We start from the raw sequence: 121,896 nt of genomic DNA on the forward strand, positions 1-121,896 counted from the left end.
ATCCAAGATCCCCTTCCTAGGGTACATTATCTCTCCAGAGGGATTTGAGATGGACCCCGTGAAAGTGTCGGCCATCCAGGAGTGGCCTCTCCCACTGAGTAACAAGGCAATCCAGAGATTCATCGGATTTGCTAATTATTATCGACAGTTCATCCGGGGGTTCTCTTCCCGCATTGCACCTATCCTGGCCCTCATCCGGAAAGGGGGTAAGCCCAGCCTGTGGCCTCCATCTGCCATAGAAGCCTTTCAGTCCTTGAAGGAGGCCTTCACGTCCGCTCCTGTTCTCCGACATCCCAATCCTGCACTACCCTTCTGCATCGAGGTTGATGCTTCAGAAGTCGGAGCCGGAGCTATCCTTTCTCAGAGACACTCCACTCATGGAAAATTGCACCCCTGTGCGTATTTCTCCAAGAAGTTCTCGTCCGCGGAGCAGAACTATGATGTCGGAAATCGAGAACTCTTGGCAGTCAAGCTTGCCCTTGAAGAATGGCGTCACCTCCTGGAGGGCTCTGAAATTCCTGTCCAGATTTACACAGATCACAAGAATCTGGAGTTTATACAGTCCCTCAAGAGGCTAAATCCCAGACAAGCCAGGTGGGCCCTTTTCTTTTCTCGATTTAACTTTGTGTTGACTTATCGCCCAGGTTCCAAGAATCTGAAGGCCAACGCCTTGTCTCGTAGCTTCACTCCGGTGGACCGTGACCCTGAGAGGCAAGAACCAATCATTCCACCAGTCAAGATCATTGCCTCTCTGTATCCACAATTTGCCGACCAGATCCTGGCTGGGCAGTCCTCGGCTCCTCAAGATACTCCGATTGGCATGGCCTTCGTCCCTCCAGAACTTCGCCTGGCCATCCTGCAACAAACCCACTGCTCCAGGCGAGCTGGACATCCTGGTCCGGCCAAGACCCTTGAACTCTTGAGGCGCCTAGTCTGGTGGCCTGATATCCGCAAGGATGTAAAGGACTTTGTGGCTGCTTGTAATGTCTGTGCCACTTCTAAGCCTAGCCATTCCCACCCCAGCGGGTTGTTACAGCCTTTGCCGGTTCCCTCTCGTCCGTGGACGCACCTCTCTATGGACTTTATTGTCGAACTTCCTCCCTCCGGTGGGAATACTGTGATCTGGGTTGTCATAGACCGCTTCAGCAAAATGGCCCATTTCATCCCTTTGAAGAAGTTACCCTCTGCGGTGGAATTATCCCAACTCTTTATTAAGTACATCTTCTGCCTGCATGGTTTCCCGGTGGAGATCGTCTCCGACAGAGGCACCCAGTTTACCGCCAAGTTCTGGCGTTCCCTATGTAAAGACTTGGGAATAACACTTCAATTTTCGTCTGCCTACCACCCGCAGACGAATGGGGCAGCTGAACGTGTGAACCAAGCCTTAGAACAGTTCCTGAGGAACCACGTGTCTCTTTGCCAGGACGATTGGTCTGACCTCCTCCCGTGGGCGGAGTTTGCTCATAATAATGCATGTCATTCCTCCACAGGAAGGTCTCCATTTATGGTGGTGTATGGACAGCACCCTCAAGCCTTTCCTCAGGACTTCGTGTTGTCGGACGTCCCGGCTGCAGATGATCTGGCAGCCCATATGCTTGCTATTTGGGCTGCAACCAAGTCTAATCTGGAGAAGAGTGTTCTAGTCCACAAGACTTTCGCGGATCGCCGTAGAAGGCCCTCTCCTCCCTACAAGGTGGGTGATAGTGTCTGGCTCTCTTCCAGGAATATTCGCTTGAAGGTGCCATCTCCCAAGTTGGGTCCGAAGTTCCTGGGTCCGTTCCCCATCTTGGAGATAATTAACCCTGTAGCCATCAGACTTCAACTCCCACCAGAGATGAGAATCCCCAACGTGTTCCACGTCTCCCTGGTGAAGCCCACCTTCTCCAACTGTTTCTCTGGTGTCCAATCTCCTCCTCCTGCCGTCTCTGTGGAGGGTCAACAAGAATTCGAGGTGGAGAGAATCCTTGATTCCAGAATCTCCAGAGGGTCCCTTCAATACCTCATCCATTGGAAGGGCTTTGGCCCCGAAGAATGCTCTTGGGAGGGACACCGTGATGTGCATGCTCCTCATTTGGTAAGAGACTTCCACTCCAAGTTTCCCCAGAAACCAAGTCCCGGTGGTCCTGAGGCCCCCCGTGAGGGGGGGGGGTACTGTCAAGACCGCCGGGAGCGCGAGGAGTCGCGTCCGCTCCCGGCGGCGAAGAATCCAAGATGGCGGCGCCCTGGCAACCCACGTGGGTTCCGACGCCGGCGTTGTGACGCCAGCACGGCGCGATGGTCGCAGGCGCGCTGGTGCAAGGGCGCCAAATTCAAAGATAAAAGGACGCCTGAGGCGCCAAGATGACGCCCGAAAATAGGATCCTGATTCCTAGTGATTCCTGGGTTCCCTTGCTGTTTCCCCTGCTTATATCTGCTGATTCCTTGGTGTGACCCCTTGCCTGGACCTGGACTTCGCTGTTACTCTGCCTGCCTTTTGACCTGTGCTTGGACTTTGTTTATTCTCTTTCTTTACCCCTGGATACCACGACCCTGATCCCTCTTGTGGGGCTTCCTCCTAGATCCGGACTACTCCCCAGAGGGGGCTCCCGGCTCCCTGACAATACCTATGTCAGTTCATCAGTGTTTGACTAATTTTAGCAATTACATTCATTTTAATGAGGTGAAGATGAATGAATACGACATTTTTCCTACTGTGCTGGAACAAATTGTTCCAGTGTCGTAAATAAGTAATTAAATCTGGAAGGACTACTATAATTTTAAAAATATAGTATAATTTATAAAAATATAATATAATTGGTTCTTGAATTTTGAACTATGCTGACAGATTACTTAGGTCCCTTCAGAACTGTTTTTGGCCTGGAAAATTCATCAACTTGTTTTCTCTGCAGCTCACATGCTGTACCGCAGCTGTGTTCCTTTGTCTTGTGTGCAGGACTGGAAAGCTTGAAAGAGAATGCCATGACTGATACTCCATGAAAAAACCTTGCTATGTGCTATGCTAAGGTATGATCCTCGCTAAATATCCTATGATCCAAGATTTCACTTCCTGCAGAAAAATTTTGAGCGAAGACTTCTCTGTTGCCTTAAACATTTATATCTCAGGGATGGTCTTTTATAGGCCTTGCTTTCCTCTCCCACAGGAGCTACACAATTACTATGTACCAAATAATTAACTAAAAAAAGAAAGGTAAACCTTTGCAACTAAAAATGCAATATCACAGATATTGTGGCTATTTAAGATAAATATATAGGTCATTACAGAAACAAAGGGGCAGATTTATCCAAGGTCGAGGTGAATATTCGAATGAAAAAAAAAAATCGAATTTCGAGCTATATTTTGTGTACTTTGACTAGGGAATAGTCGAAATTCAATTTGAATTTGAAAAAAATTAAAAAATTTGAATATTGAAATTTATCACGTACTGTCTCTTTAAAAATTTTACCATTTCCCATCTAAAACCTGCCGATTGCTGTTTTAGCCTATGGGGGACCTCCCATGACCTATTGGGAGTCAATTGGTGCACTTTGAAAATTCAAAAAAATTTTGGGGAAAATTTTGAATCAAATTCAATCGAACGTGCTATTCCTTCGATTCATATGATTCGAATTCGGCTGAATACAAGACCTACTTGATCAAAAATGGACCTATTGGATCAACACAAACTATGACTTAATTTCGGTTGGTCTTTTTGAATTCGAATTTCGAAGTTTTATCAATTCAAAATTCGACCCTTGATAAATATGCCTCAATGTGTTAACTAATTAATAAATAAATTGTTAAAAGCACTATGCTTTTATTGCAATTTATTTATTAATTAGTTAACACATTGAGGCATATTTATCAAGGGTCGAATTTTGAATTGATAAAACTTCATAAGTTAAACTAAGCTTTGGTTTAAACTTGCTTTGAAAGGCAAACAAGTTAGTTTACCAAGCTGCAAAATTTGTGAGCATAATTTATCCTGTACTTGATAAGCTATTTTGTAGCAATATATAATTTCCTGAGATAGTATGTATAGCTACTATTCCCTCTGAAACACCTTTTAATTGTTTCTTGTACCAACTATAAATCAGCTATATTAAAATACAATATTTAAAGTACACTTAATTTATTTGTATAATAAATAAAATCTTTTATTAAACTGTGCAATTAATAATTTCAAAACACAGGTATTTATTTCTAGAGAATAATGCTCCATGTGGCTATATATCAGCACAATGAATGCATGTTGAAACAGTAAATCCATCATGATTGGTACTTTAAGCTTCCATTTTTATGCAGGAGCACATGCTTGCTGTCTTTATTGTTAATGGATATATTCTTTAAAGCACATTCTGCAATAATTACCCAATTTTGAAAGGAAATGCAATTATTTTACACTACTTATGAAGGGCATTTTGGTAACTATAAAGTGAACTCTCTGTTCATCTATATTCAATACAGTATGTAATATTGTAAATGACATGACGGTAAGTCTGCTCTATTTCCATTTTGAATTCCCCTCGCTTTAAACCTTATTATTTTATTTTCTTTAAAATATGTGTATTTTATTACATTCTGTTCTAAAGCTAGAATTTTTTATACTGGAATCAATAACAAGCATCACCAATCAGAAAAATATAAGTAAATTATATATTCCAGAGATCTGAGCAGACAGAAGCCCTAAACTGGTTTGGTGGTTCGTGAGACAATAGGGGTCTGTTTATTATGTTTTGGTCATGTTTTTAAAGGGAAACACTCACATTTTTAGGTAAAAACCACAATTTTTTTCGAGATTTAGGTAAAAAAATGCACTTTTTTCAAGATTTAGTATGCTCCAAGGCTGCTAAAAATCCAAATCCAAAAAGAATCCAGCTAAAACCTATCAAAGTCATGTAAAAGTCAATGGCAGATGTCCCTTTTGCAACTGGAAGATGTTTTTTGTCTTCATGATGTTCTAGGGTTTCTGTTTGTACAATTTTCATTTTGGGTTATTTAGTAAATTAAGCCAAATCGTAGTTGGGAGTTAGGTAGATTTTTTATTTTTAATGGAATGCGAAGGAATCAAGTTTTCATGAATACCTCCCCCACACCAAATTCTGCCTGTTAATTGATCAAGGTGACCTTGTTTTAACTTTCATTGTACAGTCGATTATATTTTAATTATGAAAGACACTTTTCATTCATTTACAGTGAATAAATGACCTGATCTATGTTTAAAGCACTGATGGGTGATACGTATAATATGGCCAACATTAAGGATGTGGCACTATGGGGCCTATTTATAATAATGTGTTAAAAAAAAGGAGAGCAAAAATATAGCACACATCACCAGGCACCGGCATGTAAAAACCAGTGTTCTTAAAGTTGTGTACTCATTTTCAGCAACTGCATATCTCTAAACAGAAATGAACATATTGAGTATCATTATTTTTTAAATAAAGAAATGCGTATTTATGAAAGATCTTTTTCTTAAAAAAAACCCCTCTAACTATATGTATTGGGGCACTTCAGCACTGTAATAACGAGTGATTTTGAATATATTTGGATTTAATTCCTATTAGTAACATCTGACTTGTGAAACATGTTTGTGTCATTTTTATGTGACTAGATATTATTATGTACTAGGTATTACTATGTACAGTATCTAGAGCAAAGATTTGAAATCCTGAATATGATTGGTGTTGGACATTTGACATTTGATGAAACAATATATTATCTGCTTTCACTAAACATTATGTGCTGTTTTTTCAGTAGTGCCTTTCTGCCATTTATACGTTATTTTGAATGGAGATACTAAATGATTTACACATATGAAAATTAATGAATGTATCTTAAAGACTTTCTTTAGAATGTGTGGATGTTAAAGGCAGTGTTGCGCATGATATTAGATGTGGTTACATTAAATATGTATTGCATTAAGTCTGATGTGAAGACGTACAGCAGAGCTCCAACCTATTGCGGCTCTGGACGAAATCTCGTGTTACCAAACAGGTGATGTCAGACACCAGTAAACGCCAAGGGATGTTGTTATTGTATTGTTATAGGGGTTCAGTTATGGTGTGTGTGTGAGTGTGCTTTACATTGACATTACAATTACATTACATTACAATAAATTACCTGGAGGTATTTGATTACACCAGTTAATTTGCCTGTGTGCATCCTTCATACTAATTTTTTTCCCCATTATATACATGCCTAAGGTATAAAACAAGTTAGAATTTTGTTAGATACACAAATCATACTGGGAACAAGATGGTTATCATGCATCAAGCATGGTTATCATGCATCTTATAAACATACCTAAAACAGGTTGTAAAATTGGGTCAGTTCTGATATTAGGGGGGTTATTAAAGTGGACCTGTCACCCAGACACAAAAATCTGTATAATAAAAGTCCTTTTCAAATTAAACATGAAATCCAATTTCTATTTTTTATTAAAGCATTCATAGCTGTTGTAAGCTCATTTAAACATCTCAGCTGTCAATCAAATTGTGTCTGCCACTCCTCTATGCCAGTGGCATAGAGGCGGGCAGACATTTACTTTCACTTTCCATTCAGCACTTCCTAGATGTCACTGCTCTCCACACATTCCCCCGTTCTCTTTACCATTTAATTGTGTAGCCAATGCATTGGGATGGACATCGGGTCCCCCATTTTGGTGCACAAACAAGATTCTGAGATGATACAAGGCTTGTCTTAATAATAGTGTCCACAAAATGGCTGCTGCCTGCTTGCTATAATTATGAATTCCCAGACTGAAGGGAACAAGATTCAAATAATTTATATAGTGTAATTAAAGTTCATTTTGCTTGACTAATGTGATAAAATAGGATTTTGAATAATTTTTTTAGGTGACGGGTCCCCTTTAACTAAAATCAGAAAATTTCTCCCTATTTTCTTAAAAGCACATTTTTAACATATTTTTCATAAATTTACTCGAAAAAATCTGGTGCCGGAAAAATCGTGAAAAAATCATTCACAACATTGAGGTTTATAATTGTAAGAAAAATTTGTGTTTTTCCACTTAAAAACTCTGACCAGAAAAAATTTAGTAAATAACCCCCTAGATGTTTTTCTATAATACTTCTAATAATAAACCCCCTGTGTATGTGTGCAGTCTCATAAACTGGCCCATGGTAACAGATCTGGCATAGGGTGGCTTGTAGCAAAGCCTTACCCGAATTAGGTTTCACATAAATAGTGTGGATGATCCTTCCATTATGCTGATATAAAGTAGTATGTATAAAGTTAATGCAATTTCCATCCAAAACTTTAGGCCCAACTTATTATCGTTGGTACAATCTACACATAACTTTTCCTCCCACTAACCCATTAAGTGTTTTGTATAAGAAGAAGCAAATTTTGCTCCCACTGCTATACATATGGGTAAAAAGTGTACAAGAAATAATGCACCCTTGTACTCACTATCTGTCCAAAACCAGCTCACTTTCCAGTGAAGTCCTCTCCTTTAAAAATTATATTTGACTCTCATTGCAGTTATAAGGAATGCTATTTAATGCTTTTATTCTATGTTTCAAATTACAAATTGCTTTATATGCTCTATAACTGAACAGAACAAAGTGTATAATTTTTGATTTTCACAATAGATTGCTAAAAAGAACATATGACAATATTATAAATGTAGGTCAAACATTTTCATCCCTTTACAAATGTTTCGATATCTGTGGAATAGGTAATTGCATCTATTCATACTTTGTTGGTAAAATATATTTGGGGCATTATGTTTGTAAAAGATATATTTCTGAATTCCATCCTACTTTCAGAAAAGATTATCTGGTCATCGGTAATACGCAAGTATAAAGCTAAGCAACAGATTGACAGATTGTTCACATAGTAACCTTGCCTCACAACATTCATTTTCTAAAATGCAGTTTCAATACTTTACACTTTAATAATCCCCAATGTTAAATGCAGTTATAATTTTCTATATTCTTAGAGTTATCCGGACCAAACTTTCTATAGTAGGTGTATTCCCTCTGCTAATCTGCACTAAATTTGTGGCACTTTGTTGCCAAGACATGATTATGCTCATGTGGACACATTTCATTCTTGTGTTTTGGCACATGTGCATGTTGGGAAACATTCTGGAACATTAGCAGAGGCTTTAAATAGACACCAAAGCCTGTGTTTCATTGCAAAATGACCTGCACCTTTGCTCTAAAGACTCTGTAAAGAGCTTCTTTAAAGAGCCTGCTGTTCCTGCTTGGTTTCACTGTTTTCACTGTTTCTGACCCTTGCTTGTTAATCTGAATATTATAAGCCTTCTGGTTCATGATCCGTGGCCTGAATCTGTCTGCCTGCTACCTGCACCACAACAACCACAGCCTGATACCTGACGCCACTTTTATATCTGACTGAAATTCACCCAGCACTCCTAGCATTCCTCCTCTAGTCTAGTTGTGTTCAAAAAATCAGATGCTGGTTCCCATGTTTCTTTTTGTAGGGGAACTTTCCTTCTTGATGTCAGACTCCATATCCAGGCACTTGACATGATCTAATTTTGTCATGAGTACTTTTGAAATTTCTACAATTTGACTGGTGGATTATAACTGCTCTTACATGGTATTACTTAACATCATCAAGAAAATAATTCACATAAAGCAGATTCAGACTACCAGCAAAATAAAACAGAAAAAGAAAAGTAGAATTTATCCAAGGTATAAAATATTTTTAAGGGACCTGCTACAATATACAGTAGGACAAAACATTCCTTAACAATTACCCTAAGGCTTATTTTTTTTTATATATTCTTTATTTTTCGATTTTAAAAGACAAAATACACATAATAAACAACAAGACTGATATAGAAGAGTTACATGCATACATATCCTGAGAGTAGCATTCATGGACTATCGCACGATGCAAGGTAGTAATCGAATTGCAGACTAAGTCACATATACAATTTCCATAACAATGAGTACAGAGAGCTGTAACCATATACCTCAAAGTAGAGTCATGTATGCACGTTATACATCAATAACAAGGGGAGGGGGGGGGACACAGTTCCAATGCTAAACCATTTATTCCCCTCTTAGCAAACGAGGGGGAATACTAAACCCGAGTATGTAACATCCTATGAGTTGTCTCAAGGTCACCCTGAGCTGTCTGGGACATACAGGTAAAGGGACAGAGAAACAGAGTATGCAATTAACTGACCAGCATATTAGTATAATCAGGTGATTCCCTAAAGACGACCCACGTCGACCTTGTGCGGACAAAATTGTCCTGTGTTTTGTTGGAATAAGAGAGCAATTCTTCATTGCGCATGATAGAATTAAGTTCCTTTATCCAGTCCCCTACGGGCGGGGTAACACTTTGTTTCCAATATCTGGGGATAACTGACCTTGCCGCCGTTAGGGCGAAAGCAACCAATGCCTTCCGCACAATAATGGTTTGTGGAGGAGGTATTGATAAAAGTGCCATCCCAGGGTCAATGGGGAGGTCTATAGCCGTCACTTTAGATATACATTTTATTATAGCGACCCAATAGGTTCGAATCATAGGACACTCCCACCACATATGCAGCATATCCCCCATGTGTAAATTACACCTCCAGCATTTGTTAGAGGAGTTTGGGAACATCTTATGAAGGACCACCGGGCACCGATACCATCGGGACAAAATTTTATAATTCGTCTCTTGCGCTTTACAGGCTGTTGCCATCGTATGTGTTAGCTTAAAGCTCACGTCCCACTCTTTCTCGGTAATGTTGCGTTTGATATCAGCTGCCCATTTCGTAGTGTAACCAGGTAACTGTAACTGTTTCAGATTGCGAATGATATTGTAAATCTGCGAAATGGTATGTTGTGGTGGGGCCTTAGCTAGACATAGATCATCAAATGGCGTTGTATCCGTTAATAACTTAACCTTGTCAGAGTGTGTTTGGAACCAATGTACCAACTGATGATGCATAAATTGAAAGGAGAAAGAGTTCCCTGGCTCAGCAACAATAGCGTGAAGGGGGGCTATGCCATTGGAACTTCTGACCGAGGTAAATGTCAAAGTGTCACGCCCATGTTTATGTAAAAACCCCTTACTCAAAGTACCTGGAGGGAAACTAGGATTACCAATCAGCGGGGTCATAGGTCTTGGGTTACTTGAGATGGCGATCGATCTAGATAATTTATCCCACATAGAGAGTGTAAGTTGCGTAACTAGGGGGAGAAGTTGTCTATTAAGTCTGTCAGATACTTTCAGCCAAGGAAGCGCTGTTATGGGCTGCTTCATCTGGTTTTGCTCAAGCTGTACCCATAGTTTGCAAGTGGTGTGATGGAAGCAGTCCACTATACGCTGGCAATTGGCCGCCTGGCAATAAGTATGCAAATCTGGGAGCCCCAAGCCTCCTTTCCGTTTGTGGGTAAATAGAATAGACCGTTTCGATCTCGGCGATTTGTTGTCCCAAACAAATCGTATCAAAATAGTATTGACCTTCTGGATCATCCCTGGGGGCGGTGGATGAGGTATGGTCTGGAAGTAATATAAGTATTTTGGCAAAATAACCATTTTTATTGCGTTGATCCTTCCAAACCATGACAGATGCAACAACCCCCAAGAACTGATATCTTGTTTCAATTGAGCTAATAATGTATTGTAATTCAATGTTGCCGTCTGGCTCAGATCTCTGGGGATTTGAATGCCTAGGTATTTAAGCGAATGAGACTGCCAGGAAAACGGAAAATTCTCCCGTATTCGCCTGGCTTCACCCGGGGTCAACGAAATATCTAAAGCTTCAGATTTTGTGACATTTACTTTAAAATTACTAAACTTCCCAAAATTAACCAATTCCGCAAGTAAGGGCGGAGTGGATAGGAATGGAGATTTAAGAAATATTAAGAGGTCATCTGCGAATGCGGCAGTCTTGACCTCCTGGCCCGCAATCGTGGGCCCCAATATCAGCGGATTTGATCTAATCGCTTGCAAAAGGTGTTCCATCGCCAAAATGTATAACAATGGAGATAAGGGACACCCCTGACGCGTCCCATTCGCTAAACTAAACGGTTCAGACAGGATCCCGTTAATTCTAATCCTAGCAGTGGGAACAGTATAAAGGGCCATTACCTTAGAGATAAACCGCTCACCCCATCCCACCTGCAGCATTGCCGCTTTAAGGAAGGCCCAACTCACCCTATCGAAGGCCTTCTCCGCATCCAGTGACAATAAGAGCACCGGGGTTTTCCCCGTTTGAACAGTCTGTATAAGAGAGAGGACCTTCAAGGTATTATCTCTCGCTTCCCTCCCGGGCACAAAACCCACCTGATCTGGGTGTATCAAATCATTCCACAACGGCTTAATTCTGTTACCCAGCAGTTTTGCGTACAATTTGGTATCTACGTTTAACAACGAAATGGGTCTATAGCTGGTACAATTCTTTGGGTCTTTGCCCGGTTTTAAAATTAAGGTGATGGTAGCCTCCAAGAATGCCGGGGAGGGAGGCGAGAGATCTGAGATAGAGTTATAAGCCGCTAGCATTGCCGGAGCCAAATTCCCTCCCAGGGATTTGTATATTCCCACTGAGAAACCATCAGGACCCGGGCTCTTTCCGCTCGGAGTTGTGGTAATGGCTGCCTTAAGTTCCTCTGCTGTAAAAGGCTGAGCTAATGTTTCCTGCAGGGACGGGTCGTGATTCGTTATGCGAGATGAGTGTTTGATATAATCCAACATTTGTGGGGAAATGTTTGATGCGGCGGGATTGTTGATATTGTATAGTGCCTGATAGTACTGCTTAAAGGTCTCAGCCACCTCCGAGGAGAGGTGAGTGGTCGAGCCAACTGGAGTGTTAATATGGGGAATGTAGGTGGCCAAATGTTTCCTCTTTAACTGTCTAGCCAGTAAACTCCCACATTTACTGCCAATCTCATAGAACCGACCCTTACACCGTTCAATAAATTTCTTATAGCGCTGTTGAGTGAGAGCTAACAATTCCTGACGAGCCTTAGTCAACTCACCAAATACCTGTAGGGACAGAGATTGTTTGTGGGATCGTTCCAAGGATTGAATTTTAAGAATTAACTCCTGCATAACTTTAGCCCTTTGTTTCTTAAGTCTCGCTCCGTGCTTAATTAACGAGCCCCGCAACATACACTTCAGAGTTTCCCATTTAGTTAGACACGGGGTAGGATCTTCTTTATGATCGGAATCGAAATTAGAAATTACCTCTCTTAATTCAGCAAGACAAGGGGCATCATCCAGTAAGGATTCATTAAGTCGCCAAGACCAAGCACGTATGGGAAGGTCAGGGACATTCAGATCCAAATGGACCGGGTGGTGATCTGAACAAGTCTGAGCCCCGATTTCCGTGTTCCTAACCCAATCCAGGACATGATGGGAGATGAAAAGGTAGTCAATCCGACTATATTGGTTATGCGGAATAGAATAATGGGTATAATCCTTAACGGTCGGGTGTTGAAACCTCCAACTATCCACCAATTGATGGGAATGAAGCATTGTTTTAGCTTTTTTCAGTTGGCGATAGGGGATACTCGATTTCCCAGTGGATACATCTAATAGGGGCTCCAGCGCTATGTTCAGATCTCCCCCCACAACCACAACTCCCTCCATCAAATTGGACAGAAATTGAAACGACTTCTCTAAGAATTGGGGCTGTTGAACATTCGGAGCATAGCAATTGACAATGGTCATAATAGATTTCTGTATCTCAATTTTTACTGCAAGTATACGCCCCGAGTCATCTTTCTTGGTGTCAATCAAGTGATGGGTGCAGTTGCGGTGTATGGCTATCGCTGTTCCCTTTGTCCTAGCCTCTGGATTGTCATTAAAAAACCAGGTAGTATAGTATTTGTTGGTGAACACAGGCCTATGTCCTTCCTTAAAATGCGTTTCCTGCAAAAGTAGGATATCTGTTTTAGACTTATGCATTTCGTATAGCAATTGTGACCTTTTCTCTGGAGTGTTCATGCCTCTGCAATTTAGAGTGGAGATTCTAATATTAGCCATTATCCAAAATTACCAAAAACCAAACTGCAGGGCATGAACTCCTCGGGCTCGGGGAATGAGGTAATTGGAACTGTGTCAAGGGAATCGGGATTTCACATACAAACAATAAACAAAAAACTAAGTACACAACTGTGATCACGGGTTTCATGCCCATGTTTTCCCTAGTGTGGGGAGCAAAGTCGGGCGCCAGTACCATGTCGGACTGGAGAGCACACTAGAGAGGGGTGTAAAAGAGGAAAAGGGGCCTCCAAAGCCGCCAAGGACAAACTGGAATAATGATAATTTTTTTTTTTTTTTTTTTTATTCTAAATTATAAGTTTTGAACTAGAAAAGTAGGAAACAGGCATAGCACCGTGGGGGATCGCTACAGAGAAGGCTAACAGGTACGTATGCATCTGAAAGTCACAAATACTCGTGAGCCTGGGGTGCTCCTGCACACGCACTGTCACTCAGGATGATTAAGGATACAGAGAAGTAGTGGCAATCTAAGGCCTCTCGTGCAAACCCACATTCAGGCCACTTGTAGCAACCATAAAAGGCACATATAGTAGGCACAAACCTAGTAACCGCAGAAGTAGCAGGACCCTCTCACATATCTATAATACAGAGCATTGGAATAGGCAGACGAAGTTGCAGATAGTAAAACAAGAGGAAAGAAGTGGAGGGAGGAAAGACAGAAATAAACAAGATAGAGATAAAGGCATAGGCATTAATATCTCACGTCTCCCAGATCACGGTGGAAGAGCTGCCATCGATTACTAGTACAGTCACACAGGTATCTCATCGAGGGAGTCGGCCAATGCACTGGATAGGCAAACAGGAGTCCTGGCCAATATTACAGTCCTGGGCAGAGCTGTAAAGAAGTGTCGATGACTCAGACAGGGTCGGAAGCTCCAAACTTTCAGGGTGGTCTCCTCTGCGGGTCCCAGGCAAGTTGATTCCAATCCGGAACTGAGATCTTGGGTAAGCCGAGCCGTTTCGTGAAATCCTCCAAGTCCGCTGGGGATCGCAGCACCGCCGTGCGCCCTCTATCAGATGCAATTAAGGCGAATGGAAAGCCCCACCGATATTTGATACCCTTGTCTTGCATGGCCTGCAACAACGGGCGAAGCGCTCTCCTTTGCCTTAGCGTGTATTTGGATAGGTCAGAAAACAACTTGAGTTTGGCACCATCAAAGTCAATTTCACCTTTATCATTCGCCTTCCGCATAATCATCTCCTTCTCCGCATAGAAATGGACCCGGCAAATGACATCCCGTGGATATTTAGCCTCCGGGTTGAAAGGCCGTAGTTCCCGGTGTACACGGTCCAATTCCAGGTGGGTACCGTCTGGCCGACCCAGTACTCTATTGAAAATGTCCTGGATGGAGACACGCAAGTCCTCCGGCCCTGTAGCTTCTGGTAGGCCCTTAATGCGGATATTGTTCCGGCGGCTCCTATTTTCCTGGTCATCCAGGTGTTGCTGTAGCTGGAGCAGTTGCCGTGACTGGGCGTCAATCACTGCTTGCATGGACTCCGCCTTCTTGGAGTGTTCCCCATGTTGATCCTCAAGCCTCGTTACTTTAGCGCCCAAATGTTGGATGTGCTTATTAATAGTCGTAATCTCACCCCGCAAAGATTGTTCCAACTGTGCCATCTGCATGGTAAAATCAGTTTTCGTGGGGAGATTGCCAATGAGGCTCCTAATGGCCTGCATATCCGCGGAATAAACACCAGCTGTAGGTGGCAGGTGTGAATGCGCCATTACAACGTCCGCCATTAAGGGTCGCCCCCTCGTGTCTTGTTCAATGGCACCTGTTAGCGACTCAGCCAGAGTGCAGGAGCCAGGGAGTGGGGGTTGCGACTGGTGAGTATACACTGCCGCAGAGCAGTCAGGGGGTCGGGCCGCGCAGCACTCTGACTGTAAGGCCTGCGACTCATGGGCCTTGCCCCACTCCCCCCCGTCGCCACTGCTCCACTCCAGAGAACCCTCGGCAATAGGCGTATGAGGAACAACAGTACTTGCCGTGTGGTGTGCTGGGGAGACTGCACCGTTACCTGGCTGTGGGTTGCGCCGAGGTGTCGTGGAGGTGGAGGTAGAATTACCGCTTTCCCGGGCCGCCTCCTCATCTAGGCCTGCTTCCCAAGATGGCCGCCGCTGACGGTCTTTCTGACTGCCATTGCCCTCCTTGGCGTTAAAGAAGGATTGTATTCCGCTCTTAGAGGGTACTTCTTGTCGAGGGGATTTCGCCTTCTGTTTCCCACGTTTAGTCATCTTATAACGCAATTATCTCGGCTTTGGAGGCCCTTTGTCTCGGGAGCTCTCAACACATGCGACTGCACAGGTACAGCGTCAGGCCACGCCCCCCCTAAGGCTTATTTACTATCCTAGGCAAAGTACTATACTGGACACAAACCAGCACCTCTGATTCACAAATGTGCTTGCATCTATATGAGTTTCTTTATACTTGTGTACAGCACAACTTAGCTGTTTTTTTATGCATTTGGCAAAAGAAGTGTATAATATGAACAGGCATATTTTCAGAACTCCTTGTGAGGCAGCTGAATAATGTGCAAATGGCATATTTGATGTCCACGGGCCTCAGTAACTTGCATACTCTAGTAGTATCTTCGATCATTGCTGGGTGCTGGCAGAATTGTGCAGCTACTTCCAGTTAGACAAATGCACCATTATTACACCAGACTCCAAAATGTCATGTTGAAAAACAAAATTATTTAAAGGAACAGTAACATCAACAATTAAAGTGCTTTAAAGTAATATAAATATAATGCAATGGTGCCCTGCACTGGTAAAACTGTTGTGTTTGCTTCAGAAACACTTCTATTGTTTATATAAATAAGCTGCTGTGTAGCAATGGGGGCAGGCATTCCAAGGACAAAAGGCCCAGGTTACACAGCAGATAAGCTCTGTAGAATGTAATGTTATCTGTTATCCACTATTTATCCTGTGCCATATAGCCCTTTTTCAATTCCCGCCATTGCTACACAGCAGCTTGTTTACATGAACTATATTAGTGTTTCTGAAACAGATCAGCTTTACCAATGCAGCACAACACTATTTGATATTTTCATTACTTTAAAACACTTTCATTTATTGGTGTTACTGTTCTTTTAAGTCTGCTGTAGCAGTAGTGCATCTCTCTAATTGAATGAAGAAGTGCAAGCTTTGTGCACATTTTGATTAAACAGGTACAAGTAGCTGTGTGTCCAGTTTTTTTTTTTTTGCACTATTACAATTAGTACAACTTAGCACTTTACATTTCTTTAATACATAAATGAAAATAAGTCTGAATGAAAATAAGTCTGAAGTGCAGCACCAAAAGCAACATAGCCAATTACATAAAAATAAGAAAGGTAGTAGGTACACAACATATTTCAGGTCAAAATCTTAATAAAAGCCACTTGAAATATAAAAGCTGGCGCTCGCTTCCTTAAGTTTGTGTTACTGGTAATCCTAAATGAAATATGAAGAATGAAGAAGGTAAATAAGGTTAACTAGTGAAAATCCTACACATTTAATTCAGGGTCAATAATGTTACAGTGGCAAAATGACAGCCTATGTTTTATGCAAAATATAATATAAAATAAGACAACAGTCAATAATGCTCTGACCTTTTATGTAAAACAAAGACTAGAACCTTGCCCTGAATGACAAACAGCAAATATATTGAGAACATTTATTCTGCTAATAGAGGATGTAGGTCACATTTCCAGAAATAGCAGATGCGCTTTCAACAACCTTTGTTTTATGTTAGTGCTTTGCATTTCAGTTAACTTGTTTTGAAAGTCTAATTAACTATTGTATCTCCCACTGATTTCCTAATTGGCTGAAAACTGGAACTATAATGATGATATGATTGTGGCAACATGACTCTCTAAACAGTTGTTTTTTATGCAGTAAATAAACAGTGTAAGCTGTAAATGCATCAAAATATATCAACTGCATGCCATTAAAGATTGTTATAACAGACAAACTGTAATAGCAGATGAAATATGCACTTAATAAAGCTTACATAAAAAAAAAAATCTACTCATAGTTCAAGTCCCAATGTGTGCTGAATTCCATAAAATGACATTTCTGCCAGCCCAATGATTTAACCAACAAGACCTTCATTCAAATTGTTTCCCAGTGTTTCATATGAGTCTCTTATTTCCTTAATTTGTTTCATGTTAACCAGCACAAAAAAAATGAAAATGTTCAAAATGTTTTACACAGTAGTTATGAAATATTGTTTGATTTATTACACTGCACATCTAAAAGGGTCAGTGCTCCTCAATATTTCTTTTCAGTAGTAAAGCTCTCTGGCTTGAAACATCACTATGCTCCCTTTTCTCAATCCTGACCTCTCAGTGTTTGACTTCAGCACATTGCTCAAAGATGTTTTGTTGTGTTTTGGATGATCTTTGTTAGGCAAAAGATCACTTTCATGGATGGAATTTTTTTTAGATACAGTGTACAGTATGTTGACTTTCCTATGGACAGTCTTAAGATTTAACCTGGCAATTTTTATGCTTACCATCTTGCTTTATCAATAATGAAAAAGACAACCTTTAGTATATCTGCCCCTAAGTACAGATTTAAAAAAATATCTACAAACTTATACAAAACACAATAATAAAATGAGCTTTAGAAACTGATGGGGACACCAATCCAGTTGCAGAGTTTTACCAAATATAGTTACAACTAGCAGATACTTATCTAGTGTAAAGGGCCCGAAGGCACAGTAATAGTGTAGACCAAAGAGGAGACCAGACCAGGTTCGAGGTACAAGAGGGTTTATCCAAAGAATCGTCAAAATACAGGCAAATAGGTCAGACCAGGCAGAAGACAAGCAGAATCGAAAAACAGGCAGAAATCGGTACACAAGCATCAATATAGAAGATAACACCCAGGAACTCTGTAGCAGGAACCTATAGTTGGGCAAGGACTGGAAGGGGAAGTGCGTTTAAGTAGTCCCTGGGTTGGCGCCAATTTTGACGCGCTTGCGTCAGACGCAGACGCCAGCGTCCTCACGCTGGCATCTCGACGCCGGCGCCCGATTCTGACGCCGGCGTCCGTTCTGTCGCCGACGACCAATCCTGGAGTGGGAAAAAGGTGAGGTCATAGACCTGTGCCCAGCAGGAGCCATGTGGTGAGGCAGGCAGTCGCCATCTTGGACGCCATCTTGAGAACATGAGATAGATTCCATTACAGTACCCCCCTCCTTAGGGGGGGCCTCAGGACCACCGAGTCTAGGGGAGAGAGGGAATAGTTTATGGAATCTACGAACCAAGATGGGCGCATGGACATCTGAGCTCCTGACCCAGGAGCACTCCTCGGGACCGAACCCCTTCCACTCGATGAGATATTGAAGAGTGCCCCTGGAAAGACGAGAGTCCAAGATCCTCTTCACCTCAAATTCCTGGTGATCGTCAACCAGGACTGGAGCTGGGGGAGAAGAAGAAGAAAAAGACACAGCAGGCTTAAGGAGAGAGACATGGAAGGCATTCGGGATCCGCATCTCTGGAGGGAGTTGAAGACGAACCGCCACCGGATTGATGATTTCAATGACAGGAAAGGGACCGATGAATCTGGGACCAAGCTTGGGGGTAGGAATCTTCAGGCGGATGTTACGGGTGGAAAGCCAAACTTTGTCACCAGGAGCATAGGGTGGAGCGGAAATCCTCTTCTTGTCGGCAAACCTCTTCTGGACCAGGGAGCTCTTCTGCAGATTAGAGGCAACAGCAGCCCAAATAGCCATCATGTGGGCAGCCTGATCGTTGGCGGCAGGGACATTGGTGAGGAGAAGATCCTGAGGGAACGCCAATGGATTTTGACCGTAGACACAGAAGAAAGGGGACTGATGCGAGGAAGAATGCAAAGCGTTGTTATGGGCGAACTCAGCCCAGGGAAGGAGATCCGACCAATCGTCTTGGCACAGGGAAACATGGCAGCGAAGAAACTGTTCCAATGCCTGGTTCACTCTCTCAGCGGCTCCGTTGGACTGTGGGTGATAGGCAGAAGAAAATTGCAAAGAAATGTTGAGAGCTTTGCACAAGGATCTCCAGAATCTAGACACGAATTGTGAGCCACGGTCAGAGACGATCTCGACAGGAAACCCATGGAGACGAAAAATATGTTGGATGAAAAGCTTGGAAAGTTCAGGAGCAGAGGGAAGTTTGTGGAGGGGAATGAAATGAGCCATCTTGCTGAACCTGTCAACGACAACCCAGATGACAGTGTGACCGGAGGAGACAGGCAGATCCACAATAAAATCCATGGCAAGATGAGTCCAAGGACGAGATGGAATGGGTAATGGAAGAAGGAGTCCTTTGGGGGGAGAATGTCCAGACTTGGAAATGGCACAGATGGTGCAAGCAGAAACAAAGTCTTTGACGTCCTTCCTCATGGATGGCCACCACACCAGGCGAGAAAGGAGTTCGGTAGTCTTCTCCACTCCGGGATGGCCGGCCTGTTTAGAACTGTGAGCCTGGGATAGAATAGACTGGCGACAATCAGGTGGAACAAAGGCAACCCCTAGAGGAATATTGTCAGGAGCAGAAGCTTGAGCGGAAAGGATTTGTGAAGCCAAGGAGGGAAATAGGGCAGCGACGATCTTAGAGGGAGGGACAATGGGTTCAGGATCTTCGGAGCAGGGAACTTCAGGAACAAAACTTCTTGACAAAGCATCAGCCTTTCTATTTCTAGAGCCAGGACGAAAGGTGATGATGAAGTTAAAACGGGAAAAGAATAGTGACCATCTGGCTTGTCGGGGATTCAAGCGTTTGAGGGACTGGACAAATTCAAGGTTCTTATGGTCTGTAAAGATGGTCACGGGGATGGAGGATCCTTCCAGTAAATGTCTCCACTCCTCCAGGGCGAGTTTCACTGCCAATAACTCACGATTCCCCACATCGTAGTTCTGCTCGGAGGAGGAAAATTTCTTAGAGAAGAATGCACAGGGATGTAACTTTCCATCCGAGGATGATCTCTGTAACAAGACAGCTCCAGCTCCCACATCTGAGGCGTCGACTTCGAGGAAGAAGGGAAGAAGGAGTTCGGGGTGTCTGAGAATAGGTGCAGAAGAAAAGGCAGTTTTCAAGGATTCAAAGGCTTCCAAGGCTAGAGGAGGCCAATGCTGTGGTTTACCCCCTTTGCGGATAAGGGCCAGGATAGGAGAGATCTTGGAAGAGAAACCTTTAATAAATTGTCTGTAATAGTTGGCAAAGCCAATAAATCTCTGGATAGCCTTGACACTTGTGGGGAGGGGCCAATCAAGAATTGCTGAAACCTTGGCTGGATCCATCTTGAAACCCTGCTGGGAGATGATGTATCCAAGAAAAGGGATGGAGGACACTTCAAACGAACATTTTTCCAATTTAGCGAAGAGACTATTCTTTCTTAGGCGAAGAAGAACTTCTTTCACTTGGGAGCGATGCTCGTGGAGATTTTTGGAAAAGACAAGAATGTCATCCAGATAGACGACAACACTTTGCCCCAACAAGTCTCTGAATATATCATTTACGAACTCCTGGAAGACCGCGGGGGCATTACAGAGTCCAAATGGCATGACTAGATATTCGTAATGCCCGTCTCGGGTATTGAAGGCGGTCTTCCATTCGTCCTCTTCACAAACTCTAATGAGGTTATAGGCACCCCGAAGATCCAGCTTGGTGAAGATCTTGGCCCCTCTTAACTGATCGAAGAGTTCGGAGATTAGGGGGAGAGGGTAACGGTTTTTAATGGTGATTTTGTTTAACCCCCTATAGTCGATGCATGGTCGCAGACCTCCGTCCTTCTTTTCGACAAAGAAAAATCCAGCACCAGCAGGGGAGGAAGAAGGGCGGATGAAGCCTCTTTGGAGATTCTCCTGAATGTAGGTCTTCATGGCAGCCGTCTCAGAGGGGGAAAGAGGATAGGTGCGACCCCGGGGAGGCATGGAACCAGGAAGAAGTTCGACCGGACAGTCATAGGGTCGGTGAGGAGGAAGAGTCTCTGCAGAGCCCTTATTGAAGACATCAGCAAAATCTTGATAGACGGATGGAAGGAACAAATTGGAAGAAACAGAAGAAACCTTGATAAGGGGTACGGCAGGTAAACAGTTCTGTTGGCAATAGGGGCTCCAGCGGGAGACTTGAGTGGAGGACCAGTCAATGACTGGATTATGGGAGCACAGCCAGGGGAGCCCCAAAACGAGTGGAGTTGAAGGGCAGTCGATGAGTAGAAAGGCCAATCTCTCCAGATGCATGGTGCCCACTCTAAGAGAAAGTTCAGCGGTGGTTTGAGAAATAATGGCCGAAGACAGAGGGCGGTCATCAATAGCCAACACTCGCAGAGGAGAGGCCAAGGGTTGTAGGGGAACCGCATGACGAGCAGCAAAAACTCTGTCCATGAAATTTCCAGCAGCACCAGAGTCCAGGAAAGCTTGCACTGGGATTTTCTGGGAACCGAATTGGATCTGTGCTGGAAGAAGGAAGCGTTGAGTAGAGGGTTGGGGAGAATAACAAACACCACCCAGATAGGTCTCCCCAAACCTACCTAGGTGTTGGCGTTTCCCGGCTTCACAGGGCACTCATGGGCGAAGTGCGATTTGCCCCCACAATACAGGCATAGGCCGGCAGCCCTTCTCCGTAGCTTCTCCTGTTCGGAAAGACGAGCCCGTCCGATCTGCATGGGTTCCTCAGTAGATGGAGCAGAGGAAGCAGAAGCCGCAGGAGTAGGAGAGGGGAAAGCAGTAGCCGGATTGAAGAGTAGGGGTCTCTGGAAGCGGGGAGCCAGGGTGGATTGGAACCGGGGATACTTCTTTGAACGCTCTCTGTCGAGCTCGACTTGAAATTCCCTCTGTCGGGTGTCAACCTTTATAGCCAGCGCCACCAGATCCTCCCACTGAGAAGGAATTTCCCGGGAGACCAAGTCATTCTTAATACGCATGGCTAGGCCGTTGTAGAAGGCGGCATGGTACCCATCATTGTTCCAGGTGGTCTCCGCCACTAGGGTGCGGAACTCGATAGCGTACTCTGGAACAGAGCGAGTGCCTTGCTGGATCTGGAACAGGCGAGCCGAGGATGCCATAGCTCGACCAGGGGCATCAAAGACGATCCGAAGTTCACGGATGAAGGCTCTGGCGTTGTCAATCAAAGGGTCCCCCTTCTCCCACAGAGGTGATGCCCACTCCAAAGCCTTCCCCTACAGGCGAGTAATCATGTACCCCACTTTAGCTCGTTCGGATACAAACTGACCTGGCAGCAGGGCGAACTGGATCTCGCACTGGTTGATGAAACCTCTGCATGCATCAGGATCGCCGCTGTAGAGGGGAGGCGCAGGAATGCGAGGTTCCGAAGGCTGGAGTGGGCTTGCAGGAACGGCCACAGGGACCGGGGCCACAGGTGACAATGCCGACAACTTGTCCAGAATAGCTTCTAGAGCCTAACCGAAGTGAGACTGCTGGGCTTCGTATGACTGCATGCGGGAAGCCAAACCGCGGATAGCGCCACCGACATCAGGTGGAGCTGGGGTCTCCTCCGAAGGGTCCATGGCCCAACTATACTGTAAAGGGCCCGAAGGCACAGTAATAGTGTAGACCAAAGAGGAGACCAGACCAGGTTCGAGGTACAAGAGGGTTTATCCAAAGAATCGTCAAAATACAGGCAAATAGGTCAGACCAGGCAGAAGACAAGCAGAATCGAAAAACAGGCAGAAATCGGTACACAAGCATCAATATAGAAGATAACACCCAGGAACTCTGTAGCAGGAACCTATAGTTGGGCAAGGACTGGAAGGTGAAGTGCGTTTAAGTAGTCCCTGGGTTGGCGCCAATTTTGACGCGCTTGCGTCAGACGCAGACGCCAGCGTCCTCACGCTGGCGTCTCGATGCCGGCGCCCGATTCTGACGCCGGCGTCCGTTCCGTCGCCGACGACCAATCCTGGAGTGGGAAAAAGGTGAGGTCATAGACCTGTGCCCAGCAGGAGCCATGTGGTGAGGCAGGCAGTCGCCATCTTGGACGCCATCTTGAGAACATGAGATAGATTCAATTACATCTAGCTGGTTTAGTAAAAAAATATTTATACTTTTTTTTCTGAAATTTACTTGGATTATTGTCTGTAAGTATTTGCTACAATCATTGTACTGTGAAACTTACAGTATGGTAGAAATTCAAACATGACCCAATGTCCTAGTCGTACCCTATGGGTTCTAATTTCTGTCCAAATTTTTTTTATGCCTATAGAGAAATCAAAAGATTTTTAAAAGATTTTACCTATCTCTCTCTTAAAAAGGTCTGTGATGAATGTGATTTACAATGCTATTCCAAAATGTTGGGAAACCCAATGTAGTAAGCGAGTGGAAAATATCCCCACTATGTCCTACTCTATAATAATTGCCCTGGAAGATGACAAGGCATATAAATAAAGCATTAGAGAGATAATTATATGATCCCCTTATATATGTATACATAGTTTTCATATCACCCCTTAAGCGCCTCTTCTCCAGTGTGAACAACACCAATTTGGCCAGTCTTTCCTCATAGCTAAGATTTTCCATACCTTTTACAACCTTAGTTTCCCTTCTCTGGACCAAAACTGTACGGCATATTCTAGATGGGGCCTTACCAGTGCCAGTTACCTGACATGAATGGAAACCACCGGTCACTGCGCAAGCTTGAAAATGCATATACCCATCTTCTGGCTGAAATCTGCCCCATGTGTGTAATAACCAGCAGATGCTCATCGTATCAGTTATATGATGAAGACATGGTTTGGAAGCTGTATTTTTTCCACTGGAGGATCAAACATTGTATGTGACATAGATCTAAGATATAGCCCAGACTAAAGAAGAACTAAAACCTATGCACTAAATATTTTTTTAGCATAAATACAAAATATAATGAACATGGAGAAAAAATACACAGAAAAGAAAAACAGACAGTTAATTGCCTCCAAACCTCCAAACAGCCAGGCAGCATTATGCGGCATACCATCATGCACCAAATTTTCATCTGGTAATCAAATATGAGGATTTTTATTAATCTGTCATTTCTACTACTGTCTAATAAGCATTGCACAGTGCTTTGCCTTGTCCTCACCGCATACCACAGTCAATTCTGTCACTCTCATATATCACAGCTATTATTCTTTAACATTTTAATAAAGGGTTTTAATTGAACTGGCTCAATTAGACATTCAACAAGGTTATTAAAGTTATTCTGCCTAGGAATATAATTTTTGTAATTCGTTACAAAAGGTATTCTAAAATTATACAAATTTTGTGTCATGAGGAGACATAATATAAAGTGAAAAAATCATTTTGAGAACCCCTTGATCACTTCACATGCAAATCCAAAATTAAATTTAGTTGCTTTATTAATGTGCTATAAGTGCTGTTAAATCCAGTATGTGTTTCCTCAGAAGCAATGAATCATTTGTAAAACTACCATAATGGAGAACACAGTGAAGGTAAAAGTAGACATACAGATAGAAATTACATTCATGCATTTTTTCAACCTTTACATCAACAATGAAAAACTATTTTGGTACGGTCAAAAGTTATATAAACACATCCCTAGACAGGTAGTGATGAACCAGTCTTACATCATTATTTATCATGAGCATTTATTCTAAAGGCATACTGTGATGGCACACTGTCTAAAAATCATACACTTTCAATGTTTTTTTTTCTTCTTTGGTCTGTGTATCTGGAAAACCCTTTAGAAGGTATGTGGCTAAATGCTTCTGACAATAACGTATTTTATGTAATGGCTTTAGTAATTTTCTGCAATAATGAAAAAAGCTTAATCCAGTTGAATGTAGGAATGTAGGAGCAAAATTTAAGTACACCATTATCTATATAAATATAACAACCAACATAATTTTAACAAGGCTGAAGTGCAAAATACATCCTTTATACCTTGTCATTTAAAAGAGACAATGCTGAAAATGCTTGGCAGAGAACAGCTGTCTGTGGCACAAATAGCAGCACCTTAAAAATATAAATTACTTTCAGTCTCATTTAAACTACAAGGAATGAAATGTACATTTAGGGGCAGATTTATTTAAGGAACAGTTCAGTGTGAAAATAAAAACTGGATAAAAAGATAGCCTGTGTACAATAAGAAATGTTTTTAATATAGTTAGTTAGCAAATCAGGAAGTAGTGTTCTGGCTATTATGTTAGACATCCAGTCACTCCAGCCTTAATACATTATATTTTGGCTAATGTAATCTAATTACATTGGAAACATTTTTTTTTATTTTGCACAGCCTATCTATGTAGTTTTTATTTTTATACTGAACAATTCAAATTTAATTTTTTTTTGGTCAAAACTCTCAAATTCACATTGTGAATTATCCAAACTGGATTCAAGTTTTAATTCGAATTTCGAGATTTATCATACTCTGGCCCTTAAAAAACTCAAATTTGACTATTTGCCACCTAAAACCTGCCGAATTACTGTATAAGTCAATGGGAGAGGTCCAGGGATCAATTTGGCGATGTTTGTAGCCTTCCTGACAATCAAGTTTTCAAAATTCAAATTGAGTTTTTATAATTTGAATCAAATTCAATTTTGAGTTTTCAGGTTGTTTAAATTAGTTTGAGTTTAACAAATTTGATTTTATTAATAAATTTCGATTAATCGAATTTCTAATTTATGGGAGTTTAGGGGAGTTTACAAAAATTCACGTGAATTCGAAATTCGACCCTTAAAAAAATTTGCCTCTAAGTCTTATAAAAGCAGTTAGGCTAACCATACCAAATGGGGACCATAGAAAACAGGAAGGGAAAACAATATCATCAGCATGAAGATGTAGTTGTATTAGAAATCAATAAAGAATGAGTAAATAATTGATGTTGTCTCTGTTTTGACAAGGTTCTGAGTTTGGTGAACTCTAACTTTTTTTTTTCTATTGTAGTTGTCTTACATCGCAGTGTAAAAGATTACCATAAGGGGTCTATTTATTAACAAATCTTTCTAAAAAGCTCAAAAATTTGGGAAATAAAAAACCACAAAAGCCTTTAGTGACAAACAAAGTTGTGGAGGTGCTATAGTCAATGGGAAGTGCTGTGATCCTCTTTGACTTTTTTTTAAATTAATCAGAATTTTAGAGGTTTTCAGATTTTGTCTGAAAAACTCAAATTTGTATAAGTTTTCGAGATATTCATAATTTTTAGTGCCTCATTCTGTGCTTTTTTCGTTCGTATATTTAATAATCAGATATTTATAAAATGTAATGACAAGTAAGGTTTTAGAGTTTGAGATTAATTATGGTCTCAAAGACCTCTAAAACCACTAAAATTTGACCTTTAATAAACAGGACTCCACTATACAATATTTTTTTCAAAAGTCAGGGGGTTATTTACTAAAACTATTTTTTTTTTGTCATATTTTACCAAAAACAAACTCAATCTAATTCCCATCAATGAATTTGGCTAATTTACTAATAATTAAACTTGAAAAAGTCAGATAAAAAAACTTGAAAAATTCAAGTTTTTATGATCACAAATTTTCTCAAGTTTATATGCTTAAATACCTCAAATTTTTCAAGTTTATAGGCTTAAAACCCCCGAATACCAATATATTGAGTTTTCGAGCAAAAACCAGCATCAAAGACGCCAAAACATCTTCAAATGGTTAAAGGAACAGTTGCCACTGACTTTTACATGAATAATAATAATAATAATAGATGGAGTATTTCCAGATTCAGACTTTTAGCAGCTTCGGGGCATATTAAATCTCAAAAAATTCATTTATATTTAGTTTTTTTTAAAGTTTTAATAAATAACTCCCTCAATGTCAGCTATCACTCACATATCAGAAGACTGATAAAACCTTGGTGCAGCAACTCAATGTAAAAAAAAACCTCTATTTCAAGCTTAAAGGAATAGTAACATCAAAAAATTAAAGTGTTTTTAAGAAATGAATAAATAATGTACATATACCCTGCATTGGGAAAACTCTGGTGTTTGCTTCAAAAAGACATAATAGTTATTATAAACAAGCTGCTGCGTAGTTATTATAGGTATATAGAATTTAATTAAAAGTAGAGAGGGGTGTGTGTGTATGGATGCTGGGTTTTCATTTGGAGGGGTTGAACTTGATGGACTTTGTCTTTTTTCAACCCAATTTAACTATGTAACTATGTAACTATGTAGCCACGGGGGCAGCCATTCAAGCAAAAGCCAAGTAGTAGATAACAGATAAGCTATGTAGAATCCCATTGTATACTACAGGGCTTATTTGTTATCAGTGTGTATCATGTACCTTTTCTCCTTCATCTTGATTCACTGTCCCCACTGTTACCCAGTGGCTTGTTTATATAAAATGTAGTAGAGTTGCTGAAGCAAACAAATCAGTTTTACCAGTGCAGACCAACAGTGCATTATATTTTAATAAATTTAATACACTTTCATTTATTGGTGTTATTGTTCTTTTAACAAGAGAAAATTAAGATTTTCCTACACAAAATATAAATGTCACGTTTGGTACCCTAAATTCAGAACCGATGTCAAGCACCCTGGTCTCAGCTTGTGCTTCTGCCTGTAGAAGCTGCCTTTGGCCTCGGGAGGAGCCCTCAGCTACTCAGATGCCGCCAGGTCTTATAACGAAAGGTGCAAGGCGAAGGGTTCTGAACAAGCAAAGGGGCACAACTGTAAAGCAAAGTCTTTGGGCAGAAGGTCGTGGTACAAGGCGTTAGACAGAATCGTAGTCAGATCAGGCCAGGTCGGGGCAGGCAGAGTACAAATGAAGTCAGGCAGGCAAGGGTCAAACCAGGAAGTCAATCAGAAGGGTTAAGCAGAATCGAAGTCGGATATCAGGCAAGGATCAGGATACAGAGGTCAGAATCGTCAGGAACAGGCAGGGGTTACAACAGGTAGTCAAAATCAGGATCAAGATCAGAATAGCAATAGCTAACAGCACCAGGAACAAATCCTATAACGGGAATCAGCAAATATATTTTGTCCCTTTAAATACCCTTTGAATTTCGTGCCATTGCGCACCGCCAGCGACATTGCGCCTATAAAAAGGGAAGCAGCGTGCCAAGCGCACCCTAAGGAACCGGCGCACAGGAGGAAGAGGATCGACGCCGCACCGCTAGACCACCAGGGCAGTAAGTTATTACAATAAGTTGCTAATGAAACATTAATATTAATTTGTTCATTAATTAATTTGTTACCCGTTGTAACCCCTGCCTGTTCCTGACGATTCTGACCTCTGTATCCTGATCCTTGCCTGATATCTGACTTCGATTCTGCAAAGTGTATTAAAAATACATTACTAGTATAAACTACTGTAAACCAAACACTACAAGAAATTTATGTTTTAAAAATATTAATAACTAGAAGACCACTAAAATCTAATGAATATATATATCTATATAGTTACTCGGGATTTAGTAAAATTATAGTTAATAATAATTACCATTCATGTTATCAATTCCACATTAATATGTTTCTTATGTGGTCTTTAATATCTTCATACATCAGATCGGTAGACAGACTTTAAATTGACAATATGCCAGTCTTGAAATTACTCTTGTTGAAAATAGTCGCTGAGTATGACAAAGAATATCTAATTAGTCTACATTTTTCAAAGACTGATTGCCTGTCATCCAATTAAGCCATTTTTTTTTTCCAAAATACATTTCCCAAGCTGTAAGGGAAATTTCACGAATGCTTATGTGGATCTTTAATAACATACATTTTCTTAGAAACTATTTTACTTCCTTTTCTTTCACACAAAAATGCTATTGATACACACATTTAGGTCTGAGGTACAGACTAAAACATTAAATTATAGGAATAAAAGACCTCACAGGTCAACTCCTGCACAACTGAGAAAAACAATTTCAGATAACATGTATTAAATAAAAGGCCATTTATTTCTTTTACAGATTCTGCTCTGCCATAAAATAATTTTGACTCTGAATCCTTTGTGTCAGTGGTTCTGGTATAATTCCAACTGTACAACTGTTGAAGTTCCAGGGACTTTGAATATTAATAAAGTCAACAAAGCAGAGCTGGTGCTTATTTTTAGATCCCTATTTTCATTTCTACTTAGAAGAATAATTTATTCATTATTCTTCTCAATTGGGATTATAGCTGAGCAAAATGTTCATTCTGTTGTCATGGAGCCAAAGGAAATATCTGAAGCCATGAAGTGTTATTTAATAAATATTAGTATCTGTAGCAACGTTTACTGGATATATTTTCAAGTATCTCATTATATGTGCTACTGCCTACTGATGTTAATGGTAATTAGACCCTGGGAATGGGACTAACATGAAGCTCACAATAAACAACTTCATCAAAACTGCAAACCACTTGCTTTACTAACTGGTAGTCTTGATTACACTAAAACATGCTGGCTTCACATAATAACCCCCTTTTATAATGTAATGTATTTACACAAGCTTTAAAATGGTTTTGCTATTTGTTACATTGGAGACTAAGATGGGGGGCGTTTATCAAGGGTCGAATTTCGAGGGTTTATAAACTCTCGAATTCGACCCTCGAAGTAAAATCCTTCGAATTCTAATATTGAATTCGAAGGATTTTAGCGCAAATACCTAGATCGAATATACAGTATATTGGTTCGAAGGATTTTAATCGATTGATCTAACGATTTTTATTCGATCAAAAAAAAACTTAGAAAAGTGCTGGGGAAGGTCCCCATAGGCTAACATTGAACCTCGGTAGGTTTAAACTACCGAAGTATGCAGTCAAAGTATTTTTTAAAGAGACAGTACTTTGAGTATGGAATGGTTGAATAGTCAAATGATTTTTAGTTCGAATCGAAGTTGAAGGTCGTAGTAGCCTATTCGATGGTCGAAGTACCCAAAAAAATACTTCGAAATTCGAAGTTTTTTTCATTCGAATCCTTCACTCGAGCTTAGTAAATGTGCCCCTTAATGTATTTACATAGCTTTTCAGGTATTTCAGGTACATTCCTCATCTTCTTTGTCCTCTATTATTAGCAAATAACCAGCTAGTAACAGTCAAGTGTCAAATGTGTAATACAGTTTTATAGTTTCATATAAATGGTTCTACCTGTGTGTCAGGCTGGATCTAATTACCACCCTGCCTAAAGGTGCATGGAGTAAAAATCTGGCCATAGAATATCTATTTTGGCACTGAAACTGAAGGAGATGAGAACAATAACTGGAGCAGTATTCATATGGGCTGGAAAGTCTGTACAAGTGATAAAAACTTGGCACAAAGATGAGTGGCTGTGTGTGTTGCCCAAAGTACTTTTTTGGCTACTTCGACCATCGCATTGGCTACTTAGACCTTCGACTACGACTTTGAATCTAATGTTTTGAACTAAAAATCGTTCGACTATTTGACCATTCGATCGTCAAAGTACTGTCTCTTTAAAAAAAAACTCAGACCACCTACTTCACCACCTAAAACCTACCGAGCATCTAGTATATTAGACTATAATATACTTAGGTAGCGCCTATAATTGAATTGGCATTTATGCCTCATTTTCTACACATGGCTACCAAACCATAAAATTGTAATTTTAAGTGCAAAGTCTGGGTCCCATACATTTATATGTAAGTTCTGTACATATTATTTTAGTTCTACAAAATTGCATACCCTTGCATTTAGCAACATTAAACTTCATTTTCCAGTCCACTGGCCATCTTTATATTTAGTCACATCGCTCTACAACATGCTGCATGGAAGTTATAGTTTTGCACAATTTAGTATCATCAGTAAAAATAAAAACAGTACTGTACATGTGGTACTCCACTAACAACACTGGTGCCAAAAAGGTCCATTAACCACCACTCTGTATACTATTCTTTAGTCAGTTCTCTACCCAAGAACAAATTATGTTCCAGGCCAATATTCCTTAATTTACCAATTAACCTTCTATGTGGTACTGTATCAAAGCAAAGTTTAAATAGATCACATCCACTGTCATCTCAAAGTTGAGGTTCATGACCACCTCCTAATAAAAGCTAATGAATTTGGAAAGATCTGTCACACATAAAATCATGCTGGTGCAAACTCATTGTATTATAATTTTCAATGTAGACAAGACATCAACTAACAGGCCTACAGTTTTCAGGCAGAGAACTGATCTCGTTTTGAATAGAGGCAACACTTCAATTTGCCATGCCAGACCACAAAGAATCCTGAAAAATCAAGCAAAATGGTTCAGCAATCAAAGAGCTGAGCTCTTTTAGTACACTTGGAGGAGAAATCTGGTCCCAGACCTTTGTTTACCTTTCCAAATTTAGGTCTCTTTTGAATTTTCTACTGAGTAAACCATGCATCAGTAGTTCATTGCTAGATTAAGATTAAGGGTCTTTCAAAAAGGAAGCATTCATTATCTGGCTCTTCAGTTGTGAAGAAGACAGGCAAAAACAGCAGGTCAGAATGTCTTTTTTCCTGCTCTCAGCAATCAATTAACCGCCCTCTGATAATAAGGGTTCCATCCCTTCTCGCTTAATTTTTTTTTACTATTTACATATTTTCTAGATAGTTTTGGATCAATTTTACCTTTGACTGCATTATTCTTTTCCATCTCTGTTTTAGCTTTTTTCGCATGAAGTGATGGGGCATGTAATTTGCCCAGCAGAAATCTCCAAACCCTCATCAGCACTATCCCTGATTATTACTTTTGTGTATAGCTTTAATTCTGGCTGCATAAAGACAAACTCCTCCACACAAATCTCTCTTTACCTCCTAAAAAAGGGTGTAACCATCTAAATTCACAGACCAGTTATATGTTTTATCCCACCATGTCTCAGTAATACCAATTTTAATATTTTCAGCACAAACAATAAACTCTAGTTCTCCTAATTTACCTGAAGCTCTGTGCATTTGCCAGCATACAGTGGATGTTGCTACTTTTCCCTCTGATATTTATATTACATAATGGAGCATTAGATATACGGTTAGTACTGTATAAGTCTGTTTTCTTTGTAACAGAGGGATCTCCTTAGCTGGCAAATTACATGCCCCCATCACTTCCTGATTACCCCACTACACAGAGTACCCTTGTTTCTGCATAATACTGTAGCTCACCTCTCCTCCAACCTCTTAGCCATTCTTACCTCTAGCATAAAGACCCCATTGAGGTACAATCCATCACAGCTATATAGATGTATCCTACGGAAAAAATCAGCTACACTAAGGAACCCAAACACTTCCTTCCTACACCAAGACTTCACTCTGGCATTTAGCTCCCTAAGCTCCTGCTTAAAGTTGCACCAGTACAAGCAAAAAAAAAAGAAGACATTGGAAGACTTTCTAAGAGCATCAATTGCTGAATTCAATTTTTGAGGTCCTTTACCCTCAATTCATAAAGATCAGCTCACTCCAGAACTGCCAATACTAGAGTTACCCATCCTCTTTTTTCTCAAATGGCAATATTCAAGTTCACCCATTTTGAACCCTCTTATCAACTTTATTTATATAGCTTCATCCTCCTCTTTTGAAAAATTGATTTTCAGTGCATAATTCTGTATGTAGCACTATTAAATAATGTGTAGTGATGGACGAATTTATTCGCCAGGTGCGAATTTGCGGCGATTTTGCTAATAAATTAGCAAATTTTTCGCCGAAGCGAAACGGCGCAAATTCACCCATCGCTAATAATGTTTTCCAGCAACAGAATCCCTTTAACTTTAAGAATGATGTAGATTGTTATCATTTATTGGTCTTCATTTTTTTATTATTTGCATCTATCACAGCTAAATAGATATAATTTGCTTTCTCCATTTATGACTATAGTAGAGGTATCAAAACGCTTGCCTTGAAAATAACTGACTTTTGTTACACTGTTTACAGAGGATGTAAGGTAATATCACATAAATTCACTGTATATTTTAAGACTTAAAATAATTTATGAATGGTATAACAGTGATACCTACAGGTCAATATAAAGAAATGCATGCTGCTTATTTGCTAGTGCAAGAACTGTACTTTTCTGAAGAACACTCCTGTTTAAAAAATGTATTTTGTAATAAAACTCTCATATACCATACCAAGGGATGTTAAGCCTAAAGAGAAGAAGTGTGTGGAAGGTGAACAATACAATTAAGTTTGCCTGGAAGTTTTTAAAATGATAATTTTTCCTTTAAGAGTGTACATTTTTTGCCATATTTATGTTTTTGTTTTTAAAGTGCAATTGCGATTTATGTGACAAAACACAACAAAATTATGCTAAAACGCAACATTAAAATAAACGGCCCCTATGAGTGGAGCTCTCGGTTTAGATTTATTACTACTGTCAGGACAGGGGTTCCAAAGTTAGAAATTTACAGGCATAGGCCTGTGCTTGAAAATAAAACTAGCATTCTTCCAGCTTTTGCCAAGTAAGTTAACTCTAAGTTGTTTTTGTGTGTCTGTACGTGTGTGCCACACCCACAAGAGTGAGAACATATTATTCCAATACATCAGTAAAGTTTTCTTAATGTGTACTGCCACAGTTGTACCTTCAAGTTTTATCTTATGCTTATTTTTCACTTTTGTTTTAATTTCTTTCCTTTGTATATAATGTCAAGGAAATATTCTGGTGCTGTGTTTCTGCAGATTCCTGAGGGTATTTCATGATTGCACTTGCCTTGAGAAAGGTCCCAATGAAAAAGGAAATACTGACTAAGTAAACATTTGTTTTTCTATACTTTATATTTACCACTTAATCTTTTTCAGAATCTTTTATCCATAAAGAAATGTTTTTTTGGATATTGCCACACAAAAGTACGTTAAATTTTCATTACTTTCAAACACTTTCATTTTTTGGTGTTACTGTTCTTTTAAATGTATGATTTGTCCATTAGCTAAAAAGACCATTTCAAGCGATCTAATCTAGTTGAAGCCAGGAAAACTCTGGCCATGCAAACAATTGGACAATGGATACATTTCACTGTGAACGATGAAAATCTTCTAACCTACCCGATAGATTTTCTGACTAATGTCGGAGGAAAAAACGTTGGATGCCCGAACGTTCGGTCCCCACTAACCTCATGATAATTTAACGGATTTCTTGGATCACACAATTGAGAAAGAATGATGCTAATTATGCTGATTCTTGCCCAGTTTGTCAACGCGCTAAACCTTTCAGGTCCTTACCTCAGGGGCTGCTACAGTCACCTCCTATTCCTGAAAGGCTATGGACCCATATATCCATGGATTTCATTGTGGAATAACCTTCCTCTAAAGGGAATACTGTCATTTTGGGTGGTAGTGGATCATTTTAGTAAAATGTCTCATTCATTCCCCGTTCCACCCTCCCCTTTGCCAAATCTCTTGCTGTTTCTATCTAATATATTTAAGTTTCATGGGGACCCATTGAACACTGGTCTGATAGGGGAGTTCAGTTTGTCTCTAGGTTTTGTCTAGCTTTTTTGGTCTCTTTGAAGCAATATCTCAGATGTTACGTCTCTGGTAACCAATGTGGACAGATTTCCTTCCATGGGCTGAGTTTGCATACAATAATGCTACTCACTCTTCCACGCGGGATTCTCAATTTTTTAGGCCGTCAATCTAAAGTCTTTTTTATCTTCTGCTTAGCCCTTAGATGTTCCTGCAGTAAACTCACTGGTTGGCCATTTTTCTAAAATTTGGCAAAGGATCCAAAACTCTTTATCTTCAGCCCAAAAGAGAGCCTCATTGTAAAGAGTCACCTGACTATCAGGAGGGTGATATAGGGACTGGGTATCCTCTAGGATCATTCCATTGAAAGTTCCTTTCGCCAAGTAAGGACCCAAATTCATTGGTCCATTTTCAGAATCTGAAGTCATTAATCCCAGCTCTGTTCATTTAGAACTACTTCCTGAATTTAAAGGGGAACTACCGCAAAAATGAAAATTTAAAATTAGCTACAGCATACTGAAATAACAAACTTTCTGTGCTGATTCTGAAATAATCAAGTTTATCTTCACTATACCTCTATCAGCATCTGTTTTTCCTCATTCTGTCTTCATTCAGTAGCTGGGTGTCAGATGAATGATCCAATATAACTTATAGGGGCTCCTTTTGCCTAGTGGCTACATGCAGAATTTGTGCAAAAGGCAGTTATTTTGTTAGATTTGGTTTGTACTGGAATCAGTTATTTGAGTGAACGCTAATACATCTGCTAGGAAACAAAGCCCCCCCCCCCCTATAAGATATATTGGATCATTCACCTGAAACCCAACTACTGCATGAAGACAGATTGAAAAACAGATGCTGAGAGAGGAATAGTGAATACAAACTTTATTATTTCAGAAACAATGCAGAATTTTTAATTGATTGCATTTAGAACATTTCTTACTTCAGTATGAGGAAGCATGTATAAATATTTATGTTTCTAGGTTTCCCGATAAGCCTAGGGGTCCGGTGGCCCCTCTAGGGGGGGTAATATAACAACAAACCCTGGTGGTCTAATGGGGGTGTGACGCCCATTGCATCCTCGGCGAGGACGTCCGCCGCATCCTTCTTTTTCAGTGCCATTCTGGTTAATGCACATTCTCCTGGGTTTCACACATTCAGCTGTTTCCAGCTTTATCTGAAAGGTCTTGAATGTGACTTCACCGGCCGGCGCAAAATTCAAAAATTTAAAGAGCTTTCTATGTGGAAATCATTGCCCAACTTAAAGGTATATTCATTAGTTTCTGGGTGTGATTATCTGTATTGCTACTTGTGTTGGATCCTGCCTGTTCTTGACCAAGTCTTGTCTGCTACCTGTCCTGACCTCTGCCTGTGTTTGACCATTCTCTCGGGTCCTGTCTAGTCTCTGGTATTTTGACCCGGCCTGTGCCCCTGATTATGTTCCTGTCTCCTGTTATTGTACTGATCTGCTCATCTGGTATATTGACCTGGCCTGTGACCCTGACTATGTTCCTTGGGGCAAATTCGCTAACTGGCGTAAATTCACCAGCGACGGCTTTGCAACCATTGCTGTAAATTCTCTTGGACAACGCTAATTCACTAAAATGCGAAGTTGCGTTCAGGGCGTCGAACGCTAGCGAATTTTAGCTAGCTTTACTTCGGAAAGTGAAGATGCATTAGCATTGCCTAATTTTCATACAGCCGGAAACGATAAAGTTACACAGACGTATATGTTGAAGCAAATACATTACATTACACAAGTCCAGGGAACCTTAATAAAGAAAATAGAGTTGTTATAATGCCCTACACGTGTATACTTTTACAGACCTTTGCAGGCTATCACTCTGAAAAAAGGAAAAAACACCAGCGTTTTTGGGACTTAGAAAAATTTTCCACTAAAATTGAGGAAGTTCTATGCATTGCACTTTGCCTGGTCTGAGCTGGTGAAGGCAAGTCTGGTGAAAGAGGTAACGTTCAGTAAAATCCACATCTTAGTGAATTTGCGAGGGTTACGTCCATTCAACAGAATGAAAATTCGCCTGGGGATAGAGTGCGAATGATTGCTAGTGTCTGTCTTTTTTGCCAGCAAAGTTACGCCTGCACCCGTTAGTAAATTAGCAAAGTGCCTGAAAGACATCACGCTGGCGAATTTTCACCAGCATTAGTCACTTTGCCCTTTAGCAAATCTGCCCCCTTGTTCTCCAATAAAGTGTGGTTCCCTTGCCTGCCTGGAACTCTCTCCCTGGTCCTCTTATATTAACACCTGGCGGCACCTAAGTAGCTGAGAGCTTCTCCCAAAGTGAAAGGTGGTTGTTAAAAGCAGAAGGCTGAGCCATGACCAGGACCTTTGGGGTTGTTCTGGGCTGGGATACCAATTGTAACACCCCTTCAATGAACGAACTGATTATAGTTGTCATTCCAAAGCATGTGCCTCCTATCGTCCTTTTGTATTGTATTGTATTTCTGTGTGATCATAGATCATCGTTCTCATCTCCGCAGTAAATAGTACAATCGCTCCTGCTCTGTGACAGGGGTCACTTTGGAATACACTGTTGCTGTAAAGAAAGGAGCAGGACACTGAAGTGTTTACAAAGGGAGTCTCTTTATTGAGAGTTATGCCAAAATAAAATGTATTACCCTTCTGTGAAATAGGCAATGGAATACAGACTCTCTGCTCATTTGCCAGTCAGAAGTGATGACAGCTTCTCCTAAAAATGCTAATTCGCTCCCTTGGCTCATTTTATCCAGGACAATGAAGAGAGCATATCCCTGCACTTAAATAAAAAATAAATAAGACACCTTTTTTAGCTAGACTGACCCTTGTTGCTAATGCTGAGCACCTGGGTCTGGCTATGTTTGACTGTATGTTATATTACTTAGTGTGACAATTGGCCCATGCCAGAGACTGGCTCCAATTTGATACAGAAAACCCACCTGATTAGAGGCCTTAGCAGTAGGATCTACAGAAGCACTGGGCAATTCCTTTTATAGATATAGAAGGGAGCTCAACTGGTACCTGCCATGGCAGCTACTCTTAAAGGAGAACTAAATTCAGCCAAAAGTCCACACTGGCCTTCCTCCCACCTGCACAGTCTTATCCCTGAATTGTGTCCCCTCTAGAAATACTGACTGCACATGCAGAACCAGTACAGCAGAGCTCACAAATGCAGAGGGGATGAAGGGAGTGGGGCCAGTGGGGACAATTGGCTAAAGGCGGGTTTAGTTCTCCTTTAAAACCTGGGAAATTGCACAGAAATTTATAGACCCTGAGGGGAAATTATTGTCCCCAACAACCCCCCTATGGTTCATGAAGCCACGTCAGATGTAAACTTTTTGGGCACAGCGAAAAGTCTGGAAACTCGAAGAGGTATTCCAAGGAGATTGTTTAAAATCTAAAATCCAATTGCAAGAACATATGGAAAATGACCACTTACCCCTATTCCAGAACTTACAATTGAGATACATGCATCAGCGACAGTTCCAGTCTCAGAGATAAACTATCTTACACTCTGTAGGAGAACAAAACCTCTACCTCTAGTATCTAGTAAGTACAAGCTTTTGCTAGATAAACATGTTGACCAACTCCCCAGAGTCAAACTGTATAAGTTTTTCTCTTTCTATGACTTATGTAAATTTTCACCATGCCTATTTTTTTTTATTATTATTTATTGTTTTTTATTAGTTTTTATTATAACATGTAATAAATTCAATAAAATAAAACAAAATAGAGCATAACATCAGCGGTTTGTGTATCATTGATAGGTAACTCTATATATCATTACATAAAGATCATCTAAACATATCTAGTCACTTACAGTGACCTCTGGAGTTGTCCTATATCATCTCTGTCATCATGTAACTGTAAGGAATAGGGGGTTGAGAAATAGAGTAAAGTGTGGGGGGGAAGTAGAGGTAGACAGAAGAAAGAAGGTACAAGAGTTATTCTGGTTTCCTTGTGCTTCAACCCAAAGATATCTTCTCTACTATGTTATCTAGACAGTATTCTGAGTGTTGTTGTATAACAGTGATATAGAATGTGATGGATAACATTGTTTGAAGCAAATAGTTTCAAAATAGGTCATAGTCTGAGCTTTTTGAGTTTTGATCTCAGTTTAAAACACAAAAAAAATATCCCCAAAAAACTCTATAATAAAATTAAAAACATATCTTTTATTTAGCATAGAATTAAAAAGTTGGCAAATAGACCAACTAGTATTCCGCCTTACGCATTTCATACCCTCCGGTACTCATTCATAGGCCTATGCCTCTATTGCTGTTACAAACAAGGGAAAGTTGTGCTCACCACTAATTTTTAAAACCATTAGGCGGGGGTGCAATGAGGGTGTGACCACAAAATACATATAGACAAATACAAGATTCCTCTGCATTCAACCCATTATCAATATATTTAAGACAGAGACATTTTGTGCATACTGCTACTGAAAAATGCCTTACCCTTTAAACAAAACAGGGATTGTTTGTCCATATATTGCAATATATTTAAGCTGGCCAACTACATCAAAGTCATCCCATATCTGGCCAGTCCTATGCTTAATTTTCATCTGATTCATACATTTTACAAAGGGACTAAGTTTTACCTGCAACTTAATAGCTGCTTTCAGTTTTACAGGAGTTTTACTTTGAAAGCAGCTAGTAAGTTGCAGGTAAAACTTAGTCCCTTTGTAAAATGTATAATCAAGCAATTGAATTCTTAAAGTGGACCTGTCACCTATACATAAAAAAACTGCATAATGAACGTCCTTTCCAAATTAAATATGGAACCCCAAAAAATGTTTTCATTAAAACATCCATAACTGTTATAAAGGTGTTTAAATATCTAAACTGTCAATCAAATATTACCTGCCCCGCCTCTATGCCTGTGGCATAGAGGAGGGGCAGTCAATTACTTTCACTTTCCATTCAGCACTTCCTAGATGTCACTGCTCTCCTCACATTCCTCCTTCCCTACTCAGGCTCTAGAATTGTGTACGGCACTGCACATGGACATTAGGTCCTTCATTCTGGTTCATACACAAGATTTTGGGGTGATACACAATTTCCCTTAATAAACGTGTCCACAAAATGGCAGCTGCCTGCTTGCTATGATTGTATAATTCCAAAACAGAAGGAAACAAAATTTAAATAAAAAATACAGTGTAAGTAAAGTTTATTTTGCTCAACTAACATGATAGAAAAGAATTTGAAATTATTTCTTAGGATGACAGGTCCCCTTTAATGAATCAGATGAAAATTAAGCGTAGGACTGGCCAGATATGGGATGACTTTGACGTAGTTGGCCAGCTTAAATATATTGCAATATATGGACAAACAATCCCTGTTTTGTTTAAAGGGTAAGGCATTTTTCAGTAGCAGTATGCACAAAATGTCTCTGTCTTAAATATATTGATAATGGGTTGAGTGCAGAGGACCTCTTGTATTTGTCTACATCTATTGCTGTTAGTGGTTGTCTCTGTGTCTAGTATGTTACGTGATCTACATTTTTATTCAATGTTGTATTCAGGTCTCCCTCCACTATGACTCTGCCCTCCAAGATTTCTGAGAGTTTATTAAAGAAGACTCTGAAAAATGTCTGTTTGGGAGTGTTAGGGGCATATACTGAGGCTAGCGTAGTCAACTGATTCTGGAGGTGGCCAGTTATAATGAGAAAACGACCTTCTGGATCTGCATATTTCTGATTCATTTGGAATTTGACATGTTTTGCAATATAGCCACCCCTTTAGTTTTATTTGAAGCGTTTGCTAGACATACTTTTTTTTTCATCTGGAAAAATTTCTGGAGAGTAAGATAGACCTGGTGCACAATTTTATAATGGGTCAATTGCTCTAATAAGAGGTTGTTGCATGGTGTCTTGTACCTCTTCCCACTGCACTGCAGGACAGGAACCAATCAGCAGCTAGCAGGACCTGATAGGGAACTGAAGCCTGTCTGTGCTCGTGCGACTGCAGGGCTATGATTGGCTCTCCCCATCCTACTGTGCTTCTAGCAGGGACCATTAGGACACACCCACCCCTCATTTAAAACACAGACAGGGACCAGAAAGCATCTATAGGGAGCTTTAATAAAGAGGCTATTTTTAACGATAATATTAATTTTATTACTCATAATGGCTTACAAAATTAGGTTTTTTTTTTCCATTTATCCTATGTCTCCTTTAACAATTCTGGGAATTACTCAAAAGTAAAGGTTACCAAAATGTTTACCCTCCAACACTCATAATGAAACAGATGCTACTTAAACGTGGCTCAAGTTTTGCACCGGTAGTCTTTGCAAAATAGTGCAACAATTGGGCGGTGACATAACTTTGCGCGCCGCGTCACCATAGCGGGTTTAAAGATATTATTGTGGGTAAACTAATACGGCGTTAGGTTAACAGGAGACCCGCTATTAGGCATGTTCCCTTGGTCGTCTTTGGTTCATTTTTTTTTTTAATGGCGGAAAGTATTGAGCCCTCCTGTTGATTACATTTTATACCAGACAACCGTAACCTTATAATTAGGACAGTGCCCCTACTCGCGACTATAAAGCTAACGTCATCATCGAGCGACTTCTACAGAGAAGTAGGCAATACGCTGACGTTCTAAAGCTCCGAATTGCCATTGGTTTAGGCCTCTGGTATCAGCTTGGGGGCGTGAACTTGCAAGCGCTGTTGGCGTGTAACGGTGTTGATATGAATGGGGGTAGTTTGTGAGTGTGTGTGGCGTGAAATGTCACTGCTGTGCTGAATGTGCGACTCTAATGTACCCAGTAAATTCAATGTTTACGAGTCTGAGTGATGTGTATGCTACAGATGTTGTACAGAGTGAATGGTAGTTGTTTGTTAAGGTAGCCCTATTGGCTGCCTTATTATAAGCCTGTGTAGTGTTCTGTACAGAGACCATTCCTCAATCTCATAGGGAAGCAATGAAGAAAATCTTTAGTTTTGGAAAGAAAAAGAAATGGGGCTCGTCCCCTAATACCTCTGACGCTGGCAGTGTCCTTTCAGTGGTGGGGTATGAGCTGAAGGATAAGGACCTAAGCAAACTGCACCGCGCTGCCTCCGCTGGGGATGTTGGCAAGATAAAACAGCTGATTAAGAAACAAGATGTCAACCAACTGGATAAAGAGAACAGGTGAGGGAACGCTCACTTCTAAAGATTGATCGTGTGGAATTGGCTTTTTAATTTGCAACCAAAGTTAGGAGCAGTGTTTACACTTAACCACAAATTACAAGAGCATGTCTAGATGCAAACAAAGTTGAAATACTGAAGAACATACTTCGGATTCCCTATCCAGTATATATGTATGAAGAGGGGGTTGGTTATCCCTGCTGAAGGTAATCTACTTTAACTTTAATAAGGATTAGGATTCTGAAGCATAGCGCACACGCTTCTAACATGGACACAAAACTTGGATTTGTAAATGTTGAAGGCAAACTGTTGGCCCAAAATTCTTTCCTGCCCAACAGAGCTATGTGCGGTCTCACCTTAAGCTCTTGTGGAGTCAGTTTTTTGTGTGATAGGGGGCCCTAAATTATAATTTTCAAGATTAACAACAATAATGATAGGTATGATTGTTCATCCTGAATGACAGTTACAGGAAAAGTCATTTTGTACCGCCCAAACATTTTTTTTCCTCTTAGCACTACATTTTTTTGCCTGTACAGTACAGAAATCAATGAAGAATTTCTGTACTTCACATTCAGTTGTCCTTGGCAGCACAGTGGGGGCGGGGACACCAGGAGAATATGGCTGCACATCACTAAGTGGAAAAATATTGGGGATTCTTAAGGGAGACCAATCTCTAACCTAATGGTCTGGGCTTTTATTATAAAAATCACACCAGTCCAGGATACTTACTTCTTGGGTGCTGTTCCTCTATGTTTTATCCATTTCATGCAGTGCCCTGTGCAGGAGTCTGACCAGCATATTAAAATCACTAAAAGTGTAATGTGGTGCACCCCCCTCCATCCACTATGAATTAACTTGCCTTTAACACGTCTTTATATTTTTGAAGTTCTTGGGTTTTCTCTTATCATTTGTGTATATGCTGTAATAAAGTCTACATCTAAATTGTGTAATGGCTACATTTCCATATTTATATATATATCCACTTAATGCATCCAGTATTCTTAGTTTGTTGCTTGTTAATACAGCTGCAGCCACTATTACCATACTGGGAACATAGTTTGGGCAGATGGCTGCCACATTAGTGTTTTAGAGCAGGCCCCCAAGTGCAGCTGTCATGCTATCGTTGTGATTCAGCCAAACTGGATTCCCATTATGAAAGTTGGCCCTGCATTTAGTATCTATAGAAAGTACTGAATCCTCATGAAATTGTGCTCAATTCATACTTATAGAAAGCCATTGGCTATAGTTGTCTTTATACTGTGATCAGATATTTTTTTTTTTTTTTTGCAACCTTGGACTAAACACATTCACTTGCTAGTATGTAGTAAGTTTAGAAAACATGCATAAAAAATAGGTAGATTTTCTTTTTAGGAATTCTCTACTAAAAATGCCATATTCAAAATATCAGACATATCAAATCTATATTTATTTTTTCACTCACTTTCCCTTAGTCACTGGATTCACATGTTTTCCCATTGCCATGGCAAAACAAATGCAGACAGTTTTTGCAAGTGACTAAGGTGTTAATTTTCACTCCTCCTATTTTCCTCAACAGACAGAAACTGAAATGTGACTCTAAAGCACAATACCTATTGTCATAGAGACAAGTATACCAGGCTTTTAAGTAATTTGATAGCTTGTAACTACCCAACTTTGTTTTTATACACTGTACAGTCACTGAATTTCAAAATTTGCTAAATCTTTTCTTTTACATAAATATATTTGCATTCAAAAAATAATGTTTTTTTTCCCCATTTTCTTTTCATTAAAACAAACTCAACTTAACTCCCATCCACAAATTTGGCTAATTTACTAATCATTTAGGTCGAGAAAATCGGACAGAGAAAAAAGCATCAAAATGCAGCATCAATTAGAAGTTTGCAGCTTTTTTTGAATTGTAGCTCCGAAGACTCAAATATGAGTTGTCTCAGATTATTGAACAAAAATCAGCACTCATCTGCCATTTTTACATGATTTTGACAGGTTTTTGCTAGAGTATTTTTGGATTGGAATTGTTAGCAGCTTCGGGATATAATAAATCTCCAAAAATTCTAGGTTTTTTTTCCCCTTAGGGTGAAGACACATAGAGCTATTAGTAGCAGCTACTTTTTGTGGCTACAAAATGGCAAAAAATACCCTGCCATAGACAATACTGAGAATTGCCTCTGCTAAAACACATGTAGTGTCTTAGCAAAGCTAGCTATCACTATTGTCTATTTTGTAGCCATGACAAATAGCTGCTACTAGTAGCTCTGTGTGTCTTCACCCTTAAAAACTTGACTAGAAAAATGTGAGTTTTAGTTAGTAACTCCCTAAGTGTCCATACTCTTTTGTCTGTTGAAAAAATTACAAGTGCTAACAGAAAGCAATATCAAGATGCTACAGTACTTAATATAAGAGAGAAATTGTAGAATTTAAGTAATTCAATTATTATATCACATAATCCAATGTCTAATTTAACAGTCTTGCTGAAATAAAATCTTAAATATAATAAGAACTTCTTTATGTAACATAAACTACCTAAAATTAACAAAGAATTCTTGCAATATTCCAATTCTTTACTATTATAAACTTCAAGGTATTAGTATTAAAAAGGACTTACCGTATCAGAGTATAAGGTCCAGAGATGTAGTCAACTTCTGCTGCCTGCTATATCATCACAGTAATAGAGCAGAGCCAGAGGTTTCTATTACTCCACCATAATCAGATATCAGAGCATTTTACAACATTGCACTTGCTGAAGCAGAGAATGTCTGGAATAAGATAACTGCATAATATGTTAATATCCCCCCTCCCCAGCCAGTGCAGTTTTGTCCTTTTAAAGGGGTGGTTCACCTTAGTATGTTATAGAATGGCTAATTCTAAGCAACTTTTCAATTGTCCTTCATTTGTTCTTTTTATAGTTAGTTTTTTGCCTTCTTCTTATGACTCTTTCCAGCTTTCAGATGCTACAAATTTCTTTCAAAGGCTACACATGTATTGTTGTTGCAACTTTTTATTTCTAATCTTTCTATTCAGGCACTGTTTTTATCAATGTTAATTTTTCACTTCTGGTTCCTTTATGACTACAATATAAAAGAACTTTAGGTCAGTGGGTAGAATAGTATTTGATCTAAAATGTTAACATGTTCAGATATTTATAGTTTTATAAGGTATAGGTCATGTGGGGTTCAAAGCAAAGGTTGTTATTAGAACTTCCTTAAAACTTTGTTACTCTTTAGTTTGCTCAGTAATACTGATTAGACTTGATGTTACAATATATTTCTCATTTTATAATTCTTTGTCTTGTAATCTGTAGTTGTGCTTGAAGTATTGATTTAATCAATATTATTCATACATGTGATTCTGATTGACAACTCTCTGGTTTCTTCTAGGACACCTTTGCATATTGCTTGTGCAAATGGACATCTGGATGCTGTTAAATTGTTACTCGAAAGCAAATCCAAATTAAACCTTTGTGACAATGACAGTAGGTCTCCATTACTAAAGGTAATTTCCACATTCTTTGTATTGAAGCTCTCCTATCATTGGTATTGTTTTGTTGTATTATTGTAAAACATATGTATTGCTACTTGTCAACATGAGATCTTATTACCTTCTGTATATTATATTCCTGTTTGCTTTTGACCTCTTGCTTTGGCTGCATTTTTATATACAGAAACTGTGCTAGTCTGCAAATCTGTTCTGAGGATTATCTTCACCAACAATAAATAGGTACAGTAGTTGGATGATACTTTCAGAGAGGTGCCCTCCAAATTTTTTTTGAAAAAAGGTTATCCAATGAAAACTCTGAATGAGATGTGTAAGATGGCCTTGTATAGTGATAGAAATTAATTATTAACTTTAAAGAATGTGAGCTGTGTTGGAGAATTTGCTAGTGGAGCTGCAGTGGTATTTAGCCTAAGATATAGCAGACGGTTTTATAGGGTTAAACACATAAATAAATATATACCTGTACTTCAAGGCAATGTGCATTTAGGATAGTGTTGGAATTGGGATTTAGAGCCGTAGCAAAATAGGCCCCCACCTTAGGATCTATATTAGCCCCCAGTTTTCCAAATATGAATAATGAACAGAGGGTATGGTTACATCAATTAAGCATGTTTTGATGTGGGGCAAACAGATGTCACATGTACTGTAGTGACAGTTTGGCAAGCTTTAATATGCAATGTGATGGGTGAGGTGTTTAAAGTGAGAATATATAAACTGTAAATCATATCTAGCGGTATATGAATTAACTTGTGAAAAGTGCATTAAACAGTATCTAGAGTGCACCATTAGACCCCTGAAAGCCAGAATATGGGAATATTTAAATTAGATTAAATCAAGTTAGTTTCAAAGTGTTACACTTTAAAATCTGCAAAGACCCTTTTTATATGCTTGTATAATCACTTTGTTTCCACTGGATGTGGTGTCTATCCTGTAACTTTTAACCCTAAGGTTCTGTTCCTGTACCCCGTCGAAGGCACACAAGTGTCAGTATATAACGTGGGTGGAACAGACCAGGTTGACGCAGTGGTACAAAATATCATATCCTTTATTCGACACTACCGTATATACCCGTGTATAAGCCGAGTTTTTCAGCATCCAAATGTGCTGAAAAAGTCTACCTCGGCTTATACTCTGGTCAGCGGGCAGTAGCTGAGATTGCAGTCACTTTTAATCATTCCTATACTAACAGTTCACTTGGGGAGAGACTGCAATATCCCACAATGCCCTCTGTTGGTTATATGAAAGAATAACAGTGCGCCCTCTGTTGGTTATATGAAAGAATAACAGTGACTGCAATATCACACAGCACCATCTGTTGGTTATATGAAAGAATAACAGTGACTGCAATATCACACAGCACCCACTGTTGGTTATATGAAAGAATAACAGTGCGCCCTCTGTTGGTTATATGAAAGAATAACAGTGACTGCAAAATCACACAGCGCCATCTGTTGGTTGTATGAAAGAATAACAGTGCGCCCTCTGTTGGTTATATGAAAGATTAACAGTGACTGCAATATCACACAGCGCCCTCTGTTGGTTATATGAAAGAATAACAGTGCGCCCTCTGTTGGTTACATGAAAGAATAACAGTGACTGCAATATCACACAGCACCCTCTGTTGGTTATATGAAAGAATAACAGTGACTGCAATATCACACAGCACCCACTGTTGGTTATATGAAAGAATAACAGTGTGCCCTCTGTTGGTTATATGAAAGAATAACAGTGACTGCAATATCACACAGCACCCTCTGTTGGTTATATGAAAGAATAACAGTGCGCCCTCTGTTGGTTATATGCATAACAGTGACTGCAATATCCCACAGCACCATCTGTTGGTTATATGGAAGAATAACAGTGACTGCAATATCACACAGCGCCCTCTGTTGGTTATACGAAAGATTAACAGTGACTGCAATATCACACAGCGCCCTCTGTTGGTTATATGAAAGAATAACAGTGACTGCAATATCACACAGCGCCCTCTGTTGGTTATACGAAAGATTAACAGTGATGGCAATATCAAACAGCACCCTCTGCACATGGTAGTGGGACAGTGGGACAATGCACACAGTAATCCGTTTGGCAATTCTCTGTCACCATCAACTTTGCAAAGAAGTTGATCGCTGGGGGGGTCGCTTTGGCAGAATGTGCGCTGCTGGGAGACAGGGCTGTAGTTGTGTCTAGGCTTATACTAGAGTCAATAAGTTTTCCCAGTTTTCGTAGGTAAAATTAGGTACCTCGGCTTATACTCGAGTATATACGGTACATATTTCGAGCCAAAATGCCCTTTATCAAGTGTCAACTTTTTATATGCTATTAGGAATGAAACCAAAGAAAATCTCAAAAAACAGCATATAGGTTGTGTCAACATATTTTTATGGCAGCCAGGATAAATATATCCAGTAATTGGAAGAAACCAAATGTACCTATGGTATCTCTTAAAACAAGAATAATACAAATAGCAACCAATGAAAAGCTTGGATATATTTTACAAAACGATATGGAGACATCTAATAAAATTTGGTTTCCATGGTTAATATATGAAAATGAGCCATTACTCCATCTAGCACTACATGTATGAGGAAACCTATGATAAAGAGGGGAACAGAATAATTAAAATTACTGCAGTAGTAGTTAATAGTAGCATAACGTAATAACCCTGGTTGCCAAAGGGATAGGGTTTTTTTTTAATTTTTTTTATGGGAATTATTGTAAGTTTTTTTTTTTCCTTTTTTTGTATGTCAAAAATTGGATAATAAAAAGAAAAAAAAATCAAGAAGTGAAAAAACTCCAGTTTGAAGACATTTTTTAGATTGTAACAATAGTGGAGTGAGCTTTTTGCAAGTTCAAGGTATTGAAAGAGTGACTCTGAGCCCTATAGGGGGAGATGTAAGAGCCAAGCTGTTGCATATGGAGGCTAAAAGGATTTATAAATTATGCATGAGACAGCCACAAGGTTTTGAAGGTTTGGTCTTTGATCTGAGCTGTTACTTTTAAACTGAAATTTTACCAATGTAATAAATGGTTTGACACACACACACACACTCTCTCTCCTTTTAAAAATTCAGTTTATTTTATTATAATGGTGTCTATGGGATACAGCCTTTCTATAATTCGGAGCATTCTGGAAAATGGGTTTCTGGATAACGGAACACACACACACTATATAATTTTTAATTGATTAAATTTAGTAAGTGTCTTATTTCTGAGAGATGAAGCTGATATTAAATTTCCCTTTTTGCAATAGATCCTCCTTTAAAAGAATGTTCAGTATAAAAATAAAAACTGGGTAAATAAAAATAAAAAATGTTCTAATATAGTTAGTTAGCCAAAAATGTAATATATAAAGGCTGGAGTAACTTGATGTCTAACATAATAGCCAGAACACTACTTCCTGCTTTGCAACTTTCTTGGTTTTCACTGATAGCTTACCAGGCAGTAACCAATATTTAGAAAGTTTCTTATTTCAGTATGCTGAAGCTTGTATTAAATTTTCATTTTCGCAATAGTTCCCCTTTAAACTGGAAGATAATACAATTGAGCTGTTTCAATATCTGGCATACTTGACCATTTACCAGAGGTACCTTCTTTGGCCCTCCCACTGTACCACACAAAATATACAGAGTCTACATGCATGTGGCTTTAACTCATGCTTCTGGTTTAACTCTGGATTTGAATTGGCATTTGATTACATTAGTTTGATTACTTCAAGATTTTTCATGTTAATGAATGAGCTGCCCTGTATAAACTTGTATAATCTGTTTCACTCAATTAAATATTATAAATGTGACATATGTCCCAAAGTACAAGTACCTGTTGGGTCCTTCAATACTAGATGCAGTTTATTTTTCACTTGTGGTGAGATCTGAGAAGATGCAACAATCTGCCCATGAAAAAAAAAAATTGTTATTGTTTGAGAATACTGGGCAATGTTGACTGTTTGATTAAATAAAAGCTTCATCGACACAGTCATGTAGTTTAGTTTCTTTGCTTTTTAAATACTGTATAAATAAATGTGTTTGTATATTTGTCATTCTGCATATTTTGCTGTAGAACTGCCATTGTGTGGGGCATACAGAGTTATAAAGATGAGAAGTAATCCATTTGCTAATTGTTAATTAGTATACCAGAAATGCTTTTATTCCTTTTTCTTTTATTACCAGGCCATTCAGTGTCAACAAGAAAGCTGTGCTATAGCTTTGCTTGAACATAATGCAGACCCCAATCTTGTGGATATTAATGGAAATGCTGCTCTTCACCTGGCTGCTCTTATTCCATCTGTGTCCATTGCTAAGCAGCTGCTTGAACATGGAGCTAACATCAATGCTATTAATAAGGTAAAGTCTTCCATAAAAATTCTTATTTTAGGACCATTGCAATAGATTTTTTTTTCTTTGTAAAGCATTCAGATCCCTTCGAGAACATTACAGTTCCCTCTTAGAATAAAAGGCATTACACATGTCATGGTAAACAGACATTTATCATTTGTTAATAATTTTCCTTATTTTGTGACTTTTAATTAATACGTTTAGTGCAGCTTTACAACTAAACGCTTCCTACTGAAAGCTATTTAATGGCTGCAAATGTGGTGTGCAACCTGCAATTTTTTTATTCCTAATGCTGAATTTTTCCCCACAGTTACAATGTAATTGTAGACCTCCACAGATACAGTATGCTCTTGCTGCAATTGTGTCTGATTTATTACACTGCACACCATTGCAATCAAAATTGTTTTAGTGGGGATTCTATTTAATTTCCAGAATTCTGCATTAAAATGAATTTGTGATAAACACTTTTTTCAGTTCAGTTGTTTTCAGATTGTTCACCATAAGCAAAGACTTTTCTCAATTGCTTTCCATCTTTTGTGATGTACCGGTTTCCCAAAATTTAAGTTTAAAATTTAATGTTCCTGTCTGTAATGCTTCGGTCTGGCATCTTAGTAATCCAGAAGCATTAGGTGATGCATTTCTTAGCAGTATTTGTAGAATATTATAAAACTATTGTATCAATAGCTGTCTTTAAAGGGGATCTCCAGCTTCCAAACCAAAATTTGATAAAGAGGCACACATAACACAGAAACCCCTAATACATCCATCACAGTTAACAGTTTTTCTCTTTCTGCATCATTTGAAATCCTGGCAGGGAAGGAGGGACTAAACAACTCCACATCTTACAGCCAACATGCTGGAACTACATAACCCACAATGCATTGCACTGTGATGTTCCATCCTTATTGAAATCATGTGTGCAGGGAATTGTGCGGTTTGGAGTATGAAGGCTGAGGACAGATGGCTGCTGATACAAAGTAACAGTAGTCAGCCAGCTCAGCAAAGTAGTCAGACAGATCAGCATGGGGCTAGGCATAGCTGAGGTAAGTAAGTTTGACTTTCAGTATTGGAACAATGGAGGTGTAAGAAAGATGTTTTGGATTAAGCAGAATCTGTGTTATACCTGACTTGATTGCTTTTAAGTGTTGTGATGACTAGGGGCATGGAAGTAGGTTTAATGAAGTCTTCTCTTGATTGTAGACTTTGACAATAATATGCTTACCTCTTGGAATGTGTTTTTGACGTTTTCTTCACAATTTAAAGATTTCTGTACTCGTGATTCAGTTGTCTTCCATGATCTTCTTTTTTTTTTTTTAGGAAGGGTGTACTCCACTTATTCTTGCAGTCACAGAAAGTAATGAAGAAATGGTAGAGTTTCTGCTCAAAGAAGGATCCGATATTAATGCATGTGACAGAAGTGGCAGGTAAGTTGTTATTGAAAAGTATCTGATTGTGGCCTTCTGCTGACTTTGTGCTGAAATTAAATGCAAGATTGTCAGCTCTAAATATTCACATTGAGACTGCATGTACAAATTTCACGCAAAGGTGGTAAAAGCATTCAATCACACTCTCATAAGTTGTATCTTATTTATATTGGAGTCAGTTAATATGATCTTTGGGTAACCATGAAAGTTGTAGAGACAGCTCGCCAATTATGGGTTTTTGTCTGTACCAATGGAAATATAACATAAAATGATAACTGAGCCCCCAGTCCCACAAGAAGGGGTCAAAGATGAAATTTGACACCAGATTTTATTATTTTTTTGTTATTAAAATTCCTAAAATATATTATGTGTATCTTCTATGTTGCTGCTCTCTGGGACATACTTCAAACTGATGTCTTTTTCATAATTTTTTGGATATAATAAATAAACTCTTTGCACTGGGGCACATTGTCCCCCCCCCTTTTTTTTGAAGTGTGTGCAGAGGTCATTTTACCATGATATGTATTTTATTTTTGTATTATATAATATATATTCCATTTTTGTGTAATTCCAAAATGTTAACGGTTCTCTCTTGATCCACAGAACATCACTTATGATTTCTTCAAATAACGGTCAGAACAATTTGGTTAGAATGTTACTCCAGCATGAGGCTGATATCAACATGAAGGATGAAAAAGGCTGGACTGCTGATGATTATGGCGTTATGAATGGGCATCATGCGTAAGTTTAAATATAATCCTTGCAGTGTGTTTTTCTTGTGAAAGAAAAAATAATGAATGAAATAAAGCACACTGCAGATTTACCAGACATGAACCACCACTGTACCATCTACCTTATACTCCATATTTCATGGCTTTGTAACTGTCTTCATTTTATTTTACACAAAACCCATACCGGTGGTAAACTGCTTTTGCAGTGTCTGGAGATCAGTAGTAGATAAGGCCAGAAGAGATCAGAGGCAATTCTCTGACAAACTGAGAATAAGCAATGAGTTTAGGAGGCAGACAAAGGAATGGCACAGTTAGGGTCTGGTGAAACCTGGAGTATACAACAGCATAACTAAGTGTTTTATAAAGGCCTATAAATTGCATCCTTAAAGGGGACCCGTCACACAAAAAAAATTATTCAAAATCCTATTTTATCACATTAGTCAAGCAAAATGAACTTTAATTACACTGTATAAATTATTTGAATCTTGTTTCCTTCAGTCTGAGAATTCATAATTATAGCAAGCAGGCAGGAGCCATTTTGTGGACACTGTTATTAAGGCAAATCTTGCATCATCTCAGAGTCTTGTTTGTGCAGCAGAATGGGGGACCCGATGTCCATTCCCACGCCCTGGCTACACGATTAATCGGTGAAGAGAGTGGGGGAAAATGGGGAGAGCAGTGACATCTAGGAAGTGCTGAATGGAGAGTGAAAGCAATTGTCTGCCCCGCCTCTATGCCTAGGCATAGAGGAGGGGCAGACAATATTTGATTGACAGCTGAGATTTTTAAATGAGCTTACAACAGCTATGAATACTGTAATAAAAAACTGAAATTGGATTTCATGTCTAAATTGAAAAAGACTTATATTATACAGATTTTTATGTCTGGGTGAGAGGTCCACTTTAAATTCACAATACATTGTGAATGTTTCTTTTTGCAGCTTTGGTGTTCTCCCTTCTTTTAGCTTGTGTAGATCCCAATGTTAGTAATTTGCTGTCATTGTGACTTGGGAAATAGAGAAATGTTATTGAATTACTGTAATTTATACTTCCAAGTCACTCTTCATGGCAGCATGCACCAACCACCCTTCTTTCAGTTTTACTTGGTTACCAAGATTATGGGGCTACGGGAGTGGAGGCTTATATGTGATGTTTTACCTTTTCCTGTCCCATGACCTATGGAATTACCCAATGTTATTAAATGCTGTAATGAAGAGTGACTTGTAAATAGAAATTAAGGTCTACATCAACCAGATGTTTCATTATAGAAACCGCTTATTATATTCCTAAGCATTTCCAGTGATAACAGAGACAAAGAGATAGATAGCTGTTACCAAGGGATATCATTTTATAAATACATATATTTATTATATTCATTTCCATATGCATATGTGCACAAGTATTCATTGTTATGAGCATTCTTTAATAAAAGAGGTAGATCAGTAAACATATACATTTAAACAAAAATGACTTATTAGGGTAATAACCTTTTTGCATTTTGTTTTCCCGTACATGTTCTGTTTCTGCACAACATTTTGGGAAACATTGTCTTAACTTGTTTTACAGTTGCTCACATTTGATTATTGAACATGGTTCAAAAAAAAGACCAACTATGTCTCCATGTTATGAAAGCAATCAAAGGAGAAAGACCTCCACATTCAACACTCCAAACAGAACTGGTGAAAATGGTTGTAGTTCGGTCAGCCCTGCAACAAACAAAAAAGGTATTCACTGCCTTTGAAAGTCGTTTTTCTTCAGTGACACTAAAAACTACTTTTCAAATTATTAATGTACTTAAAAGTTAACTATAGGGTATGTTGATAATTTATCATTACCTTTTACAAATGTTAGTTCTAGCTTTTCAGCAATCTTGTGAGACAAACAAAGCATGTATATACAAATCTGTATGTACTCATAGTGTACATAGATTTTCATTGCTGTTAATATGTTGTTGTTTTTTTTTCAGATAGTCAGTCTCAAGTAGAGTCTGGAAGTTGGTAAGCATTTCTTGTGGGTTTTTTTTTCATCATAATAAAGGATGGGAGAGTTCTCTCAAAACATGTAACATATTTATAACAATTTCAAAATAACTGGAAAGTGATTTATATGTATATTGTTTGAAACCTGAAAAAATAACTTAGACAATAACATGGTCCTTTAGTGCATAACCAGCTCATCTGTCAATACCTTGTAATACCTTAGCTGCAGATCCTCAGTAATTATGAGGCAAGACAAATCTTCCTAATTCTGTGTTCTTGGGGGAAAAAAAACACTGCAAATATTGTTTTTTTAGGCTGCAAATTCCCTAGTCATTGAAATACTGTGTATAGTACTGTGCAAAAGTTTTGGCTCTTTAGATAAGACTGCACAATAACATTTGTGATTTTATATCTTCACATTAATATATTAGTGGCAAAAAATGAGGGATGGGTGTGGGGGTGCTACAACCACACCATGCAGGTTTGGCAGTTCTTACTGGCTTGATAACTTTACAATCATAACTTTGTAACAAAAATTCCACGATTTGAAAATATTTGCACTTGCACAATAAAACAGGGGACCGGGAAATGTGCACTGATCCTTCCCCTCACTTTTCTATACACATAAGTCATTTTGTACCATGGCAAAAGTGAGCATTGCCGGGAAGACTATTATCCAGGCAAACATTGTGCAACAGACAGGTGTTTCCATTGTGCTGTCCAACTCCAAGCTCTTCTGTAGAACCACAAATACAGTGGCAAGGTTAAGGAAAACACCATGGTCAGCTATGGAAGAGTACTCTACTTCCCTTGGAAATTAGAATATGTCCAACACTGCTGTCACCATATAAGTGGCAGAAACCACTAGGACCCTTTTACACAACCTGCAGTTCAAAAAACATGTATCAGAAAAAAAAAATCAAATAATACAGGAGGCACTGTTGTCTCACGGCGGGGAGATTCAATTCATGGGGGTTTAACTGGTGATTGATGTGCTGCTGGAGACAGAGCAGGGTCCAAGCAAAGCTGTTGCTGTCTCAGAGGGCATAGCTTGAGTACCCTAATGTATAGGCCTGGCACTGGAATAATCTATCATGCAAGTACTTCCAAAAACATATGCAATGTACCTAAGACAATTTATATTGTGTTAAAGAAAATGGGTGGTCACAACAAATATCGGTTTTGTTTGTTTTTTAATTTTGTTTACTGCAATTTCTAGGACTTTTCTTGATTTAATAATAATTATTCATGACATTAAAAGCATTCACAAAATACAGCATTTTTTACAACTGCCTAAAAAGTTTGCCCAATACTGAATATATCCATACTGTGCAAAATCATAGTAAACCATGGCAAAAGTGAGCGATGCAAAAAAAAAAAATGCAAGGTCATATTGGCTGTACACTGCATGCAATTGCCTTGCACCCAGCATAAGGAAAAGCACTGTTAATGTGGCAGAAAAGAGTTGTAGTGTGAGTTAAACGTGAATGTTTGGCATGTTGTGTAGATAGATATATTGATAAACTGCATTTCCCAAATTGTGAGCTATGCCAATGACAGTCCCAACATGTGCCTTCCAAGATGGCTGCAAGGTAACACAAACTGGACATATTTTTCTGCTTTCAGCTTCTAATGCCAGCAAAAATCTTCGCTTAATTTGCCAACTCTGACATGGTTCTGCCAGAAAATAAGAATCCTTTCATAATGGCTGCAAGGCAGCTTCACACAGTGTACCGCCAATATGGGAAACCAGTGCTATGTCTCCTTTACTGAACATTATTAGGATTAAATCCTCTTTTTATTTATTTTTATAGTGTATCTGACAAGTCAGGAGATGTTGACTCATGGCCTTCTTCAGACGAAGACAATGATGACTTAGATTTTTGTCCAAAGGTATACTAGAATTTAAAAAGTATTTATTCATAAGGTTGTAAGTGAGTGATTGGCTCCCTCAAAGTAGTGATCATATGTACAATTTTTAATGCTATATATTTACCTGTACAGTATTAAAATACAACCAAAAATGTGAAATACATGTAATATTTAATTAGACTATTTTGGACCACTCTTTGAATCTGATCATATAAAATCATCCGGTATGTGTCTTAATTCACTTCATTTAATTAATTTTGTAGTCTTGCATCCTCCACGCATACATTTTATTCTGATTATCATTGTAATGAAAAACATGAAGACTGGCATTTTATTTTAGATCACCTTTTTAATTCATACATTTAACTTAATTTACATTTGCAATCTTCAGTTTTTTATTTTCTTGTGGTTTTTAAAATATTTATATTTCTTGTTTTGCAAATCACATGCTTGAAATTTCAAGTACCATGGTTGCCAGGCTTAATTTACTATAGCAAAGTCTTTTATCAACGAACCAAAGTACATATATACATCCTGTGTGATTGTGTGTGTGTGTGTGTGTGTGTGTGTGTGTGTGTGTGTGTGTGTATATATATATATACACACATACAGACTTCAAATACAGTCCGAAATATAACTATATACAGTACTAATCGCTATTCTAACTAGCTGTAGGTTGTAAGATCACACTAGCCTTGGATTTTATGCTTGTTCAAGAAATCATCCAAGCCACTCTTAAATGCATTAACGGAATCTGCCATCACATCATCACCCGGCAGGATATTCACTACCCGCACCAGGAAGAAGTACATATGCTGCTTCAAATTAAATTTCATTTTCTAGGGGAGTGCACTGGTGTGTTAATCTTTTCTATGGGGAAAAAATCCTGACCATCTGTCTATAATATTCTCTAATGTACTTGTCATGTCCTCTCACAAGCAAAAATATTTGTCATGTCCTCTCACAAGCAAATTTTCTATAGAGAAAACAATCCCGACCTTGATAGTCACACAGTCCCAGTTTGTCTCCCATCCCTCATACCAGTTTAGTTGCACATCTCTGCATTCCTTCCAGCTCATTAAAACAAAAAAGACAAAATTATGTTTTCATCTTTCAAGGTAATGCCCTTTTTTTATTCAAGACAATACTTTATTTGCCGCTGGATATTGAAATAGGGTTTGGATTCACTGTGTGTGTATGTAATTATTAATTGTTTTTATTTGTAATACATTTATAGAAGACTCCAAAGCCAAGCTTAACACAACTTCTGGAAAAGAAAAAACATGGTTAGTAAAAAATATTTTTATTTGTATTAAAAATCTTTAAATACCAGATTTTATGTCAAATTATATTTTTCTTTGTTTTTGATGTAGCTTTGGGAAAATCTAGTATTGCTACAACACAACCTGTAGGCTTTACTCTGCATAGTACCTCAATTAGTGAAGATGAATCCCTTCATGGTAGTCAAGATGAAGATGTGAACAATCAACAACATCCTAAACCTTTTTCCCAAACACCTGCCTTCCCGCATCCTTTGTATTTTTCTCCTGGTTCCTTTACAAAACCGCCCCAGATGGCTTCTTCTCCCCTTCCGACCATTACTAAGGTAAAATGTTTATTAATACTGCTTCAGTAATTGATTTTGTGTTTTATTCTTTTTCTTTACCTTACTTTCGGGAAGACAATAAGAAGGCAAATTCCGAGCCACGTTCAGATATAGTCAAGAAAAGAACTTGTAAAAATAATATTTCTAACCCAAGCTCTCATGAGAATGATGCTGTGAATGAAGACAATAAACTGGAGGATAAAGAGAATGAAGTGGCTGAAAAGTTTGTGAATGAGGTTGAAGAAAATGAACTTGAGGCAACTTCTGGACAGTGTGAACATTTAGATTGTGAGGAAGAATCTGAGCAGTGTGAGGAAGAATCTGAGCAGTGTGAGAATGAAGACTGTGAGGAGGATTCTGAGCAGTGTGAGAATGAAGACTGTGAGGAGAATTCTGAAGAGTGTGAAGATGAAGAATGTGATGAGGAAGATTCTGAAGAGGGTGAAGAATGTGATGAGGAAGATTCTGAACACTGTGAGGGTAAAGAATCTGAAGAAAATTCTGAACAAAATGAGGGGGAAGAATTTGAAGACAATTCTGAACAAAATGAGGGGGAAGAATTTGAAGAAAATTCTGAACAAAATGAGGGGGAAGAATTTAAGGAAGATTCTGATCAGTGTAGGGATGAAAAATTTGATAAATTCGACCATGATGATACATCTGTAGACTGTGTAAATGGTAAAGAAGTGCTTCAGCAGTCTGGAAATGAAGATTGTGAAGATGTTTCTGTACGGCATGAGGAGAGATGCTGCAAAGATGCCACCCCACTGTATTATTGTGAAGACTTTGAAAATCACTCTGCACAATGTGAAAAGGAAGTCTGCAAAGATGATTCTAGACAATATAAGGAAAAAGAACATGAAAATGACCCTGGACAGTGTGAGAAAAAAGAACATAATGGTGACCCCGGACAATGTAAAATTCGGGAAAGTGTCAATTTTACTCAGGAAGAAGATTTTAAAACTGCACCTACATATGGAAAAAGTGAAGATGGCATAAGTTCATCTTTAAAATATCAAGAAAATGATTATGAAAACTTTGAGCAACACACTGGCAAAAATAACACTCTAATAGATGAGCATGTTGATCCCGAAGCATCAGCAAGTCTGCACCATTTAGCTTTGGATAATACCAGTGAAAAGACTGAGAAGAAAAATGTTCCATCGACAAGTAGACAAAATGTCATTAATAAACAAACGTTTTCAAAGATGCATCTCAAAAACACTTCTGATGACAATATGTACACTGGGCAACCATTACAAGATTTCAAAAATGTTTCAGACGGTGATGGCATTCCAGTTTCTTTGATAACTGGATTGTATGAGAATTCTGATGAGAATGTAACTTCACTAACTGAAAATGAAATAACTTCATTAGCCAACAAAGTTGAAACCTTTGATAAAAAAGATGAAAAAATATGTCCTTTCAAAGGCAAACTGGATTCTCCATTTATCAATACCTTAGCTGATAATAAAATTGAGAAAGGATCCAATCTGAACTTAAAGGACGACACATTTATGTACGATGCACAAACACAAATATCAAAGATACATGTAAGTACTGAAAAAGGTAAAGTACAGTGTTTGTGGGTTGTTTTTTTTTTTTTGCATTAGTTTCAGATCTCATACCTACCACTTCTTTAAGTGGGCAGTTTTCAATATAGAGGGTTTGCCAGCAAGGGTTTGGGCTTCAGGTTGCACTGCAGCCATTGATGAACAAATGTCTGTAAAGTTGGGAGGTATGATGAATTCATCAGACTTTGTCAGTTTGTAATTTCTTCTTGTTTTCATGAGTCTGCTTCTTTAAAGGAGAACTAAAGTCTACATTAGGCCAGAAAATACCCTGGGCCAGTGCAGTTTTCTGCTGATAGGAGCACCGGCCCTGGGTATCAGGTAAGCTATTACAATCATGGCGGTGGTGGGTATTTGCCTAATATTTGAACCCCCCCCAATGATTGTGACTTTAATTCTCCTTCAGTTCTCCCAGTGTGTGCCTGCTTAGACATAGCTTCTGCATTGAATTTACTTTTATAAGATTGCTTTGCATATAATTAAATAATATACCAAGATGATTAAAGTTTAACAAACTGGGAACTCCCCATATAATAAAAGGAGGCTAAAATCTGAATTTTGAATTTACAGGTCAACTATCTATGATTTTTAACTCTTCAAATTTTCTGAAATTACAGCATTATTGTGAAAAATCTGTAAAAGAATAAGTATTTTCTGTGTAACCAAAGCATTTACAATGCACAGATTTTGACTGTTGAATTCAGGTGTAATACTTGTACATAATACAGGGGCAAACTTGTAAATAATATGGAGAGAAACTGGTGCTACAAATATAGAGTAGTTGTTTTTTGTGGAACATGGATAATTAATATTATACAAAGTTGCATAGGTAAGCTTTGGAACCAAAGGTAAATTGGTGGACTTTGGACTACTGTGTTATGTCTTCACATTACAGTTTCCGAGGGCTGATTAGTCCAATTTCATATTTTCCTTTAGCACGGTTCTTCAAATGCAGATGATGAAAATGACAATAGTGATTTTGAAGAATCTGTAGAAAGAAGTCCCATTAAAGCAAACATGCATTCTCTTAGCTTATCTGGTGAAACATATTCTGAAGAAAAGCTGCAAGATATTGAAGGTCCTGCTGTTAGAAAAGGTGTGTAGATTGTTACACATATTTGGTGTGATTCTTATTTGGTATTTACCATGAATTAAGACGTCTTTCACAGCATGACACATTTTACATATCGTTCTTTTTTTGGCTGATGAATTAAAGTGGTTGTTCACTATTGAGTTAACATTTAGGGGCACATTTACTATGGGTCGAATATCGAGGGTTAATTAACCCTCAATATTCGACCGTCAAAGTAAAATCCTTCGACTTTGAATATCGAAGTCGAAGGATTTACTGCATTTCCTTTGATCGAACGATTCGAAGGATTTTAATCCATTGATCGAACGAAATTCCTTTGATCAAAAAAACCTAGGAAAGCCTATGGGGACCTTCCCCATAGGCTAACATTGATGCTCGGTAGGTTTTAGGTGGCGAAGTAGGGGTCAAAGAGACAGTACTTCGACTATCGAATGGTCGAATAGTCGAACGATTTTTAGTTTGATTCAAAGTCGTAGTTGAACGTCGAAGTAGCCAATTCGATGCTCGAAGTTGCCAAAAAAACACTTCGAAATTCGAAGTAATATTCTGAGACAATTGGTTTGGGGTTTGTGAGTTATTTAACTTTTTATTCAGCAGCTCTCCAGTTTGCAATTTCAGCTATCTGGTTGCTAGTTAATTACTTGCCTTACTCAGCATCTGTTTTTTTTAAGATGGGATGAGTGACCCACATTTGAAAGCTGCAAAGAGTCAGAAAAAGAAGGCAAATAATTTAATCTATAAAAAAAAAATATTGAAGTCCAATTGAATAGTTGCTTAGAATTAACCATTCTATAACATACAGGGGGTGAACCACCCCTTTAAATGTAAGTATGTGCCATAAAACTGTTAGTATGATAACTGGGGAAACATCGCCTTAAAGGAGAAGGAAAGCCCCAGGGCGCAAAACCCCTCCCCCCCTCCCTCCTCCCCCCTGGCCTACCTGTCCCCCTGGGCAAATGCCCCTAACTTGTTACTCACCCCTCTGCGCAGGTCCTGTCCACGGAGTTCGCAGTCGCCATCTTCTCCCACGCGCGTCTTCTTCCTGCTCTGACCGGCGTCTTCTGGCGCATGCGCAGTAGGAACAGGTACCGGTACAGCTCTATTGTGCATGCGCCGAATGTCACGAAGTTTTCCGATTTCACTTCGTGACATTCGGCGCATGCGCAATAGAGCTGTACCGGTACCTGTTCCTACTGCGCATGCGCCAGAAGACGCCGGTCAGAGCAGGAAGAAGACGCGCGTGGGAGAAGATGGCGACTGCGAACTCCGTGGACAGGACCTGCGCAGAGGGGTGAGTAACAAGTTAGGGGCATTTGCCCAGGGGGACAGGTAGGCCAGGGGGGAGGAGGGAGGGGGGGCAACACAGGGGAGGGGGGGAGGGGTTTTGCGCCCTGGGGCTTTCCTTCTCCTTTAAGGCAGAGGTCCTCAAATGTTTTACTTGTGAGCCACATTCAAATGTAAAAAAGAGTTGGGGAGCAACACAAGTATGAAAAAACTCCATCGGGATACCAAATAAGTGCTGTGATTGGCTATTTGGTAGCCCATATGTGGACTTGAAGACTACAGGATGCTCTGTCTGGCAGTACACCCTGTTTTTTATGCAACCAAAACTTGCCTCCAAGGCAGTAATTCAAAATTAAGCATTTGCTTTGAGGCCAATGAGAGCAATATCCATGGGGTCGGTGAGCATCATGTTGCTCACGAGCCACTGGTTGGGGATCATTGCCTTAAGGTTTCCAGGAATTGGCAGTGCCAACATGAAATTGGTTAATGTGTAATCTTGACTATGAGGGTCTGAGTTTTTGAATTAAATCTCCTGCCAGCTAAGATTCCTCCTCTCTTCAATTGGCATTGAACCTGCAAACTGTACCCCCATTTGGTGGTATCCCTGAATTGAAGTGTATATTTCCAGGTTTGGCCATAATTTATGGACTCACTTATTCCAATTTACATAGGTGTACTGGAGACCGCAGATTAAGGATCTAGTAGATTTATTTGTACAATTCTTAACATAGTCTTTTAAGTTTGGCTTTCCTTTTCCTACTTCACTTTATAGCTAACAGACTAGTCTATTAAACTGGAATTATAATCAGTCCATTCCAACATCTATGTTCTTCTTTTATTCAAACAGTGGAATTAATGTCTGAACTGGGTTTAGAAGATGATGATATTGAATCTCCGTGGGATTCTGAGGTATGAGTAATTAAATTTTTTTCTCCAAATATTTATACATTTTCCCCATTCTGTCATTTATCAAAAATGTAAAAGAAAAAGAAAATCCTCTGCACCTATGTTAATATATTTAGGACATTGATATTTAGTGCATTAAGCTAAGAAATGCCCTTCACTTTAAATGAAACAGGGATTGATGAAACAGGATAAATTGTGGTAGAGAACAATTTTGTGTGTGCAGATTCCCCGTGAAGCCACCCTTCTGTGTGTGCAGATCTTTTTATAATGTTATTGTGTTTTTATTTTTCATTGTAGTCTGCTTCTGAAAGTTCCAAAAAACAAGTTGTTAGTGACTTACCTTTGCCTGCTGCCAAAACACCCATGCAGTGTATTTCAGAGGAATCAAATGAGGGTATGGCCTGTATGCATTTTTTTTTTTTGAGTGATTATTACGCTTAAGTTTTGCTTCAGATGTAATGCAGTGAGTCATAGCCAGAGCTTTTGGATGAACGTTTGGGACTTGCGAGTCACAACTGCGGGGTCTGTGTTGGTATGACAACACTGTCTCAATGATTAATATATGTGCATAAGGTGAACAAACTGATGCACATTTCTTACTATTATTAAGCTCAGGAAAACCAAGTAGACATTTGCTTATTCTATTTTACTGTACTGAAAGAATAAAACTGATAGCGGTTGGGTGTCAGATATTCATTGACAGTTAGATCTAATATAGGATAGGACAGGATTTCTGGTGATTTTAAAAAGTGAGCTCTAACACATCTTCTAGGCAAAAGAAGCCCCCTTATTACACATATTGGATCTAACTGTCAATTAATATCTGACACCCAACTGCTGCATGAAGAGAGAATGAAGAGAAACAGATGAAGATAAACTTGATTTTTTCAGAAAGAATTTTTAATTGATTGTATTTAGAAAGTTTCTTATTTCAGTGTGATGAAGCTTATATTAAATTTTCATTTTCGCGATAGTTACCCTTTAATTAAAGAAGTAGGCTAGAAATGTTGTACATTACGTTTTGGGCTTCTGTGCTAGCCGAAGGCAACCACAGCCCTTTAGCAGGGAATATATGAGGCTCCAAATATGCCCTAGTAGCTCCCAAACATTTTTTCTGCTGATTCAATGCACATGCTCTTTGCGGCTGTCTGTTACTGAGCTTAGGGACATTTCCTATCTCAGTCAGAGGCATCGCTTTGGGGGAAAGGATGGGTTTGTTTATAAAGAGACTACTCTGTGAGCTGCTGATTTTAGATCCAGATCCTACCCTGATTAGTGCAAGTAATTACAAATACCTACATAACAATAGTTCAGCACAAACCCTAATCATTGAACTAATGTTGAAAATACAGCCCCTTTAATGAGTTAATACAAATTCATTTTAAAAAGCAGCGCTGGTCCTGACATCACCTTCTTAATTTAAATTGGAGCTTTTCTGGGGGTTTTTTCATATAATTTCCCTGCATTTTACTAATATAGTGTTTTGCGCTGAAAAAAAAAATCCGTACCAGTTATGAGAGACACCTAAACCTCTCAATCTTACAGGTAATATAATCTTAATCAAAACTGCTTACTGCCTACAGTAAATCCTTGTTAATCTGTATATTTATTAGAAGGTTTACTATTTTTTTTCTGTTTCATTTGATGTTTCTCTAAATTGATGTATGTTCACAAATTGTGTACATTAGTTCACAAAACAATTATTTCAAAAAACGTAAATGTCAGCGTAAACTAGAAAAGAATATTAAATATACTTTGGTTCCTTCGCTAGATGTGTTTTACAGACCTTCCTTTATAAGGCCATCAAGAAACATTCCAAAGCAAGATGTGTGCTGGCCTGGCTGCCAAAGTGGTAGGAGTCTTACAGACAGAATAAAAAACAAGTATAATGATCATTATAACCACACTAATAGACCCAGTTACTTTGCCATACTAATATATTGCTTTAATTTAATATAATTTCTGGCTTCAGATCAGCGAACAAACATGGCCTTGCATGTTATCTAATATATATTAATGCTATTTCATGGTATTTAACTTTTTTGTTCTTTCCTCAGAGTTTTCAGAGAAAAGTGTGTCCATGGAATCTAAAAAGGTACTCTAAAGTTTAAACTGTTTTATAATCAGAGTCCATTCTCATGATTGTTTACTTATTATTTTTTAATCATTATAAACTTAAACAGCCAAAGTTGGTTCATGGATCTTTACAGAAACATGTTTCTCCAAGCTTATCTGTGGCAAAAGAAAGTGAGGGAACAGTAAAGCCAGGTAAAAAATATTCCAAAAAATCTGTTTAATGAGCCATAAATACAGAAATGTTAGAAATATTTCATAACTTGATCTCTGTGTACTTTTGTTTTAGATTTAATGGACGATTTAGGATTAGATGATGCTGAGGACATAGAAGGTAGTATATGAGTTGTGTTTTTTTTAAGTTCCATTATTTCTAATTTGTGTACTGTGCTGAAAGTACAGCATCTTTTATGTGTCGTCATGCTGTTAATTTGGTTAACCAAGTACTTAAAGGAGAAAGAAAAGTGAGATCACTAGGTGGAACCAAATGTTATTCACCCCCCAGTGATAATAATTGCTTATCTGAGACCCTGGGCTGGTTCTCCCATTTATTGAAAACTGCATTGGCTGCGGGTAATTTTTTGTACCAAGACTGAATATAGAGAAGATCCAGAAAAAAAGATGATGATATCCAGCAGTTGAACGCTAGGCAGTTTTCGGCAAAAATGTGCTTCAGCCTGGGGCCTCAAGTAAGTGATTATAATCACTGCAGGTGTGCTTAGCATTTTGGCACTCTCAGTGATCATAATTTTCTCCTTTAAGTCATATTTTATTGTATTTTTCCACCAGTAAATTTCAGTAATTTTGATGCAGAATCTATTAATATTGATATGTGTGTGCCCCCCTCCAAAGATCTGTGCCTCTGTTTTTTTTTTTTCCACTTCATAATTCCTGCTCTTTTTTAATTAGATTAGAGCTTGTGCAATGGATCCGGCTGCAGGCAGGGCAAGGGGTTGATTCAAGCGTAGGAGCTGGTTCTCAGCCTGTGTTTTTCAGCAGACCAAGTTTCAGCCCTGTGTAACAGACTTAAGGGGCAGCTTCATCAAAATATGAGATTAGAACTCACCAAAGAAAAACTCACTTCCTATTTATTCCTGTGGGACTTTTAGAATTGTATTTATGAATGGAGTTCACCATTTGCCATATCCCATAGGAATCAATAGAAAGTGGGTAAGTTTTTCTGTGATGTGCTCTAAATTCACACTTTCATAAATCTGCCCCTTAAAGTATCTTTGATTATATGGGCTCACATCCCCTGTTATCTTTGTGACACTTTGGGCGTATTTATTAACATTGGACTCGCATAACCTGTGAAGTTGGCCATAGCAACCAATCAGCAGTAAGACAGTCACCTACAAGTTAGAAAACAAAAATGAAGATCTGATCTGGTTGCTATGAGTAACATTACCAGTGATGTTTGTCTTCAATGTTAATAAATATGTGTTAACAGGCAAGATACAGTGCAGGACCATCAAACCACTAGAAAGGGTTAAAGACACATGCTGTAGGAATATATTGGTAAGTAGTATAGGTTTACATTACATAGCTGTAGTGTGCAGTATGAGAGAACTGAAGCTACAGTCAGAGTTTCCTCATTTTGAGGAAACAAACGTTAAATCTGTCTTAAAAATGTATTTTTCTAATTATTAAAAGCCCCATAAAATATGGTATTTGCCTGTTGCCAGTATATGGGGTATAGTATTTCTTTATATAATTAGAGTTTAATTTTTATTCATGCTCATTTGGTTGCAATCTTTGGGTGTATTTAAAATGGCAAGAAATAAATAATAAATTGATGTTACACTTTACCCTACCTTTTTGTAGGGAAATAGTGGATCGCCTTACAACAAACGCATCAATTCTAACATAACTGTTTGTGTGCAGCCTAATAGAAATGCAACTGGAAATTATTATCCCTCACTCGGCTTCTGTTTCTCTTCATTCTCTCCTCATGCAGGAGTTGGGTTTTAGATAATCATTGACAGTTAGATCCAATATATTTTATAGGTGGGCTTCTTTTGCCTAGAAGATGTATTAGTTCACTCTATTAAAATCACCAGAAATCCTGTGTCTCTACATGCAGAATTTGTGCAAAAGGCAGTTCTTTTGTTAAATTTTGTTTGTTAAAGTATAGGATCCCTTATCCGGAAACCGGATATCCAGAAAGCTCAGGATTACGGAATGGCTCTCTCCCACAGACTCCATTTTATCCAAATAATCGAAATTTTTAAAAATGATTTCCTTTTTCTCTGTAATAATAAAGCAGTAGCTTGTACTTGATCCCAACTAAGATATAATTAATCCTTATTGGAAGCAAAACCAGCCTATTCGGTTTATTTAATCTTTAAATGAATTTCTAGTAGACGTAAGGCATGAAGACCCAAATTACGGAAAGATCCATTATCCGGAAAACCCAAGGTCCCGAGCATTCTGGATAACCGGTCCCATACTTGTACTGGAATTGTTTATTTGAGTGAGCTCTAATACATCTGCTAGGAAAGGAAGCCCCCCCTATAAGATAGATTGGATCTAACTGTCAATGAAAATCTGACACCCAACTGCTGAATGAAGAGAAACAGATGCTCAGAGAGGAATGTTGAAGATAAACTAGATTATTTCAGAAACAATGCAGAATTTTTAATTGATTATATTTACAAAGTTTCTCATTTCAGAATGATTAATTTTATATTAAATTTTAATTTTTGCAATAGTTCCCCTTTAAATTGTCAGTTGGAAATCATTTATGTTGGGTGCTGTAAATTACAGAGCATCTGATAAAAATATTTAATGAATATTTTATTTTTTAACTCTTTAAATCTGCATTTTTTTTTCAGTTAATTAAATTAACAAATTTGTGTATTGTTAATATGTTATTTAAGATGCATCAGACTGGGACTCTGCTAGCCTTTCACCAAAATATACAATGCCCCATCAAAGGGCTACATCTCAAGTTCAGAACAGAAGAGAAGAAACAGAGCCACGGGCTGAGGCTCCTTTACCAACATTCAGCACTATTATTCCTCCTGTGCCTTTACAAAAAGAAGTGGAACCTGATGAGGATGGTCACTCTACAACATCAGAAGATGAATTTAATTCCACTAATGATGCTGTCCCAGAACTTCCAAATTGCAAAGAAGGTGATTTTTGTTGTATCTTGTTAAAATTAGTTAATTTTATGAGGAGTGATAATAATGTCAATATTAAATTGATTCTGACATGCAGAGGTATGGGATCTGCTAATGATATGGGGTATGTTATCCAGACACCTGTTATCCAGAATGCTCCAAATTATAGGAAGTCCATCTCCCATAGACATTATTTTAATGAAATCATTCAAAATTTTGAATGAAACGATATGTTGCACTTAATGGTAACTAAGATCAAATCAATCCTTACTGGAGGCAAAACAATCCTATTGGGTTTAATCTGTATAGAAAAACTATACCCCAAAAATGAATACCTAAGCAACAGATAGTTTGCATCATATTAAGTGACATATTACATAATTTTTCCAAACTGGAATATGTATTTAAGTAAATATTGCCCTTTGACATACAAATTTAAAAGGACATTTTCGTTTTATAAGCCCTGTGGGTGCGGCTTCTTGGAGGAGGTGTGTGTGTGTGTAGAGAGGATTTGCATGAAGAATCAAACGATCAACCAAGCTCAATTAGACAGAGTATATTGCCTATACCTGGGGCTAATTCTAATGAATGGCCCGCCCACCTCTACAGTATCATGGCTAGGCACAGGGGTGCAGCCTGAACACTACTTTGAGTATGTGATATTATCCCAGATATTCACCAGAAGGTTTAGTTTGGCATTTGAAATTTATGCTTGAGTAGGCCTACGATTGAATTCGCATACCTAGAGAGGCCTGTTGTTATAACCAGTGTGCATGTTTTTATCCCACTTTCTATATCTTATTTTTCTGTATTTATACACATAGAACAGTAACACTATGGTTCTATAACTAATGAGGGTGGGGGTGGAGTTGAGAGTTGCCTAGCAACTTGTTTGGCGCCTTTTTTTGAATTTAAACTGTCACTTCCTGTTGAGCACTGTTTGTCCTTGAGAAAGGTTCCTGTGAGGAACCAAAACGTCGGATTTAATAGACCTAATTTTTTATTTTCACCATATCAATACGTTTGATTCTTCATGCAAATCCTGTGAGTGCCGGTACCAAGTGCAGTCCTTATTTATTCTATAACCAGAGCACCCAGGTTGTTTGGTATACTTCAAGGTGTGCAGCCTGCCCCCACCATTCCCTATAATATATATATCTATATATATATATATATATATATATATATATATATCTATATATAAAATGCTGGCTTAGTTCCCATAAAGTAAAAATTGTATATGTCTGCCAGAGAGTTATGGGACCTGTGATCCCAGGCTGTAACCAATCAGTGACTTGAGGGGGGGCCACATGGGTCATAACCGTTTGCTTTTGAATCTGAGCTGAAAGCTGAGGATCAATTGAAAACACACTGAACAGATATGTCCCATGTGGCCCCCCTTAAAGTTGCTGACAAACTCAGAGTTATAGAGCTGAAAAGAAGGAAGTAGTGTTCTGTTCTGTTACACATCCAGTCACTCCAGAATATATAACTATATTAAAAACATTTTGTATTTTGCTATGCTTATCTATTTACCAAGTTTTTATTTTTATACTGAACTGTTCCTTTAAGGCTTGGCATTCTAAATTACAGAAAGAAAATTAAGTTTGCCAAGCATTACTGATAGGGATGGGCGAATTTGACGCGTTTCGTTTCGCACTACGCCATACAAGTCTATGGGCATAATTTTTGCGGCGAAGCAAGCCGAAAAAATTGGCCAATTACTGATAACAGATCCTATTAAACATCCTATTTTGAGCACTACAGGTCCTATGGATAACACAGCTGGGAATTAAACCAAATATACTTTTATACATTTTATTTTGTGTAATTAGTGATGGCCGAATTTGCAAAACGGCGCCCGTTTTTGACGCTGGCATCCGTTTTTTTCGACGCGGCGGAAATTTTTTTTGACGCTGGCAAATTTTTTCGGGCAAATTTTCACGGGCGTTTTGCAAATTTATTCGCTGGTGGCGAATTGCGCAAATTCGCCCTTCACTATGTGTAATACCAAAATAAGAGAACAAATCTGAAATCTCCTGTCTCATACTTAAACTAAAACTTAAACTAAAGCAAAAATATGGACTCATTAACATAAACGTACTGTATACATTTTATATAGTATATATGATTAAAGGTTAGGTGTACAGTGGTTTCCACACATGTACATGCTTTCCAGCTGCTGGTACACTGTACATTATAAATCACTTACATTATAAATCACTTCTGTGTGAAAAAATGTTAATTACAATACATTATCTGCTGCTGTGTCAGATGTATTGTGGCTTATTTATTCTTATTAAGATTTGCATTCTGTTCATTTCATTTTTTTTACATATAGATTCTTTGAAAGAAAAAGTGGAAAATAATACTGTGGTAAGTTTTGTGGTATGCATTTGTTTTCTTGCATATTGTGATTTTTTTTATAGGAGTTTCAGGGGACTCATAATATTACTATTTATATAAGTATTCACCAGGGCCCAGTATGTTCTTTTTAAAGAGGTTTTACTTGTGTTAAGCCTCTGGTTTCTGGATATTTAATATCAAATAATGCTAATTAAATCCACTATTTAGTGGATAAACGAGTCACACAGCATTTAATCAGAATTGATGCTAATTGACGATTGGTTGCTATTGAATGCCAATTCTAAGGAAAAATTATTCCAGGTTTTGAAATTATTCCATTCAGTTAGTGGTAAATGTTCTGATGCCATATCCAATAAATGTGTATTGTGCTGCTTAGTAATAGCCTAGCATGGTACATAGCCTTTCTTGCAAATGTCAAAATATTTGAAGTTGCCTCCAGACAAAGTCAGTTGGCAATAACAAGTAATGAGTGAAATGTTTCGACCCCCAAAAAAGTCATGCGTCAAAAAAAATTATCATGCATCAAAAATACTATATTTGTTATCCATTTACTTCAATGTATTTGGTGAATTGTTTGCAGTTTCTTGAATGTTTGGAAAAGCAACACGGGTCGGATTCGCCCATCACTACTATATAACTGTATCATAACACAAGTTATTGGGTTTGTGGCACTTTCTCAAAGAAAATAATGTCTGCCTTTTTAGGTGATATTGTAGCTATTAATGCAGTATAATTCCCATCAACTTTCCTGGTGTTTTATCACCGGACCATGTTGCAGGTTCAGAATCTATGCAGCGTTTCAATGAATTTGGTTTGGGTTAGATTGGATATTGTGTTCACATATGTGTTAGACAGTTACTCCTGTTGTTATTATGAATGTGTTTATACAGTGTTATTGTTAGGATTCCTTCCAGCACTGGTAGCAATTAATTCCTGTTTTCACTCTACCGAATCATTGAGAAAGAGGCTTTTTAAGGGCCCTTTCCCCCTCAGTCTGGTTGCCTGAGCAACCAGGTTATGTGGCTTTCTAGTTAGAATCATTGATTTCCTTGTCTGTATTTTCTCTGTATGACTGCTCCCCCACGACTAGGTGAATTCGGTTATCCCTGTGAACTTAACCTAGGTAATTTCCTGTATATGATCCGCTTTTCTCTGTCTCTGTTAATTAGTTCTGAATGGTTGCATAACTGACCGAGCCTGACCTGACCTTACTTTTGACTAAACCCTCTGGTATTGTTTACCTGCTTCATTTTTGCAGCAGCTACTAATTTGCAGCTCTTACTCTGCTTGCACACACTCTGCTTGAGTCAAAAGGCAAGTGAAAAGAGGAATTAACCTTTTACCAGTGCTGGATGGAATCCTAATAGTTCTTTGTTGAATGTATGTTTGGTTAAATTGCAATTCATGATCACTGTCTAATTTCTTTTGTCTATGTACATGTAAAAAAAGCCTGTGTTAAAGACACACAGTCTATCAAATGTGACTGTTAGAAATTGGACAGAAAATGCCTCACATCAGGCCGGACATGAGACTGTAATGCCAAATTTGGAAGACAGCCATGAGTCGTCTGGCTTAAAATTATCTTGGGAGGAGAAATATGAAAAGATGTGGGTTGACAATGAAAAAACAAATGTGAAAAAGCATTTCAAAACCATAACCGCTGAGCTGAAGCAAAAGTTTGGTGAACTTTCTGAAAAAAGAAGACAAAGAACCAATAAGTCCTTGACTAAAGCAAGTAAACCTTACAACAATGGACTATTTTCAGCCAGTACAGATCATATCAATGCATTAAGTAACTCAGAACCAGAAAATTACAATGGAGCAGGTACAGAATGTAACTCTAAATTGGTACACAGTGAAACTCCTTATTCAGTTACAGATGGGAGTCTAGCGAACAATAATTTGCCATGGGACCAGGATAGGGAAAAGACGTCACGGGGATTAATTGTAGCTTTTGGTACTTCTGAAAAAGGTAACTTTGCAGATTCTCTAGGTATGAAACCTCAGGACAAATATATTATCGCTCTTCAGGAACCAAAATGCAGTAATAGCAATTTGAAAGTGGAAAATCCTAAAGGAGATGTGTTGTCTTTAGCTTATACGGAAAATCATCAAAAGCTCAAAGATGCAGATCATTTATCTTTTATACCTTCAAACCTTTCCAAAGAAGCTGTGACTTTAGTGAGTAAGGTAAGCAAAATTCAGAACCCTGCTGAGTGTGTGGTGAATCAACAACATAGTAATAAGCATGGACAAGTACAACTATCTGAACATGCAAGTTCAGGAGTGCTGCAAACCTCCAGTGTCAATCTCGACAAAGAACTTGAGCAAGATGTGCAAAGATTTAAGAATGAGGTAGGAATTCTACAAATGGCATTCATCAGTTTGGCAGAAGAAAAAGGACAACTACAGAAAGAGGTAGAGGTTTGCTTCTACTACGTTATTCTTTTGGTGTGTCATCGTAATAATATTTCCACCCGCTAGAGAGGGCTCTAATGGTTCATTGCATATTTTTCATACAGTAGATAGCAAAACCTTGGATGAAGGCTTCTATGTTCTATCCTCAATTTCTCTGTCATTTTTAAAGGATAATACATTTCAACTGGGACAATTTCATTCTGCTTGGTGTGTGCTTTCAACCACATCTTACATCAAATCTTTCTGGGCCATTTCTGTTGCTGATTTTTTATTGTTAATTTTGAATCAATTCCATTGTGTGTGCTGTGCTTCATTTCATTAATTTTCAAGACTTTATTTTTCATTCATGTTCAGTTGGTGTTTGATATGGCAACTTTTTTTTTTTTTTTTACAGCAGGCTGATCAGAAAGGAAACCAGCAATATGAAAACTCACAAACACAGTCCGAGCAATCAAAACAAGATAACAGAAATATGTTTGCTGAAGAGGCCCATACTATTTCCGACCAACATGTAGACCTTCACCCAAAGCTTGGCTTAGTAAGAGGGTAAGAAAAGCCAAATACCCATATCATTTATGACACAAAGGAAAATGTCAGAAAGAACAGACTATTATAATGATCAATTTTTGGGGAGGCTGCATATGCCAATATATACCTTTCTTCAGAATGAGCACATTAAACAGGACTTGTGCTAAAAATTTAATCTGACTTTACTTTTTATACAATTTTATGTTTTTGCTCTTATTTTCTATTATACAGCTATAACAGATCAAAGGAGGCGCTCATTATACAGAGGATTATATATTTAGCGAAAACAAATATTTTTTCCAGCCTTTAGAAAGTGACAGGTTAACAGTTAATGATTGTTTAATTTAACATAGCAAATGCAAGCAATGTAAAAGAACACGGGCATTAAATACATTTTAACAATATGTTTTTAACAGAATAAAAAACGTAATGCATTTTGGAGACGATAAATCCTCAAACAAAAAGTTTGTTCTTGATGGTAAACTAGCCTGTAAACAGATGAAAAATTCAACGAATGGTGATCCACTTGAAGTATTTGATGATAGTACTTTAAGTGACACCTCTCAAGAAGAAGATGGAAGGTACGATTTTACATTTTGTAATTATATTTAAATATTTTATTTTATTCTGCTGTAATTGTAATTTTTAAGTGATTACTGTTGTCAGTATGTATTAGCTTTTAACATTGCATTATTATTAATTATTTTAATACACTACATATTAATTATTCCCACTTGCATTTTTATTAAAGGGCTTCTGGCAAATTTACCAGTGAAACCAATAAGGTAATGTGGACCATTGTTTATTTTTAAAAAAATCTGCTTGTTTTTTTTTTTCACTTTTGTACAAAATATATACAAAATAAATCCACAATAAGGTGCTCCTTTAAAGTTAGTGCGGGTTATTTATAAAATTTGTGCAGGGCATATTTATTCGCTAATGGTTGTATTGCCAATGTTATTTCCTGAACGCTAAAATATTGCACTGTTGTGCCGATCTTTCCGTTTTTTGCGAATTCGAACAAATTTTTGCAAATAGCTCGCAAATGAGATGAGTGTTTTTGTGAGTGTGGCCACTGTCCAAAGCTGTTGTGCCCGAAAATAGCATTGACAGCAATTTAAATTTGCAATTGTTTTCTGAATATTTTCTCTGCCACCAAAGTTGTGGTGTAAGTGTGTGTATAAATATATATTCACAATTTGCAAATTTTGCCATATTTAAAAAGCTCGTATGGACATTCGCAGTGTGAATTTTTTTTTGCAATTCTGTTTGAATATAAATACATCATTCTTATCCAGCTTGATAAATACAACCACAGTGATTTCACTGTGCAAATCACTCTGCACAGCGCAAAGTTTATAAATGAGCCTCACTGTTTTGTAACATTGTTATATTTTGCATTTATATTTATCAATATGGAGCGAGGAGTAAAATAAACCCCAAATTATTTTTTTTTTAATTTGTAACTTGTAAAAAAAACAAGCAATACCACATGGTGATCAGCTGGTTAATGCGAGCAGGGGAAAAAAAGGTTCTAAACTGTTGTTTTTCATCTGTCTACACAACTAAGGAACAAGCCAACAAAGGTTTCCTTTTTAATAGACCCAAAATCAATAATATAACTATTGGAATCGGTGGCTCAGCAAGAAATCCATAATCGACTAGAAAATGTAAAGAAAAACAAAGATCCAGGATTGGATGGTATTCATCCAAGGGTACTAAAGAAAGTTAGTGCTTTGATTGCCAAACCTCTTTATTTCATATAGTGTGTCAGGATTACTTGAGGTCTAGCATGGTGCTGAGAGATTGGCAAATCGCTAATGTGGTACCACTTTTCAAAACACATCCTGTTCTCAGCCTGAAAACTAAAGGCCCATTAGTTTGACATCAGTGATAGGAAAACTTTTGGAAAGGGTAATAAGGAAATGAGATACCTAAATACATTGCAAATTGCAATACTATTACTTTGTAACAGCATGGTTTTATATTTGACATATATTGGCAGACTAATTCTCTAAGGAGTGAGCAGAAACATAGACCCTGCGATAGCAGTGGATGGGATTTACTTAGACTTTGATAAAGTATTTGGTACAGTACCACACATAAGGTTAATAGCTAAATTAAGGATTATTTGCCTGGAACACAATATGTGTATGGGATTAGTTTAAACTTCCATACTCTGTATACATGCTGTCAGCTTTCAAAGAAAATTAACATTGAAACACAAAGTACACCCTCTTATGTGTTTAAATACAGTATTAATTTTCTGAGACATTAAGCTCCTGGCTGATTGATACATGCATACAATTTTATAACATATACCTATCAAAACAAATCATTGGATATGCTATTTCCCCTTTCTTATTTAGCTTGATAATGCAGGTGAATTGGAGGACTTTAGTCCATCCTCAGATACAGCAACTGAAGAATATGGAACACCAACTTTACCTTTTAGGAATGCAAAACTGCTAATTGAGCAACTGAGCTTTGACAGTCAAGGTAAGGTTTTACTATTGTGCATTATCAATATATCAACCTTTCAATTAATCCTTAACACAACTGTATCATCTGACCATGCAGATTCTGTCAACTTGTTAAAATTTCAAAATATAATTCATGAATATGAAAGAACTATACAGCGAGAGAATGGAAGATATAAACTCTTAGCGAACAAAGTAAAAAAAATGGAAAATGAGAGAAAACACCTACAGCAGATCACTGAAAAAAACAGGGAACTTAAATCAATGTTGGATCACCAAAAGGTGGATTGGGAAAGTGATCTTAACAGTTTGAGGTAACAGTAGTTTTGTTTGTAGCAATATAATCTCTGTCACATGATCACATTACATGCAAAGTATGGTTTTTTTTTTTAAACTATATTTGATTTAAAATGATGTTTGAAGATATATTTTACTAATCAGTGATGTTTAAAAAACTTCATAAAATATGTTCTCTTTTACTGAACACTTGATTTGTTGAAATATTTTTGTGTAGCTATTCATGCTCTCCCCCACTCCTTACTACGTCATGTTTTGCTTTTTTGTTCTTCCACCCCATACTTTTCTGTTTTTTCTCGCTGATAACAGGACTTGGAAATCGAACGTTCTGACCCTTTCTAAAGCGATAGTGGAGTTTCAGATAAACCAGATGATAGTAGTTCCATCTTTGCAGCCCAATCTCAAGAGTGTAGTTTGTACAGTAAAACAGTTTGAACAGATCTGCCTTGATTATTAGTGTTCCTTCCTCTTCATCCAAAAAGAAGAAATTGTTTGTCAACTAGAAAACCACAATTGCTAAGTAGATGAAGGATAGTATCCTTAGAGTTTACAGACTTGGAAAGCAGGAAACCCTGTTTCTAATCAGTGCTCAGTCAATTCATTTGGAGATCAACTTTGGGAGCCAGAATAATTTTTAAGAGAATAGTTTGTATTGGTTTGGTGGAGTTTGGAAGTTCATTAAGAACTATAAACTAGAAACATATGCATAGAATCAAGTGGAAGTGTAAAATAATAGTAATAAACCAAATGTTTTGTTATTTTTATTTGGCAGGTTCACTCTAAAACAGGAAGAGGAAAAAAGGAAAAATGCAGAAATGCTTTATGATAAAATCCAAGAGCAGTTAAGAAGAAAGGAGGATCTGTGCTGCAAAGAAATGGAGGCAAAGCAGCTGCTTGAATTAACTGTAAGAAACTTGGAACTTGAGCTGAGGAGTATGCAGAATAATGTGAAACAGGTATAATTCCACTTTTCTGTAGGCTTTTTTTAGTATTAAGATTGGCAAGATGAGCATGGTCCCAGAGCTTTACTAAAGACAATTTGTAAATCATTTTACAAATAATTTACACATTTACAAATATATATTCAGACTTGCATTATGAGTGTTGGTTATTTCCTTGCTATCATTAAAGAAATGCATCTTGATTGTAGAATAGAGCTTAGAGAAAAGTTGTCGATATATGTTGTTTTTCCAATACAGCCTATAATTGATCTTCTTTGCAAGACACAGCTTTTCTTTATATGCATTTTGATGTGTGGTGGCAGTAGTATACAATATATAGAATAAGGTATTTTTTTCAGTTTCGCTAATTTTTGGCAAAGCAAAACAGGTCAGATTCACTATAAGGCTTTTTTTTAGGGCTTTTCACTACTGGGGAAATGAGATCCATATATATTTATATATACTCTATATCTATGTTTATAACATTAAATATTTTTTGTTAGGTTGAAGAAGAACGTAATGAAGTGCAAAGATTACTCTCCCATGAGCATAATGCAAGAATAGCTCAGGAAGATGTCCTAAATAATATAAGGAGGAAAAGCGAAGAGGCAGAAAATCAGAAAATGTGGACAAAAACTGCTGAAGTAATGAGATATTTTATTATTATCAGAAATTCTAATACAATTTGTGCAAATTGCTACCGTGTAGCAGGAGAAGCCGACATCAGTGACTGCAAGGCCCACTTTTAATAACAGATAACCTGTAGAATACAAAAGTTTAACTCTTATAGGCCCATTTATCAAAGGTCGAATTTCGAATTCATGTGATTTTTTTTTTTTAATTTGAATATACTCACACTTGAGACTGGGAGGTTATTTAAGAAAAAATGAGAAAGCCTGAATGAGCTTTTCTGCGAAAAGAAAAACTTGCATCTCAGGAAGGCTATTAACATCTTCAAATGGTTCAACAGACCTCTGCCATTGACTCAGCAGGTTTTAGGTGGTGAATAATTGAATTAGGACTGTTTCCATGGTCGAGATGTGATAAATCTCACATTCAAATTTACATTCAATTAGGGGGATTAAAATTCAATTGTGTGAAACTCGAAAATTTGAATTTACTATTTGACCCTTGACAAATCTGCCCCTTAAAATATCAGTAAACCTATTAACTCTTATTAAGGTGTGGGCATTATTATTCTAAGGCCCCCAGCTCCACTTACATTGTTGTTAATATTTTATGTAACAGTTATCTTTATAAAGTTTGATGCTCTCCTCCAAATTTAACACCTACAGAAGGAACATAAGTAGAACTAACTCTAAAATGTAATTTTACTTGAAATGCTGTATTTTTATATACTAACCTTAGTGCACCATCCCAGGGATCTAGCAGCTCTAAGACCATAATGATCCATATTTGCTATAGTCCCTTGTATTTAAAGTAAATATGTGTATGTATTTATTTATATAGCACCAGTATATTTCACAGCGCTGTAATATATATAAAAAATATATAATATATTGACAGGTGATACAAGGCACTCGCAGGAATAAACTTTATTTCGTTCACTTTATTTCAAGTCCTGTGAGTGTCCTGCTTCATATCCTGTTCAGCTTAAGAAATAACCACAGATAATACAATAAACCAGTAGGCAAGAGTAAGCCCTATTTATTGAACATATGTTGAACAAAATGCTTAACATGCACATTTGTATAAATTGTGAGGTATATTTTGATAAAGGCAGAATAAATTATATGAGACATATATGTATTAATGTCTGTTAATTCTGTAATATATATCTCTTTCTAGGTTCTTGGACAGCTTTCTAAAATAGATGAACGAGAAAAAGATCTCATCCAGCAAAATGACAACTTGCAAGAGGAAATAAATGTACTTAAATTAGAAATCAATCATGTTCGATCTCAGAATCAACAGGAAGAGAGCAAATTCATGGATGAAAATGAAAACTTGAAGGAAAAGATTGCTGATCTTAGAAGAGATCTTAAAATGAATGAAGAAACTTTAACACAAACTGTTATACAGTATAATAGTCAACTTCATGCCCTGAAGACAGAGAATACCATGTTGTGTTCAAAGTTAGAGCATGAAAAACAAGGCAAGGATAGGCTAGAAACTGAACTGGAGTCCATTCGCTCACGTTTGACCTCTACTTTACAGGAAGTAGAAAGGAATCAGGCTTTAAAAATAGATGTTGAACGTACCTTACAGAGAGATCGAGATGAGTGGCTGCGTTCACAAGACAAATTAAATCATGAGTTGTCCAACATTAGAGAAAACAACAATAACCTGTCCCAGCAACTTAGCAGAGCGGAGGCTAAATCCAACAGCCTTGAGAATGAAATCCGCCAGGCAAATATGTCTCTTCAAGACAAACTTATTCTTTCTGAAAATACCCAAAGAGAGCTAACCCAGGCATGTGGTAGAATTAAGGAGCTTGAACACACACTCCAACTTGAAAAAGACAAATTATGCAAAAGTACTGTTAAGCAGGAGTCCTTACAAGAGAAGCTAGCACAGATCCAAAGTGAGAACATGCTGCTTCGCCAGCAAATTGAAGATGTAAATAATAAAGGTATTATCAAAGATAAAACTGTGAGTGATGTCCAGGACAAATTTACAGAAATCATCGGCAAACTTCGAGCAGATGCAGAGAGACAAGTTCAGATAATTGAAGAAAGAAACAAGGACTTAATCGTTAAATATAATGAGATAAGGGAACAAATGTGTAGACTTGAAACTGAAAAAGTGGAGAGAGAGGTAAGGTTAACCCTAGTATACACAAATATTTTGACTATTTGTGTGGTTTATACAATTTAATATTCTTAGAGAATATCACTTGTACAGATTACAAGTGAAATAGCGTTTTCACGTCTGGCTTTTGTTATCCTTTATCTGAGAATGCAAGTTGTATTTTATATAGAGTATATATGAATTGTCTATGTACAGAGACTGTAAACACCTAATAACTCATAGGGGTTTATTAATAAAGAGTGAAGTTGGTTCATACCGCCTCTCTCCATTAATTTCAATCGGATTTTTAAAGTCGTATTTATCAAATGGTGAAGTTTCACAATCACACCTTTAAAAACTCCATAGGAATGAATGGAGAGAGGCGGTATTTCACTCTGCGGACTGTGGAGATCTCTAACTTCACTCTTTGATAAATATACCCCCTAGCCCTTTTAAACCAATAGACAAAGCACAGCTAATAAATGATATTGATAACCTAATAAATGAAAGGAATTGCATGAAACTTCATGAATGTCTAAAATGTAACAACCCTTATGCTATAATATGTCTGCTTACTGGAAACTGAGATAAATCTATGAACCATTTGCAATGGTAATTTTGCAGAAATTAAGGGACATTTTCGAAGTAAGTTAAAGCATTGTTTTTTTTCTCTAAGTCATCTTGGGGGACACAGGGACAGTGGGTATAGCTGGTACATCCAGGAGGGCAGGACACAACAGTAGGAAAAACTTAGCCCCTCCTCTACTGGCTAAACCCCCAGCAGGCGGAGCTTAGATCAGTTTTTGTTGTGTCCTCAGGAGGATAGGACGTAAGAATTTTTTCTCTGTTTATTATTTTCATTTTTGTCAGTTGCTTGACACCAGGGAATGCCCAGGCCCTCTACACTGAGCAGAGGTTACCCATAGGCATTCTACAACGTGGGACCTGACTCCGGGGTCTTTATTGTGCAAGACCACCCAGTCTCATTCTAGTCTCCCCTTTTTTAGGTGGAAACTGACTGGCCGGAGGACAGAGGAGACGAACAGGACTCTGTAAGTATATGGTGCAGTCCTTCTCTCCTCTAAATTACCCCTATCTACATATTAGAAAGGAGGTCTGGCTCACTGAGGGCAAGTACTGCTTCAGCCGACTTGTTACAGGCTGCTAAACCCCTCCTTATTTGCCTGTTTCCCTCACTATTCCTACAAGTTTATTAGGAAGCCTCCTCTGGGCTGGCGTGATTGCACAGAGGTGCACTAGAGGGGCAGTGCTGCACTGTTCTCAGTGAGAAGGAGAAGGGGAGCCAGCAGCTTGTCAGCTGTCTTTATTACTTCAAGGGCGCAATGGCACGGGTCAGCAGCAGGGATAAGCTCTAGCCTATTCAGTGGCAGGAGTTTCTTCCCGGTGCGCTGCTGGCTTTGGAGGCGCGGCCACAAAATGAACGTTCCAGCGTGGCGCATTTTCACTATGCTCGCGCGAGATCAGGCGCTCCCTCAGGCGCGGCCGCCATTTTGTTTTCGCCGCACCGGAGCTACATTGCGCACACTATATAGCGCAACAGCACACCGCGTGTGGGAGGCAGTTTGGCAGGCTCCTTGCATTCCGGAGCTTTTCTTCACTCTGTGTGACACAGGGATAAGTGCGGGAGACGCTGCAGCTCACCGCAAGTCCCCAGGGAAAGCCTCCTCTGCTGGTCCCTACCACAGCAAGCGTTTCAGCTAAGGATTTTCCTTTATATATTTATATATACTTATTCATATAGTGTTATTCACTACTATTAACATGTCTGAGGGAACTGGTGACAGGCCTTTTTCTAGGGGGGCACCTTCTCAGGTCAGATATTTGCCTGTGCCACCTGCCGCAAACGTTTGCCTCCTGGGCACAAAGAGCCTTTATGTAATAAATGTAAGCCACCTGTGGCTGGTCCTGAATCTCCAGCACCTGCTCTTCCCCAGGTAGACCAAGGTGTTCAAGGGGAGCCTGCGTCTCCACTTACAAGTTCTCCTCCTCCAGGGCCCTCTCATAAATTGCCTTCCACTCCAGAGTGGGCATCACAGTTAGCTTCTGGGATACCTTTGTTGGCACAGTCTCTAGACAAGCTGCTTTCCCGCCTTGATAAGCCAAAGGGGAAAGTTTCAAAACGCAGAGCTCCTTCCCCATCCGATGAAGAGAGCGATTCTCCTCCTAGAGGTTTTTCACCATTCCTACCTGATTCCGGTGATGAATTTGGACAATCAGAAGGCGAACTCTTAACTGACTCAGAAAGGGAGGATGAGGATTCACACAGGAATTCCTCCGAGTCTGTAGATGCTCTAATTACCTCTGTGCTTGAGACACTCCACTTTCAGGACTCAGGGGCATCATCTGACACCACTAAGAGCCTGTTTAAACGTCATAGTAAGAACTCACCTGTTTATCCTGCTCATGCTCAACTTGATCAGATCATACAACAGGAATGGGACACTCCAGAGAGACGTTTTCAGACAAATCGAAAGTTTCAAAGACTCTATCCATTTCCTAAGGAGCTTATTGAAAAGTGGTCAATGCCACCTTCAGTGGATCCTCCGGTATCCAGGCTCTCCAAAAACACCGCTCTTCCTGTTCCGGATGCCTCATCTTTCAGAGATTCGATGGATAAGAAACTGGAAAGTCTTCTTCGCTCCGTGTTCTCAGCTTCAGGCACTTCGATACGACCTGTCCTTGCCATGGCATGGGTCAGCAGAGCAGTCCAATCCTGGTCAGACTCCCTACTGACTGCCATTGATGCCGGGACACCTCGCCATGAGCTTTCTCAATATGCTTCCCAAATTAAGGAAGCGAATGATTACCTATGTGAGGCTTCACTGGATGCATTACAGGTCATCAGCAGATCATCGGCACTTTCTGTAGCAGCCCGTAGATCACTTTGGATGAAACTCTGGTCAGCAGACTTTCCCTCAAAGAAGTCTCTAACCTCCATTCCTTTTAAAGGCAAGCTTCTGTTCGGTCCTGACCTGGACAAGATTATCAGCCAAGCAACAGGGGGCAAGAGCACCCTACTACCACAACCTAAGGCTCGTCCCTCGTTCCGCAGGGGAAATTTTTTTCGTGGCTCCCAGGCCAAGCACTCGAGATCTTCTCCACCTCGACAGTTTGTTGCAAACCGAGGACGCTTTAGTAGTAAACAGAGATCCTCCTGGCAAATCAAGAAACATATCCCTAAATCGGGGGACAAGACTGCTTCAGCATGACTGCAGCTGCACTTCGGCAGTCACAGGCCCGATAGGGGGCAGGCTCAGCAAATTTTCCAAAGTATGGACCGCACTCATTCAAGACTCCTGGATACACGAGGTAGTAACCCAGGGCTACCATCTAGAATTTGCCTCAAGCCCCCCCAATCGTTTCTTCATGTCCAGACTGCCACAAAACTCAGACAAAAAGACAGCCTTCCTGGGCGCAATATCAACACTTTCAAAGGCGCAGGTGATCATTCCCGTACCAGCCACAGAACTCTTCAAGGGCTACTACTCAAACCTATTTGTAGTGCCCAAGAAGGACGGATCAGTAAGACCCATTTTGGATCTCAAGGAATTAAACAAATTTCTTCGTCATCGAAGATTCAAGATGGAGTCTCTCAGATCTGTAATTGCGGCCATGTCCCCGGGGCAATTTCTGATTTCTCTAGACATAAAGGATGCCTACCTTCATGTTCCCATTTTCCCTCCGCATCAGAGATATTTGCGATTTGCCTTCCAAAATTGCCACTATCAATTCACAAGCCTTCCCTTCGGGTTAATGTCTGCCCCGAGGGTCTTCACGAAGATCATGGCAGCAGCAACTGCAGTGATTCGCAATACCGGAGTCTCCATCACACCCTATCTGGACGACCTGCTAATCAAAGCACCCTCCTTTTCGGAAGCTCAGAGATCTCTCCAGATATCCATGGACAAACTCCAGGAACTAGGCTGGGTCTTAAATCTAGAGAAGTCTTTCTTAACACCCAGAAAATCCATGGTCTTCCTGGGCATGAAATTCAATACACAAACACAGAGGGTTTACCTACCTCAAGAGAAGATCAGTCATCTCCAAGCCTTAGTGAAGTCGCTTCTTCAGAGGCCCCACCACTCAGTCAAGTTCTGCATGAGGGTGTTAGGGGTCATGGTATCCACCATAGAGGCAGTACCATTCGCACAATTCCATCTACGGGAGCTCCAGTGGAATATTCTGAGGTTTTGGAAGAGAAAATCCCTTTTTCAAGAGATTCGACTGTCCGGCAGGACAAGAGCATCTCTCCTCTGGTGGTTGGACAGCACTCATTTATCCCTGGGCAAACCCATGGGAGAGCCGTCATGGCGCATACTCACGACGGACGCGAGCCTCTTCGGATGGGGGGCAGTTCTAGAGGGCCTCTCTGCACAGGGTCAATGGAACTCACTGGAAGCGAGATTACAGATAAACCTGCTCGAGATTCGTGCAATCCGTCTAGCCCTAATCCATTGGCAACAAATTCTTCGGGGTCAGGCCATAAAGATACAGTCCGACAACGCCACCGCAGTCGCCTATATCAACCACCAGGGGGGCACAAGAAGCAGAGGTGCACTAGACGAAGTCAATCTAATATTCAAATGGGCCGAATCTCACCAGACCCATCTGTCAGCCGTTTACATCCCAGGCCTGCTAAATTGGGAAGCAGACTATCTAAGCAGACAATCACTAGACCCAGGAGAGTGGTCATTGAAGGACGAGATCTTCCAGGAGATAACACAGATGTGGGGCACTCCAGAAGTGGATCTAATGGCGACCAGGCACAACCGAAGGGTACCAGCGTTCATGGCTCGTTACAGAGATCCACTGGCGATAACAGCAGACGCTCTAACAGCCAAATGGCAATTTCAGCTGGCCTATGCATTTCCACCACTACCTCTAGTACCCAGGACTCTCAGGAAGCTTCAGCGAGAGCAGACCACTCTCATCCTCATAGCTCCAAAATGTCCGAGACGCTCCTGGTACACAGATCTTCTCAACATGTCCGTAGCAGAGCCTTGGACCTTACCCCAAGTCCCCGATCTTCTAACTCAAGGACCAATTTGCCACCCAAATCCAACAAATCTAAGTTTGACGGCATGGCTCTTGAAATCGAAATCCTAACCCAAAAAGGGTTTTCCAAGTCAGTGGCTAATACCATGTGTGCAGCTAGAAAGCCTGTCTCGGCAAAAACTTACCATAGAGTCTGGTCTACCTACCACCAATGGTGTGTTTGTCATAAGAAACAGTTCAAACGATTCTCCATTCCGAACATACTTGAGTTCCTGCAAGACGGACTTTCCATGGGTCTATCACTCGGTTCTTTAAAGTCACAAGTATCTGCCTTATCCGTTCTTTTTCAGAAACGAATTGCTCTCCTACCTGACGTCAAGACTTTTATGCAGGGAGTATTACATTTGGCTCCTCCAGTTCGAGCACCAGCTCCACTATGGGATCTCACTCTAGTTCTACGAGCTCTCCAAGACCCTCCTTTCGAGCCATTAGGATCTGTACCGCTTCTCTGGCTTACCTGGAAAATTACTTTTCTTCTGGCCATTGCCACTGCAAGACGTGTTTCTGAGCTCAGCGCACTATCATGCAAACCACCTTTCCTTGTTTTTCACCATGATAGGGCGGTTCTACGCACCATTCCATCTTTTTTGCCTAAAGTTGTATCTGAATTTCACTTAAACCAAGAGATTACTATACCGACCTTTTGCCCCTCACCTTCCAATCCTAAGGAGAGGGCTCTACATACCCTGGATCCTGTCAGAGCCCTAAAGTTTTACCTGCACAGAGTACAGGACCTTCGCAAAGTAGACTCCCTACTTGTCATTCCTTCAGGTCCTCACCAAGGAGGCGCGGCCACAAAATCATCCATTTCACGCTGGATCAAGCAAGCGATTCAACGAGCCTACGTGGCACGTGGAAGAACGCCACCATCTAGACTCACAGCCCACTCTACTAGGGGAATGAGTACGTCCTGGGCGTTCAGGAACCAAGCATCAGCAGAACAGCTGTGCAAGGCAGCTACGTGGACCTCTGTCCACTCCTTTTCAAAGTTTTACCATTTCGATACCTTTGCGGCTTCTGACACTCGCTTTGGCAGAAGGGTGCTTCAAGCCGCCGTGGCTACTTCCACATAGGCCTCACTCTCCCTCCCGGAGATTTAAGGGGACAGCTTTGGTATGTCCCCACTGTCCCTGTCCCCCCCAAGATGACTTAGAGAAAAGGAGATTTTGTGTACTCACCGTTAAATCTTTTTCTCTTGGTCACTTGGGGGACACAGGGCTTCCCTCCCTTGACTGAGGCCCTCATTTTTCCGTTAGACATGTTTAATATTAAGTTTTATGGTTAATTAAAATTTTTCCTGTTGACTTTGGAACAAACTGATCTAAGCTCCGCCTGCTGGGGGTATAGCCAGTAGAGGGGGGGCTAAGTTTTTCCTACTGTTGTGTCCTGGCCTCCTGGATGTACCAGCTATACCCACTGTCCCTGTGTCCCCCAAGTGACCAAGAGAAAAAGATTTAACGGTGAGTACACAAAATCTCCTTTTTTTGTTCTGACAGCAGTGTTTCTTTTCTTTTTTTTAGAGCTCACTAAGACAATTGCAACAAGAACTTGCTGATGCTTTGAAGAAATTATCAATGTCAGAGGCATCTCTAGACGTTATAACACATTATCGAAATGACATTGAGGGGGAAAAGCAACTCCTTCAAAAAGAAGTAGAAAAGTTCAAAATTAAAGTAAAATATTGTAAATCTCTAAATGTAGAAAACTTTTTTCTTATTGTTGAAATTCCAGATATAAGAGCAAAATAAAACTGCTAGAAATAATCTTGTATGCATATTGGTTACAGGAGGTTTATATCATTTATTTACCTTTTTTAAAGCTGTGTTTGCTTAACTGTTAACATTTTAGTCTGTTTTTGTGTATAGATGTACACACACAAACTACAAGTTTGTTTTTGCAGGTGCACAATTTAGAAGAGCAGTGTATTCAGGCAGAAAGACTCCAAAATCAATTAAAGAATTTATTAGAAGATAAAGAACGTGACATTATGGCTTCATCTCAGAAATTGCAGGAATATTCCTCAGCAGTAGCCGGAGCTGAAAATACCATTAAAGAACTGGAAGGACATATACTAAAGTAGGCTCTATATTCACATGCATTTATATTGGTGTTTTGCCTATTCCATTATTTTGCTTTCTCAAAAAAACATATGAGATTTGAGCATAACTTGGGAATTACTTGGTTTAGAGACATGTTTATATTTAAGCTTGTAACTCATCCAAAGTGAAAATCCTTACATTGATCCTTTATGACTTTATCGTAATTTAACATTTCCCAAAATACTTGCATAAATGTATCTTTCAGTTGAAGTAAAACACATGGCTATTTTTATTTTTTATTCTCTGTGGGTACAGTATGATTCTCTACCATGTTTTCATAAAGGGTAGCTGACCATTTTTATCTGTATCTATTGGGTTTGATTTACATTTAATCTTTTTCAGACTTGAAATTGAAAATGCCAAAATTGAAGCAACTGCAAAACAACAAGCAGGACAGATCGATATACTTCAAAAAGAACTACGGGAAACTCTTTCAGTAAGTTGGTTTTTTTTTTTTATTTTTTTTTTCTTAGTACATGCAATAAGGAAACTGGAAATGTTACATTGTTTTGCTTGTTGCAAAAATTCATGCTTTTTTACTTTAAAAAGTTATTTATTCTAAAGAAATTGTTCTTAACACAGAGGGCAGATTTATTAAGGGTTGAATAGTAAATTTGAATTTTCGAATTGAATTTTTGGTCAAAACTCACCAATTCGAATTTGGGAATAATCCAAACTCGATTCAAAATTTAAGATTTGTCAAGCCTTAACGCTGGGAACAATTTGAAACTGATTATTCGCCACCTAAAACCTGCCGAGTTCATGTTGAATTCAATGACAGAGGTGACCCATTTGAAGATGTTAATAGCATTCCTGACATTCGAGTTTAGTCAGATTCAAATCGAATTCTATTCGAGTTTTTGAGTCGGTAATATTCGTTCGAGTTTTAGACGTTCAAATTTTTTCTTAACCTCCCATTCGAATTTCGAGTTTATTAGAATTCACATGAATTCAAATCTCCTTATTTACAATATAAATGTTGCCTTAGTTGCTAGGCTTACTTATTTTAGCACTTAGCAACAAACAGGTTGTACAAATAATAGGCTAAAGGATAAATAGGAGAGTACATAAACAGAAAGTTAAGCATTATTAAAATTGATAGAACTGGCAGTGCAGAATTGATAAATTCTGGTCACAGTTGCAATTACATATACATATAACCAATGAAAGGGGGCTATTTATTAAAACTATTTATTAAAACTAAACATTTTACCATTATTTTAATAATAAAAATGTGACCAAACTTCCATACACGATCCGGCTCAATTTACTAATGATTTGGATTGAAAATTGTCCGTGCACAAAAAGCTGCAACATAATAGTGAGACAATTGGGATTTTACAATTTTTAAGAATTGTCACCCAAAAACTTGAAATATTCAGAATATCAAATGAAACCCAGCGTCAAACAACCCAAAACTTTCGTCAATCATGAAGGCAAAAAACATGTCCAATTGTTAAAGGAACCATCTGCCCTTTGACTTTTACATGATTTTGACAGGTTTCAGCTGGAGTATATTCAGATTTAAATTTTTCCCAATTAAAAACTCAAGGCTTCAAATTTGAGGCGTCATAAACAGACCTCTTAGAGGCACATTTATCAAAGGTGGAATTTCGAATTCATCTTTCATGAGTTTTTAAAACTCCCCTAAACTACCAAAATTTGTTTATTAAAAAAAAAGTTTAAACTCTGATAAATGGAATCGACTTGATTCAAGTTTTGTCTATGAGAAAAACTTGAATGTCAGGAAGGCTGCAAACAACTCAAAATTGATTCCTAGACATCTCCCACTGACTTAAACAACAATTCAGCAGGTTTTCGGTGGCGAATAGTCAAATTCGAGTTCTTAAAGGGTCAGAGTATGCTAAATCTCGAAAATCAAATTTGAATCGGATTCAAATTACATTCCCTTCAAAAATATTGAGACTTCCTTTTGCCTGAAGTAAATGTTACTTTCTTATTTTACATTTCACAGATACGTCATAAATTGGAAGAATTAGTAGTGTCTTTACAGTCCTCAAAAATGGGTTTAGAAGAGAAGTTAAACCATCAGGTAAAAGTTTTTCCACATTTATTTACTTGAAAATGCCATGGCTTTTAACCAACATTTTGGGGGATTGGGTCATTTTTTTTCTCCCATTGCACTTCCTAGGTGTAACAATCTCATTTGTGTAGGGGTTTATTTTCTGCCCCTCCCCTTTTTCTTGCAGAGGAAGGAACCACCTATTTTGTGGAGTTAGCTGTCTTTCCTATGCAGGCAGCCAAACCACTGACATGTACAAAACAAGCACTATAATATAACAGGCTTAGTCTAAAAATAAAAATTAAATATACTCACCACAAAAAATAATCCAGTGCTGTACTAGCACTATAGGCTTTTCTTTTCCACCCAGCTTCTGCAGGATGTTTCCTGACTGAAAACAGATTAAAAGAGCCTGCTGTTTATTATATTATCAAAATGGATGGTTAATCCATTTTCTTGACTACCCTTAAAGGGATACTGTCATGGGAAAACATTTTTTTTTCAAAATGCATCAGTTAATAGTGCTGCTCCAGCAGAATTCTGCACTGAAATCCATTTCTCAAAAGAGCAAACAGATTTTTTTATATTCAGTTTTGAAATCTGACATGGGGCTAGACATATTGTCAATTTCTCAGCTGCCCCAAGTCATGTGACTTGTGCTCTGATAAACTTCAATCACTCTTTACTGCTGTACTGCAAGTTAGAGTGATATCACCCCCCTCCCTTTTTCCCCCTATTCTCTCCTAAAGTGCAGGCACAAGTCACATGTCTGAGGGCAGCTGGGAAATTGACAAAATGTCTAGCCCCATGTCAGATTTCAAAATTGAATATACAAAAATCTGTTTGCTCTTTTGAGAAATGGATTTCAGTGCAGAATTCTGCTAGAGTAGCACTATTAACTCATGCGTTTTGAAAAAAACATGTTTTCCAATGACAGGATCCCTTTAAACAAATTGGAGAAATCAGAAGGCATTTGCTTGTCAAAGTGCATTAGTATCAGAGTATTTGTAAACCACTTTTGCAGCTTCATCTGAAATGCACCTAAATGTATTGTACTGTGGTATTTTATCCATTTAAACATAACGGAATAATACAATGAGATAGAAAAACCCTGTGTTGCTTAGGGCAACTGGCAACCAATCTTAAAGGGGTTGTTCACCTTCAAACAACTAGTTGTTTTCAGGTAGATCACCAGAAATAATTACTTTTTCCAATTACTTTCTATATTCTGTTTGACCGTTTTTCTAATATTGAAGTGTAAAGTGTCATTTTTCACCTTTTAAAGCAGCTGTTGGACGGGAGTCGTCGACCCTGTGTAAACCGTTCTAAATTGATACATTTAGTTGATTTCTTATCTTTGTCCCTGCTGAGCAGAAGCCCTGGGTTTCATTACAGGCAACTGTTGGAATTGATACATTAGTTGCTAATACTACAGAGATGCTGCTGAGAAATGTATCAACTAAATGTTGCAAAATTGTAACAGTTTAGAGTCTGCACCTGAATTACTGAGCTGCCAGACTGAAACACCAGAGACAGGGACATTAAACTTAGATTTTGGAAAAACAGTAAAAAATAATTAATGGAAAGTAATTGAAAAAAGTTTTTATTTCTGGGGAACAATCTGAAAACAACTGAACTGAAAAAAGTGTTTTGAAGGTGAACAACCCCTTTAAACACCAAACAGATTAAGGTTAGACAATAAGAAAATTAAAAAAAATAATTATCAATTATAATCAATTTAAATAAATGTAATTTTAGAAAACCCAGCTTTTTTTTCTTTTTTAAATGTATTTGTATTTACGCTAATATGAATGTGTTGTTTAAACAAATACATCTGTATGACAGTGTTATCCTTGTGATTAAGGTGCATAAGCAAACAGCATTGTCTCAAACTGCACAGGACTCGCATAACTTGTGGGAAGAAGAACTAAAGTCAAGATCGCGTTTAGGAATCCGCTTGGCAGAACTTGAACAAGAAAAAGCAAAGTTTACAGACCAAGTAAATATCATACTGCTACCTCTTTGTGTTTTGTAAATGCAATGGCTTTGTGATGTTTATTTAATAATAACACTGGGAAATATTTACTATTTATATGTATTTTCCACATAGTTTTGCAGACATTCCTCTTAAAGAATGCAAACACATTTTATTATGTGTATATAACATTCCATTGCTACAACATGGTAGCACAGTAGCTAGTATTGCTAATTTACTGCATTGAGAAGGACTTAACCAGGGCACTGTGCAAATATATTTTCCCTGTGCTTTGTGTTTTTTCTTTGGGCATACTGCTTTCCTCCCAAACCCTAGAAAAAATTATGATGTATATTATTACATTATTATATTATTTAGTGTGCACACACACACACACACACACACATTGCTATCTTGTGCAGCAGTAAAAAGATGGCTATTCCCCACCACAAATAAACACCCACAATTTTTTTCCAAGGTTGAAAGTGAAAAAAAGAAAGTTAAAAAGTTAATGGAACACAAGCGATCAATGGAGGCACGGTTTGACCAGGAAATGAAGAGAAATACAGACTTACAAAAAGAAATTGCTGGGTAATTTAATTTAAACTGAAACATTTCTGGGGTAATATAAAATCATACATCATGCTTATTTTTAGTTGTAAGTATGCACTTTCATTTCACATATACAGGTATGGGATATGTTCTATGTAATAAAAAAAAGTTCCTTCTACTTGATCCTAACTAAGATAGTATGTATCCTTATTGGAGGCAAAACAGTCCTGTTGGTTTTATTTAATGTTTAAATATTTTTTTAAGTAGACTTAAGGTATGGTTCAATTGATTTTTATTCGATCTGGCTGTGTGCGCTCACATGCAGGGGAGTGGAAGCGAAGGTCAGCCCAAATACGCAAAAGCAGGCATCTTTTGCGCTCTGCTGCGTTTAATTAAAGGGGCTTAGATGAATGGAACAGGGGCACGGAGCTGATCTCCCCTCAGCCTGCGTATTCTTTTATCCAAGTTCTCCCTCAGAACTAGAAGTTCTGTATTCGTTTGACATAATAACAATATAATCTCACTGTTGTCTAATCTTGTTATCAGGAATAAAAAAGGGTTAGATAGAACAGACAAAAATGCAGAATTACACACATTTGACAGTTCTTTGTTAACCGTTGCTTAGGAAATTATCTTTATTTTTTTATATGTATATATATTTCTTTCCTTTGTAGACTGAAAAAACTCCTGAAAATGGCAAAAAAGAAAATAAAAGAACTTGAATCTGGTGGCTTTCAACATAGTTCTCAAGATGGGTTCAAGAGCACACACTTTGAAAAAGAGAGCGACATCATGAAGTTAAAAGAAAAGGTCTTGCATTTTCAACAGTCTTCTAGCTCAGCAGTAAAAAGTTACCATAAGGCTACAATTTTTTTGAGCTTAATAAATAAAACTGTACATATAGGAATCCTATGTCGAATAACATTATGTAAATAATCAAATGTGTGTACATATTCATTGCATCTAATTGGCAGTCCAGTTTGTATAATAAATCTCATAGTGAACAGGAAAGGATGAAAGACATTGGCACATTTGAATTGTCATATTCAAAGCCTTATTCAAGCCTTATTGAAATAATTTTCTATTACATTGTTGTCAAATTGTCTTGAATAAATGTGCAACACAGATTTCTTCTTAAAAAAAATTAACTTACGGTAGCTGCTGAATATATGAAATTTTGAATATTGGGCCTACAATGTGAACTATACTGCTCTGTTAAATTCCTATAAATATAACATAAATTATTGTAATTAAGAAGGAAAGTTTTTGTTGACAACACCTTCTTGCACAGTTAAACCTTTTCTTATACAGTTAAACCTATTCTTTCCACAGATCCATGAACTTTCTTTTCGTCTGGAAAATGAATCCTCAAATTATAAGCAGCTGGAGTCTGCAAATCGAGATCTACAACGGCAGTTATCATCACTGAAGATATTTCACAAGAGTCAGGAACACCTAGAAAAGGGCAAAAGGCAACTAGAAGATGAAGTAACTAATTTAAAGCGGCAGATAGAGATAAACAAGGTGGATCAAAGTCTTATTGAAAAGCATAAGCGAGAAATAGAAGAAAGAGGAAGGCAAGAATTAAGACAGAAATTAGAAGAAGTTAATCTGTTTCTTCAGGTATTAGTCTTTTATTTAGTAATTTTTTTTTTTGTTTTATCAGTTGTCCACTGTCTTAATCATACTATCTGTTCATTCTAGGACAATATCAGTTTGGTCTTCCTTTTTTATTATTGTGCTTTTTTATTTATTTTTGTATATCATGAGGCTTGGAACATTTACAGGTGTCTGGTTGCTAGGGCTTATTTACCATAGCAATTAGGCAGAAGTAAGGAAATCAGAATTAAACATAAATATAGCAGAGGGACAGAACAGAAATATAAATAATTAAAATAAGAGGAATAAAATTAGAGCCCTACAATTAATTTGGGTGTTTTTTTGCCTAACAAGCAAGTATTATTTTTAGTTCCAAAACGGGATACTTCAGCGGACTGCCAAGGTTTTAAATGCTGTGGTGTTTCTATCCTCTTAGACATGTTTCGGGCCTCACACGCCCTTTATCAAGCTTATCACTTGATAAAGGGTGTGTGAGGCCTGAAACATGTTGTGTGTTTTGTAGTCTGGAATAAATCACTTTTTAGCTGGAAATCTGCTTCTGGATTGCTCTCCTCATTATCTTTAATTCATAGTGTTTTTAGTTGTTGGCCCTAAAAGAGGCAGAATAGACAAACAGAATCCCACTAAAAATGATAAGCAAAAATTGTAAGAAAAAGCAAATTCTAAGAATATGTTCACCTATAACAAACAAAAAGACTTTTTAAAGGAGCAGGCTTTTTGCTCCTTTATGATCTGGTACCCTATATTTAGGGGGGGGGGAACTATCTAGAAAACTAAGATTTCAGAAACTTCATATATTGGCATTTTGAGAGGTTGGGGATTCTACGGACCAAGGTGAGTTGACACTGCTGCTTTGGAGAAGATTGATTGGTGGGAAGTATAATGTAAGCAGTATATGTCAAATTAAATGTATGTTAAATGTATTACATATTATCTGACCTAAAACTATTGTTACTGTTTTCAGTCACAGGCCACTTCACAAGAGACACTGGACCAAATAAGAGCTGCAAATGATTCTTCGGTAAGAAATCAAATGGAGCATAGGATTCAAGAGCTAGAGTCTGAACTCCATAAAATAAAACATATACAGCATGAAAGCATGCTCCAGAAAGAGTCCACTCAAACAGAACTTGATCGATTCAAGGAGTTGTACAATGAAGAACTAAAAAATAGGAATTCTTTGGCAGTAAAACTAGAAAGGTATGTGAAAATATACTGGAGCAGAAAGTTATTTAGAAGTTATTGTTTATAGACTGTGAACACACTCAACAAAATTTAAAGCAAAAGCTACAAAGCAAATGGCTGCATCTTCCACCTCTGTAGGTAAGAGTTGTGTGATCAGGTGGTATGAATGGTAAAATGAAATAATAGTTACATAGTTAGATCGGGTTGAAAAAAAGAACAAAGTCCATCACGTTCAACCCCTCCAAATGAAACCCAATATCCATACACACACCCCTCCCTACTTTCACATAAATTCTATATACCCATATCTATACTAACTATAGAGTTTAGTATCACAATAGCCTTTGATATTATGTCTGTCCAAGAAATCATCCAAGTCATTCTTAAAGGCATTAACTGAATCAGCCATCACAACATCACCCGGCAGTGCATTCCACAAACTCACTGTCCTGACTGTGACGAACCACCTACATTGCTTTAAATGAAAGTTCTTTTCTTCTAGTCTGAAGGGGTGGCCTCTGGTACAGTGACCCTCTTTATGGGTGAAAAAGTCCCCTGTTATTTGTTTATAATGCCCTCTAATGTACTTTTAAAGAGTAATCATGTCCCCTTGCAAGCATCTTTTTTTACAGAGACACAACCCCAACCTTGACAGTCTACCCTCATAATGTAAATCATCCATCCCTTTAACCAGTAAAGTTGCATGTCTTTGCACTCTCTCCAATTTATTTATAGCCTCCTTAAGGATTGGAGCCCAAAACTGCACTGCAAACACAAGGGGAGTCCTTACCAGAGACCTATAGAGAGGCATAATAATGTTAAAAATTCCCTTTTTATGCAAGACAGTAGCCACCGAGTAACATTGCCTGAAATTAGACAACTTGTTATCTAAAGAAATACCCAAATCCTTCTCATTTCGCATTTATATTATTTCTACCAAAGTTCATAACCTTGCATTTATCAACACTGAACCTCATTTTCTCCCCAGTTTTTAAAATGTAGTCAAATCACTCTGCAAAGTGGCAGCATCCTGCATGGAACGTATAGTTCTGCACGATTTAGCATCATCAGCAAAAATAGAAACAGTACTTTCAATAGAACAAATCGAACAAAAATCAGAAATGTGGCTGTAACGTTTCAGATATATTGTGAATAAAAGTTTTCCAGTTTTAAACCACATGATTAGAGGCAGAGATGAGCCATTCATTGTCTCTCAGCATGTGAGCGGCAAATATTATCATTTCTCCCTTTGCCACATGATGACATACACACGCCCATTCCAATGCTTCTCACCTTAGAAAAATAGTGGCTAAAAGAACACAATAGTGAAAGGAGAATGATGTGCAAAAGATCAGCAACACCCTGTCCACTTTCTTTTCCTGCTTTGACTTATTTACATTGTTGATGCAGTGCAATATATACAGTATATAAATGTGTGTGTATATGTGCTATAATAGTGCAACATTAATGCTAAGAAATATGGTAACTGCATCTGCAAAATATGCAACCAGTTGTCTATTATTAAATGTAGAAACCAACTAATGCATATATACTGTACATTGACAGCATTATTCTCAAACTTCTATAAACTTGGCAACCTTTTCATGCAGAAACACACTGGCCTTCATTGCAATGCAGAAATACACATCACATGCACACAGACAACATGATTCTCATACAGTTCAACAGAAACATTTGTCCTGAAACATATGATGATAATACCAATTATCTGCCTGCTTTGAGGGGGTTATCCAGTAAACGTATGTTCCTGCAGCCTGGTGGGCACATTTTTGAGTGCAATTACCATAATCCAATCCCTGTTCCATTTATTAAAATGGTTTTAAAGTTACCATAATCCAATATAGTAAAATTCCATGAGGTGGGGCTGCTATCCAATGTCACTGCTTCTGCTCTATTGTTTAGGGGCTGACTAATGAAGAATCAATAAAGTAACAACTTTAAAAGCTGCTCTCCTGCCATGAAGTGCTACAGCTCATACAATCTACAATTTGTGGCACGTTGAACATTTTATCAACACATCGTTTTCTATGATCTGTGGCACTTTTAAGGGACTGTTCACCTTTTGATTAATTTTTAGTTTGATGCAGAGATTGATATTCTGAGACAATTTGCAGTTGGTTTTTATTATTTGTGGATTTTGGGTTTTTTAGCTTTTTATTTGGCAGCTCTCCAGTTTACAATTTCTGATTGCTAGGGTCCAAATCACCCTAGCAACCATGCATTGATTAGAAAAAGAGACTAGAATATGACCAAATAGAAAAATGGGTCCAAATCACCCTAGTAACCATGCATTGATTAGAAAAAGAGACTAGAATATGACTAAATAGAAAATGAGTAATAAGAAGTAGTTATAACAATAAACGTGTAGCCTTACAGAGCACTTGTTTTTATATGGATCAGTGACCCCCATTTGAAAGCTGGAAAAAGTCAGAAGAAGGCAAATAATTCAAAACTATAAAAGATAAATACTGAAGGCCAATTGTAAATTTGCTCAGAATAGGCCATTCTAGAACATACCAAAAGTTAACATAAAGGTGAACTACCCCTTTAAAGGAGAATTCAACCTGTAATAAAAAAAACCCTCTCCCCTACCCTGGGTAGACCCCCCTCCCCCAGGGCAAATGCCCCTAATTTTTTACTCACCCCTCAGTGCAGATTCTGGCCTCGGAGTTCACAGCAGCCATCTTCTTCTTCTCCGTTAATCTTCATGTCTTGACGGCACTTTCGGTGCATGCGCAGTTGGAGTAGATTCCCGATCGGAACCACTGCGCATGAGCCAAAAGTCACGGAAATTTCTGAATTTTTTTTCCGGAAATGTTTGTGACTTTCGGCGCATGCGCAGTGGTTCAGGACTGGAGATTTACTCCAACTGCACATGTGACCAAACTTTAGAAAAAGACAGAAGAAAGAATATGGCTGTCGTGAACTCTGAAGCCAGAATCTGCAAGGAGGGGTGAGTAAAAAATTAGGGGCATTTGCCCGGGGGGGGGGCAGGTAGGCTGGGGGAGGAGGGTCTTCCCAGGGTAGGGGAGAGGGTTTTTTTTTTATAACAGGTTGAATTCTCCATTAAGGGTTTAAAGCTGCTGACATGATTTTCATCCCTTGTTCTTAAAATTAGTGTTGGTTGTTCAGTCTGGTGATGTAGAGAAATGTTCTGTCACATTAGTTTATTTGTTTTTTCACTCTTTGAGCAAAATGTGTTGTTGTTTTTTTTTTTTTTTTTTAACCTGTGTAGCCTTTTGGAAAGTACAGTATATCTTCCATCCTACAATGTATAATGCACAGTACAAATTGGCAGTTTGTTGTCGAGTATATCTTCCCAAGTGAGCTTGATAATGTTGTTAGTGTTTGTGCTCAGAGAAGTCCTATATGTCCTGTTTTTGGGATTTTGTCCCAGCTATTATCTATATAACTGAACTAATTACTTTTCCTTTCTTTCATTTCCAATTCATTGAAGTAATGGATGGTTTGATGGCAGACATTGTTGAACCTATGGTACATTCACATAGTGTCATTCTAACATTACCCATCAGTTTCCCAGCAATGTATTTCTTTCTGTCGCTCTTACCACATGGCACGTTCTACATATATAAGCTCTGTGTGTATATGTATATATGTATATATATATATGTATATATATATATATGTATATATATATATATATATATATATGTATATATATATATATATATATATATATATATATATATATATATATATATATATATATATATATATATATATATATATATATATATATATATATATATATATATATATATATATATATACACACACACATAATAGACATATCACTAGATATATTATGGATACCTGGATAAAGGAAAATATAGACAACATTTTAAAATACTTTTATACACATTTCCCCCTGTTCCCTGTCTCTGCTTTGTTAGATCAAAACATTTGTATTGCATTTGTTCTTCGGGTTCACATGGAAAAGGTTTTGCAAAGATTAGCAAGTCTTTATAAAGCACAGCATATTCCACAGCTCTGCATATTAGGGGTTTCACATTTACACTAATTTATATGGCAAGTGAAATTAAGTTGTTTTGACATTGGTAGTCTTTGTTGCACCCAGTGCTAACTAAATTATCTTCCTAAATCCATAGAGCTAACGAAAGGCTTGCAGATGCCAATGCTAAGCTTCTAACGGAGCGTCAAAGAACCAAATCATTGATAGCCAGCAGTTTTATGAATGGCAGCCTTGCCACGAGCCCTGTTGCAGATGCCAGCCCTTTTGGCAATCTCTCTAACAGTGGTTTCAGACTTGGTGGAAGCTTTCTTAGTTCAACAGCCAATGGAATAAATACAAATAGAGTGGAGTCCTATGTTAATAAGGTAAGAAACATGTACTGCATATAAGGTCAGAAGTATACTTTGTATTTCAAGGCCAAATATGGAAAGAACACATTCTCAATAAAAGAGTTTTGTCATACTGAAATAAGAAACTTTCTAAATACAATCAGTTACATTCTGCATTGTTTCGGAAATAATCAAGTTTATCTTCACTATCCCTCTCAACATCTGTTTCTCTTCATTCTGTCATTCATTAGTTGGGTCAGATATTCATTGACAATTAGATCCAATATATCTTATAGGGGGGTTTCCTTTCCTAGCTGATGTATTAGAGCTCACTCAAATAACTGATTCCAGTACAAACCAAATCTAACAAAATAACTGCCTTTTGCACAAATTCTGCATGTAGAGAGACATGTGGGCAAATTCACTAAGCCGCGAAGCGCCGAACGCTAGCGTTAATTCGATAGCGTTTGGCATTTTCGCTACTGCGCAAATTCACTAACGAACGCTGGCGTAGTTTTGCTAGTGTTACTTCGCAACCTTACGCCAGGCGAATCTTCGCTAGCGGCGAAACTACGCAAATTCACTAACTTGCGCAGTGTTCTGAACGCTACCTTTTACGCTAGACTTCCTTCGCCACCTCAGACCTGGCGAAGCGCAATAGAGTAGATACGGATTGTTTAAAAAAAAGTCAATTTTTTTTCTAAGTCCCAAAAAACGCTGGCGTGTTTTCTACATGATGGGTGATAGGCTGAAAAAGATCGAAAAAATTTTGGGGCTCCCCTTCCTCCCCCCTACATTTCCTGACTCATGGCAACTTACCTAGACAGTGGGCACATGTGTAGGGCAAAATAAAATTTTTATTTGCTGATTTGAAGGTTTTCTAGGCATTTGTAGTGCTGATACGTATTCCTCCATTGAAATTTGAATTTCGCGCCGTATGCAAATTAGCCTTCGCTAGCGCAACTTCGCTTTATATAGCGAATCAACGCTAGCGCAACTCCGCAACCTTACGCTACCCCTGTGCGCAACTTCGGATTTTAGTGAATTTGCGGAGCCCTGGCGAAACTACGCCTGGCGAAGTGCGGCGAAGTTGCGCCTGGCGCAACTTCGCATCTTAGTGAATTTGCCCCATGATGTCTGGTGATTCTTGGCAAAAGGAGCACCCCCCTAAAAGATATATTGGATCTAACTGTCAATGATTATCTGACACCAAACTCCTAAATGAAAACAGAATGAAGAGAAACAGATGCTGAGAGAGAAAAAGTGAATTGATTATATTTAGAAAACTTCTTATTTCAGTATGATGAAGCTTATATTAAATTTTAATTTACGCAAAAGTTCCCCTTTAATTTAAAAATTAATGTCTTTTATTAAACCTTCAATCCGCTACCAAATTTGGTGTTTTTTATGAATTATTTAGCTTTTTTTTTTCTTTTTAGTTTATCAGTTCTCCAGATTGTAAATTTATCAGATATCCGGTTGTAATTTACCCCAGTAACTACTAGACAATGGTTTAAATAACAAACTGGGAAATGGAGAGTAGAGGTCCTGAATTAAAAAACAGTAATACAAAGTAAAAATAATACTATAGCTTTGCAGAGCTGAAGGTTTTTACGAGACAGAATTTGCCCTTTTAACCCTTTAAGTGCCACAGAACGTAGAATCTACGTTCTGTGGATCAAAGGACCAAAGTGCCACAGATCGTAGATTCTACGTTCTGCAGCAATTCCGGGTTTGCGAGCGGAGGAGCGGCTGTTAGAGCCGCTCGCTCCGCTCCTTCACGATCCCCTGCCCCTAGACAACGAGCAGAGCAGGGGATCGTGTGGCCCCTGGGGCGCGATCGCCCAGGGGCCCCAAAGCAGCAGCAGGGACGCGTTTCCTATGCGTCCTGCTGCTGCCTGCGCCGCACTTCCGCCCAGCTCCGCCCCCACATGGCTGATGATCGTTGGAGCTGGAGATCTGCTGCGTGGGACCCTTTCTGATCGATCTGCAGCATCTACCCCAGGTAAGTGTAACATTTACACACACAAAAACACACAAACACACCAACACACACTTATTACAGTAATATACACTTACATTCACACTTACACACACTCACACATAGATTTTTGGGGATTGGGGGGTCACACACACTCACAGCACCCATGTACACTTGCACACGCGCACATGCGCAAATAACATGCAATTTACCCGTTGTGCACACGCATATGTACATATATGGCTTTGTGGCTTTTTTTTTTTTTTTTCTTATCGCATCGTCTCTTTTTGGGCTAAAAAAAATGTTTTATTGCCGTTCCGAATAGCGTATTCGCTAACCGTACTGTGCAATAGCTTTTGTATGTTATTTTGGTGGTTATATTGCAATTTTGGGTATTTTGGTGCATTTTTAGCCATTTTATTGAATTTTTAGCCATTTTATTGCATTTTCAGCTCTGCATTTGTGTTGTTCACTTGTTTCTGCCCGTATAATCGATTTGGCCCAGCTAAAATATTCAAACGGTAATTCTGGTGGCCGATTACACTAGTGTGAAAAAAAAAAGCATTGATTTTTGTGGTTTTATTAGTTTTTGGTGATTTATTTGCATTTCACACTGTTCTGTGTTATTTTGTTTTGCCTATGTAAATTTTATCTACTATATATCCATTTGGGGGTCTCTGTGCGCCACATAGTTTGGTATATCTATGCATATTGGGCATCAAAGTGTTCAGTAGACCCCTGTCATTCATATTTAGGATGTTTTATGCTGATACGTTACGAAATGTGGGGCACATAATGGGGTAAAATTCAAGCTTTGTGACGATTTTCAGAAATTTGATAAAAACCGTTATGTTCAGCATTGCTTTGCAGTTTGGCAGTTTGCTGTAGAAACACTTATTTACCCATTTTGGATTCGTCAGAATGTGTACTTTCTGAAAATATATGGTTTTCTGGGGTCTCTGTACTGTTAGGGGGGTCTAATGTCGCATAATACACACACCAGGTGCTTATATTGCAGCAGCCAGCGCGTCAGCTGTGAAAATGTCTATACATATTGTCATTTGGGGGTCTCTGTGCGCAACATAGTTTGGTATATCTATGCATATTGGGCATCAAAGTGTTCAGTAGACCCCTGGCGCTCATATTTAGGATGTTTTATGCTGATAAGCTACGAAATGTGGGGCATATAATGGGGTAGAATTCAAGCTTTGTGACGATTTTCAGAAATTTGATAAAAACCGTTATGTTCAGCATTGCTTTGCAGTTTGGCAGTTTGCAGTAGAAACACTTATTTACCCATATTGGATTCGTCAAAATGTGTACTTTCTGAAAATATATGGTTTTCTGGGGTCTCTGTGCTGTTAGGTGGTCTAATGTCGCATAATACACACACTGGGTGGTTATATTGCAGCAGCCAGCGCGTCAGCCGTGAAAATGTCTATACATATTGTCATTTGGGGGTCTCTGTGCGCCACATAGTTTGGTATATCTATGCATATTGGGCATCAAAGTGTTCAGTAGACCCCATGCGCTCATATTTAGGATGTTTTATGCTGATAAGTTACGAAATGTGGGGCATATAATGGGGTAAAATTCAAGCTTTGTGACGATGTTCAGAAATTTGATAAAAACCGTTACGTTCAGCATTGCTTTGCAGTTTGACAGTTTGCAGTAGGAACACATATTTACCCATATTGGATTCGTCAAAATGTGTACTTTCTGAAAATATATGGTTTTCTGGGGTCTCTGTACTGTTAGGGGGGTCTAATGTCGCATATTACACACACCAGGTGCTTGTATTGCAGCAGCCAGCGCGCATCAGCCGTGAAAATGTATACACTATTGTCATTTGGGGGTCTCTGTGCGCCACATAGTTTGGTATATCTATGCATATTGGGCATCAAAGTGTTTAGTAGACCCCTGGCGTTCATATTCAGGATGTTTTATGCTGATAAGTTACGAAATGTGGGGCATATAATGGGGTAAAATTCAAGCTTTGTGACGATTTTCAGAAATTTGATAAAAACCGTTACGTTCAGCATTGCTTTGCAGTTTGACAGTATGCAGTAGGAACACATATTTACCCATATTGGATTCGTCAGAATGTGTACTTTCCGAAAATATATGGTTTTCTGGGGTCTCTGTACTGTTAGGGGGGTCTAATGTCGCATATTAGACACACCGGGTGCTTATATTGCAGCAGCCAGCGCGCGTCAGCCGTGAAAATGTATACACTATTGTCATTTGGGGGTCTCTGTGCGCCACATAGTTTGGTATATCTATGCATATTGGGCATCAAAGTGTTCAGTAGACCCCTGGCGTTCATATTCAGGATGTTTTATGCTGATAAGTTACGAAATGTGGGGCATATAATGGGGTAAAATTCAAGCTTTGTGACGATTTTCAGAAATTTGATAAAAACCGTTATGTTCAGCATTGCTTTGCAGTTTGGCAGTTTGCAGTAGAAACACTTATTTACCCATATTGGATTCGTCAGAATGTGTACTTTCTGAAAATATATGGTTTTCTGGGGTCTCTGTACTGTTAGGTGGTCTAATGTCGCATAATACACACACACCGGGTGGTTATATTGCTGCAGCCAGCGTGTCAGCCGTGAAAATGTCTATACATATTGTCATTTGTGGGTCTCTGTGCGCCACATAGTTTGGTATATCTATGCATTTTGGGCATCAAAGTGTTCAGTAGACCCCTGGCGCTCATATTTAGGATGTTTTATGCTGATAAGTTACGAAATGTGGGGCATATAATGGGATAAATTTCAAGCTTTGTGACGATTTTCAGAAATTTGATAAAAACTGTTACGTTCAGCATTGCTTTGCAGTTTGACAGTTTTGCAGTAGGAACACATATTTACCCATTTTGGATTCGTCAGAATGTGTACTTTCTGAAAATATATGGTTTTCTGGGGTCTCTGTACTGTTAGGGGGGTCTAATGTCGCATATTACACACACCGGGTGCTTATATTGCAGCAGCCAGCGTGCGTCAGCCGTGAAAATGTATATACACTATTGTCATTTGGGGGTCTCTGTGCGCCACATAGTTTGGTATATCTATGCATATTGGGCATCAAAGTGTTCAGTAGACCCCTGGCGTTCATATTCAGGATGTTTTATGCTGATAAGTTACGAAATGTGGGGCATATAATGGGGTAAAATTCAAGCTTTGTGACGATTTTCAGAAATTTGATAAAAACCGTTACGTTCAGCATTGCTTTGCAGTTTGACAGTTTGCAGTAGGAACACATATTTACCCATATTGGATTCGTCAGAATGTGTACTTTCTGAAAATATATGGTTTTCTGGGGTCTCTGTACTGTTAGGTGGTCTAATGTCGCATAATACACACACCGGGTGGTTATATTGCAGCAGCCAGCGCGTCAGCCGTGAAAATGTCTATACATATTGTCATTTGGGGGTCTCTGTGCCCCACATAGTTTGGTATATCTATGCACATTGGGCATCAAACTGTTTAGTAGACCCCTATGTTTATATTTAGGATGCTTTATGCTGGTAATGATACATGGACAATACGATGCTGGAAAGTTGAAGCTTTGAGGCAATTTTCAAAATATTTTACCAAAACCGCCAAATTTGGCAAAGCCTTGCGACTCAGTAGTTTGGGGCAGAAAGGCATGGGTACCCATTTTAGATTCTGTATAATGTGTACTTTCCAAAAATATATGGGTTTGGGGGGTAAACATATATTTCTGTGTTTTTACCCCACAAAAATGCAGTCAATGTGTTGATTTTTCATTAGCTGAAGTTACCCACAGGACTATTTGTATGCGCTAACTTCATTTTGGGGCCTCTAACTGCCATATACTTTGGTAAACCTATGCACAGTGGGCACCAAACTGTTTGGAAGACCCCTGGCAATCATATTTAGGGTGTTTTTTTTTGGTGCGTAACGATACGTGGGTGATATGGTGCTGAGAAGTTGAAGCTTTGAGGCAATTTTCAGATATTTCACCAAAACCGACAATTGTGGGAAAGCCTTGCGACTCAGTAGTTTGGAGCAGAAAGGCATGGGTACCCATTTTAGATTCGGTAGAATGTGTACTTTCCAAAAATATATGGGTTTGGGGGGTAAACATATATTTCTGTGTTTTTACCCCACAAAAATGCAGTCAATGTGTTGATTTTTCATTAGCTGAAGTTACCCACAGGACTATTTGTATGCGCTAACTTCATTTTGGGGCCTCTAACTGCCATATACTTTGGTAAACCTATGCACAGTGGGCACCAAACTGTTTGGAGGACCCCTGGCAATCATATTTAGGGTGTTTTTTTTTGGTGCGTAACGATACATGGGTGATATGGTGCTGAGAAGTTGAAGCTTTGAGGCAATTTTCAGATATTTCACCAAAACCGACAATTGTGGGAAAGCCTTGCGACTCAGTAGTTTGGAGCAGAAAGGCATGGGTACCCATTTTAGATTCGGTAGAATGTGTACTTTCCAAAAATATATGGGTTTGGGGGGTAAACATATATTTCTGTGTTTTTACCCCACAAAAATGCAGTCAATGTGTTGATTTTTCATTAGCTGAAGTTACCCACAGGACTATTTGTATGCGCTAACTTCATTTTGGGGCCTCTAACTGCCATATACTTTGGTAAACCTATGCACAGTGGGCACCAAACTGTTTGGAGGACCCCTGGCAATCATATTTAGGGTGTTTTTTTTTTGGTGCGTAACGATACATGGGTGATATGGTGCTGAGAAGTTGAAGCTTTGAGGCAATTTTCAGATATTTCACCAAAACCGACAATTGTGGGAAAGCCTTGCGACTCAGTAGTTTGGAGCAGAAAGGCATGGGTACCCATTTTAGATTCGGTAGAATGTGTACTTTCCAAAAATATATGGGTTTGGGGGGTAAACATATATTTCTGTGTTTTTACCCCACAAAAATGCAGTCAATGTGTTGATTTTTCATTAGCTGAAGTTACCCACAGGACTATTTGTATGCGCTAACTTCATTTTGGGGCCTCTAACTGCCATATACTTTGGTAAACCTATGCACAGTGGGCACCAAACTGTTTTGGAGGACCCCTGGCAATCATATTTAGGGTGTTTTTTTTTGGTGCGTAACGATACATGGGTGATATGGTGCTGAGAAGTTGAAGCTTTGAGGAAATTTTCAGATATTTCACCAAAACCGACAATTGTGGGAAAGCCTTGCGACTCAGTAGTTTGGAGCAGAAAGGCATGGGTACCCATTTTAGATTCGGTAGAATGTGTACTTTCCAAAAATATATGGGTTTGGGGGTAAACATATATTTCTGTGTTTTTACCCCACAAAAATGCAGTCAATGTGTTGATTTTTCATTAGATGAAGTTACCCACAGGACTATTTGTATGCGCTAACTTCATTTTGAGGCCTCTAACTGCCAGATACTTTGGTAAACCTATGAACAATGGCCACCAAACTGTTTGGAGGAACCCTGGCAATCATATTTAGGGTGTTTTTTCTTGGTGCGTAACGATACATGGGTGATATGGTGCTGAGAAGTTGAAGCTTTGAGGCAATTTTCAGATATTTCACCAAAACCGACAATTGTGGGAAAGCCTTGCGACTCAGTAGTTTGGAACAGAAAGGCATGGGTACCCATTTTAGATTCTGTAGAATGTGAACTTTCCAAAAATATATGGGTTTTGGGGGGTAAACATATATTTCTGTGTTTTTACCCCACAAAAATGCAGTCAATGTGTTGATTTTTCATTAGCTGAAGTTACCCACGGGACTGTTTGTATGCGCTAACTTCATTTTGGGGCCTCTAAATGCCAGATACTTTGGTAAACTTATGAACAATGGCCACCAAAATGTTCAGAGGAACCCTGGCAATCATATTTAGGGTGCTTTTTCTTAGTACGTAATGATACATGGGTGATATGGTGCTGAGAAGTTGAAGCTTTGAGGCAATTTTCAGATATTTCACCAAAACCGACAATTGTGGGAAGGCCTTGCGACTCAGTAGTTTGGAGCAGAAAGGCATGGGTACCCATTTTAGATTCTGTAGAATGTGTACTTTCCAAAAATATATGGGTTTTGGGGGGTAAACATATATTTCTGTGTTTTTACCCCACAAAAATGCAGTCAATGTGTTGATTTCTCATTAGATGAAGTTACTCACGGGACTGTTTGTATGCGCTAACTTCATTTTGGGGCCTCTAAATGCCAGATACTTTGGTAAACTTATGAACAATGGCCACCAAAATGTTCAGAGGAACCCTGGCAATCATATTTAGGGTGCTTTTTCTTAGTACGTAATGATACATGGGTGATATGGTGCTGGGAAGTTGAAGTTTTGAGGCAATTTTCAGATATTTCACCAAAACCGACAATTTTGGGAAAGCCTTGCGACTCAGTAGTTTGGAGCAGAAAGGCATGGGTACCCATTTTAGATTCTGTAGAATGTGTTCTTTCCAAAAATATATGGGTTTGGGGGGTAAACATATATTTCTGTGTTTTTACCCCACAAAAATGCAGTCAATGTGTTGATTTCTCATTAGATGAAGTTACTCACGGGACTGTTTGTATGCGCTAACTTCATTTTGGGGCCTCTAAATGCCAGATACTTTGGTAAACTTATGAACAATGGCCACCAAAATGTTCAGAGGAACCCTGGCAATCATATTTAGGGTGCTTTTTCTTAGTACGTAATGATACATGGGTGATATGGTGCTGGGAAGTTGAAGTTTTGAGGCAATTTTCAGATATTTCACCAAAACCGACAATTTTGGGAAAGCCTTGCGACTCAGTAGTTTGGAGCAGAAAGGCATGGGTACCCATTTTAGATTCTGTAGAATGTGTTCTTTCCAAAAATATATGGGTTTGGGGGGTAAACATATATTTCTGTGTTTTTACCCCACAAAAAATGCAGTCAATGTGTTGATTTCTCAGTAGCTGAAGTAAAGTCCTGAACAATTTGGATGCGCTAACTTCATATTTGTGTCTCTAAATGCCAGATACTTTGGTAAACCTATGCATAATGGATATCAAACTGTTCAGTGGACCCCTGGCAATCATATTTCAGGTGCTTTTTCTTGGTACGTAATATAGTTTGGGATATGCGGAGCAGCAAAATAAAACCTTTGAAATGATTTTTCAAAATTTTGAATTTTATTTTGAAAAACCGCTATGTTCAGACAAGCTTTTCTGTTTGGTAGTTGGGAGTAGAGAGACATAGTTACCCATTTTGTAATCGGCAGAATGTGTACTTTTCAAAAATGTATGGTTTTCTGGGGTAAACCTATGGTTTCAGGATTTTTGCCTTGGAATCTAAAGCATGCCGTTTTCTGCCTTAGTGCTTTCAAAATTCAGTAATATACTGCCGGGAGTTTTTGCTGTACAGAAATCCTAAATCTCCCTAAAACTATACATATCTGGTATTGGCACGTTCGAGAGACATAAGGCTTTCCAAATCAGTTGGATTTTCATCTGTAAAATGAAATATTTTTCTGGTATAAATTGATATACAATGAAAAATGGTAATTTTTCATTTTTTTTTGTTATTTAGCACTATAAATTTTTTTGCACAGGTGGAAATACATGAAAACTCAGGCAGATTTAGAAAGCTCAGTTTCTACCGAAAAAAACAATGTATAGTTTTCCTAGGTAAACTATAGGTTTCCCCTCAGAAAATGCCCCTAAAGTGAGAGAGCACAAAATGCTTAAAAACGGCTGGCATTTCGCGTAACCAAAATGTGAAATTCTGCTGGCACTTAAAGGGTTAAGTTAATGCAAAATCAAAACCTGTCATCATTTTGGCAAGTATAATTCATTCCGAAACTTTAAAAAGTAGGAACATGGCTCAAAGTCTGATGTCTTAAAATGGAATGTCTAAAAGCAGTAACCTATTCTAAGCATTTATGTTTTTCCCTTTCTGGGAATAAGCTGGTCTTGACAAAGCAAAACATCTGCGCTTGTCATGTGGTAATAATTGCTGGCACTAATCAGGAATGTATTTCCTCCTTTTAGATGCAGCAGGAGTTGGAAAAAAACATCACAAAAGAGCTGGACCAAGGTGTGTGTGCATTTGTAACCTGTAATTGTGTATTTTAGCTGTATGAATAAATAAAGGGGAATAGTATGCATTTAAAGGAAATGTAAACCTTAAAAACAAAAGAAATATAAACTTGCTTAAGGCGTTCCTGTAAGCGCATTTGCAATTTACCTTTTTTTTGGGGGGGGGGGCTAATGTTCAAGATATTGGCAAAATGTTGTATTGCTAATATTGTGACAGCACTACCTGCTGCTCAGTAAAAAGAAAAAGTCTATTTGCCACAGAAGCCCATATTCACATAGCAGATAGATAAACTGTTTAAATACAATGGGAATACATGGGAAATATTTCATTCATGGCTCTCTGCTTCCAACTTTGATGAAACCCTTGTTTTATTAGCAGGTAATATACAATTGAGCTCATTCTGAGCCCACCACCAAGAACTCTGTTTCTTCAAGTTTTTACTTGCATTTTTTTTCATAAGGTTACAGAATTTTTATAAAAGTCAACAGGGATATTACTGGAGAATCCATATTATTCCAGCTTTCTGACTCCCAGAGAGTGTCTTGTTTTGAAATGATTTCTGTTCTATTGTGCTTTACTGGTGATGTTGATCATAGCAACCAATCGGCCATTACATTTCAGTCACCTACAAGATAGAAAACTAAAGCAAAGATCTGGCTGGTTGCTATGGGAAACATAACTGGCGAGGTTAGTCTCCAGTGTTAATAATAATAAACCCCTATTTGTTGTAAAACACAACTTTGCATATGTCGCTGCACAAAAAGTAGTACTTCATTTTGGTCAGTCTGATTGATCCTGTGACATAAATGATGACATAAACCGTTCTTGGTGCAGGTAGACGTTTACCCATGGCACCACTCAAGCATATATACAGTACATGATGCAAGAGGATATTATTTATCAGACTTGGCAGGGAGGAAATTAAAAATACCATTTATAATAAAATATAAAAAAAAAGTACTTATCAGGGAGTATAAAAGATGATACACAAAGGCCCAACCCCTGAGATAGGAAAGCCTGCAGAGATCTAAAATATGTATCACAACTAGGTCGTTGCAAAGTTTCAAGGAAGCCAGGGGTTGACTAAGACTAAGGGGGTTATTAATCAAGCTCCAAATATCCGAACTTCGAATAATTCATAGTTTTCGGAGCAAAAAAAAAACTACAATTTTTTTTTAGATTTAAGTCCGATGGTCTAAAAACTCTGAATCTAAAACCTCGGCATCTAAAAGCTCTCGAGGTCCTGTATAAGTCAATAGGGAAGGTTCCAGTGTCTGCGCTGATGTCCGTACCGATATCCAACGATTTTGGGGTTTTCGGCTCAAAAAAACCCAGAGAAATTGTCTTTTTTGCAAAAAAAGCTCTGAAGTGTGCCTGACCCTATCTTTTTTTTTCGCCATTAATAAGGTCCACTCAGGAATTCAGAGTTGCTCGGAGTTGGATATTAGAAATACTGAGATAAATTTGGACCTTGATAAATATCCCCCTAAATGTATTTGTGTATGGCTTATTGGTTGGTAAACGTGTATCATAGTTAAACCCCAAACATAGGGGAGCCCCAAGAAGACTTATCTAAGGTTGACTCTTCTAGTAACATGCCACCAACCAGTTGCACAAACAAATGTTAAACCATCCATACATCTAAGGCTTTGAGAGGGGATCCAACTATGAAATACAGAAGAGATTGACTGTGTTTTCTTTTTTCATGTTACAAAGTTGTGTTCTGCAGTGTTTCAGTTGATAAGGGAGTGCAGGTATGGGACCTGTTATCCAGAATGCTCAGGACCTGGGGTTCTCTGGATAACGGATCTTTACAGAATTTGGATCTTCATACCTTAAGGCTACTAGAAAATCATATAAACATGAAATAAACCCAATAGGTTGTTTTTGCATCCAATAAGGATTAATTATATCTTAGTTTGGATCAAGTACAACATATTGTTTATGAATATCCTACATAATAGCCTTTCAAAACACCTTACTATCAAAATGTGATTATGGCCATCCATCATTTCATTGGTTAGAAAAAAAAGGTGAAGTATTATATGACTGTTGCCCTCTAGCTGTAGCCTGACACTCACAATCATTTATGCTCTTTTAATCTTCACGGATTATGTAGAGCAGAAACTCTGCAAAGAGTTTAATTATTGTGATACCAGGCATCCAGAGAACATCACCAGCCCTAAGTTATTTCTGCAAATAGTGAGCAGGACTCTTTCACTTCCTCAGTTAATCTTCACAATTTTATTTTGCTGTATTCACGGTCTCTTTTATTTTTTTTTCTTCTTAATAGCGAACATTGAACTAGAAACCGGGTCGTCTGTAAGAGTTTCTCCTGTAGGTTCCATTGCAGGATCCTTAAGAAAGGTAAACGTGGATCAAGACCCAGTCTCCAGAGCCACCCAGCAGTATCTTGAGGTTCTGAAGAAGAATTACAAGATCTAACCACTGTTTAAAATGTAGGAACTTGAAACTGTTTACATTAATGTGAATATTCGAACTTCTTTTACTTAGCTGGAAATGTTACTTAAAGGGGAACTATTGCAAAAATGAAAACCTATAATAGGCTTCATCGTGCTGAAATAAGAAACTTTCTAAATATAATCAATTAAAAAATCCTGACCTGTTTCTAAAATAACCAAGTTACTCTTCACTATTTCCCTCTTGGCATCTGTCTCTCTTCATTCTTCATGCAGGAGTCGAGTGTCTGATTTTTAAATGACTCAAATAGCAAATTCCAGCGCAAACCAAAATGTAACAAAATAACTGACTTTGGCACAAATCCTGCATGTAGAGAGACATGATTTCTGGTCATATTAGTATCATAAGTGATCTCTACTCTTCTAGGAATATGACTGCATTAGACCTAACTGTCCGTCAAAATCAGTCTCCTTATAGGTTGATGAGAGAGGGAGAGCAAAGAGTTAACTTTATTATTTCAGAAGTACAGAATGTTTATTCTATTTAGTATAAAGAAGCTTATATTTTTCAATAGTTACCCATTAACTGTATTGCACAATGCACTTGTAGATCAAATATTCTACAACCCTCAAAAACCGAAGCCATTCACAGCACACTAAAGCAGGCTACATGTGCATTTTGTTTTTATTTTGTTTTTATTTGCATAAGCAACCAGCAGAGTTGCAACTGTCACACACCTTTCAGACAACACATCTGCCTATAGTCTTGTCACAACAGAAGCTTGTTTGATTTTAATACCTCAACATGTTACCAGGTTCAAAATACTTATAGCTATGACTGCACTGCTATAATGCTGCCAATATCTAACAGTACAAATTAGCATCCTTCACTTGTCACCTCAAACAAACTGGTACTCAATGATGACCCCTAGGGAGCCAGCCCCACAGTTTAGGAGCCTATACTCAGACATCAGAATCCTACTACGTTTTTTTAAATCTTGATGACGTTTTGCAGTCTGTACATACAGCATGGGATGTACCAGTTTGACAGACTTTGGAACACTCAAAACTTATTATAATAACACTAAATATTTATGGTACATATTTAGAACTTTTAGTATTATTTTTATATTGGATTTTTTGTTCTGCGTCTATTTGTTTACGTTATTTGTAACTATTTAATCATCCACTCATTTAAAACCATTTGTTGAAAGAGTGCATGGTTTGCACCATTTGCTGCTGATAAGTGTAAGTCTACATGTTGCATTCTGTCTAATAATGTAAGAATATTCCATTTGTAACGTATCTTAAATATATGTTAGCAAGGGTACTGTATACGAGAGTTCTCTTTTCATGCTGTAACAGTATTTATACAAAATAACAGATTTTAGTGCCAATATTTTCTAGAATGTATTTTTATAAACCAGTCCATTCAGATGCATTCATTGCATAAAAGGAGTTGCATATCTATAATGGAGACTAGAACTTTGCATTTGAACTGAGGATATGACGACTGTTTCTAATAACTGCCACAAATAATTCTGTATTCTGTAAAAGCCTGAAGAAAGCATCACAGAACCCGGATTCATAAAAAAGGATTCATACTCAGGCTTGATTTTAAGATCAGATCTTCAGAAAATACTTTAATAACCTATGGTTTTAGTTTTGGCATATTTGATTTTAAAATTGTTGCTTCACCCTCTGCTTATATTTTATTTCATGTTTAAAATAATGAAGAATGTTTATTAGATAGAGCAGGGGTGTCGAAACTTTTGGCTTCCCTGGGCCACATTGGAAGAAGAAAAATGTTCTGGGGCCACACTCGAAATACACACTCGAAATACACACAAATGCTAACTTTTGATTTATTTTATTGTTAAAGAGGGTATCATAAACCTAGTGGGATTTTTGACATTGTGTTTGAGAAACTAACGTATCAATATCTGGTTCAATGGAAGTAGTTGCAATTCTCAGTGAATTCTCAAGGTGCTCATCAGATAATTTGGTTCTAATTTTACTCTTAGGGGGTTATTTATAAAAGTCAGAATTTATCTCAATATTTTCTGCTACAAACTTCAATCAAAAGTTTTTCTGATTCGGACTTTTCCATCCTCAGGGTTTAATAAATTCCGAAAAATGTATGATTTTTTAAAAGTCCGATTTCATACAAATATTCTGAGTTTAGTAAATAACCCCCCGAGTGTGTTCATTCTTGAAAAAAGTTGCTCACAAAAGTAGGTGCTGCATATATCCCTAGCATAGCGGGCGATGCCACTGTAGAATGCTTACCTGCCTTTGTAAGTAACCGAACGCTCACGTGTTAACCACTTTTCCTGCTCTAGAAAGCCGCACACCCCATGTAAAATTTAAACCACACATGCACACAATTAGCGACCGTGTACATACGCACTCTGGGCGTGACATTGCAACATGACGTTTCCTGGATTGGCGGAAGTTCAAGCTGGGCCGCATTCATATCCATCATGGGCTGCATGCGGCCCTCGGAGCGTGGGTTGGACACCCTTGAGCTAGAGGATTTAATGTCACCTGAAACATAGGAAATTGCCTCCATGTGCCCTAAAACTTCAGGTAGTACCTTCACTGAATTTTTGGAGGAAAATGTTTACAGACCACAGAATATGCAATGGTCCAATAGAAATTAATCAGGCATGAACAGTACACATATCTGTGAGGTCATAACAGATCACAGGAGAAAGTAGGAGAGCTCAGAAAAGATCAGAGAGAAGTAGTTGAGAGAGCTGCAGTTAAACTGCTTGTGATACAGAATCTACTTAAGACAATGCATGGAGAAAGGTATATAATTCTTGGGATTGTTCAGAATAATTTTAGAGAGAGGGAAAAAATGGTTCACTTATTAAGGTCTCACAATATCATCTTTTTGTATGACTCTCTGGTCTGTGGTGCTTTCCTACTTGCAGGTTTTGCCAGTCTTTTCTCTAATTCAAACTGTTTAATCAGCTACATTTTGTAAGCTTGAATGCATGGTTAAACTGGTACACCACAAACATTCATCATTATTTGTATTTTAAATAATAGTTTCTACTATAAACCTGTGGAAATCAGAAAGGTTAAATGCTTACATTAAATATTTTATTACCAAAAGTAATTTGTCTGCGTAGTATATTCCAAAACGAATCAAGCACTATTCTTCCAAAACCTGCTAAATGTAATGGGTATAGATAAAGTCACCGTTATTTGCAAATCTTGAGGTGCGTCGAAACCTACAACTGATATACGCTTAGGGCGATTTTAAAAAGGCGCGGTCAAGTGTAAATAAGCCTATGAGACCACATTCGCATGATAATGTGTGTTTTCAGCCTGCAGTTTTCCCAACATGCATTTCTGGTTTTTCTCATTCCCCACAATTCCGCTTGCAAGATTTTTATTAAACTTGTTAAAAAAAGTGAAGTGGAAAAGCAGTTTACATGCAAAATGTAGCCGGACTGATCATCAAAACGCAGCATGATTATGTCACCAGCGGACAAGGCTGCAACTATGAATAGTAAAAGTAAAGTAAAAGTATTCCATCTTGCAAGAGTTTGGCTGCCATATTGAAAATATGCGGCGTATTTCAACTGTGTATTTCCAAACCTGCGGATCCCATAGAGTTCAGTAATATGGCGTTTCCTTGGCATTTCTGCTTAAAAACGCAAATACTGGTGTTTTGTGGTGGATGTTGGCTTGTAAACGCCCAATGGGAATTGCTATAGTAAGTGTTCCATTATTATCAGTAGGGCTTCATTTTGCGCATTTTTCAAGTTCATAGGCTCAAATACCTTGGATTTTTCCAGTTTATAAGATTAAAAACTCGAATTTGTTTACAAACTCGAAAATTTGGAATAAAAAAAAAATGGCTTGAATTTTGCCTATGGCAACTCCCATTGACTTCTAAATGACCTCGTTAGATTGCGTTTTTTTACGTTCGAGTTTGAGGTTTTCTTTACTACTTAATAAATACCAGATTTTTGAGTTTTTGAAAATATAATTTGATATTGTAAATTTTTGTTCAAAACAAAATTCGAATTTTGACAAACATTTTAATTTGAACCATGATAAATCACCCTGCAAACCTGCTAAAATCTCTGAAGCTGATAAAAATTAATGTATAGTATAGCTTCTGAGCTCAGATATTAGTGTTAAACTGCTATGGCCAGGCTTTTGACTCAAAAGCTCTTTCTGAATGTCATGGTTAATAAATACAGGAGGTGAATAGGAAATACATAGACAGCAGGTTCACAAATGCTGACCCTTAAAAAAAGGCTGTTTAACCAAAAGCCTGGTACTAACCATCTAAAACTGGTAATAGCGTCGTCCTTTAACTATACATTATTTTTTATCAGTTTCAGAGCAGTTGTAGACTACTGTTACCAGACTTTTGGATCAGCAATTCTCTCTGAAAGTCCGTAACCCTAGGGTTAACTCACTATACAGGAAGTGCATTTAGGTTAGGGTTGCTGACATTCTGACCTTCAAATAGAGCTATTAAGCCTAAAGGCACATAGTAGCAGTCTAAACTGCAAGTGTTCAAGGGAACACCCATTATCTGTAAACCCAATATCCAGAAAGTTCTGAACTACAAGAAGCCCATATCCCTCAGACTGCATTTTTAGCAAATAATTATTTTTTTAAAAAAAATTGTAAATGTTCTTTTTCTCTGTTAATAATAAAACAGCACTTTGTACTTGATGGCAGGGATGCACCAAATTAAGGATTCTGCCTTTTTCAGCAGGATTCAGCCGAATCCTTGTGCATGGCCGAACTGAATCCTAATTTGCATATGTAAATTAGAGGCAGGTAGGGAAATCACATGACTTTTCATCACAAAAGAAGAATTTGTTCCACTTTTTCCTTTCCTGCCCCTAATTTGCATATGCAAATTAGTATTCGGTTCGGTGTTTGGGCCAAATCTTTCACTGGGGATTTTGCCGAATCCCAAATAGTGTATTTGGTACATCCCTACTTGATGGTAAGCAATCTGCATGAATCCATATTGGGGGGGAAAACAATTTTATGCTTAAATGTTTTTAGCAGATGTAATGCAATTTATAGAAAGATCCCTTATTTGGAAACCCCAAGTCCAAAGCCTTCTCAGTAATAGATCCTATAGCTCTGTAGCGCTATAGTAATTTGCACTAGAAGAGCCAAATTTTCGGTTTGAAAACCGGATATTCGGCTCTTAAAGCCATCTTCTGGGTCTTCAGTAATCTGAGTCCGAGACCAGCAAAGTGGCGAATGCGCAGTTGGAGCAATTTCCCAGTTTGCGACAACTGCGCATGCGACGAAATGGACGAAAATTGCAGAAGCGCTGGAAGACGACACGAAGACCCGGAAGATGGCTGCCATGAACTGCACTTCCTTAATCTGCACCGAGGGGTAAGTAAAAAGTTATGGTCATTTCCCGGGGGGGGGGGTCAGCTAGGCTGTGGGGGTGGAGAGAGGGGGGGTCTATGTAGGGTTGAATTCCCCTTTAAAAGCCATAAAAAAAAAAGTTTTCTTTTATTAGGCAAAAACATTTTTTTGAGTTGGCATACCCTTTAAATGACAAATCTAGTGGGGGGGAGCAAACCAAATGAGTTAATATGGTAATGCAGTTTTTATTGGGATTGTGAAGTTTTCTCTCCCTATTGCTGTAGACTACCTACACCCTCTAATCCTGGTTGACGGATCTGTAGAATTTTTACTCTCTTTATAGCATTTTACTATTACAGAGGAATATTATAGGATTGCTTGTAGAGCTCTGAGCGTTTAGTTTGCATAGTGTTTAATAAAACACGGAGTCTCGTCAAAACTTTTACCTCGATAAGGGTCCACGGAGTTTTTCTCGAAACCTACTCATAAGTGAAAAATTCTATAAGGTGTTACACAACAGAGGATATGTAGATTAATGCTAGTGGTCCATTTAGCAATGATCACCCATTTTTACCAAATTGTTATTAACCATTTATTTTCTGTACTAGGAAGCAATTCTCTAAATTGTTAATGCCCACGCTTGTACTGAGGATTAACAACCCAATATATTAGTGCTCTGTTACTAAACATCCTTCCTACACAGCAAGTCCAGTTGATTTGAGATTACTATAGATATATCATGACCTGGATGAATGACAACCTTCACATGAATGGGATGTCCAGTTTCAAAACTGAACCTTCAAATGCATTAGAAGCTACAGAGCTACAAGCAGACTCAACATCAAGAGTTCAAATCTTATAGCAGGAAATGGGTTAAAATATATTTTGCCTGTATTGAACAAGAGACCTTTGTAAATGCATGGGGTTGGGGGGTGGTGAATACCATACAGGGCACAAGGGAGGAAAAATTATCATGAATTTCCATGTGTTCTGGCTCCATTTTGAAAAACGAAGTAATTCACTAAGGATTTGGTGTGAGAAAGATTTAAAATGTAGAAAGATTTTAATGTACATATTAAAGTGGGACACCTTTAAAATAAAAACATGTAAACAGTACAAGTACAACGTTCCTTGTTAATTCCTTCGTTTGTAAAAAATATTGTATTCAATAAATCATATACAGTCCAAGATTTACACAGAGTTTTTCAATTCACCACTGAGTTTAGTGGTTCTGCTCGAATATTTCCCAAATCCAGTGAAGAGTCTGTCTCTTCATCAATTTCTCCAATGACTGCCCTGTGGGCATGACATAAAAAGTCAAGTTAGAGATAAGGGGACAATAAAATGCAGCAGAATGGTACCTGAAGCTTAATATAACAGGCAGGATAAAACTAAGGCTACCAGAATGGGGATGTTGTTGCTCTTTGAAGGGATATATTTCCATAAATGGTCTATGAAACAAGATGGAGATAAGGGAGAAATGTGCAGAAAGTGAAAGGGACAGAAAAGAGAAAAATAGGAGAGGGACAGAATGGGAACAGTGAAAAGGGCATGAAAAGAAAAATGAAAGCTTGAGAAGCACATGAGAAGAGAAAGAGTAAAGAATAAGGAAGGAGACAAAATAAAATTACTGTGAAACCTCAATTTAAGGTATGGAGATCAGAAATTACTGAAAGAGCGGTTATCTGAAAACCCCCAGGTCCTGAGCATTCTGGATAACAGGTCCCATATCTATATTGAAACATTTTCCAGAGTGGTCACTTTCACTCATGTTGCCTGAGAAGGATTTAATATCCATATAGCATTTTACAGTAGAATAAAAATAAGTGTCAGGCCTGCATTAATGGGATATTACAGTGACTACTTTTTGGCTTCTAATTATTCCAATTGTTTCAGCAGCTATGTTCAAGCTGAATAAAGAAGCAGTCTACCAACTGGTTATGATAAGGTGGAATTATTTCAGTTCACCTAAGGCCAAGTAACGTGACCATTCATATACAACAGAGTGAGACTTAGGTCCTGTTTGAAAACAAATCAATGGCAAATATTTTTTTCCTAATACACAATACTCACACATTGTCTCCTCTCACAATGTAAAGACCCAGCACTACTTGCTCTACTCCTTGGGATGAGCTGAATACTCGTTCATGGCTTTCATCCAAAATCAAGTTTATGGTTTGATCAAAACCTTTCAGTGTACCCTAAAAAACATAACATATTCCTTAAAATTTGACAAATAAAAAAACATGTTTAAAGGGAAAGCAACAACTTTACGAAACTTGTAGCCAGCTGCAGTGTAAACAACAATGTTTTTCTAAGCACTTTTGCAATTTCCATTTTTATCTGTTCTCAGGGCCATTTCTTGCATGAACCAAATGTACAACTGAGAATCCGAAACAATATGGAGATATGGTGCGGAGAGGAACGGTACCCTGGGTCAGTGATTTTAGAAGAGGGGTGCTGACCCGGGATCAGAAGTAAACAAATAGCATCACTTGCGGGTGCCCAACCACTTGGCACCCCTCTATTATTCTACATTGCCTTATCCCTTACTTTTCCCAAAGTAATAAATATACCATACTGTATATTTAAAGGCTTCCTTTTACACTGGATCTCTCACCTAAACATAAAAAGCTGTATAACAAAAGTAGTTAAATTAAACATGGAACCCTAATAGTTTTTTTCATTAAAGCATCCACCAATGAAAAAACAGTAGGCGGTCCTCACTGCAATGCTAGGAATTAGCCGCCAGAAACTGAATCCGCGCAATCTCCTTGCGCTCGCTGCAATGCTTCCTGCTTTTTCTGACAGTGCCCGTCTGCACGCAAGGAGATTGTGCTGATTCAGTAACAGCTGCAATGCTTCCTGGTTTTGCTGACTGTGCCTGTCCAAGCTTTGAAACTAGCGCAAGGAGATTGCTCTGCTTCGGTACCAGCTACAATGCGTCCTGCTTTTTCTAAATGTGCCTGTCCTAGCATTGCAGTGAGGATCGCCTACTGTTTTTTTCATTGGTGGGTGGGTGGGTTAGGCACATGAGACGGCCGATGGCCGTGAGGGTTTTCTTTACAAGTGATTTGAGCAGATTCTGGGGAAATACACAGACAGGCAAGGTAACGGCTTTGATAGCATCAAAACCGTAAAAAAAAAAAAACAATGCTTTGCAATTAGAAATAACCTTATAATCATTCCCCAAAGCCAAGGAAAGATTATAGATTTTGACCATAGATCCCCTTTAATAAAAACAACCTTGGGAATCCTAATAAGACAAGCTAACCTGCCTCCTCTCTAGCAGCACTTGTACACCAAGGCTTCATAGATCACAGACCACTTACACCTTAAATCACCCTTAAAGGAATTGTTCAGTATAAAATAAAAACTGGGCAAATAGATAGGCTGTGCAAAAGAAAAGAAGTTTGTAATATAGTTAGCCAAAAATGTAATGTATAAAGGCTGGAGTGACTGGATGTCTTAACATAATAGCCAGAACACTACTTCCTGCTTTGCAGCTCTCTTGGTTTCCACTGATTGGTTACTAAGCAGCAACCAATCAGTGACTTGATGGGGGGCACATGGGTCATAACTGTTGCTTTTGAATCTGAGCTGAATGCGGAGGATCAATTACAAACTCACTGAACAGATATGTCCCATGTGGCCTCCCTTAAAGTCGCTGACTAGCTCAGAGTTAGAGAGCTGAAAAGCAGGAAGTAGTGTTCTGGCTATTATGTTAGACATCCAGTCACTCCAGCCTTTATACATTACAGCTAACTAACTATATTAGAAACATTTTATTTTATTTTGCACAGCCTCTCTCTTTACCCAGTTTTTATTTTTACACTGAACTGTTCATTTAATGCAGCGACCCTATCAATGCATCTTATTTTAGCCACTTGTACCAGTGATCTTAGTCTTTCATTCACAATCCATAGTTCATGACAGACGAGAATGGGAACAAAGAACAGAATGGAAAAGTAACAGCAAATATTCATAATACTTACCACAATCATTCTACCATCTGCTGTAATTACAGCGACTGTTCCTGAAACACGTGTTAAGGAATCATTTTCTTCAGTAACACCTCATCATAAAACATGCAGCACTATCATTATAGTGTAACTAGTTCTTTAGATTAATGACGTGTACTGTAATATATAGGGTTCTCTTAACTACCACATATTCACATTTTCTGTAAGGGTGGGCAAAGGCATAAAAAAGTTATAAGGTAGTGACCATAGAGTCTGTCTATGTCTTTGAATTAAAAACCTGTTCAAAGCCCTCCTTAGCGCATAACAAGGCTATAAATACATTGGCTTATCAAGTAATAGTGCTGTAGCAGGAATATGCTAGACAGCAAAAAAAAAAGCATTCGCTCTAAATTATTTACTTTATTGAAAGCCAACACAACAGTCTGTCTGCTTACAAAACTTAGACAAGCTGCAGGCTGGTTACATATGTATGCATGTTTTAATGAATTATCCATTGATTTGGGAGTCAGCCTGAGCTTATGTTAAAATTGATATTACAAAAGATTTTAGGTAGTGGAAACCAATGAAAATCTGTAATATGAACATATTGGGAAGTTTGGAAAGTTGCTTTTAATTCTTTTATTTTTTCCCCAACTAGGCAAAACTTGTTTTATATCCCCTTAATTGAACAGTAACACCAAAATAATTTAAAATAATGAAAAAATAATGTTTTGTTTCACTTTACTGGTACAACTGGTGTGTTTGCTGCAAAAACTCTAATTTGGTTTATATAAACAAGCTGCTGTGTAGCCATGGGGGCAGCCATTTAAAACTGAAAAAGGAGAAAAGGCACAGGGTACAAAACAGATAAGCTCTGTAGCATACAATGGGATACTTCAGAACTTATCTGTTATCTACTGTGTGTAGGGTTGCCACCTTTTCTTAAAAATGTTACCGGCCAGTGGGAGGTGGGAACATAAGGGGGCGGCCTGTGACGCAAAAGTGGCGGCACCTTCCCGTAAAAGGGGGCGGAGCAACATGCGTGATGGGCAGAAGGTGAAAAAGAAGTTCTGAGCGAATTGGGGGCGGACCAATAGCTTTTTTTTTTCTTAAAAGGTATTACAAATTACCGGCAACTACATTGCCAATAAACATACCTCCCAACATAACAGGGACAAAAAAATTTTTCCCGCACGTAGCGCAGCAATTTTTTGGCCACACCCCTTTCTGTGGCCACACCCCCTGATTACCATGTTTGTTTTACAAAATTTGGCAGGTTATGAAAGTTTGAAAATATTTCTCCTTATCTAAACTGTGTTTTTGTGTCTCAAAATTGTTACAAAGTATCTTATTTGCACCTGTTAGGTGTTCTGGGCTCTCTGCTAAAAGCCAATTAAGTGAGAAACTTTGTTTCTTTTTCTGGCTGTTCAGTGCATAGAAAAGAGGGACTTTCCAGTACAAATGAGGGACTGCGGGTTGAGCTGTCCAAAGAGGGACTGTCCCTCCGAAAAAGGGACAGTTGGGAGGTATGCAATAAATTTGTAATACGGACTTGGCAGGTGTTTTACCAGCTAGGCCGGTAAAATACCAGCCAGGAGGCAACCCTGTGTGTCTTGTGTTTGAATGGCTGCCCCCATGGCTACACAGCAGCTGGTTTATATAAACTACAGTAGTGTTTCTTAAGTAAACACACCAGTTGTACCAGTGCAGGGCTACAATACATTATATTGGCATGCCTTTAAAACACTTTTGTCATTTAGTGTCATATGTCATTGTTCCTTTAACATGTGAACAAGAAACAAATTGTTAGACCACATGAGGCTAAGCAGTACAAACAACACTCACTCACTAACATGACTGTAACTGTCACATATCAATGAGGAATAACCGGGAATGGCTCCATAGTGTGCCCTTCTCCCAGCCATCAGTTAATCTAACAGACCACAATTAGCCTTCCAAACAATACCCTCCAGGCCGTGCAAAACTACATTTCCCACAATACACCGGCATCAGAGAGCCGTAAGAGCCGAGGTTCAAGCTCAAGGAAGATCGCTAATGTGCAGTCGTGTTTAAAGTCGCGCTCCATAGGTTTTTGTTTTAAGCGAATCAACGCAAGCCCTCCGCCTGGTAACCTCAGCAAAGGATACGGTTGATATAATTCTCCAGCGCTGATGCCATATTGGAATCGGAACCGGTAGCAACTCCAACCACACGCGCAGGAAATGCGAAGGCTCTGGCGAGGAAATTCTACGTCATCGTTAGGCGACCGCTTAAAGTCCCGCCCCTGAGTGCGAGTACGAATGCGAGTTTTTCTATTTAGCTCTATTGCTTACTTCAACCTGAAAGAAAATTGATAAATGGGGTTTATCTGCAGCAAATGCTGCTGTTTCTATTATAATGTTTCAAGGAATGTAAATGTAATAAAACAGCATTAAAAATCTGTAATCACGTTTATTTTGGGGAGAGGAATTCATTGGATAAGGACCAAGATCGGATTGGCGGGCCCTTATGGAAATGCCTGGCTGCAGAATAATAACGTCTCCCTAGTTAAAGGGAAAGTGGTTTATATGCATTCAAAGGAAC

At 38.4% G+C, this 121,896-nt stretch overlaps 2 protein-coding genes across 8 annotated transcripts; one reads left to right on the plus strand and one right to left on the minus strand.

Annotated features, from left to right (window-relative positions):
- The first annotated feature begins 40,805 nt into the window (after window positions 1-40,805).
- On the plus strand, window positions 40,806-111,380 carry LOC108713105 (ankyrin repeat domain-containing protein 26). 7 transcript variants are annotated; one of them, XM_041588533.1, is made up of 40 exons: window positions 40,808-41,389; window positions 44,761-44,875; window positions 49,048-49,221; window positions 50,530-50,636; window positions 51,240-51,377; window positions 52,933-53,090; window positions 53,333-53,363; window positions 55,160-55,238; window positions 56,455-56,503; window positions 56,899-58,376; window positions 59,331-59,490; window positions 61,619-61,680; window positions 61,975-62,071; window positions 63,449-63,529; window positions 63,735-63,772; window positions 63,861-63,945; window positions 64,040-64,084; window positions 66,630-66,887; window positions 69,217-69,251; window positions 70,692-71,660; window positions 72,055-72,206; window positions 72,605-72,769; window positions 72,940-72,973; window positions 74,558-74,687; window positions 74,769-74,982; window positions 75,738-75,921; window positions 76,410-76,550; window positions 77,716-78,684; window positions 85,254-85,406; window positions 85,634-85,809; window positions 86,175-86,268; window positions 87,808-87,885; window positions 89,756-89,854; window positions 90,309-90,421; window positions 91,057-91,192; window positions 91,715-92,005; window positions 92,967-93,202; window positions 97,339-97,567; window positions 107,513-107,558; window positions 109,855-111,380. In XM_041588533.1, the coding sequence occupies exons 1-40, from the start codon at window positions 41,181-41,183 to the stop codon at window positions 110,004-110,006; spliced, it is 8,160 nt and encodes a 2,719-aa protein (XP_041444467.1). In that variant the 5' UTR covers window positions 40,808-41,180; the 3' UTR covers window positions 110,007-111,380. The 7 variants fall into 7 exon arrangements, with proteins under 7 accessions (XP_018111352.1, XP_041444467.1, XP_018111350.1 ...); XM_018255861.2 differs by having other exon boundaries at window positions 40,811-41,389; window positions 89,720-89,854; XM_018255865.2 differs by lacking the exon at window positions 56,899-58,376 and adding an exon at window positions 56,591-56,823 and having other exon boundaries at window positions 40,821-41,389; window positions 89,720-89,854.
- A 5,015-nt stretch (window positions 111,381-116,395) lies between these two features.
- On the minus strand, window positions 116,396-121,538 carry lsm8.S (LSM8 homolog, U6 small nuclear RNA associated S homeolog). Its single transcript, NM_001091246.1, is given in 4 exon segments — window positions 116,396-116,647; window positions 117,425-117,552; window positions 119,347-119,387; window positions 121,461-121,538. Coding segments are annotated over 4 exon segments (291 nt in total). The 5' UTR covers window positions 121,492-121,538; the 3' UTR covers window positions 116,396-116,556.
- Window positions 121,539-121,896: the final 358 nt, after the last annotated feature.

This window comes from Xenopus laevis, chromosome 3S, assembly GCF_017654675.1.
Source record: "Xenopus laevis strain J_2021 chromosome 3S, Xenopus_laevis_v10.1, whole genome shotgun sequence".
In the NCBI taxonomy this organism is placed as follows: Eukaryota; Metazoa; Chordata; class Amphibia; order Anura; family Pipidae; genus Xenopus; species Xenopus laevis.

Bases quoted from the DNA above. Each gene is read 5' to 3' on its own strand.
- LOC108713105 (XM_018255861.2), top strand. From the start codon at position 41,181: ATGAAGAAAATCTTTAGTTTTGGAAAGAAAAAGAAATGGGGCTCGTCC. The intron at 64,085-66,629 runs GTAGTATATGAG...ATGTTATTTAAG, and splicing joins TGATGCTGAGGACATAGAAG to ATGCATCAGACTGGGACTCT. The intron at 91,193-91,714 runs GTCTTGCATTTT...TTCTTTCCACAG, and splicing joins TCATGAAGTTAAAAGAAAAG to ATCCATGAACTTTCTTTTCG.